General features: G+C 39.6%; 14 protein-coding genes across 41 annotated transcripts in view; 6 read left to right on the top strand and 8 right to left on the bottom strand.

The window, feature by feature from the left end:
- si:ch211-159e12.5 (A-kinase anchor protein 12) overlaps window positions 1–146 on the bottom strand; it is a 9,491-nt gene extending 9,345 nt beyond the window's left edge. The window contains exon 1 of the mRNA XM_044178022.1: window positions 1–146. This exon is cut by the window's left edge and continues 1,163 nt beyond it. The gene's annotated coding sequence lies outside the window, so the exon portion shown is untranslated.
- A 1,053-nt stretch (window positions 147–1,199) lies between these two features.
- LOC122867424 (EEF1A lysine methyltransferase 3-like) lies at window positions 1,200–3,842 on the bottom strand. Its single transcript, XM_044178220.1, has 3 exons — window positions 2,890–3,842; window positions 2,677–2,788; window positions 1,200–2,240 (listed from the first exon to the last, which is right to left on the bottom strand). Exons 1-3 carry the CDS (start codon window positions 3,049–3,051, stop codon window positions 1,843–1,845), a joined length of 672 nt encoding a protein of 223 aa, XP_044034155.1. The 5' UTR covers window positions 3,052–3,842; the 3' UTR covers window positions 1,200–1,842.
- Window positions 3,843–3,989: 147 nt separating this feature from the next.
- stx16 (syntaxin 16) lies at window positions 3,990–12,098 on the bottom strand. Of its 4 annotated transcripts, none has more exons than XM_044178163.1 (9): window positions 11,626–12,098; window positions 8,306–8,317; window positions 8,076–8,183; window positions 7,796–7,936; window positions 7,347–7,509; window positions 7,178–7,266; window positions 6,215–6,358; window positions 5,907–5,987; window positions 3,990–5,524 (listed from the first exon to the last, which is right to left on the bottom strand). In XM_044178163.1, exons 1-9 carry the CDS (start codon window positions 11,749–11,751, stop codon window positions 5,423–5,425), a joined length of 966 nt encoding a protein of 321 aa, XP_044034098.1. In that variant the 5' UTR covers window positions 11,752–12,098; the 3' UTR covers window positions 3,990–5,422. The 4 variants fall into 4 exon arrangements, with proteins under 4 accessions (XP_044034098.1, XP_044034118.1, XP_044034108.1 ...); XM_044178183.1 differs by having other exon boundaries at window positions 11,671–12,097; XM_044178173.1 differs by lacking the exon at window positions 8,306–8,317.
- A 2,802-nt stretch (window positions 12,099–14,900) lies between these two features.
- Window positions 14,901–34,049, top strand: dgkab (diacylglycerol kinase, alpha b). Of its 3 annotated transcripts, none has more exons than XM_044178249.1 (24): window positions 14,901–15,864; window positions 16,562–16,643; window positions 22,817–22,893; window positions 23,351–23,495; window positions 23,916–23,990; window positions 24,154–24,203; window positions 25,084–25,158; window positions 25,421–25,537; window positions 25,689–25,833; window positions 26,061–26,149; window positions 27,671–27,781; window positions 27,873–27,971; window positions 28,092–28,142; window positions 29,066–29,139; window positions 29,242–29,316; window positions 29,416–29,501; window positions 29,582–29,671; window positions 29,778–29,938; window positions 30,127–30,191; window positions 30,291–30,381; window positions 30,498–30,678; window positions 30,871–30,991; window positions 31,268–31,328; window positions 32,293–34,049. In XM_044178249.1, the coding sequence occupies exons 2-24, from the start codon at window positions 16,571–16,573 to the stop codon at window positions 32,371–32,373; spliced, it is 2,193 nt and encodes a 730-aa protein (XP_044034184.1). In that variant the 5' UTR covers window positions 14,901–15,864; window positions 16,562–16,570; the 3' UTR covers window positions 32,374–34,049. The 3 variants fall into 3 exon arrangements, with proteins under 3 accessions (XP_044034184.1, XP_044034179.1, XP_044034189.1); XM_044178244.1 differs by having other exon boundaries at window positions 14,903–15,721; XM_044178254.1 differs by having other exon boundaries at window positions 14,911–15,721; window positions 25,716–25,833.
- A 2,786-nt stretch (window positions 34,050–36,835) lies between these two features.
- Window positions 36,836–43,443, top strand: LOC122867472 (nuclear receptor subfamily 4 group A member 1-like). 2 transcript variants are annotated; one of them, XM_044178315.1, is made up of 7 exons: window positions 36,836–36,985; window positions 38,711–39,503; window positions 40,171–40,300; window positions 40,559–40,722; window positions 40,891–41,093; window positions 41,207–41,385; window positions 41,488–43,443. In XM_044178315.1, exons 1-7 carry the CDS (start codon window positions 36,948–36,950, stop codon window positions 41,748–41,750), a joined length of 1,770 nt encoding a protein of 589 aa, XP_044034250.1. In that variant the 5' UTR covers window positions 36,836–36,947; the 3' UTR covers window positions 41,751–43,443. The 2 variants fall into 2 exon arrangements, with proteins under 2 accessions (XP_044034250.1, XP_044034240.1); XM_044178305.1 differs by having other exon boundaries at window positions 36,848–36,985; window positions 38,665–39,503.
- A 9,148-nt stretch (window positions 43,444–52,591) lies between these two features.
- Window positions 52,592–58,656, top strand: zgc:113184 (uncharacterized protein LOC553745 homolog). Of its 3 annotated transcripts, XM_044178492.1 has the most exons (6): window positions 52,639–52,737; window positions 53,135–53,259; window positions 54,378–54,493; window positions 55,218–55,352; window positions 55,446–55,810; window positions 55,930–58,656. In XM_044178492.1, exons 4-6 carry the CDS (start codon window positions 55,241–55,243, stop codon window positions 56,104–56,106), a joined length of 654 nt encoding a protein of 217 aa, XP_044034427.1. In that variant the 5' UTR covers window positions 52,639–52,737; window positions 53,135–53,259; window positions 54,378–54,493; window positions 55,218–55,240; the 3' UTR covers window positions 56,107–58,656. The 3 variants fall into 3 exon arrangements, with proteins under 3 accessions (XP_044034420.1, XP_044034427.1, XP_044034435.1); XM_044178485.1 differs by lacking the exon at window positions 53,135–53,259 and having other exon boundaries at window positions 52,592–52,737; XM_044178500.1 differs by lacking the exons at window positions 52,639–52,737; window positions 53,135–53,259 and adding an exon at window positions 53,700–54,269.
- A 287-nt stretch (window positions 58,657–58,943) lies between these two features.
- Window positions 58,944–69,137, bottom strand: nab2 (NGFI-A binding protein 2 (EGR1 binding protein 2)). 9 transcript variants are annotated; one of them, XM_044178371.1, is made up of 9 exons: window positions 68,811–69,137; window positions 66,653–66,757; window positions 66,472–66,490; window positions 65,431–66,353; window positions 65,105–65,238; window positions 63,942–63,993; window positions 63,657–63,771; window positions 63,308–63,493; window positions 58,944–60,836 (listed from the first exon to the last, which is right to left on the bottom strand). In XM_044178371.1, exons 4-9 carry the CDS (start codon window positions 66,340–66,342, stop codon window positions 60,739–60,741), a joined length of 1,497 nt encoding a protein of 498 aa, XP_044034306.1. In that variant the 5' UTR covers window positions 66,343–66,353; window positions 66,472–66,490; window positions 66,653–66,757; window positions 68,811–69,137; the 3' UTR covers window positions 58,944–60,738. The 9 variants fall into 9 exon arrangements, with proteins under 9 accessions (XP_044034306.1, XP_044034272.1, XP_044034279.1 ...); XM_044178337.1 differs by lacking the exon at window positions 68,811–69,137 and adding an exon at window positions 66,953–68,518; XM_044178344.1 differs by lacking the exon at window positions 66,472–66,490 and having other exon boundaries at window positions 65,431–66,390; window positions 68,811–69,133.
- Window positions 68,615–77,651, top strand: dnajc14 (DnaJ (Hsp40) homolog, subfamily C, member 14). 4 transcript variants are annotated; one of them, XM_044178267.1, is made up of 7 exons: window positions 68,615–68,753; window positions 70,090–71,525; window positions 71,660–71,766; window positions 72,238–72,357; window positions 72,517–72,677; window positions 72,865–72,967; window positions 73,723–77,651. In XM_044178267.1, exons 2-7 carry the CDS (start codon window positions 70,305–70,307, stop codon window positions 74,015–74,017), a joined length of 2,007 nt encoding a protein of 668 aa, XP_044034202.1. In that variant the 5' UTR covers window positions 68,615–68,753; window positions 70,090–70,304; the 3' UTR covers window positions 74,018–77,651. The 4 variants fall into 4 exon arrangements, with proteins under 4 accessions (XP_044034202.1, XP_044034212.1, XP_044034220.1 ...); XM_044178277.1 differs by having other exon boundaries at window positions 68,617–68,733; XM_044178285.1 differs by having other exon boundaries at window positions 68,621–68,753; window positions 70,068–71,525.
- Window positions 77,457–83,728, bottom strand: inpp1 (inositol polyphosphate-1-phosphatase). Its single transcript, XM_044178469.1, has 6 exons — window positions 83,457–83,728; window positions 82,557–82,762; window positions 82,408–82,468; window positions 81,175–81,375; window positions 80,896–81,070; window positions 77,457–79,535 (listed from the first exon to the last, which is right to left on the bottom strand). Exons 2-6 carry the CDS (start codon window positions 82,758–82,760, stop codon window positions 79,043–79,045), a joined length of 1,134 nt encoding a protein of 377 aa, XP_044034404.1. The 5' UTR covers window positions 82,761–82,762; window positions 83,457–83,728; the 3' UTR covers window positions 77,457–79,042.
- A 3,302-nt stretch (window positions 83,729–87,030) lies between these two features.
- Window positions 87,031–88,260, top strand: LOC122867561 (protein S100-B-like). The gene is made up of 3 exons (XM_044178511.1): window positions 87,031–87,154; window positions 87,380–87,523; window positions 88,068–88,260. The coding sequence occupies exons 1-3, from the start codon at window positions 87,149–87,151 to the stop codon at window positions 88,215–88,217; spliced, it is 300 nt and encodes a 99-aa protein (XP_044034446.1). The 5' UTR covers window positions 87,031–87,148; the 3' UTR covers window positions 88,218–88,260.
- Window positions 88,261–88,266: 6 nt separating this feature from the next.
- On the bottom strand, window positions 88,267–98,522 carry LOC122867513 (peroxisomal succinyl-coenzyme A thioesterase-like). Of its 8 annotated transcripts, XM_044178392.1 has the most exons (14): window positions 98,381–98,522; window positions 98,225–98,271; window positions 95,175–95,216; window positions 93,770–93,897; window positions 92,358–92,567; window positions 91,744–91,843; window positions 91,018–91,208; window positions 90,744–90,919; window positions 90,482–90,598; window positions 90,171–90,256; window positions 89,862–89,955; window positions 89,669–89,749; window positions 89,187–89,322; window positions 88,267–89,035 (listed from the first exon to the last, which is right to left on the bottom strand). In XM_044178392.1, the coding sequence occupies exons 4-14, from the start codon at window positions 93,876–93,878 to the stop codon at window positions 88,935–88,937; spliced, it is 1,401 nt and encodes a 466-aa protein (XP_044034327.1). In that variant the 5' UTR covers window positions 93,879–93,897; window positions 95,175–95,216; window positions 98,225–98,271; window positions 98,381–98,522; the 3' UTR covers window positions 88,267–88,934. The 8 variants fall into 8 exon arrangements, with proteins under 8 accessions (XP_044034327.1, XP_044034373.1, XP_044034363.1 ...); XM_044178438.1 differs by lacking the exon at window positions 93,770–93,897; XM_044178428.1 differs by lacking the exon at window positions 93,770–93,897 and having other exon boundaries at window positions 95,175–95,645.
- Window positions 98,523–104,182: 5,660 nt separating this feature from the next.
- sys1 (SYS1 golgi trafficking protein) lies at window positions 104,183–109,081 on the top strand. 2 transcript variants are annotated; one of them, XM_044178538.1, is made up of 4 exons: window positions 104,183–104,346; window positions 105,841–106,103; window positions 106,195–106,262; window positions 106,593–109,081. In XM_044178538.1, the coding sequence occupies exons 2-4, from the start codon at window positions 105,942–105,944 to the stop codon at window positions 106,831–106,833; spliced, it is 471 nt and encodes a 156-aa protein (XP_044034473.1). In that variant the 5' UTR covers window positions 104,183–104,346; window positions 105,841–105,941; the 3' UTR covers window positions 106,834–109,081. The 2 variants fall into 2 exon arrangements, with proteins under 2 accessions (XP_044034473.1, XP_044034482.1); XM_044178547.1 differs by lacking the exon at window positions 104,183–104,346 and adding an exon at window positions 104,395–104,506.
- A 435-nt stretch (window positions 109,082–109,516) lies between these two features.
- LOC122867583 (neuritin-like) lies at window positions 109,517–115,541 on the bottom strand. Its single transcript, XM_044178561.1, has 3 exons — window positions 114,848–115,541; window positions 113,831–113,984; window positions 109,517–113,081 (listed from the first exon to the last, which is right to left on the bottom strand). Exons 1-3 carry the CDS (start codon window positions 114,897–114,899, stop codon window positions 112,847–112,849), a joined length of 441 nt encoding a protein of 146 aa, XP_044034496.1. The 5' UTR covers window positions 114,900–115,541; the 3' UTR covers window positions 109,517–112,846.
- A 389-nt stretch (window positions 115,542–115,930) lies between these two features.
- LOC122867566 (translocon-associated protein subunit alpha-like) lies at window positions 115,931–121,637 on the bottom strand. The gene is made up of 9 exons (XM_044178526.1): window positions 121,455–121,637; window positions 120,068–120,189; window positions 119,875–119,968; window positions 119,508–119,635; window positions 118,866–119,000; window positions 118,353–118,429; window positions 117,340–117,418; window positions 117,015–117,108; window positions 115,931–116,886 (listed from the first exon to the last, which is right to left on the bottom strand). The coding sequence occupies exons 1-9, from the start codon at window positions 121,522–121,524 to the stop codon at window positions 116,822–116,824; spliced, it is 864 nt and encodes a 287-aa protein (XP_044034461.1). The 5' UTR covers window positions 121,525–121,637; the 3' UTR covers window positions 115,931–116,821.
- Window positions 121,638–121,896: the final 259 nt, after the last annotated feature.

Raw genomic sequence — 121,896 nt, forward strand, 5'->3', positions numbered from 1 at the left:
AGAAACGTGTACTTGGTTTCTTGAAGATATATTGGCTGTTTGCGACTGAGTTTTGACAGTTACAGTGATCACAATGAGAGTGTGACACCAACTTCATTAAAGTATCCATTATTTCTGAGAAAATTAGTTTTTGCATCTTTCTGAGGTTTGATGCTGCTCATAGATAAACATTTCAGCCCACAGATGATGATAATGAGGACGTATAGTGAGTGACGGACTCCATCACTTTGTGTGTATAACAGAAATATTCATGACCAAATGAGCAACAATCAAAGTTAAAGTTTGAAAAATAAAACATCTTTAGGTATTATTTATTAAGTTGAAAACTCAAACGTGATTAATCCGAAGTGGGTGCGGTTTTGTCAGATTTGATTGACAGTGGCCTGGCAACATAAGCAAACAATCCCAAAGATGTCATCTCATTTTAATTAAAATGTGGCTGAACCCTGATTAGTGCATGCAGTATGTGACGTCACCATTTTCCATCAGAGCCCCGGCCAATTCAAACCAGTCAGAAGACCACAGACAAAAACACAAATACAGGCGTGTCAACAAAGTTGTTATAAATTTGGCAGACATTTTTGTATTCAAGTAGGACCCAATCACTCATAGTAAGCAGCTTATTGAGCAAAGTGGTTTTCAGAGCCTTTAAAGCTGTGTTCATGTGACTTGTTTTCAATCTAATCTGAAGGTAATGCAGCTCAGACCTCTTTGTAACATGCTCAACACCCTTGCAGAAACCAAACAGGGATGTCTGAGCATGTACGAACAGGCAGCTGTTAAATAAAATGAACCTGGTGAGAAGTGTTTTAACCAAGAGGTCAGTCAGAAATGAGGAAAAGAAATATGAGATTTAAACTTAGGGCAGAAGTTGCCTGAGAGGAGCAGCAAACCCTTTTTCAAGAAATGCACTGATAACATTGCCAAGCTCTTCTATGAAACTACATTGTGCATGACAATGACAACACAGAGTCAAAATGAAGAAATAGACATGATCAGACCTGCACCGCAGCCTTGAAGCTGTAACGGCAGAGCTGATCCCTGTCTCAGTGAAAACAATTTGAGACAGACATTCAGATTTCATTCATAAAAACATAAGCCTGTTTTATATAAAATCACAATGAGAACTTGTACTTGTTTTGCCATGGTGACTGGTCACAAACTGCATTTAAAGTGTGTCAAATCACCAGAATACTTAATTGAAGACAAATGACACATTTTATTTTTTTCCACTTGTAATAACATCAAAACATGTAAAAACATAATCTCAGTTGTAACAAGGGAAATAAATAGGATATCACAGATATCTCAAGTGACTGAAAATGGTCAATATAATAGCCATATAAACATATAAATAAAAGTACCATTTCATTTGAAACCAATGGTCAACTAAGTAAACAAGAAGTAGTTATTCAACAACGTTCCACTATTTGGTGCATCTCGTAAGACCGTGTAAACTCAACTCTGACCTGACTTCTGACATTAAACCTAGCACCAACGTTTAATGTCTTTAGACTCCCTGTACAATTGCTTGATTGACTGAAACATTTGTCAATACAGGGGAGGAGAGCAAACTCTCTTTTGTGTTTACAAGGTTATACAAATACTTGTAACAATTTGTAGATGCATTATAAAACAACCAAATTGCCACTTAGTCTGAAACTCTTTTGAAACTTTTAAGTGACACATTAGCCTACAGTCTCTTGATAGAAGGTTGACATCAACATTAGATTATCCAAGAACAACACTGTGCTGTTGTTTGAAAAGGCACCCAAGAGACCAGAGTCATAACTGATCTCAGTACAGTAACTAATCCAAGTCCCAGGCCTGTAGCAGGGTCTGTCACTGGTCTTTCCTTAGAGATGCCCTGTATATATTAATGTTTTGTTTGTCATCACGGTGCACAAGTTCCACATTAAATCTACTTGGTAGACATTCCTCATAGAAACCTGGAGTCTCGTGCTCTTTTCGCATTTTGGACGAGAGATATACCACGGCTCCGTTCTTGCACAAATGAACTAGTGTCTCCACTAGCGGTGGGTAAGTCTCTGGGAGGTAAATTATATCTGCACAAAGCACCAGATCCCAGTCAGAAGGGAAGTTCATGTGGTCCTCACCCCAGGACAGAGGCAGGACGGTGGGAAGGGTGGTAGGCCAACCGCTGGATGGCATGTTAGCAGAGACGTTGGCCTGAAGCTGTGGGAGAGCCAAAGGAAGGTCTGTGAGGGTCACAACTGCACCTGAAAAGATCCGAAAATTTGATTCCAGTGTGCTGTAGATGAAACTCTCAACTCAAGATGCTTTACACACTGCAAGTACCTATATCTTAAGGATATTATCTTAGGATAATATCGTAAGGATATTTTGACAATGCCGAATAAGTGTCAGTGGTGAATTTTCAACATTGACACTATAGGAGCAACACCTGTTGTGGCAGCTGCAGCAGGTTTGCAGTGCCTCTGGTGGAAGGAACTGTGAGTTGCATATCTGTACGAAAGACTGGAAGTGTGGATGGAGCCGCAGACAGCTGAGCATGAGAGTTAACTGACTGAACCAAACTAAGGGACATATACAGCCAGCCAAGGCAGGCTGAGGAGCGTATAATGCAACTCGTAATCATTAACGTGAATGTATTCCTCCGCAGTGCAGACTACATTAAAGGGGACAACAACATACCGAGCCGTGCTGCCAAAATACCGACCACACCAGTCCCTGCTCCCAGCTCTATGATGCGCTTTCCTCTCAACTCCACCGACTGCTCCTCGAAGTAACAACACAGGTGTAACGCCTGTGTACACACACACACACACACACACCCACCCTTATCGTCAGACAAAGTCACACTGATTTAGCAGGTATATTTTCAATATAAACCAAGTTGGCTCTTACAGCGTCCCAGACCGGGGCAGCCACGCCGAGGTTGGCACCGAACACCTGTCTTATCTTCAGCTCTTGACCGACTAAATTGTAAACAGTATCTTGAGAAAATGTTTCGGCAAACAGACAGTCGTCAACGGGGAACGGATCGTCTTCATCCCCTGCACAAATCATGGTGGGTAAATAAGATCAGTTCACTAGATTTACCGTCAACTACGTTAACTAGTCGAGTACGTTACGAGCACGAGGACCGGCTCGAGGCTTGCGGTTGGTCGCCTTCCTTCCAGGTCAAATAACATTAGCATTAGCATTAGCTAAGTAAATGGTAGCTTATCTCAATTAGCTAGATAAATAACGTTAACGTTATATGCGAGGTCGTCGCGAAATGAGTAGAAAATAAGAATAATTAATTAGCCATTTAACGCTATGTAACGCTTTCTGTAGGTTAGCTAGGTTAGCTAACAAGTGTTAACAACTGTTAGATGGGGCTCTGTTTCGGCTTTTTAATTCCAGCCTGTAATTTCAGAGAAAGAGAGCTATGAATTATAAATTTTATCAAAATGTATTACATCTCTATTAACTGAAACTGGGTGTTTAGTTACAGCTATCAGTATTGTAAATGTAGGGTTATACGAGGCTTTTAATTTGAAATGCAACAAACACGTGGTTTCCGGGATAGAGGACCTATCAAAGACCCTAAAATAACTACGCACCACATGTGCAGTCTTGAATATGTAGCCTTAACATATTTGGATATGGAGGACAGTTAATATAATGCTCTGATTACATTTTATACTTCACCTTACATATACATCGCTGATGTTATTTGGAAAAACTTCATACAATCCACCATTAAATCTGTCCTCAAATTGCTTATTTTGTCAGTTGAAAACTGAACAATATTTAATTTACAATGATGTAAAACAAAGAAAAGCAGCAAATCCTCACATTTGAGAAGCAGAAGCCATAAAATATTTTGCAATTTTGCTTGAAAAGTGATTTACATGATTAATCAATTAAAAATAGTTGATATAATGTATAGTAAATTAAGCGATTAATTGCTTCAGCTGTATTTACGCATCAGTGCTGCAGTTCAAACACACAAAACACCATCATGTTCCAGATTTATTTAAAAAAAACAAGTCGATATCTTCTCACCCGTTTTGTTTGGAAAACAAAACTTTTGAGTACCACTAGGACATAACCATTTTTTCACACACAACTTCACATCAATGACAAAGATGATTCAACAGGTGTAAAGTGTAGAGTCGAGTACAGATATGTCAAATAAAGCTCTTCATCATTTCAGCTTTTCAGTCTTTATAGAACACAAGAACAAGTAAAGGATTTCCAACACAGCTAACTAAAATGTAATGTGTCCAATCTGAAAAAAAAAAGTAATCATAATGCTGTCTTCATACGTCTGCTTGTGTTGGACTACATCACAGTTTTCAGTGGAGAGGACAGTTGGGTTTAGAGATAGACTTTACTCAATATACAGTAATTCTGCCTGAGACAGAACACCTCTGACCCTCTTGATTATTTTATTTATTAAAAAATAAATAATTCTTTTCATCATACAGATGACAGTAGTATTACATCCATAACACCCCCCCCAGGCCTCAATATGTGCAAACTGCAAGAGTTCCAAAAAGATAGCACTTTATGCAAGGACCATGACAAAACAAAAACAAGTAAGTGTTTTAAAATGAGCACATCATGAAAAGTGCACACAGGTATGATTTTAAAATTACAGCATGAATTGGAGGAAGCTCATGGCTGTCTACACCCTCCTCAGGCCAACAGTGGCGCAACACAATCTCAGTATTAAATAGGGGAGTAGTAAGTAATAAGTAATAATAATAAAAAACAGGTGGTCCTTAAACCAAAGGTATATTTTTGGTACTGAATGACTATTCTAATAATATCTGGTACTCTCCTAATACAAAACATTTTCTTTTAGTCTTTCAAGGAAAAATACTGAGCTGGGACATAAATGTAATGTATTAATGTATGAATTTGCAGTAAAATGAGATATTTCTCTTTCACAAACATTCGTTCTTATCACATCTTCCTCACAGAAACAAAATGTTTGCAATGATACTGGACAGAAATGATGTCACACAACAAACGTTACAATTCGTGCTTTGAGTTCAAGCAGAGGACACTGCTTTTGCATTTAGACATTGGTAGTCCATTTTTATATGCCACAAAGTGTGTTCTTTTGTTATGACACATATGTCAACATTGGGTTCGATAAACCTCTGTCACAGAGTCTTGGCAATTTGGGTGCGAGTCATTTGATAAAATAGCAACGTCTCAAAACAGATTGATGATTGTTTCCTTTCATTAAAATCAACCACAAAACATCTCCACATAGCCCAGAGTGCACCTGCAAAGAGACGTGGAATTCTTCTTTTTCTTCGTTTCCTGGAGGGTATGAAAGGCAGTCAGCTTTGTTTTGAGTAGAACCGAGATCCAAGTCCAAGTCAACACAGATGCACAACAAACAGCCACAGAAAACAAAAGCCAGAGGAATGCATAATTAAAACTTAGTTCCAAAAAGAATAATAATTAGAACAATGACTATGATAAAGAGGATCAAAATGACCAGCATCTTTCTGTTTTTCTTCTGATACTGTTCCGCCTGCGAAGAAAACACACACAAAAAAATCAAATACTGTATTTCACTTGCTTTCAATGTAATAAATAAAAGGCAAAACATTCAGTGTCTCGACATCATGTAACAAATTAAGTTTAAATGATTTGTTAACTAAAGGTTTGCGGATCCTGTTTGTTTGTCAATATGGTAAATTATATCATAATTGTGTCTTTAGCCTGCTGAAAGTTGCCTTTTTGTTTTCCCTGGTGGTTGTTAACATTCATTATTAGCTTCCCAGCAAAAAGTGGCAAGTAAAAAAAAAAAAAAAAATTACTCTGGAAATAAATCTTTAATTTTATTGTAATCTGAACTGTAAATTTGTGATAAAAAATGGTGACAGTCACATAAGCAAGCATTTTGTGTTTACCTTTTGTAACTGTTTCATTCCATCTTCTGTTTTAACACAAGCCTGCTCCACATTGAAGTCAATTCGGTCAAGAACGGTGCCCTTGAGGAAGAAGAAGAGGGAATTTTGTTAGCAGATGTAAATAATTTTAGTTGTAGATTCGTTATTTTAAACAGAGGTAATATTGTATGTTAGCAGTGTTGTTTGCAGTTTGGTGCAGCACTGCCTTCTAACCTTGGGTTTGTTTTGACTTCAGTAATTCTCATTGAAGCTTTATTGATACAAATACTAAATATGAAATGTCAGTACGTCAGGACTGCTGCAAATACCTGTTCCACCACCATTCCAGCCAAGTCCCGGAAAATCTCATTCAGATCTGAGATGGACTGCACTATTTGTCGGATCTCTCTCTCTCGTTCTTCAACCATAACTGTGTTCTCTTCCACCAGCATCAGCTGGTCGTCTGTGAACCCCTGAAACGAAAGAAAGGATAAAAGTAGGAGATTTTATAGGAATACAATTATTACTGCAAATGCAACACACGTAGCCATAGCTTCAGCAGACACTGCTCAGACCAAACATCAGACCAATTGTCATTTTATGTCAAAACTGAAAAGAAAAGAAAAACAAGAAGTAATGCTGGATTTCACTTTTGGCATCCACCCTGATGACAAAGGCAAAAAGGCGTCCAATGTGGCCCTTAAAAAGTTGCAATGAAAACATCTTCACTACACAAACTATATCATTGGCATGGTTTTAAACCATCTTAGCATCATGTTTAGGATTGATTCTACAATAACAAAATAATAATCATAATAATACAGTGGTAATGTCTTAAGTTTTAAAAATCATCTCAGGAGTCTCATGAAAAAGTCTTAGTATTTTTAATAGCATTAAACATTTTTTAAAAATGGCTTAATTATACTTGTACAAATTGGAGATCTAATTTATTATTTTCTCCAATTTTACATGTTTGTGAAAGTACAGACATATACTTAACTTATGCCATTTCCTGTCTTTTAGTGGGATTAATAAAAAGTGACAACCCGATGTGAAAAACTTGATATGTACAAATGCTAAATTTAAATATGCATAACACAGTGGAACCTGCATTAATAAGTGAGTGTACATCCATACTTTTAATGGAAGATTGTTTTTTTTTTTCTTATCTCGAAGTATGAAGTATTTCTGCTTTTACTGTACTGTATGCAGGACGCCTGAGCAAAACAAACGTTGGTGGAACTCTCAATGGGGTTTTTCTTTAAATGACTGAATTTTAAAAAGCCAGTGACCTTGTCATATACAGCTAAATCTTCGTCTTCTTCCATTAGGGGTCCAGAGTCAAAAAAGTGCTTTGATCTCTCCTCACGATTCTTCATACCTGGAATATAAACCAATGACATAATGCTTAGATGGCATGAAAAACAAACAACTAATCCCACCAATTACTGCACTTCTTACGTTTTAGGTAGCTGGACTGTGTGTGCCTGAAATTGGTGGACAGCTCCTGCAGGCTCTGTGCCAGGGACGAGACCACATTTCTCAATAGCCTCTCCTCCTGCTCGGTGCAGTGGCCACAACGAGACTGCAAACCCGTCACAGCTCGCTGGCATCGATGAAACATCTGCAATGAACACAAAATTAGTGAGCGAGCAGAGAATAACCCTGCGTTTCATTTCAAATTTAATTTCAAACTGAAATATTGTCCACATCTACTCCCTAACACAATCAGAGGACAGACCGTCAATACGAGATCATGCTTTTATGACTGCTCAAATGGAACATCTGCCAATTAAAAATTATTGAAAATATGCTAAAACTTTCCAGGCAGTGTTCCCATACAAAAAAAAAAATCTAAATCTAATAAAAAGAAATATTATCTCTGTTACAACAATGGTAAATGAGTGTACCTGTGTAATCTCCTGCGTAGTGATTTCTATGGCATGCTCTTCCTCACTACTGTCATCAAGTGTGGGACGATTCATATGCTTGTCATGGAGTAAGGCCAGTTCCTTCATCTTCTGCCGAACCCGTGTGATTTCATACTGGATCTGAAAGGAAGTGCTTAATGGTTAAAAGCCATGTGACTTTACTCAGAAAATGTCACCACCAAACAGATGCATGTGTGAGCTTTAGGTCTGTATTGTACGGGTCAGATAGGTCTCTATATTTCTGTCGGGTTTGTTTTACCTCATCGATCCCCTCTATCCATTTGGGGGGCAGTTTCTTGGTGACTCCGATGGCAGCTTCAGGATCCAGACTAATTCCAGACACCAGGGCCATTCGATCATCAGCCAACTTAAATACACAAAAAACAAATTATTCCATTAGAACATTTTATATAATAATTCAACATGATTATGGTGGTGTACCATTTTATGCGTCTTAAGTAATTCTACCACGAAGGGGAATAACAGTACCTCATCAAGCTCCTAATGTGATTGGCAGATAGCAGAGTGGTCCCATCCAATAGAGAACAAGGAAAAGGAGAGAAAGACAGAAGTCACAGAAAGTGAGCCCCAGAAAATCCAGCAGTTCATACAAAAAAAAAGAAGTGTTTTTGTGTCCGCTCCCACCAACAATGAATTACTTTGAAATGAGAATTATTATTACTATACAGGAGAGCTACATAAGGTCTGACTGTTGGAATGAACCATTTTCACTTAGTTCACATTTGTCCTACAGTACATGTGTGTATAATTTAATATGTAATGTAATGTGTAATTGATTGTAAGTATGTATTTCTAGTATTTATTAATTAATTTAATTAAAAACTAAAACCTTACAGATGTGACTTGTTTTGGATAATTATGTCTCTCATGTGTCTGTCTTGTTTCAACTGACTAAGGTCCTGCTGCCTTCTGGCAAAGTCAGTTATTTTAAACCTGAGTGTACAGCAGGTTCAGCAAGCTGAATGTGCATCTTCTAATGGCAAACAAAGTACTTTTAGTTCAGTCATCGCCTTTCAGTCAGTGCAAATATATTTCAGCCTGTGGATATGTAATGTGCGTCATAATTACACTACAGTAGAATGAAATGAAAGTGGCAGACTGCTGGACAACAAAGTGAATTTGTCTGACACCTGTGTTAGACACTTTTTCAGTTTTCACTTTGTTCGCATGACAGTGGTTGACTGCTCTAGTAATTCATTTCCAATTCAGTCAGAATTTTGCTACCCAGTAATGTCCCAACATCTTCTCTGTCACATTGGTGGAGAGCGCAGAGACATTTAAATCAGCGCAGTTTTACAGCGTGTATGGATGAAGCCCGATGCAAGGACAACGGGAACAGACATACAATGAACAGACACGCTGCAAGACAAGTGAGATATTAGACTAAAAGACATAATTTTTCAACATATTACATCTCCATTTGAGCTACATGGCACACAATATGGCTGGAACAGTGTAGTAAGTAGGAGTCATAGAAGTGCTAGTTAAAAAGTGTGAAAAGATCTCGGTAAGAAGATCTTGAGTTTGGGGGAGAACATCTGCAAATACAGATTTTCTATTCCAGGATCTGTAGAGATCCTTCACTACTCTTCACCACACTTTTAAGAATTGACTTTTTAGAAGGCCACTGACAGCTAAGAACCTACTAAGCAACATGATGGACCTGTTGGGCAAAAAACACTTTACTACTCTATACCAAGGCAATAAAAAGTATCAATGGCAAAGTTAACAGATACTGTAGCTAAAGCTATTTTCCATTAAATAATTAGTGGAATGATGATGTACACAGAGCTGAAGTTAAAAAACCGGATCAAAACATCAATCCATGCAAGGTCTACCTATCCATAACCAAATTTCTGGGCTGGTCCAAGATAACTGCATCACCTACCAATGGAGTAATGGTTTTTGCTCTCAGCAGGACAAAAGACAGACAGTGTATGAGAGGTTCATCTGCCGAACACAGCAGCTGCACTATTGGGCATTAATCACTTTTCACCAAATGCTCTCAGCTCTGGAGTACCATGCTACTGATGGTCCCGAGGTAAACCCCAGCACACCACTATACACTGTGCCATTTTAAGGTCGCCACTACGTAGGTTTGGCTGTGCTGATTTGTCTCTGTCATTGAAAGATCGCACTTTCCAAGCGGTCAGGAACAGCAGAGAAAACCAAGTTTATCAGAGGAAAAAAGAATTAGGGTTAGCAGAAGTAATTGATCACCCTGTTCAGTAGCTGAAATTCAGTGGCATATTTTGGGAAGTGCAGAACAGAACCACACGCATCCTCAACTGATGGGATATCCTTACATGTTCAATGGCTCTGGGTGTACAGGCTGGCAGAAATGAATCGACCTCAGCGAGCAGTTAACTAGTTAAAATTTTCACAACTGAGTGTCACACACACCCTACACCTGCTTGCTGTACTGTGTATCCTGCACCTGGCTGCCTCTCCTGGCGACGTAAGGTGAACTCCAGCGCAAACACAGGAGAGCTGTAAACTGTTCAAGCTTCCAAAAAGTGTTGGGAATGGGAGGAAACTACCTTGTGCTTAGTAATATTACAAACTGCAACAGAGTTCAACTGACAGTGCGCAAGTAATGACAGGATTTTCATATCGGGGTGAAGCATTCCTTTAAAATGACTGAATGTGAATAATTTGTAGAGATCAATGTGATGTCTTTACACTAATCCCATCCGCTGGATCTGTAACGGCCCTGACACTGACCTTATCATGTAGATTGGCCAGATGTGACTGATCAACATTAAATACAGTTTCTTCATCAATGTCATGATGAAATTCACTGCTTCTGCTATAAGTTGCATTCATTCAGTCACAGCTGGCAGCAGCACAAATATCTCTGGTGCAGAATTTTCTCTTATTTACCTCAATGAGTTGCTAGTAGCTGTTGTACTGATTTAAAATGTTGGTAAAAGACAGCTATGATTTCTGTAGAGACTTTGTATTCAGTATCGGCAGATACCCCGAGGTGAGATACTGAAATCGGTATTGGGAGAGAAAAAAATTTGAGCAGTGCATCCCTAATTTTTCTTACATAAGATTTGGTGATAGGGGGCAAATGAAGGCTGTTTGTATTGTGGAAACTGGAAGTTTCACCAGAAAACTGATGAAGAGCTTTCTTGGTTTTCATAATGGCTCCACCAGAGATGAACCCAACTCAAGGATTAATAGCATTTCTGAATTATAAGCAATAGTTTTCAGGAATCTTATACAGCAATTTCCCTCTGTTTGCTTAACACATTTTTATAAGTGCAGGAGAAAACCAGCTACATTCTAGTAAAACAATCAATTTCAGGTTACAGGCACAATTTGATCCCGACTAGATCAAAAGACTATGTAGTGGCCACAGCAAGCATTTTACTAGAGAGGAGCACTATGTAAACATTAAAAAACATGCTTTAACTTTCAGAAAACCCCACCCATTTTACACCAGTTTATTTTACAAGCTTTTATCTTAGGAATGAGGAAATGCAGACAAATATTTAGCAGGTTTTATTTCCATAGTTAACGTTTACTGTATTCATTTAGCTTTTAATTAAGAGCTGAACAATATGCCTGCACACCCCTCTTCATCCTCCTCCATCACCTCACTGAGTCTCATTTAACAGTCCTGAGGTGAAATTACGGGGCACAGGAAAGCCACCGGCGTAGAAATCTTCCTGAGTAACGATTAGCAGCTACTAACACACAATTGTATCTAGCTAACACAGCTCAGTGACTGGCTATATGCAAACACACAGTAAAATGTCAAAACGATGCAGACCACTCACCGCAGCATTGCTACGTGTACTCAGACGGGGGTCGTATGTACTCACTTGCTCAGCCAATATCTGCCGGTTTTGGATTGCATTGTTCCGCATTAACAAGAAGGCATCGGTCAGACGCCTAGTGGCCATGACTGCCTTGTTTGATATCTAAATTAACACTGGACAAAATGCGGATCGGGCGATGATTTATTAAATTACGTCCACTGCCGTTGACCCGCTGCTAACACACCGCTAGCTTTAGTTTTGCCTGCGATGGATAATGAGGAAAACTCGCGATACAGCGCCTACAGTGGACAGCAAACGACCTTAATCATATTTATCTGTCAAGCATCTCCAAACTTAAATTGAAAATGAGAAACATGACCGACAGTTTCTTCTCAATTTTTGGATTTAACGTGAGATTAGTAACGTTATTCCGCTTTTGGCAGCTACGGAAGTAGGAAAACGTAAACACCTGCGTAGACTGCTTCTTCTTCTACGGCTCTTTTACTGCGGCTGTCAACTGTGACTGAGGCCCATTATCGCCGCCTACTGCCTCGACGAGGAGACAGTTGTCTGTCTCTCACACTGTACACATACATACATTAAAAACTCAAAATATATATAGGGTATAGGGTACTTTGATTATCTGCAGGATTGTTTTACAAAATATGACTTGTTCTTTCAACCGTTTTAAACTGTCCTCATCAGCAGATGGAGTTTGCTCAATTGTCATGAAGATGGATCAGTTGGCCAGCTTAGTAGCTGTTGTGATTTCATCCATGGCACTTGTAGCACTTCTTGTCTTGTAAAAATTAAAGCCCCCCCTCCATTTAAAAATGTGTTTTGCTTATTGTTACATCACTTGGATAATGTTCAAGCTTCACTATGCAGAGTGATGTACCTATGTACAGAGTTTGACACTAGCGGGGGGAAAGTTTCTCTGCGCTCACCTTAAATCTCAGTTAAAGACATGTATGTATGGGCATGATTTTGTGACATCACAACTAGCTTGGATGCCAATCATGGTCCAACATGCAATGTACACAAGGCTGGAAACCTGAAACCTCCAGTGCACATACACTGAGAATGCACTTTACAGTGAAGTAGGAGACATCTTGTGTCTAGCGGTTAAACTTTTGAAATTACAAATATTTGCATATTCATGGATTCTGGATTTTTCAATGAGGAAGAAGAAGTAGATGTAATTTTAAGAATTTTAAACCAGGTAATTGAACTTTTTTTGATCAGATTATTATCAGTTAATATACCTAGCAGAGTATTTTCTATAAGCCATTTCTATATGCCATTAAAACATGTCTGAGAGAGAAAATGTAGTTTTCCAAACAATCCCATTTACAAGGTCGACTTACTTACTGAAGAAGACTGCAAACAGCTAGTGAGTGGACCTTGAGTTGTCAAACTATGACTTGTTTGTTTTGTATATTTAAAAAAAGTCCATGTTAAACACATTTCACGTGATACTTTTACATGATATACATATATATACATGTATGCCATACAAAAAACTTTGTCCTTCACCCTCCGCGGGTGGTCTCATCCTTCGAGCTCGGGTCCTCTACCAGAGGCCTGGGAGCTTGAGGGTTCTGCGCAGTATCTTTGCTGTTCCTAGTACTGCACTCTTCTGGACCGAGATGTCTGGTGTTCTTCCAGGGATCTGCTGTAGCCACTCCTCCAGTTTGGGGGTCACTGGCCCGAGTGCTCCGATGACCACGGGCACCACTGTCGCCTTCACCTTCCAGGCCTTCTCCAGCTCTTCTCTGAGCCCTTGGTACTTCTCTAGTTTCTCATGTTCCTTTTTCCTGATGTTGCCATCACTTGGTATTGCCACGTCAACCACAACGGCTTTCCGTATATATGGCATACATGTGATTTCCAGATTCCATGTGAAAACAGCAATGTCACATGTAATATTATAGGTTAACCACCATTTCATATGTAATACATATACATACTTCACGTGTGGTTTTTGAACATTACTTATATTTCTCATTTTGTAAGGAACAGCAATAGAATAATGTGCACTGTGTTCAATATAGAGGCCTACTGCAAAACCTTTCTGGCCAAAATAAACAGTATAAAGAATAAATATATTAAGTTGTCTAGTAAAAGACATTTGGTGCTAGTTTTATTGATTGAAAAACTGAACTGCTGGGGTACCTCAAGGGTCCATTTTAGGACATCTGTTGTTCAGTATCTATATCAATGATTTGTCAATCATTGTACACAGATGACACGGTCATATATGTCCATTCTGAATCAAACCAGCAAGCGGCTTTACAACTCACAAGAGCTATGGAAGAAATAGCTAAATGGCTATTTCACTCATGTCTGTCTTTAAATGTGTCCAAGACTGTTGCTATGGTTTTCTCAATTAAAAAAGTCAACACTCCTAATCCTGAGATCTTAGTGAAAGGAGAAGTTGTCAACCGTCTTAAGTATTTAGGCTTGATTATCGATTCTAACTTAAATTACATACAAAGAATATCAAAAGGGAAAATCAAACATAGTTTAATACATTTCAAATTTATTTGTAATTACTTAAATACAGGTGCAGCTATGATGTACATTACATAAAGACCTCCTGGTCACAGGCCTGCACAACAACAATACAACCACTATATAAACTGTTTAAACAAGCTCTTAAAGCACTGGGGAAAAAACAAACTCATGTTTTTATTAAGGTCTGATAATGCTTCTCTGAATGTACACGCACTGGTCTGTCCAACAGGTGTATTTATTAGTGTTATGTGCATTTTTATATTGTCATATGTGCATTGTATACACACCCAGGGACAACAGATGTAAATTAGCATTCTGCTATATCTGCTGCAATACATTTATTGTACACTGTCCCTGTTTTAAATAAGCCAATAAATGAATATGCACAGTGGCAAATACATCATTTTATATATACCACAATGCATTGCAAATATATTATCATATGAATATATATAAAATTTTTGTCCATTGCATAAGGGATGAGTGGTCTATTTAGCTACTCACTGGCCCTGCATCTTTGTTTGACCCCTTCCTTCTGCTCTTTGTCCTCATTGCTTTCAAATACGCTCTAATGTTTCTTTATGTTAATCCCCCCCCCCTTTCCCTGCCCTCATATATATATATATATATATATATATATATATATATATATATATATATATATATATATATACATAAATCTTTCACTCTGTTGTCATATACATAATTCTGTATTATTGTTGTCATTGGTAAGTTTCTCTTTGTGTTTTTTTGTGTTTTTTACTTTATATTTTAATGTTCTTTTGTACAGCACTTTGATCAGCTTAAGCTCTGTTTAAATGTGCTCTAGAAATGAAATAAACTTTACTTACTATTATTTTGCTCTTATAGTTGGAGGCAGGTATTTGGAGCATTCAACACATCATCCGTTCACTTGCCTTTCTGCTTATTGAACCTGTAATTACTTAACAGCAGACAGGTACCTACGGTGTCACTGACTCACCAGAAAACCTTTGACCTGCCGAGCGGTCCTCCACTTTCAGTTTGTGGGATTTTATCTTGAGTGCATAACTCACTGCCTCAGCACATCTTATCTATTTTTGACTCTGCGTTATGGACCTCAGCCTCCCTTATGAAACAGTTTGATTCTAGGCTACAGTATGTGCCTCTCTAAGCTTATTCAGGTTCAGTCTTTCAACATCATGCATGTGAGTTTTCAGGGCCAATTTATGTAATATTTCACTCATTTATATCTGCTCATTCACCCTGTTAACGCTGGAGACCAGAGAGCCTGAACCTCATTCTGATTTTTCAGGCTTAAAGCCGCAGTATTTAGGAAATGTGTTGACTTGTTGGGAGGGTACAATAAATCAAACAAGTGCGCGCGCCTGTTTGCGTTTGTGTGTGTGCGTACACGCGCGGGGCGGTGCCACTAACTGTAATTATGTCGCTAAAAGCTCCTCCTCCGCCCATTCTTAATCCCCCTATATCCGCTAATACCGCGACAGACTTTTACCCACAAGCACCAGCTGCCGTCAGCCAACAAAACAAAGTTCCGTGTTGTGGAGCTCCGTGTTCGGGACAGCTTGCCTCTGCTGAAGTGTGAGGAGGGAGAAAGGTAAGGAGCCTTGAGAGCTCAGTCCTCTTCCTGTGTGGACGACTGAACACCTGTGCAGCATTTAGAGAGCAGAGTGCCTGTCACTCAGCCAGACACCCTGGCTTCAGATTATAATCCTGTTTGATGGATGCCCCTTTTAAAAGGTTGGTCTGATTCCTGATTTTTTTTTCGCTGGTTGTACAATACGTTGCTGATTAAGATGATGGGATATTACAATAAGTGTTTTGTGTGTGTGTGTGTGTGTGTGTGTGTGATAGGAGACTTATAGGAGTCTATAAGGAGAATATAACAGCACACAGTTACCAGCACAAGCAGTATATCTACAGGCTGGAGCTAAATTCATTTTCTTTTTATTTTCTGCTGCTGACAGTTAATTGTCCATCATTGGAGGCTAAAACTCTGCAACCTGTTATGTTATTATTTATAGCGGGCAGACCCCTCATCTTGTCAGATCGTGTTCAAACCTTTCACTAATTTCCATGTTTCTAAAGGTGTGAACTAATATTTGCTATGATAACATTTCCCTAACTCATTGAATGTGGTACAATAGGTCTAATTTTCACCAGTGATTCCTCAGAAGGGAAGGCCCTCTAAATATCTGACACCAGACACTGTGGTTAATCAGTGTCTACAATGAGGGGAGTGTTTTATTTACTACTGTTATGTGCAATCCAAGGCATGTAGGCAAAACAGTTCATGTGAGTCACTGCCAAAACAGCGGCTGACCTACGCCCTATAATAACCAAAGACTACCTTCTTGTTTCTGCAACCTCTCTCGAGGTTAGCACTTCATCCCGGGGTTGTTCTCCCCCCGTCATTGTTTTCTCTTTGCTCATTCAGCTGATCGCCATGGCCTCGTCTGACGATACAGAAGGGTCTCTGACTCCTGTGGATTTTATCCAGCTGCAGCATTACATGGAATGTAAGTTTCACCTCCTTACTTAAAGGAGCAGTGTGTAAGATTTAGTGGCATCTAGCGGTGAGGTTGCAGATTGCAACCAACTGAAGGCGCTTCCCTCACCCCTCCCCTTCCCAGTGTGTAGGAGAATCTACGGAGGCCTTCACGTGCCATTAGCCACTTCCAATGATGTAATCTACGACAGCATCGAGTCTTCCGTCAAGTGATGAGGTTCCTTTAGACAGAGCAATTTAAAAATTGTATTTAGTTATTTAGTCTATAAAACTATAGGTCATAACTTACATGCAAGATAGCGAATAGTATTGACACTTGTTCTACATTGTGTTAGCGTTTTATTGCTAACACTAGCTAGCTGCTTTGCATGCTAATACAAGCTAACATTAGTGAAGTAATGCTAAAAGGCTATCGTATTCCAGGCGTTTATTCAGATAGCAAGACAAAGGCAGCAAGATACATATTTTTTTCTCCGTTTGCAGATTGAAAGACTGGATAGACCACCCGGTAATGTTTGGAGGTTAGAGGGAGAGGGAGAGGGGGAGGAGGAGGGTGGAGAGGCAGAGTGTGGTGGAGCAGTTAGGAGTGACTTCAAGATCGAAAAGTGGCTGATGGTATGCCGCGCGTGGTCCACCGGCACATACCGTTTCCTAACGGCAGATGCCGCTTGAAAGTGAGGCCACTGACAGACTGACACACCCAATCAAATCAAAACAAGTTAATGTAAATTTCTTCTGCCTTTATTGACAATGTATATGTATATATATGCTGCTGGACCAGGATGATAGCAACCGGTTACTCATTTAAAGTATTTATGGTGAATAGTAAATATTATTCCATACTTGCGCGACGTGGAGTTTTATATCATGTAATGTGTGATCGCATTCTACTAATACATTAAACATGCCAAAAATAATACAAGTATTATTTGGTTAGTTGGCTCTAAATTATAATATACAGTGGTGTGAAAAAGTGTTTGCCCCCTTCCAGATTTCTTATTTTTTTGCATGTTTGTCACACTTAAATGTTTCAGATCATCAAACAAATTTAAATATTAGTCAAAGATAACACAAGTAAACACAAAATGCAGTTTTTAAATGAAGGTTGTTATTTAGGGAAAACTAAATCCAAATCTACATGGCCCTGTGTGAAATAGTTATTGCCCCACCTGTTAAAACATAAATTAACTGTGGTTTATCACACCTGAGTTAAATTTCTCTAGCCACACCCAGGCCTGATTACTGCCAGACCTGTTCTCAATCAAGAAATCACTTAAATGGGACCTTCCCGACAAAGTGAAGTAGACCAAAAGATCTTCAAAAGCTAGACATCATGTCGAGATCCAAAGAAATTCTGGAACAACTGAGAAAGAAAGTAATTGAGATCTATCAGTCTGGAAAAGGTTATAAAGACATTTCTAAAGCTTTGGGACTCCACAGTGAGAGCCATTATCCACAAATGGTGAAAACATGGAACAGTGGTGAACCTTCCCAGGAGTGGCCGGCCGACCAAAATTACCCCATGAGCGCAGCAACGACTCATCCGAGAGGTCACAAAAGACCCCATAACAACATCCAAAGAACTGCAGGCCTCACTTGCCTCAGTTAAGGTCAGTGTTCATGACTCCACCATAAGAAAGAGACTGGGCAAAAATGGCCTGCATGGCAGAGTTCCAAGACGAAAACCACTACTGAGCAAAAAGAACATTAAGGCTCGTCTCTTTTTTGCCAGAAAACATCTTGATGATCCCCCAAGACTTTTGGGAAAATACTGTGTGGACTGACGAGTTGACTAACAGTTGAACTTTTCGGAAGGTGTGTGTCTCATTACATCTGGAGTAAAAGTAACACCGCATTTCAGAAAAAGAACATCATACCAACAGTAAAATATGGTGGTGGTAGTGTGATGGTCTGGGGCTGTTTTGCTGCTTCAGGACCTGGAAGACTTGCTGTGATAAATGGAACCATGAATTCTGCCGTCCTGAAGGAGAAGGTCCGGCCATCAGTTCGTGAATTCAAGCTGAAGCGAACTTGGGTTCTGCAGCAGGACAATGATCCAAAACACACCAGCAAGTCCACCTCTGAATGGCTGAAGAAGAACAAAATGAAGACTTTGGAGTGGCCTAGTCAAAGTCCTGACCTGAATCCTATTGAGATGCTGTGGCATGACCTTAAAAAGACAGTTCATGCTCGAAAACCCTCCAATGTGGCTGAATTACAACAATTCTGTACAACAAGATGAGTGGGCCAAAAGTCCTCTACAGCGCTGTAAAAGACTCATTGGAAGTTATCGCAAACGCTTGATTGCAGTTGTTGCTGCTAAGGGTGGCCCAACCAGTTAGTTGGTTTAGGGGGCAATCACTATTTCACACAAGGCCATGTAGGTTTGGTTTTTGTTTTCCCTTAATAATAACAACCTTCATTTAAAAACTGCATTTTGTGTTTACTTGTGTCATCTTTGACTAATATTTAAATTTGTTTGATCTGAAACATTTAAGTGTGACAAACATGCAAAAAAAAAAAGAAATCAGGAAGGAGACAAACACTTTTTCACACCACTGTAATTATAATAAATAACATATCTATTGTCAGCCTAGCCACTATAGCCAGTCTGACTTGCCGTTAGGAAACGGTATGTGCCGGTGGAACAAGAGCGGCATACATACCACTGGTGGCATAACATCAGCCACTTTTTGATCTCGGCGCTACTGGCAGTCAGGGCCAGACGAGAGAGAAGTATTTAAAGCCAAAAGGGTCATAATTCTTCTCAATTTCCCCACCACCAGTTGTTTAATAATATTAGAATGGCGCTTATTAAACACCTGGTGGCGGGGAAATTGAGAAGAATTATGACCCTTTTGGCTTTCGATATAGACGAGCTACCAGAGCGGCGGCTTCTAGAGAAGGAGAGGACAGAGTGAAAGCGCTCCAAAGGGCATCAAACCAAATGCTATTTATTCATCCCATTTTATTTTATTTATTATTATACTTGTTTATTATACTTGTTTATTATACTGGTCTTCAAAATTGTTTTCATATTTATATAGTTTATCTACAAATATTACATTTTGTTTATATATTCATAATCTATTGTTTATATTTGTTCCATTGAAGTGTGAATTCAAAGTAAACAAATAAATAAAAGATTATCATCAGATGTACGTGCTGTATTTATTGCATACATGCAACATACATGTAAACATGTACTTATACAATAAGTATGACAGTACTTCCCTGCAGTGCCAGTACATTTTCATTACCACTTCAGGTTATAGTAATGTATATTTTCATTGCAGGGGACAGCTGTTCTCTACAAGTTTGAACCCCAAATTTACTAAAAAACAACACAATAATGACACTTGTAATATAAATACCTTGTAATTTACAGAAACATTGTTGGCCATCCTTTTCAATCTTGAGAACAAAACAAGAAATGCTGGTGCACAATCATAAACTTGCAGCTGTTAGTATACAAACCATAGACTGTATATATAGATGGACGATGCATCTCCACTTCCTCCCATAGACGTATAAAGAGAACTAGCTTAACATTAGTATTAGCATTAGTAATCTAAAATTACTTTAAAGTAATTTCATATATCCTTGCCGTACCCAAAGCTAATATTAGAGCTAGTCAACTAACCAAATAATACTTGTATTATTTTTGGCATATTTAATGTATTGGTAGAATGCAATCACAAATTACATGATATAAAACTCCACGTCGTGGGCATACGTATGGCATATTATTTATTATTCACCATAAATACTTTGAATGAGTATCCGGGCATAAGCCGTGTTCTACTGGCATACTATATATATACACACGTATATATATTGTCAGTAAAGACAGAAAAAATATACTGTACATTTATGGCAGAACTTGTTTTGATTTGATTTGGTGTGACAGTCAAGCGGCACGTGCCGTTAGCAAACGGTATGTGCCGGTGGAACACAAGCAGCATGCCACTCTAGGGACCGGCATGTGCCGCTGAACCACTAGTGGCATACCATCAGCCACTTTTCGATCTCGGTGCTTCTGTAAAAATGTGGGTTCTCAAACTTCTCACAACAAAAAATGGTTAGCTAGCGACCACTTTTTCCTAGGCTACTTTCTTCTTCTTTGTTTTCCAACCGGTGCTATTGCTCTATCACTGTCAAGATGCAACTTCAACTTAAAAACACATAAGGCCCTCTATAGATCTTTTAGAGCAAGTGGCCCTCCGTTCTGGGCTACTGTAGAAAACATGGTGGTGCAACATGGCGGCCTCCATAGAAGGGAACCCGCTCCCATATAGATACAAAGGACTTATTCTAAGGTAATGAAAACACAACGATTCTTATTTTCGGGTGATTATACACTAACGAAAACAAACTTATGCATATTATATTCAAGTTCTGCCAAAAGATCTCTCTAAATATTACACACTGGACCTTTTTAACATAATTTCAACAGTTATTAATATTACTGGCATGTCGATACTGCATTTAAAACATAAAGAGACCAGCTGAAGAGGTGGTCGTTGTTGTGGAGTGAGGGAATGCAAGAAAACAATCTCTCTTTTGGGAAATCAATAGAGTTGAAATATTTATTACTGTATACAAATGCCTTTATATCCACTTATGACTGAATATGTGTATATAAAGAATAAGGATTTGCAGTAGTGGAATGAAGTACATTAACTCAAGAACTGTACTGTGTTTCCATTTTATGCTAATTTATACTTCTGCCCCACTACATTTCGGAGGGTATTGTACTTTTCACTCCACTACATTTATCTCACAGCTGCTAGTTACTTTGTTGATTAAGATTTTAAATACAAAACATATAATCAGCTTATAAAATGTGACACATTGTTACAGATTAAACCACCATTTAATTAAAATGTGTTTCAGCTAGACCAACTGCATCAGGAGAATGTGAGTCCACATTAATGCATCACTAACAATAGTTAAATAATTTACTGTAATATATATAGAGGTCTTTTACTTTTTAAACTTAAAGTATATTTTACTAAGATTTTGAATGCAGGACGTTTCCTTGTAATAGTATTTTTACACAAATTTGGAAGTTGTGATAAAGTCAACACACAATGGTTGGATCACTGACTTATGAAGGTAGAGGAAAAAACAAAGACAAGAATAGAGTTGAGGGGAGTGTAACTACAGTCGAAGACTAAAAGATCATGCACTTAAATCAATTAGAATCAGAATACTCTTTCAGTCTTATTGTTTCAGTTTATATGTCCAGCACAGGAGAGTAAAATACTGAAACATCTGTTCATTTTACTCCTGTGTGCTAAATATATAGAAACTGAACGATTAGATTTTTAATTGATCTGAGTTTGCAAACTTTTCTTATCCCTGATGGATCAGTGACTTACTTTAATGTGTTTCCAGTTACTTTCAAACTTGAGAATCTCTCCCTGGGGAGATCGATCTCTTTTCACAAAAAGTGAAAGCAGCAGTAAGCACTAAGCACCAGACATCAGCATCGTAAAATAAATGACTGAGGAGGTTCCTCATATTCACTCGCCATCAACACAAAAAAACACTCCACAGTGTTTCTCTGGAGGATCATTCAGTATCAACACAAACAACAACTCCAAAATGTAAGTGCATGCTTACCGGGTTTAGAGCTGATTTTGATAGACCTGTTGACAGGAAATAAAAAGTGGTACGGGGCTAAAAATATTCTTCCATACACTCAGAGGCTTTGAAAGAAATGAAATGAGTGTGTAGGCTTTTAGTATCTGGGCGGGGGGTGGGGGGTGGGATAATGGATGAAGGGATAATTACACCCGCTCCTCTCTGGACCCGAGAAAGGCACTGCTGTGTGTTGTTGTTGTGTATGCTTACTGCAGGGCCCAGATTTAATGTGGGATACACACAGTACGCACATGTCCACAATGAGGGATGATCTCACATTTCTTTCCTGTTTTAGCACTCAGAAACCATGTAATTAATGTCTGGGACAAATGGCAAATAGACAAAGAGCAAAACTGGTTACAAAGCTTCTCTGTTCTCACTTTTACTCTTTTTTCATCAGTCGTGTTCGGAACAGACAGATGGCACAGTTCATATAAAAAAATGTTAACTGCATTAGATTTTATTATTTTCTTTGATCTTCTTTTCATTTGTTAATTCACTAACTTTTTGACCTCTCCATTGTTCTCTTTGCAGATAGCAGTTTGAGAGTGAAAGATGTGATTAAGGAGTTTCACCCTGGGGGTCGTCTGGCCCAGCACAGCTTTGGAGAGGTGAGTTTTCTGGCCAATGATACATCTGGTAACACTTTATTTTGCAGGGTAGTGATTTCCCATTTCTTTTAATTCTTCTACATTTTGTAGGAAGGTTCCCGAAAAGAACAATTTAACTTGGTATTAATTATAGAGAAAAGAGGAATTTCCTCAAAAGAAAATCTTCTGTGAAACCCAAGTTTATATTAATTTATTATTAATTTAATATTGGAAATATTCTACATATATGTTGAATTTATGCTAGACTGTAGATAAATTTCCCATTTTTGCACTTTCAGTTATGCTAGCAGTGAACCAATTGAACATTGTCTCTTTTTTCCTCTAATTAGTTCCAAATTACATAGTTTTTTCTAGGAAATTATTCAGAAATTACAGTCTTGGTAAAATAAAGTAATGGTAATAGTAATGTTAACACATTATTGAGTCTCCTTACAATGAGTTTGATTTCTTCCCACAGTGCGTCGATGCAGTGGGCTTCTGTCTCTTTCTCAAGACCTACCTAGAAGTGGATGACTTCCCTGCAGATTTCTGCCAGCGTCTTTTTCGCTATTTTCAACATGTAGAGCAGGATGGGTCCTCGAAGAGCCCTCAGTGCAAAGGAGGTAAACTGTTTTGAAATTCCCATCTTATTTTACGTAACAGCGTGGAGTAGGTGTTTAGAGGAAAGGCACTCAGCTCTACAGCAATGGCTCTGATTGTGGTTGTGAATACACCACAGAACCTCCTAAAAATAATCAAAGAAAGAATGTGACAAAAAGTATTTCCTGTTGGACACTTTGTCCTGTTTGTTTGTCTGTGTCTTTATCTTGTAGTTCTGCGTCATAGGAATGAGGCCGTGGGCGTAGCTTTGGAGATTAGTGCACCCGTGTCAATAACTAACCTATGATAAAATATTTGCTTTTATACTGCAGTTCTACATGTTCATCTGGAACTAAAATAAAAATCATGCTGTTTTAGACAGCAGTAATGTGCTAAAGATTTCCAGTTTGGTCAAATGGGTCTGTACATTTCTTTATTTTCAGGTGGGGTCTTTCTTCGTGACGTGTCCTGTTACTTCTCAGTGCTGGAGGAAGGACAGCCCCGAGAGAAGCTTGAATGTTGGTTTCGTCTAGCTTTTGGAACATTTTGTGACATGTTTGTTATAGTGCAACTGCATTTAATGTACATTCACCACTGATAAATGATTAAGATGATTTGGAAGGTGTGGGAAAGTGAAAAAAACAACGGTTGGATCACTGACTGACTTTGTTTTGTTTCTAGTTACTTTCAAACTTTACGATAAAGACGTCAACGGACTCCTGGACAGCTCTGTAAGTTACTCAAAATCACTGACAAGTTTCTCCCACTGCTCTGATTATGATGTATGTCTATATTAACAAAATATTTGGGATATTTTTGTACTCACAATGGTTGACACATGTACATTTATTGTTAGTTATGCAAAATGTAAAAAAAAAAGTCCAATTTACTGTTTTGTTGCATGTTTTGTCACATGGTTCTCTTCAGAATATTTTGGTCATTAATGTACAGAAAATTAAGATCAGTGTCTAAAATGTCAAATTATTGGGGGTTGTCAAAAAGTTGCAAATTATTCTCTCAATCTGTACTGTAAAGTTTATTTGTGAATTGAAATGTTGAAAGGTGAAGGAGCAGCACAGAAAATACCTCCATCCATATCTTGCTGGTGCCATAGCTGGTAGCATGGATACAGTATAACATGAGCGCCACCCCCACAAATTTGTCTGAACTATAAATAAAGGCAAATTAATACATTTAACCTCTACAGTCCTGCTGCTCCGCTGCATATTTGAAAAGCCTTATTTAAGTCTTTACAGTCCAACAATCATAAACCAGTCCATTTGCAACATAAAAGTCCTTATTTATATACAAACGAAAGAAAATAAAAACAGTTCTTAATCACTTAATCAAGTTAAAGATAAAATCAGTTTTAATTGGCAGATAGTTTCAGAAACGGTCCTCACATTTTTAAACTTATTTTGAAATGTTTTCAGTAACTTACATGATTTTTAGTTTTGTGAAGTTGTATATCTACTTATATTGAGTCGCTGATTTTGGATGTACAGCACACGGCAAAATTGTCATAGGTTACAGTATTTTGCACATTGATTAAGATGTATATGGTTACACCCTAATCTACTGTGAATGTAAACCCTGTCATCTCTTCATCAGGAGGTGGATCGTATAATCAACCAGATGATGCGAGCTGCTGATTACCTGGGCTGGGACGTGACTGAACTCAGACCAGTATGAGTCTCTTTCTGATGTCTTTTTTTCATTTTTAAGATTATATGATTTTTAATTCTGTCATGAAATAATTGTGTCTTTCAGAAAAAAGTCTATGTGAGGGGTGTGATTACTTAATATTTTTGACAAGTAGGAGGGGTAAAGCAGGCGTTTGTTTTACATCGGACAGAGAGCTTAATTACAGCAGCTGAGAGATGTAAAAGGAAGTTTACTGCACAGGCGTTAGATGATATATAACGAGCAGATCTTTGTGATACGACAGGTGCTCAAAGACATGATGACAGCGATTGATGTGGATGACAGTGGGACTGTCACTCTGGAGGAATGGGTGAAGGGAGGCATGAACAACGTGCCTTTACTTGTTCTGCTTGGATTGAAGGTGACAGAACAAACATTTGACTCCACATGCAACACTTGAACATCCCTACAACATCCTCTGTTTTGTTAATGCTGCTAGGAATAAATCAACTCTAAATGGTACAGCAAGGACAGAGCACAACTTCTTGTGCTCTGTTTTTTTCTTTATTCAGTTCTTTTTGTCTTCCCCTCACCCACAGATGACAGAGAGGGACGGGCAGCATATTTGGAGGATGAAGCACTTTAACAAGCCGACCTACTGTAGTGTGTGTCAGAGCATGCTGCTTGGCCTCGGGAAGCAGGGACTCTGCTGCACCTGTAAGAGCTCACAGCAGGGGGCAGCCATGCACCTCACACACAGTACAAATGAGGTGGAGGAGTCACACCTTTTCTAGTTCACTTGTGCTGTCTGTTATTTATCAGTGTCACTGCAGTTTCTTATGAATAAGAATACATATATTTTGCTATAGAATGATATAAGTTTTAGTGGAGAAAGCTTTCTCTTGAACCGAGTCACCTCTGTAATAGTTGTTTTTCTTCTTCAGGTTGCAAGTACACCGTCCACAGTCAGTGTGCCAACAAGAATCCCGAACCCTGTGCTCGTACCTTTGTCAAATCTAAAAAGGAGATTGATGTGAGGAGTACAACAACCCCACTTCATTTCCAGTTCCTTACATTTGTTTGGTTCTATTTCTGTTTTTCAAACTTTGAGTTACATTTACAGGAGCATTTGTTAAAGGATAGGACTGACGATATTCAGTATTTTTGTTATTGTCAACAAATCCCATGAAAACCAACCAACCAACCAACCAAAACCAACAATGCATTAGTCCGTCTCTCAATACTTTCCGACTTCCCTTCTCTGTCTGCAGCAGCCAGCCCCAAGCCCATTTGTTTGTACCGAAGAAGTTAATCTTTCAAAACAAGTCACAAATATATAGTCTCATTTTTAAAAAGGCTCAGTAATTTCCTAAAACACAGACGTTTTTAGCAAACATCACTCAAAAAGGAGTAAATAGTGCATTTGTCAGGGACTATTTTCAGCTGCAGATTAACACACATTTGGTGCTCTAGTGAGTATTTCCGGCAGCAGGACAGTGTGTGTGGAATGGACTCAAAATAAACTACAGTGCTTGTGTTCATTGTAATGAAGGAACATGTCACCCAGTGCATTAGTGTGGCTCAATAATGTGTTTTGATCGTTTGACAATGGAGCTCTGTGGCACAGAGTAATGAGTTTTCAGGCTGTTGATATACAGACAATACGTGTTAGTGATCAATTCATGTTGGTTTTGGTCTTTTCATGAGATTTGTTGACAATAAGACAAATATATGAGTATGAGCAGACTTATCATACACTTTTTGTCCCATGTAAACCAAATCTGTGGAAAAAGCCAGTAAGTGGAGTTTAGCATATTTGTCATGTGAATAAATCAGTTCTCTTTTTACTGACCAAAAACCAAATGGCAGCAACATTAAACACATTAACAACAGGCAACATTACAGTGCATTAGTCAGTAATAAGTGCAACCCATCAGTGTTTTTTAAGTGCGGATTATAGCCAACACAGTCTGCTCTGCACATCTGCTCTGCACAATGTCCTAATTTTGCACAAGCGTGGACTATGATCTGTTCACTGTCTTTTTCTGGTGTAGCGTCACAGCCACAACTCACTGTTTCACGCTATCTGTAATGGATCACAACAGTGAACTGGCCATATTTCCTCAGCCGCTTTGGGAGGTTTGAGGTGCTAGTGTGCTTTAGGATGTTTGACCTGGTGATGCACGTCTGCCTGCCAGTGGTTATCCAAATAGTCATAAATCTGAAGCTGTCTATAATTTCCACAGCTGCTCCAGGGAGGGTGTGGTATGTGCTGATTCTTTTAAAGTCAACTATTACATAATTTTTTCCTGCAGTCAGTCAGGGCTTGCTTGTTGTTTGGCGCCACTGTAGTGAACATGAACATTGTTCCTGGAGCTGAAATTGGATATCATCTTAAGACTTGTTTAGACAGAATATGTGAAAACAACTCTGGGCAATTTGAAATGGACCAGGAATTAACAGTCTTGGTAAATCTTAATAAAAACAAGATAAGTAATATTAGTGAATTACACCTTTTCTTCAACCTGTCTTTTTCTACTCCTCTGTGCCTCAGGTAGCAGCTCACGACTGGATCAGAGCAGACTGTAACTCCACCAAGTGTCAGGTCTGCCACAAGAAGATCAAAACTTTAGTGGGGAGGCGTTGTGTGTGGTGCCAGGAGATGGTGAGGACTGTTTTTTTTTGTGTGGACATTAATGAATTAATTAGAGAGGATCTCTTTTTTCTATGTTCACTGAATCCTATCTCTTTTTAAGCGTCATGATGAGTGTCTTTTCTCTGGCTTATTGTCCTGTGATTGTGGGCCACTGAGAGATCATATACTGCCTCCATGGGCCATATACGCCGTCTCAAAGGTAAAATGCTTAGCCAAAAAAATGCCAACATTGTAAATTTGGCTTTAGCAGATTTTGATTTTTAGGATTGTTGTTAGTTAATTGTCTGTTTGTTGGTTAATTGTCCTATGCTTCCTGCAGGAGGAGGACACCAGCTTGTTAAATGTCACCCTTGATGGCCACATCCTGCAGGTCTGCTGTTACCAAATCTTCCTACACACTTTTATTCCTTTTCCAACTGTACACCCATGTGTTTTCTCTGTGAGGTCTCTTTCAAGTTGTCTGCTCAAACTACCATCTGCATATTATTGCGTTTGGGAGAATCTCCAGTTTTAGTGATTCGTCATGTTTTTTTTTTTTTTTTTTTTTTTTAAGATTTTCATGTTTAAAAGGAGTCTACCAGTGTCTTTGTAGTCAGTTTGGTTCAGTTCAGTGTGTTGGATCAAGTCAAAATACATCTGTCATGGTTATGTCTGCTTATGCAGGGACAAGCCCACTGATCCTGTATTTAAGTTTAAAGTACCAGACACTCACCTCCTGTAAGCTAGAAAGGTGGCGGTTGGCTGTTACCTCCTTCATAAAGAACAGCAGCTGTCAGGAGTTTAAAATCATGTTGGTTTCAATCTGTCAAGTTTTCATGCCTGAAAAAAAGTACCAAAACTTACAGAGTAATTTTCTCCTGCAGCATAATCCACTTCTCCTTAAAATATGGCTAAATACACTGCCTCTGTTTGTAGCTAGGTTTGGTTAGCTTGGCTTTTGTCACGTATGAACTATTAAGTACATTTTTGAACATTCACTGCCAACATTTTTAAATATTCCTAAAACCTAAAAATATTTGCAGTTACAGTATAATATCATAATGTTTGAATGTTAAAGAAAGCAAACTTTTTTAGTGTGAGACAGGACACAAACCTAGGTCTTTGGTGGTCATGTATAAACCAAGTCTTCTTTATTCGACAGCAGCAGAAGTTTGAATGTCTCAAAGTTATTCTATAAAATATATATAACATCTGTTCCTGACTCACACCATGTATCCTTACATAGCATGTGTGTGTTTTTCAAATGAGTTACATAATCCATCGGATTTCAATCCGTCATGTATTTTTCTTCAGATTGTCCCAATTCCAGACACCCACCCTCTGCTGGTGTTTGTGAACCCAAAAAGTGGGGGAAAGCAGGGTGAACGGTAAGCAGCTCAAAATCTTGATTTTTTTCCCTAGTGTAAAAGTTATCTATTAGTTTTTATGTCATTTTGTCAACATGAATATTTGTCTGATTTTTTCCACAGAGTGCTCAGGAAGTTTCAGTACCTGCTGAACCCACGTCAAGTGTACAACCTGTCCAACGGAGGTCCTGCACCAGGGTACAGTCACCACTATGACACTTACAGTTGGACTACACACTTCGTTAAAGTTTCTTCACATTACTGTTGTCTTTCTACTACTGTTGTCTATTTCTTCAGACTACACTTCTTCCGCAATCTGCGTGAGTACAGGATCTTGGTGTGTGGAGGAGACGGCACCGTTGGGTGGCTCCTGGATGCTATAGGTACTGTAGGTCCTTTTGGGTTTCAGAAAGGTAATTAGGATAATCATCTCTAAGGCAAAATAATGTACCTGTGGTTTCAGACAAAGCAGACCTCCAGGTGCATCCTCCAGTAGCTGTCCTACCTCTGGGCACCGGGAATGACCTGGCTCGCTGTCTACGCTGGGGAGGAGGTAAAACCATCAACACATTAACTCTAAACCATCGCAGAGGTAGTGGCGCTGACATTGTAGCTTTATGTTAGACACCTTTTCTGCTTCTTCTGTAATCCCACAAAAGGCTACGAGGGGTCAGACTTGAGAGAGATCCTGAAGGAGATCGAAGCTAGTGAGTTGATTGTGATGGACCGCTGGAGCATCCAGGTGATACCAGACGACCCCCAAGAGGCAGGAGACCCTGTTCCCTACGAGATCATCAACAACTACTTTTCTATTGGAGTGGTGAGCCACTACCTCAGCAGGGAGGAATAATAACATCACACATGATTGTTGAGTGATTTCTTTAACAAAAAAAAAATCAAACAAACGCAAAAAACATTTATGGTAATTGCTTATTGACATACACAGAAATGTGAATACATTGCCTAAAATATGACTTCAAATGATTTAATTTGTGTCCATGTGAGCAGGATGCCTCTATTGCTCATCGTTTCCACTCCATGAGAGAGAAACACCCCCAGAGGTTCAACAGCAGGTGAGGATTCACACTAACTGCATGAACAAAGTGTTTTCCAATGAAAAGTGTAACAGTTTTTTAGTCAGTAAAGTTCTTGTTGTTCTCTGTTGTTTTAAGAATGAAGAACAAACTTTGGTATTTTGAGTTTGCCACTTCTGAGACCATCTCTGCCTCTTGCAAGAAGCTGAAGGAGTGTCTCATGATTGAGGTTAGAATTTCTAATACAGTCACGTAGCTGCTGTGCCCAAAGTAATCATTTGTAATTCACATAATTGCTAATGTTTTAAGTCTTGCATAAACAACCTGTTGTTTTGCCTCCACCAGTGCTGTGGGAGATCTCTGGACCTGAGCAGCATGTCTCTGGAGGGCATAGCTGTCCTCAACATACCCAGCATGCACGGAGGCTCCAACCTCTGGGGCGAGTCCAAGAAGCCTGATAGTGTGCCAGAGGTGGAGCACAGTGAGGTTATCACTGACCCTGAACTTCTTAAAACAATCTCACAAGGTGAGACTTGGCTGGTTGGATGATTCATTTCTGTACTCTCCTAAATCACCTAATCTTTAGGGTGCAAGTATTGTCAGTAGGCCCTCCCTGCCCTCTTGCATGGTGGCAGATGCCATCAACCTGTTTGTAATACTGATTTAATCTTTTAAAAACTCTTTGAACTTGATCTGTGTGTGTGTCGTCACTCCGCAGATATGAGTGATAAGCGTTTGGAGGTGGTGGGGCTGGAAGGAGCCATAGAGATGGGACAGATCTACACTGGACTAAAGAGCGCCGGGCACAGACTGGCACAGACTTCCCAAATTACCATCAGGTTGTATACTGACACCTGACGATAAAAGACAGCCGCATACAACAACACCACATACTACAGACTCAAAAATAACCACAGAGTGGAATCAAAACAGTATTTACTAGAGTTAAACATACTAAGGTAAAGAAGGTTGTATGTGGTTATTGTTTTTGATTGCATTATCCTCCAGTATCCTCCTCTATGTATTCTGGTGTAAACAGACACACATCTGACACAATGCTCACATACAGTATAAATAGTACAGTATAATTAAATCTCTCTCCTCCCTGTGTGCAGGACACTCAAAGCCCTGCCCATGCAAATCGATGGGGAACCCTGGATGCAGCCTCCATGTACTGTAAGTGTTATTAATCAATCTAATTCAGTGCCAAGAGTCAAGACTCAGACATCACTTCTTAGATTCATTAAAGCCAGAGGTTACAGCGTTGTAGTGTGCAACGTAGTTAAATTTATTCATACATTTATTTTGATTTCTGTAGCAGAGACACGTTAGCACAGATAAAAGCAACATTTCCGTTGGCCTTGCTAATGTGGACAGGGGAAGCTTGAGGATCGATCCACCAGCCTTGTGATTAATATCAAACTACCAACTGAGTCTCTGTCCCCCAGTTACCCACAAGTCATAGTGTCCTTATATTAAAAACGAAATCTGAAATCATAAAAACACACACACACACACACACACGCAAAAACAAAACAGCAGCCAACACAGGTATTTCTTATATTTACTCTACCCTCGATGATAAATATGGGGTAGGCAAAGTATTAGAAACACCTTTCAATGTGACATATTACAAACTGCAGCCTCCAAAATGACCATAGTTCAATCAACACCTCGCTTTAACAGTTTCAATAAATACTGAACATTCATGAGAGGAGGGTTTATTGCAGGACTGTTGTATTAGATTGCATTAGTTTTAGCCAGGTGTACCTAATAAACTGGCAACTGAGTGTTTGGAGCAGTTGCACCCTCTCATAATATCATGCATGTGACGTCATTTAAAGTCAGGTAGGATTCAGTGCTCGGGGCTCAGGGTGGGCATTGGAACTGGGCCACATAGAGCTGAAATAACAGGAAGTAATGTTTCTTCAAAGTAAAAGTACTAATTTTGTTTATTTTTGGATAAAGGGAACAATCTTATAGACTGAATATTTGTTTTACCAGACACTTTGGAAGGAATTGTTTTTTGGGGGTAGCTTATAAATTACACTGAGCTGATCAGATCGATTTAAAGGAATATGAACACAAATAATTCAATTGTTGTTCACCAAAATTGTGTTTTTTAAAAAATTTATTATAGATCCACATAACTCACAAGAACCAAGCTAACATGCTGATGGCAGCGCCAACAAAACCATCCGGCTTCTTTCACCTTAAGTAGACGAACGGTTCCACTGCATCCTCCAGTCTGCTGAGGGTCGCAACAGACCACCTATTTCATTGTGAAACTGATGCAGCATGAGTATTTAAAAGAGTATTTCCATCGCTGAGTGTGTTAACTGTGTGTTACTAAGTATTATTGTGTATGTCTTTTGCACTTTATCCCTGATATAATTTTTAATTATTTCAAAGTACAGACAGCATGCACTAAGGCAGAGACCACAATGACAGACCTCAGTGTGTGCAGTCACTACTCAGTCTGACCGCTGCTATTGTGTGCCAACTTAAATGTAATGCATTCATTTTTTTGTTTTTGTAAATAAAAGAGCAGAGCATGTTGTGTGCCCACAGTATATGGATAAGGAATATAATTGCTTATTTTATGTCGTGTTAGCTTTTTTTTTGTGGTTAATCAAATTTACGGTTGTGTCTTGTTGTGTTAAATCTGTACTTCCTAATGCAGCTGGTGATGAACTGGCTTTGTTCAGCCTTCAGAAGCTCACAGCAGCTCACCTTATTCAACACTATTCTACCTGTCTGTCTTTCACTGTCAGTGTTCATCCAACTGAAAGAAACATATATAATGTATTTATTTCAGTGCTTTTTACTGTTTCTTAAATAGGTTACGCTTAATTGAATGTGACTGAATGTGGTTTCATTGTCAAGATTTGCTCTACAGTTATAACTCAGTCCTGAATGTGCTGGGCAGAGGGGCTTTGATGTAGCTCTCCCAAATTCACCAAGTTTACTATAAAAACAGCTTTCCATTGTATTTAATGCATTAAGGTGTACTTGACAAGAGTGATGTTAGTTTCCTCTGTGTTGTCGTCCTGTAACTTTGCTGACGATGTACTGTACGTCTATGCATCGTCTTTGTAACAAGATTCTCCCATTGATTAGGCTTCTTAAAAACAGCCACAAAATACACAGAAACCTTGGGAAATCTAATGAAATATGACTGATTATGAAATCATGCAAAATATAATATAAATATTTTATGACTTGAGAAATGTTGGAGAAAAATGCTGCGGTTAAGATTTTGTCTCATTGATGTGTATTATGTGTCTTCAACTGTCAGAAGTCAGTCTTGTGTTGACTTTTCAGTGTACTTATATACATGTAACATGCTTGTATGTTCATTTATTATCTTGTCTTAATGTCAGTAGCTGTCATTTGCATTCGTGTCTTGACAATATTGTATACTCAGTTTCAGTGAGGCTCATATAGCATCACATTAACATCATTTATTGAATTGTCCTCAGACTGATTACCTGGTGAATGGGCAGATAAAGGAAATATTGACAATCTGGTGCCCTACCACAAGTTTTTGTTTACAAAGGGATTAACTGGATTTAAGACTTTCTTTCGTCTCTTCGTACTTTACTGTCTGGCCTTTTTATATTTGTGGAGATCTGTATGCTGCAGCTTAGCATGAATCTCTTAAAGGTTTGAAAATCTTAAACTCTTTTAAAGGACAAATGGCAGCATAAGTTTACACAATCATGTAAATTGCAGATTGCATCTCAATAACATGCTGTTTACACTGCTTTTAGCAAAGTATGAAAAACACAAATTTGCCTGTACAAAATATCTACTGTATAAGTATGAAGTTGCTCCCATGCTTACTTGTCATAAAGAATGTTTATCAGCGCTTAACAATGCTTATATTTCAAAGTACTGACTTGTGTACAAGGTTGATTTATATATCATTTTACAACACCTAAATTTAGTTGCAGTTCCCTTTTTTGCTACTCACAAAAACAAAAAAAACAGCATTATATATAAAAATTATATACAGTAGATCAGTGAATAAATAATAAGTCACAGAAATGAAAACTATTTTACATGGTGGAGTGCTGAGTGATAAATTTACAGCCTGAGGGAAGAAGCTGCTCTGTAGTCTGGTGGTACGACAGCAGATACTTCTGTATCTCTTGGGTACTGTCCTTTAGTATCCTTTGGGCTCTGTGGAGGCAACTCACCTCACCGATATCACTGATGCTCGGCAGGTTGGTACCAATGATCTTCTCAGTGGTTTTAATCACCTGCTGCCCAGGGTGCGTGTGTGTGTGTGTGTGCGTGTGTGTGTGTGTGCACTCTTGGAAGAGGTCATCAGACATAATGAAAGAATGAAACAAATACATTTTCACATGGATACACTGCAAATGAAAATCAAAAAATAAGTGGTATAATCTTATATTTGGATTAAAATGTATAATAGGATTATCCAGTGCCAACGAAGCAAGACTGAATTTATTCTGGTAAATGTCACTTGCCGTAATAGTATGTGTGTGCTCTTTTGTCTGTGTATTTATACATGTGTGTGTACCACATGCCAGCATGTGTGTGCGTTCTTGCATGACTGAGTGAAAGATACAGAGAGAGTATGTCCAGTCTAGTCTGTTATTTTATATTCATACTTTGCACAACACAGTGTCGTGCTCTAACCCCTGTAATTAACCGACTCCTGTGCATTCCCATTAGCTGCAGAAAATATCTCCACTGCTTCTCACCCTTAATGATGCTTCTCACTTTCTTCATACGAAAGATCCCCAGAGAGGGTTCAAATGTTGGTGTGTGTTGGTTTTTCTGGTTGTTACAGAGAAGGTTACGACATAAGGGGTATTGGGTGATGCTTAAATTGATGCTGACAAATGGACACCTGCAGCTGTGGCTGTGACATCCATAGTGCAAATTGCCTGCTGATGACATCATGATGTGAAATGGTTTGTGATTTCACATCTTGTGAATTCAAAGTGTAAACTTTGTAATTGTCAATTTTTTTTTTGTTTGTGGGTCAGAATAGAGATCTTTGTTCCCAGTGGGCTGAGCATTAATTATGTTGAAAGACAGAAATGAGATGCGGTCTGCCTGGATTGAAGGGACTCCTGTATGGAGGGGATTTTCTCTTGTGATAGTCGTCTATTGTGAAATTTGCGCAACATAATTGAAGTGTTCATTCATAACCATTCAAACAGTGATATCCTACCATGTCTTATTAAGTCCAGTGTTACTAATTGTTAATTGCTTAAAGTGGCCCACATGCAATAATCTCTAAATTTGGAGTATTCCTAATGCATTTTAGAAGTCAAGACACGACTCAAAAGTCATAAAGTATCCACATCAATCAATCACTTTATTTGTCTCCACAGGGCAATTGGTAGTGCAGCAGTAATACAGAAACACAGAATAAAAAAGTACTTAAACACATCATTGCAAAGTAATAACGGATATATACAAGGTAAAACAATGCAAAAAATATTGAGGTTCAAAGGTCTTTCTTGACCTTAGAAACAGCAGCTGACAAAACAATCTCACCTCAAGCTCCATTTAGTAGCTGTTTTTAATTTGATTTAAAAATTGATTGACAAATGATTGATTTGATTAATGATATGATTATGTGATATGAGGGAAAGCTCCACAGGAGTTACTCAATGGAGACTGTCTTGTCAGCAGCTGTTTCCAGGGTAAAGAATAACCTACATCTAAACTTTTAAGCCAACATGGATGAGAAGTCCTTAAAGTACTTGGAAATGTGTCTACAATCCCATGCCAAATGGGCAAACTCCGTCTCCTGAAGAAGATCATGTGATATGATCGAAAGCTCCAACAGCTACTAATGTACCTTGACATAAGATTGTTTTGTCAAATGTAAAAATATAAGATAAATTACTGTGGAGATCAATTGTGTTCAATATCACACAAATAATAAAACATTATGAAATGAATATGAATGAAAAATCAAACCATTAAACTGTGAAGTAATTCAATTTAAGTTTGTTTTTTTAAACTCAGCTCTTAATTATGCAATTTTATTACATCCTCCTTAACTCACAACAGTTTAGTTTAATGCAGGTAATTTCTATATAATTCCAGCTGTTATTATTACAAAATGTTCCTTGAAATTGAAACTGTAATATTGAACGCTTTTGGGTCTCTATATATTATGAGTAAAAGTATAAAATTAAGTATTTACAATTTAGATGCTGAATAGATATGTGCGCTCATTGTACATTTTCCTCGACGAGTTTAGTTGAGAAATGGCAGAGGGTACGAGTTTATAGCTAATCTATGAAAACAAAAATCCTATTCTATGAAAAAAACATACAGGTGTTTCCTGGTCTGACACGTGATAACACGCCTCACCATTGTAAACGTCTGTAATATCTACTTTTCCAGTCATAAAACGTCTGCACCTCCAAACTACGGCTATTTTTAGCATTTTTTTCTCCAGTAATAGCCCCACGTGAGCGCCGCTGTCGTTCTCGGTTTATATTTAGAACGCACGCTCCCCGGCTCTTGCGTCAATGGAATCCCGTGCGTGCGTCACACAGAAGAACGTCTGTGTCGAGGCCCACGCTGATTGGCTCGCGACCCGGAACGTTCCACCGCCCCGTTCACCATTTTTGGGCATAGGTCCGCCTTTTTGTCGACGCAGCCAAAATAAAACAAGAGTGTATGGAACCTCCTGTATTGGTCTGACCCAGTGTGTGTGTGTGAATGTGTTTGAATGAGTGTGTGTGCTGACAGCAGCTGGCCGAGGTGATATTCATCAGTTTCACTCGTTTGGAATAAATGAAAAGCTTCAAAATCTGGATATTTACACGAACCAGGTGAGTGAAAGGGGACTGTTTGTTTGCATATGTTGATATTTATGTATTCAGGGGTCAGATTAATGCTGAGATTTATATGCTTGCCTTTATGTTTCATTATAATTTCCATAATGACTGGACTGTTGATACAACAATCAAACATTTGCAGCCTTAATGTTTAAAGATGTCATGTGTGCCTCAGCCTTCCTGTCTCTGTAGCAGACAGAGCTATAAACACTCCATTGCAAGTTTGTTAGGTACACCTAACTAAAACTAATGCAGTCTAATACAACAGCCCTGCAACAAATCCTACCTTCATGAAGGTTATGATGTTCAGTTTTGTTGGTGTTGATTCAACTAGACTACCCTCAGTGATATACATGGGGTGGATAAAATATTACAAACACCATACCAGCAGAACAAACTACAGCCTTCAAAATGATGATGAAGTTGAATCAACACCTCTCTGAAACAGTTTCAACAAAAACTGAACATTAGTTGTAGCTAGGTGTACCTAATAAACCTGACAACTGTAATGTAATTATTATGGAAACAACAGTTCTTGTTACATGTTAAATAGTTGTTAAAGTTTACAAGTATATTTTGTCATTAGTGAGGAGTGTGATTGATTAAGTGACTCCTGCTAGTAATAATACTACAGTTGCAACTGCGCAGTGAGTACTTTCTTAAAAGTTTTATCAGCTGCCTGGTCATTCTCAACTGAACGACTTTCTCATGATTTTACATGTTTTATGTGTGGGTCTCTTGCTGTTGCTATACGAGAAGACATATAGAGTAGGGTATATTTAGGCCTGTACGACAGAAAAAACACACGGTGGACACTTGAGCAGTGCGGTCTCCCCATAAGTCGAGCTTCATTGTAAGTTTAAATAATTTAACTATTCGGTTTAAGTTTGAACAATTTTCAAAAGAACGCTCAGGTGTTCTTGTGAAATGTGTTAAGCTTTTGTATTGAAAAACCTATAGAGTGAGGACGTTCGCACTTGTGGATACATGCCCATTCTCACACACACACACACACACACACACAAACAGGCTTTGCCACCTTTCCCATTTCAGCTGGCATTCAGCCTGCTCTGAAATACAATCTGCAGCACTCCTTGGTACAGTCCCTGTGAAAGAGGGTTGCCCTCCACTGAAAGAGGTTTTCAGAGCATTAACAGCCAGTAACACAATATCTGACAATATCTGATTGCTCCACTGGACCACCCTCTGCATTTTCTAAAGAGGACTGATTGGCCCTGAAGCTAGAGAAATGGCATGTAGGGGAAATGAGATCGTGCGCGTTCAAGGTGTTTATGAAGACTACTGTTTGGATGGTTACAGAGGGCGGATTAAAAAATGCTGACCTAGATGATTTAAGCAATATCTAATTTACTGGGATGTCTGAACTTCATTGCATCCATTACCACATACATATGTTTAAACAGACAACACCTTATCAACCCCAGCGATCCCCAGTGATTTAACTTACTTGCTTTTATTTTGAAACAGTAAGCATAAAAAGTCAGTTTACCACACATTTACATGCATAGAAACTTTTTTTAAATTATCAAAACATGTGCTTAAATTGAATGACACATATTTTGTATATTTACATGTAAACAATATTTATCTCACATGAACAAACTTTGGGGTTTATTTTCATCAGTAGTAATTGTTGCTGTCCTCTGTCCTAGCGATGCCCTGTGTACAAACCCAATATGCATCCCTGCCCCATGACAGCTACTTCAGCTCTGAGTTCTTGAATGCTGACCTCAGTGCCAAACTGATGATGGACATCAGTGGCCAAAAGGACCAGCTGTCTACGTCTTCGTTGCCCAGCATCAACACCTTGGTGGGAAATGGCTACATGGGGGAGTTTGATGCTTATTCCTGCAAGATTACAACCTCTCCTCCCGCCTCTACAGTTTCATTCAGCCATGCTGCGGTAGCTGAAAGCTCCTGCCCTCAGATGCAGAGCCAAACCTTCAAACTGGATGATCTTCAGGTGTATGGCTGTTACCCAGGATCCTTTGCGCTCAGCTGCCTTGATGAAACAATGTCGTCATGTGGCTCTGACTACTATGGTAGCCCAGTTTATGCCGCTGCTTCTCCTCCAACACTGGGCTTTCAGTCCCAGTCTGCACCTGTCTGGGATTCCCCTTTCAGCCCCTACCCCTCAGCCCCCTCGTCCTCTGTGGCTGAAAAAGCCGCCATGGCCCAGCAGCTCTCCTTTTTCACCTTCAGCCCCGCACCAGAGCAGCTCTCTCCCCTGGGGCAGCATCAGGATGCTCAGCCAGGCCACGACGACCCTTTCTTCCTGCCTCCTCAGCAGCATGTCTCTCCACTTCATTGTCCCTCCATGTCCCTGGAGCATGGACCCCTGGAAAGCCCCAGGATAGTGGAGGGGGCCATGACGTCGCCTAAAACCCACAACCCAGGATCCAGTGAGGGCCGCTGTGCAGTCTGTGGTGACAATGCATCCTGTCAGCACTATGGAGTCCGCACCTGTGAGGGCTGCAAAGGTTTCTTCAAGGTAAATAGCTGAACAGCATTTTGTAGGTTTATTCTACTGAGTAGATAAATTGGCTGGGGCGACATATCGGCTGATAATAGCTCATTGCAGAAATATTGGTATTAGCGTAATATATTGGCCAATAAGTAACAAGAAATTGCAGTATAGAAACGCCAAAGATATGTTTGAGGTAGTTTAGAAACAGTGACACCAAAAAGCGCTGATAAGTTTAACTGTACAATGCACCTGAACAAGTACATATCTTGTTCACAAGACAAATTTAAGGCCTTATTAAAAGTGTTTCCTTATGTTGTGTGTTTGTGTAAAAAAGTATTGGAATCTCTCAAATATTGATATTGGTTTCAGCTCAAAAATCCAGTATTGTTCAGAGCTATATTACTAAGTTATTCAGATTAAATGAGACATTCATATTGAGCTTTTATACACCAGTGGTTATTGGCTAACACCGATATGTATTTTTGTTTTGGAGAGCCCCAATAGAAATGCAGGTGTAAAACAGGTGATGCTTTTTGGACATGCCGATAATACGGAAACTGAGTAGATTTAAAACATCCTGGATGCTAATCTAACATAGGATAGTATGCAGACGCATTTCTGTCATTTATATTGTCATATGTGTGCAGCATTATAAACCTATAGTATTGTCATTTCTTTCCCTGTTTGACAGCGAACTGTACAGAAAAATGCAAAGTATGTGTGCCTCGCCAATAAAGACTGTCCAGTGGACAAGAGGAGGAGGAACCGCTGCCAGTTCTGCCGTTTCCAGAAATGTCTCGCAGTGGGAATGGTCAAAGAAGGTAATGCAATGTCAAACTCTCTTTCGGTGACTAATGTATGACAGTGAGAAACCGGGGTTTGTAATGACAGTCTTGTGAAACCAAAGCTAGGAATGACAGACATATGTAACCAGAGCCTCATAGTGCCAGCTGCAGAAAAAGGGAAACTGAAACTGATACAGCAGTTGTTTTTTACATTGTGAGGTGCAACGAGAGCCATGTGAGAGTCATGAACGTGTGCTTTAAGTATTCCTCTCCTCTTTTCTGCCCCTCTATTAGTTGTTCGCACAGACAGCCTCAAAGGTCGCCGGGGTCGTTTGCCCTCCAAACCCAAGACTGTGGCTGAGGCTTCATCCACCATCCCCGGTGTCAACATCATAGCCTCTCTTGTCAGGGCTCATTTGGACTCAAACCCAACCATTGGAAAGCTTGACTACTCCAAGGTACAGTAAATCTCAAGACTTGCAGTGTTTCCAAAGCTCCTTTGTTCTAATCAGTTACAATGACCTCAATACAGGATGTAGAATGAAAGCATAGACAGCGAACAGCTCGCTGATGGTATTTGCAGTTCTTTTCAGTGGCAGTGACCCTTCCCTTCTCTTCCTCCTCAGTACCAAGAGACAGTGGACAACCTGAAAGAAAAGGAGGATGCCGGTGATATCCAGCAGTTTTATGACCTGCTGACCAGTACTTTGGATGTAATAAGAAACTGGGCTGAAACCATCCCAGGATTTACAGATTTCTGCACAGAGGACCAGGAGCTGCTCCTCGAATCTTCCTTTGTTGAGCTCTTCATTCTGCGACTCGCATACAGGTTGGCTTCTTTTACACTTATAAAAAATGCCATGTTAACTATAATTTCACTAGACTGTGAAGAATGTCCACCTTTCAATATATTGATTGTATTATTGGTTTGAAACTGTGCAGGTCAAATCCCGAGAAGAACAAGCTGATCTTCTGTAACGGCGTGGTCCTCCACCGACTGCAGTGCGTTCGCAGTTTTGGTGACTGGATTGACTCCATCATGGATTTCTCCCAGAGCCTTCACCGCATGAACTTAGACATCTCCTTGTTTGCCTGCCTCGCAGCGCTAGTTATCGTCACAGGTGAGAGCTTCTGTTTGCTTTTCATAACAGTGAATCTGACTGCATTTGAATTTTATGTTTATATTCAGGACTGTTTCTCATGAGAACACCTTTTGTATCTAGATCGCCATGGCCTCAAAGAGCCCAAACGGGTCGAGGACTTTCAGAATCATCTCATCACTTCTTTAAGGGAACACGTGAGCGGAAACGGATCAGAACCAAGCCGGACCCAGCCCAACTACCTTTCACGTCTTTTGGGCAAACTCCCCGAACTGAGGACTCTATGCACACAGGGCCTACAGCGCATCTTCTACCTGAAACTGGAGGACTTGGTTCCCCCTCCACCAATAGTGGAGAAAATCTTTTTGGATACTCTGCCGTTCTGAAAAAAAAATGAACACCAATGTGTTATTTGTAAAAATGATAGACTCAAAGGACCTAATGTGAGGTTTTATTATTGGACTCTACTGGCGAACCTCCTTCTAGCACACTGCCTTGTGTGCTGACAAATGTCTGACATTGTTCAAGAGACCATTATTTTTCTAACATTAAGTTTTAATACGGTGCCTGTGTGAGTACTGCATACAAACTGATTCAGTTCAATGAAACTGTCATCGACAGAGCTGAAGTGGTATTAACAGTTCAGGACACAGTTTATATATATTTTTGTGTGCATTTGCAAAATGACTTTATTGCTGTGCTAGATGTGTGAATGTTGTCCTGCTATGCAGCTAGTAAGACATGGATATTTGGGTAGATGCAATGCAGTGATTCATACTCAGCTTTTCCTAAAAACAAAAGAAACACACTAATCTCTTAAAAAGCATGTTTTTAAAGTTGCTTTTTGATCCCACTAAGGTGCTGAGGTAGTAGATTGTTTAGCAGAAAAAGGTAGGCAGAATCACACGTTTCTTTAAAGAACTGTGGAGTCCTACTTTTCAAAAGAGAAATATTCACTCATTTCTTTGAGTCCACAAAAGATAGTTTTAGTCCTAATCATGCTCCTGTGTAAGGTCTTGGACCAAAGTTTACTCTCATTTTGATACTACCAGTTACAAACCTTATTGCCTTAAGCTAAACAAAAATGTTCTGCCATAACTCTTGTGCTGCCATTTTGCAACACCTTGTAAAGGCTGATGCTGGCAGGGTTCCTGCTGAGCCGCACGTCCCTGTAACAACACACTCCTTGGGCTTTTAAGAACAAAAATGGACTTTGAAAATGCAAAGTGCCTTTTATAAAGCCTCGGTCCTCGAAACATAAGTGACACTAAGTGAATTTTCATTCCAAATATCACACACAGCGAGCCCCATTTATGACAGTCACCATCAGAATTCATTTTGTACTCACGACTGCTGAATATGATTTCAGGTCTGTGCCAGCTTTTACTATGAAGTGCCTGAGGGATGCGAGTGTCAGTACAGTTTGATGAAGAGCATACAATACTTGAACGCACACTTCACACTGCTAAACTGGAAGGACACCAAGTGATGACAAGTGGTTTAGGAGCTACAATAACTAAATCCGGTTCACATGTTCCCGAGGCAGTGAAATTCATATCTACAGTAGAGCCGTCCAGCTTAAGACTGAATTAATGTAAGTCAAAGCATCTCCTTGTATCCACAATTAGATATAGTATACCCTTTCTATGATTTCTTTTTACCCAACAACGCTTAAAATCCACATGCATAAGCAGACATTTCATGTTTAACATCAACTGGTTTCTTGTCTTTGGCTGCAAATACATCACCCTACATGTTTTTTGAACCTCAACTCTGTTTGTAAAACTCTCCTACTGTCTTCCACATTCTTCTGAATTGTGCAGTTTTTTTATATGTTGGATTTATTTTTTATTTTAATCTCAAAATGAATTTAAGAAATATCTTAAGGAATCGCAGTGAAATGTGACGAGAAGATGAGCAGCTAAGAGCACTTGAAACAGTGTTCAAACAGTATGAAGAATACTTCTCTGTGTTTTGTTTGGGGCGTGTGTGGACTTTGAAAATACTGCCAGGGCTTTCGTAAAATGGTGCTGGAGTATTAAAAGAGAATATTTGATATTAAATCTTTTTGAAAATACACCACTGGCTGCCTAGTTTCTATACTGTCTCTCCATCTTTTTTTTAAATCATTTTTTAATTTTTAAATTTTTTTTTGAAAATCTGTAATTAGAACTACTACACACCCAAAAGTTGTGCAAGTGGCATCATGACTTTCTCTCTCCACAAGCTACCCAGAGCCACTGAAGCTACAATGCCTGTGTGTTTTGTACATGGGTGTATAAAGTACCGGATTTAGTCACACAAGCAATGGGTCTTGCTCATTTTTTCGCTTCCCGGCTGATAAAAGGACCAGGAGTCGCTGGACGAAACACATCGGTAAGCAAACGTTACAAGTGACGGCCATGTTGTGTTGGTGACGTATATTGTGCGAGCGAGAGATGTAGTTCACTGAGCGGTTTCACACAAAACTAAATGGTACTACGACAAACTGCGACTTTCTTGACATGCAAAATGATCTTTTAAATTGACAAACATCATATGTGTAATTCATGGCACAATTCAAATGGGATCAAAAAATTGTCTCACACTGTTGACTACAGGACATATTTTCTTCCAAAATAAGGTCCCATGGGGAGACACCAGAAGGGGAGGGACTTTGCCTCTCTATTGTCATGAAATCTGGCACAGACATTCATGCCCCTCTCAGTCCAATACTTTCATTCCCATTCCCATCAGCCTCAACTGCACTTTGTTTTTAGTGCTAATTAGCAAATGTTAGCATGCTAACACGCTGAACTAAGATGGTGAACATGGTAAACATTATACCTGCTAAACATCAGCATGTTAGCATTGTGATCAAGCATGCTGACATCAGCATTTAGCTCAAAGCACTGCTGTGCCTAAGTACAACCTCACAGAGCCTGATACAGAATAAGCTATGTAGGCTAAATCTATCAGCAAAACTTGTTAGTAAGATCAATTCATTGTTGGTCTCTTCGTCGGATTTGTTGACCTATCCTTTAAAAAATGTCAGTTGGTGCAGTTGGGCTTTATTTAACTAACTGCAGTGTGTTACATATTAATGATGTGATGAAAAGTGACCAAAAGTAGTCCTTCATCTGCTTTTCACTGAGTCTGTGTTGTTTTGTCACACATGGCGTTAATGTTGGCAACATCCCAGACCAAAGGGAAGATGACACCGTGCCACTCTCAGCCACAGCAGACTGCAGCACCGACTGCATTCAGCCGCTCGACACCCGATCCTACTGTACACCACGTTCTGGTCATCTGGATTTTGGTGTTGGCATACAGAGTGGAAAAAAGGGACAAGGGGAGAAAAGAGGAGGAGGCAATATGAAAGCTAGCTTGCACTGAGGTGTTCATTATGTTACAAAATGGCAAGCGTGCCGCCCAAGTCAGATGTAATGGGAACAGCAGACGAGTACAGTTTGATAAAAAGGATTTAGATGAATGCTGCAGCTCAGAGTTCCTTTGGTTTTAACTAAAAGCATTTTTTATCTACTGTGTTAATCCCTTTTGACTTTCAACATGACTTTTCATTCTTTGTGGTCACGTATCCATGACAGGTCAGACACGTTGCCCTTTCACATTGCCCGAACTCAAAATACATTCCCTGTCCATATATCTCATGTTTGAACTCACAGTGTTTCTTAACACCATCTTTTTCCAAAATTGGAAGTTACCATCTGGAGCTGCCATTTTTCCCCTTAACTTTTGACCTGTGTCTTGACATGCAACACTCTGCATTCAGGCACAAACTGTAGCCTTACACCCTGCACACATGTGACATTATGTTCTGACTAATAATATGTGGCTCACTTGCTTGTCATGGTGATTTGTTGCACAAAAATGCTGAGCTTCATGTTTTACACTTCTTTCTGCAACTTCTCACACAGGAAAGGTGTAAGAGCATGGAACACAGTGAAATGTTTGCGGTTTCATTACAGTACATCAAACTGTGCAGGATTTTCTTGCATAAACAGTCTTTATAACCAGTGGTGGAGGTGCAGCTAAGTACATTGACTCAAATACTGTACTTAAGTATAATTTTGAGGTACTTTACAAGAGTATAGCATGTTACTTTATAACTACAATATTAAAATGCTGCTTAAATGTACTGCAAATGCATCAGTTAACACTAAGAGTCTACAGCCATGCTAGCTCTGTGTAGTTAAAGTGGTGCTTTGAGCTAAATGCTAATGTCAGCATGCTATTATGCTTACAGTGAATGTCTTTAGTTTTTTTAGGTATTTTGTCAGAAAGCATTGGAAAGGTTCAGCTTTTGACCTGATGATGGGAATAAGAAAAGTCGAAGGATCACCAAAGTTATTACAATTCATCCTGAGGTGGACATGAATGTCTGCACCAAATTTCATGGAAATCCATCCAATAGTTTTTGAAATTTTTCCTTCAAAACCATAAATGTGAACCTCATGGTGGCACTAGAGGAAAAGTCAGGGGATCACCAAAGTCATTAGGATTCATCCTCTGGGAACCACGAATGTCTGTACCAAAATATGGTGCCAGTGCATATGGTAGATGTGAAGATATTTTACAGGGTAAGTGAAAACTTTGACCTGCTGGTGGCGCTAGAGGAAAAGTCAGAGGATCACCAAAGTAGACTTTGTCCTCTGGGCTCAATTGTTCAGAAGGAATCTGATCGGATCAAATCTTGAAAATGGGTTGTTCAAAAGAAAAAAAAGGATTCTGAAATTGGATTAGATCTCGTAATACAGTTTTGGTTTGATATGTGTTACTCAAAATATTGGGATTATCCTGATCCCAGCTGACGGGTGGATTCAGGGTGGATTTCAGGAACAAAATGTAAAGTAAAATATAATAATATTTATTAATATAATATTTATCACTTAATCATTTAATTACAATGACACAGTCAAGAGTAATTTCTAGCAATTGCATCCCTTATTGCACGTCCGGTCAGAGAGATTAAATGAATCATGCATGGTTTATTGTTGCCTTGGCCTTCAGATTATTCCATCTAAATTTCCTTTGCTCTGTGGTCCTCTTCTGGCCAGACCCTTTTTTAATTTTGTTAGTCAGTTCTCCACCCTTAGTACAATTCAAACGTCCTATACTATTGAGGCATAATGGCACCTAACACCCTCCAACAGTGTGTGGGTTTCTCAACAGTGAAATTAGGTCCTTCTGAGTCCATGGTTCCGCCTCTTCTGTGTATTGAATATGGAGTGTATAGGCCTTGGGCATGATTCATTTAATAGAACACAAGTCGAAGCGCATCAGCTAATTGAAGTTTATTGGGTGTGTGTTTGAAACGACCAGTGACACAACCATCTTATTCAGCCTTCCTCAGAGGACTTACAGAGAGGCACTGACATGGCAAGGCCATCACCACCATTGTTCTGATAGGAGAGGATACCGTCAAAGGGTGTACGTTAAGCATACAAAACAACACAAAAATGTGCTCATTGCAAAACAAGATGTGTTATTGAGCGTTTCAATGGAGTTCTGAAGAGGCGTTTTGCAAGCCTTAACTACGTGCGAGTGGAACCACAGGGAGCATGCATCATAATACTTGCCTGTATTGTCCTGCAACATCGCTACCAGGCGCAATGTCCCTCCCTGTGATGATGTTTGTGATGCACCTGAGCCTGTTGAAGACCCAGGCCAACCTCTGGCGTTCTCTCTGACCGGACGTGCAATAAGGGATGCAATTGCTAGAAATTACTCTTGACTGTGTCATTGTAATTAAATGATTAAGTGATAAATGAAAGTTAAAATTAAACACTTTTTATTACTTTACTATACTAAAAGGCTTTATAGGTAGCCTAATGACTACTTTATTTACTTTATCACTGTAATGGTTAAACAAATCACGTGTAAAATATAAATAAATTGTTTGACCAATTTAAGTCTGATTACATTTTCTTCCTGAAATCCACCCTGAATCCACCCGTCGGCTGGGATCAGGATAATCCCGATTTTTTGGATCAAAGGTATCCCAATCGTACTAAAACGTTTTGAACAACACATACTGAAGGTTTGATCCAGATCAAAACCAAAACTGTATTACGAGATCTAATCCAATTTCAGAATCCTTTTTTTCTTTTGAACAACCCATTTTCAAGATTTGATCAGATCAGATTCCACTAAAATTCTAGGCTGCATAATAATATAACACGTACACAGGACATTTTCCAGCAAAATTACAACTTTTACTTTTGATACTTTAGGTATATATTGCTGTTAACTCTTACTTGCTTTTTCTCAAGTAAAAATTTTAATGTTGGACCTTTACTTGTTCTACCACCACTGTTTACAACTGCTAACATTTGAATATGTTGCCAGAATAAAAATGATAATTTTCATTCCTTTTCTTTAGCATAATGTCAAGGAAGTCAGCAATTAAATCATGTTTAACATGAAAACTTACATATTACATATTGGTCTGTCAGAGAGATGTTGGTGTCTATGTGTGTGTGTGTGTGTGTGCCTGTGTGTGTGTGTGTGTGTGTGTGTGTGTGAGCAGCTGATTGCTGGAGAGGATATTGTTCCAGTGGGAGGAAAGCTAATAGGTTTGTTTGTGAGGATGCTGCACCTGTCGCTTATTAATGAATTGAGCTGTAAATAACTTTGTGAAGCTGTTTAGTGCTTGGTTCTGTGTTTCTTTCGCCACTCATCTTTCTCTTCTATACCTTTTTATGCACACACACCTACACACAGGTGTACATAACATTCTGCAGGTATATTCCTCGTTTATTTTCCAGAGCATCTCAGCATAATGTAGAATGCTTCAGAAAAAGACAAAAATGAAGGTGTCTAACAGAAGTTGGCACGATAATTTCATTCCAGTGATGATCACAGAATCTCCCATGTTCATCCAAACACACATTCATTTGTACACGTACTGTATATCTGTGCAACAGTGCATATGTGTGGGTGTGTTGTTGAGTGTGGAAAACCCTCTGTGAATGTATTTATAGCAGGCCATTGTTAAACCCGTAGAAACCACTGTAATTTTATCTGGTCTCTCTCACTAACAGAGTCCAGTGATAAATGGGTTGGCAGATGTCATTGCTCATGCCCTCCCTGTGATAACTGTACGCCCCACATCAGCGTCTTAAACTCTTAGTCCCTGCAGGATTAAATTCATAAGTGGACGGTGAGCCGCCCAAATTATCGAAGAATGTGAAAGGCAGGGTTGTGGAAACCTGTTTGCTCTGTAGTAATTTAATGGCTGTCTTCGTGTTTCCTTAAGTATTATAAACTTTATTGAGTGACCCCTCAGACAGTGATGCACTTGAAAGACGGATGTCATGCTGATACCCCTAAAATTAGAATTGTGCTGTTTTTATTTAAACAGAGAAGTTGGAAAGAAGACTTAATATCACACCAGTAAACTTTACAGTTTGAGTCTCTTTTATGCTGTTTGCAGCCTTAAGTCTCTATTTTATTTCAAGGAAAATGAACCAAAAACAGAAGCAGCACTTCTTTTGATTGTATTTGTGCTTATCAGCCATCAAAAATAAAATACTGTGGTGTAAAAAGAGCCCTCACAATACACTAATATTAGTTTTAATGAGAGCATGTTTGATGAATTCACATTGTACCTGTTTATTGCAATGATGAATGTCACTTCTGCAAACCTGTTTGATATAAAATGAGAAAAAAAAGGTGTTTGGAGCAACACAGGTAAAATTAAAAAGACTGAAAAAGTGGATGCAAACAGATCACTGACTGTTTTATATTACAAACCATAAACTTTGCAACTCACAAGATGCTGCTGGAGAAGCACAGTTAGCAATTAAAGAAATTATAATCTTTCTCTGTGTGTGCGTGTGTATGTGTGCCTCACTATGTTGGAAACTTTGCCCTGCTTAGCCAGAGAATATGAGAATGTGTCAGTTATAAAACAAGATTGACAGGATGGATAGTGTTGCACTGGCAGATGACAGTTCCTGGCTGCATGCCCAGAAGTTATTCACAGCAAAGCCCCCGCACACACACACACCACATGCACACTTCAGAGAGCCCCAACACAGGGGATCAAGTGCAAAGGGATGGCGGTAGACGAGGAGGGGGGCTGGTGGACAAGGTGTGGTGCGTGTGTTTGTGTGTGTGTGTGTGTGGAGGGAGGGGTTCAAGGTCAGAGCAAACACACTAGCGGTGCACGGAGGTGGTACAGTATAAGATACAACATAGATATGAATAACTGCATTAATAAACAGTTCACACTCTGACTAAAGGCTATTATCTATTAGATTTTCAACCATTTGGAGAGGTAACGTTTCTCGAACAGTTTTGGACACTTGCATCACATTAAGGGCTGAGGAAGTGATAAAGCATCACATGTCCTTGGAAACATGAGGAGCTGTTAAAAATAGGAATCAAGATACAAGCTTTCACACAGTGTAAAGACGGAGCATGAGGATAATTTACTTTTGTTGAATGTTTTGTACAATACATTTGTTGATGCCTACCATTGTTGTCAACTTATTTACCTAGAAAACACAGATTAGTGTGTTTGTCTTTGACATTGTCTTGTTCTCGTTCTCACTGCTGTCTTGTTCTATCATTCAACTCTCTTTCTCTCTCGGTTTTCTTGGGGAGTTTTTCCTTATCTGAATTGAGGGTCTAAAAACAGAGGGTGTCGTATGTTGTCCAGATTGTAAAGCCCCTTGAGGCAAATTTGTGATTCGTGATATTGGGCTATATAAATAAAACTGACTTGACTTGACTCTTTCTGATTAAATTACGCCAGTGACTGTTTCAAAATCTTTTCCTGCCTTGACTGGCAGCTTATAAAAAGCACCAGACAAGAACTTATGAAGCTAATAAACATACAGTTATGAATAACAGTGTGCGAGTATCACTATTTAAAGAATTAATTCAGCATTTTGGGAAATACACAAATTAGTTTTCTTGCCGAGAGTTAGATGAGAAGATCGATAACAGTCTCGCGTACGCTAAATATGAATCCAGCCTGGAAACAAGGGAAACAGCTAGCTCGGCTCTGTCCAAAGTTTAAAAAAAATCTGCAGCATATCTATATTTTACAATTTCACATGTTATATTTTGCTTGTTTAATCTGTACACAAACAGAAATGTAAAAACGAAAAGTTGTGGTTTTATGGGGGCCGTCACGGCCACCAGTGGAGACTCTAAATTTCCCATAATGGTGAACTATGCCTTTAATCTGTCAATTAGGTCACATGAATTGACTTTAGATGACACATAGCAAGATATTGGGTAACACGTATGAATGATGTACCAATAAAATACTTACAAGTTCCTGCTGGTACTTAAATGTAGGTATAGTGGAAGAAAACAAGACTATGAGGTCAGCAAGTGAATGATATGTTTAACAACAGAACAAGATGATAATACTCAAGCAAGTGTTAAATGTAACAGCTGTTTTTTTCAGCCAAAAATAAGGCAAGGACAGAAATGGATTCTCTTGAAGGAGAAGCGACTTGACAAAGACGTGACTCTCACAGTATCAGAGTTACAGAGTTACATAACCAGTTGCTGCCTGTGAACTCAGCTGTCAGGGGGTTGACATTGAGGGCAAAAACTGCTGCTCCTCCTAAGTGGATGGATGGCATGGACGGTAGTCTGCCACCCACAGGACTCTGCTGCCTTAATGTTGGTCTATTTTTAAATCAATATCAGCCACAGTCAACACATGACTGGATACCCAAAATGTCACACACACACACACACACACACACACACACACACACACACACACACACACACACACACACACACACACACACACACACACACACACACACACTGAGAAAACAGGACTAAACATGACTAAACATTTTCATGGAGAGCTCTAGTCACAGCGGCTCCAGCTCAACACACCTGTCCCCCCACTGGTTAAACAGTGTAACGCGGCTTTGCCATGAAATCTGGTACACACATACACATACCATTTATCCTCAACATGATAAATTGTAATAACTTTGCTGATCAATGGTCTTACATTCATCAGGTGGCTAGAAACACGAGTTCAATTGAATGATAATGTTGCTGTGTGTCTGTTGGATGTGTAAATAAAAAGTTCACCATATCATATTTGTAAGGTGATAATATGTCAACGTTGTGTCTACAGCTTGTTGCACTGCCCCCTAGTGGTCAAAGTAATAATTAATGACGGTTTATCAGCAAAGCTTGCTTCTTAACAGCAATTGGAGAGTGCTTCCTTCAAAAAAAGCTGGACTCTCCAGCCATGGCTGAACCACCACCTGTCATGAAGGAGACGTTTAAGTGAGCACAGTTTACTGACATCATGTTGTATACTGTGTGAGTACTGAAGTCCTGAGGCATAATGCGTAAAGTGTCCTAATTATTGCAGAAGTGAGTGTCTATATCTGGTCTGTGAGGCTTTGTGCTGCTCTTATAAATTTCTCTGCACAGTGTAACAGGCTAACTCCAGGGTGTGGCCTAACATGATGAACCAAAACAGGAGGGTATTTTTCATCTAGCGCCCATGGCTACATATTAAAAGGTGCCCTAAAAATCAAAAATCCAATCCCATTTGTTACATAGTTAACAGATCTTCAGACAGATGTATAAAAACCCTTGTACAATAATCATCATTAATGATGAATTAGTTTTTAATGGCTGTGATTGGCCTGATTGCTTTATTACACAATTGTGTAAGGAAAAATTAGGATGATTAAATGCTCTCTCTCTCTCATCACCATGAAACTTCTTCCAACATCTTTGATTTATTGTTTCATTTTAGCCCATTTTACAGCCTATTGTAGTGGTCACTGGTCAAATTTCTCTTTAGTCATCAATAAAATCCAGGTCTTACCAACCATTGTGGACACTGAGGTCATGACCTCTGTATTTTTTCAGGGAGTTTTGGGGGTTTACATTCTACACTTTAATTAAACATACACGCAGATTACAGTATTTTAGAATAGAAATATTTAAATTGAGTACCTTTTGGCCAAACAAACAGACAAGCAAAACAAATAAAGACTTCCGTATTTCCTGACAGTGTGGAGAAGGCTTAGAGGAATTTTTTTTTTCATTAGAGGAAAATACAATTTGTAGAAAATATAATTGAACAGTTAACTGTAAAATATAATATGCAATAAAATATGCAAAACTTTTGTTGCAACTCCACACAATATTGTGCATTTTGAAGGCAATATTGTTAAACAGGAAGTGTTATTTTGGCAGGTGTATTTGGGTTTGACGCAGGTGAACCACAGGTGAGCCGTGCTGTGGGTTGGGACAGTGACGTCATCACTGTAGAATGCGGATCTTGTCCAGGCCGGCTCGAGGGAAGTTTTCAGCTCGGTCAGTAGCGTCTGCACTTCCTGTTGGGAATAATCGCTCACTTTAAGTGTAAGTAAACTTTATTTTTTATATGTGAAAACTATCCTCACATGATTTAAGTTTTTACAGCTAGAAAAGAAAATCAAATCAAACAGAAACAATCAGAAGGAAACTCGGTTTGAGTTTCGTGCTTTTCAGTGAAACTGAGCAGAGACTTAAAGTCTGACTCGTCATTTCCACATTACAGAGCAAATGACACGATTATGATTCATGTAAGGTCGGATAGAGGCCAGCAAGTTAAACGTTTTGAAGTTGATTCTACACAGCTGTTCAAAAATACATTAATTTATATAAGTGAAGTAAATATATAAGTGAAAGAAATGTAACACACCCATGAGTGTTGGGGAAAAAAAGGAAGGAAACAAGAAAAGAAGACTCATTAAACAAAAGAGGCATTTCCATACAGGCCACTGGAGAAGAAGCTGCCAGGCAGGGATTTCTTTCACATGATGGATGCATTTTGGATGGAGGCAGTTCGGAGACATGGAGTTCTGAGACATTTGCTGAAAACATGTTTACTTTACACACAAGGTATCAGGATCAACAGTAACAGGGTTATTACAAGCCACATGTGATGAAAAACACTGGAACACATGAAACTACCATCCATGCATGTATGTATGTATGTATGTACAGTACACTGTGTGACTAAATAGATTTCATGCTACTTTATACTTCTACTCCACTTCATTTCAGAGGGGAATGTTGTAATTTTTACTCCACTACATTTATTTCACAGCTATAGTTACTAGTTCTATTTCAGATTAAGATTTTACAAATAAAACATAAGGCTAGTTTATAAAATATGATGCATAGTTTTAGAAAAACTACCCAACAGTATAAAACACTGTTAAAATAAGCTCCTCCTTAACACTGAAATACTTCTTATGTGTTATTGCATCACTAATATCACCATGGAGCCACGAATTAGTACTTTTACTTTTACATATACATTAAGTACATTTTGCTTCCAATACTTCTGTACTTTTACTTGTATTGCTTCTTTAATTTAAGTAAAGTATCTGAATACTTTATTCACGTGTTGACATGTTAGGAGGGCATTGCTGTGGCTGTCTAGTTTTTTTGGGAATATCATTGACTCATTTCATGCCTATTCAGAATGCAGTAACTTGGATAGCAAACAGGAAACACCTTCTTCGTTCTGCCCATCTATCTTCTGTCTTCTTCTAACTTTTCCATCCGTCACAACAGATCTCAAATCACTGAAACCTGATGAAGAAAATCAGATTTTAAAACCTTCAAAAACAGTACAGTACAATGCTGTGCTTCTTTTACATTACATAGAGCCTGACTCTCCTCTTTTGAGTCTATGCAAAAAAGTACTCTGCAGGCGCTCATGTAACAGTCTGAGTGATGGCAAGGTTCCTTTTTATACTAAAAGGGTTTCACTTCCCTGTTTTCAAGAGCTACTTCCTTATGTTTAACATTTTCCAACGCAGTGTATGAGTTACACGAGTAGAGCATAATTTCCATTAGCCCACCTGAGAAGAAACAGACTCGTCATACAGTAACTGTGGTTGGTAAGGCCTCATCTAAAGAAGGGATTTCACCGTCATAAATTTGTTGTTGTGGCGTTCAGAAAATGGGTTTTGAGTCTGAGACAATGTCTGATTCCTTGACGAGAACAGGAAGCCTGTTCAAGATGGAGGAGGCTGGTGGAGGAGAAAACAGTGAATGCAGCTGTAAGAAATCCTGAATCCTGAGTCTTGAATTCTTGGAGCAGCGACAGATGAGCTTATAAGGGGTCAGTAAATCAGTACTGATATATGTATTGTATGTATCAATATGTCTTGGTTGTATAGTTGGAAAGACCAAGAAAATGTAACTTGCCTCAGGTATTGTAAAAAAAATACATATAGTTCAGGATCAAACTGCACAAACTGGCATTTTTGTAAGGGACAATACTTTTATGCACATATTTTCTACTATAACTAAAAACAAATATAATGATTTGGCATTTAAAACTTTTTTTGTTTCCAAAATCCCAGAATGCAGGGACAATCCTGACAGGTTATATGTGTATGTAGTTTGTGAATTTTGTATGTTCTACAATAAAAGAACATGCACATGGTGGATAGTTTACAAGCTGATTCCAGTATTTTTTTACTCAATATGTTTGAATTTGACTACTTACAGGCCAACAAAATAATAAATAACTAAAGGCCTCATCATTTCTCCACCAGAACTGTGTTACCAGCAGTGGGGATAAGGCTTTGAAAAAGCCTTTAGACCTGTTGGCAAATGAAATATAGAGAAAGTATATCTGAACACTGAATAAATCAAATATGAAAATTAATGAATCAGCAAATCAGACAAATCAGAAATTCAACGTCCCTAGAAGATAAACTCTTATAACTTGGTGATCCCTTAACTTTTCATCTAGTGCCAACATCAGGTCAAAATATCAATTTATCCAACACTTTGGTTTATCAAATACTTAATTTACTGTAATTTCCTCTATTTACTAGCTGCAGATCCCGGAGCTGGTGAGATGGAGGAAGCGTACAATGAACTGTACCAGCAGTTTCTTCAACTGAGGTCACTTTGCCTGAGACAGGCAGCTCTGTTACATCAACTCACAACAGCTCTGCCGAAACAGCAAGGTCCATATAAAACCTACTGTAATTCCAATGCTCATAAATATGAAATATGTGTCAGTCATGATTCACTTAAGACATCTAAAACTCTGTCTGCAGGTGCCACTGTTCCTAATGGAGAGTTGAGTGATATGATGTCCATCCCTGTCCAGTGTACCCAAGAAATCCCTGTCTATCTCCATGAAAAGCCTCAACCACTAACAGCCACAGCACACAACCGTGCAGCGCAGTGTGGCTCTCTCTCTAGAAATGTGGGGACTTTCTCTGATCTCCTCACTGAAGATATGTCCAAGCTCTGTGTGGAAGAGCCTCGTCAGAGAAAGGAAGATGGGAAGTTGGAGCAAAAGGTCTCACCCCTGTTAAGCCTGGACCCCTCGCGGTGGCAAGGAGCCTCTTCCAGTGTCTCAAAACATCATCCTCAAACAGATCATCCTCGTGGAGACAAGATGATGCACACAGTGAGGGTAGGTGTTATTACTGGACAGAAAATCCCACCTGTGGCCAGGGGTTCTCCAATCTGTCCTTGAATTTTACCATGTTCTTCCTCAAAAACCCCATGTCTTGTCCTCTCTGTTTGTGTCAGATATTTGCGTCGGACAGTGCCTCCACGGTCGGTGACTTTGGGAGTCAGTCTGGCAGGTTGCTGATGTCAGATGTGGCGCTGCAGTCTCATGTTTGTGAGTTCTGCCAGGCGGTTTTCCCCGGAGACACAACCACTAGAGGAGAGTTCCTACGCCATCTTTACACCCACGTCACGTAGACTAAACTGACCTGAGTTTTCCTCCTGACATATGAGTTATGTGTTCAAATGATATGCTGTGATGGAGCAGGTTATAACTCAGTTAACTTGATCTCTGGAAACAACATTGAAGTTGAACTGTTCTTCATATGGTTAGCTGTTTGCCTATGGGTGAACTTGCAGATGCTGATGCTGGCATTGTTTTCTGTCTCTGAGTTGTGAAATGAAGGGTGGAAATAGACTTCCTATGCTACCTCCATAAAAACACATTTTCTTACATACACCTACAGTACTACTGTAGTATCTAGCCATGGTTTTAATTGTTCAGGTCTTGCAATATTGGTCTCCGGATATGCCTCCGCCCTAATACATGGGGGTGAATAGAATTTCGTTTGTGGTGCTCACAGCATATTACATAAAAAAATTCAACAATATCTCGTTGCAGAATTAGAGGTTATTCCGTTACTCTGACCTTGCTGTACTGGTTTTTATAGGGACTCTTTCTTCCGCAGAAAGCAGTGTTAACCTAACCCAATCCAGACTTCAGCAAATTACACCAAAGCTATCTACATGGCCAGATACCACCAGAGTATTTATTTTATTGTTGCGCTAACTGTTACTACTAGCTGCTTCATTTAATACATGCGGCTCACAGAGCGAAAGCCTATGATAACATGAAGTATTGTCCATAGAGTCTCCACTCCATTTTTACTTTCAACTACATATTTCCTGAGATCTTCGTTAATTGATGTACACTGATCGTGCTCCTCCCCTGATGCTTTAATGTAGCCCATGATAGCACCAGGAAATACAATACTTTTTCTGCTTTGGTGACTATAATGCCTAAACAACACTAAACACTGCTCTACAGTTTGAGATTAATAGAGATTACATGTGTTTGAAGAACCCTAGATCCTGATGGTTTGCATATAACTATGTTTATGATTTTAAGTCGCTGTTTGAAAAGATAAATATTAAGATAATTGTTAAAACTGAAATAGGTAACTTTCCACACGTTGCCATCCTCAATCAATAGCAAAGGTGACGGAGCAGCTAGTGCTGTGCTTGTTACATCTTTACCGTCTCACCTTGCCGTTGTTGGTAACCTGTTATGAAGTGGTTGAAATTAATTAATTAAAAATATTACACCTTTATGTAACTGTAACTTTGTTTGCCCTGGTTTTAGAGGCAAATGTCAACATATTTATTCTGAATGACTGTGTGTTATAAGGAAAATCTATTCTATCTAATCTATTTGTGACAGAATGATGCCCAAGCCAGTGTGGGTCTTGGCTGATCCCTGCATTTCACTGTGAACAAAGTTACTTATCAAGTCTGCTTTAATTATGGCATCATTTAAATGATCTTTTTCAAGCTTGGATAAGCTGAAAATATTAATTAAGTTAATAATTTAAAATATTACCTTACAAGCTTTTTGGAATGTGCACAGGCAAACACACGCTTAGCTTTGTGTCATGTCCTAGTAAACATTGCCCATTGCTTGTATTAGAGAAATCTGAATGCTCATCTGGATGATCCTAAAAGATATTTCGAAGATTTGAATACAGATAATTAGACTTCCTAATTTAATTAATGGCCATCCTGCTACTTTTTAAATGTTTACAGTCAAGCATTAAACTGATCAGCTGTCTGCTGCTTAGCTCTGTGTTCCTGAGGAAAGAGCATGGGCTAAGAATAGACTCAAATATTTAACTCCCTAATTAGTGTTGATGACAGCTGATTGACGACGACGGCTCCCCTTATCTGTTGCTACATTCATTGTTGCTCTCACAGTAAAGAAAACCAACTTGGATATAATTGCTCTTGTATAATCAAAAGGGTAAAGGCACCTTTTTATATAAACATCATGTTTAACAGCTGACCAGGTTTCTTTGGAATTGGTCCAATGGAGGAGGATGAAGTGTAATTCTCTAACAAGAGTCTATAGCCATGCTAGCGACATAAGCACAGCGGTGCTTTGCATTAAATGCTAATGTTAGCATGCTAACATGCTCACAATGATAATGTTAGCATGTTGATGTTTAGCAGGTATAATGTTTGCCATCCTAGTTTAGCATGTTAGCGTTCTAACATTTGCTAATTAGCAATGAACACAAAGTGTAGCTAACGCTGGTAGGGATGTCATAAGCTTTGCAGGCATTTGGTCATGAACCAAAGATCAACAGAAATTTTGATCTATGGTGGAGCTAGATGAAACAATTTTTTTACAAATCATCCTCTGGGGACCATGAATGTGTGTCATGACAATCCATTGTGTGTTTGATGAGATATTTCAATAAAAACAAAAAATATCAACCTCATAGAGAAAAAGTCAAAGGATCACCAAAGTCAGTAGGATTCATCCTCTGGGTACCTTGAATGTATGCAAAAGATTTCATGGCAATTCATTCAGACATTGCCATCCTTAACGCTGCTAGCATGGCTCATAATAGCAATGCTTCATTTTAACTTTTAATATTTACATTGTACGCCAACCTTCGTGATTTCATGTTACACATACTGTAACTACAGTGAAATAAACTAACAATTATTTGTGGCTTTGAAATCCTACAACTGAATTCCTTGAGGTTGTCTGAGGTTTGGATTGTGCGTCTTTATCTTCTCTGGTGTCTGTCTGAAAATCAAGCGAGGGAGGGTGCGTGTGGATGAGCGCTGATGACATCGCTGGTACAGGTGAGTCATGCCGGCATTGAGGCTCGGTGCAGAGTGTCAGTGCAACAAACAAGACGACAGCAGAGGTGTTGCTGGCTGTGTGACGCAGCTCCTGCAGCCTCTTCCACACAACAGAACTGCCAAGAAAAAACTATTCTTTGTGGAAAACAATAACACGCCGTGGCTTTAAGAAATAAAATAACATTTATTGAGATGTAACAAAATAAATAATCTTTTTTTGCAACATAATAAACCGAGGAGGTTACTAATGCTCAAGAAACAGGCAGGTGTAACTGATGCACAGCAAGCCACCTCACTGACATACTCTGTGATTAAGTATACAAAAATCCTTAAGTTTTTAATCATTATCAACATGAGGCTTGTCATTAGATGAAATCTGAATAGATTTTAACAATTTAAAACAGGGCCACATAGTCTGATGTAACTTGTAGGAGCTGCTGAATCAAGAGTCAAGCACCATTGTGAGATTTCTTTCTATAAACCTCTGCATGTGTTTTCTTTTTCTAAAGCTTAGAAAGTAAAGAAATATTAGTCACCCTAATTTACTATAAGTCTCAAAGGACAAAAGAACTGTTTAAAAAGGGAAGCTGACATAAAATTCACCTAGTTAATATCTAAGACTACAGAAATCATCCCAAAAACACACTGCTATATTGTAAGTTTCAGCTACACCTAAATAAAATCGCATCAAAAATCTACACTAATCACCACATTTTCTGAAAATGCTGTGGTAAATGTTGTTTTTTAAATCTTGCAATGTAGTTTTGAATGCAGTTTCCTCAAAGGCTGTACAATGGCACCGATTGGGAACGAGATGAAAGTAAAGATGAGAGGGAAGAGCAGCTGATGACAGCCTCCCTGCTGAAGGGCCCTTGAGCATGAAACGTTACCTGATCCTGAAACCTGATTTCACTGTTGAGAGAGGCAACTGAACAATGAACTTTCGACTGGAAATCAATAAAGCATCACTGTTCTGAGTACATTTTCACATAATGAAAGATAATGAAATGCCTCAAACAAAAGCCTGAAGTATTATCTCTTACAAACACCATATCAGCTGCTTATGCAAACTATTATTACAGAGAGATGTGAGGGAGTGGATGATGAGACCCATGGCTTTATATCTCATAAACCTCAGCATGCCTGTTCAGATCTCATGGACGATTAGATGACGCAGCAAAGAACAAAAGGCCTCTGAACCTGACGCCGGTGTTTGTGTGTATGCTCTGTGAAATCTAGATCAACACATGCCTCAAACGCACCTTTTTTAAAAAAAACAACTAATCCATCAACGTGGACTTTTTTTTATCCTCATCTTTGAATCCTAAAGAATATCTAACACACTGACTTCAAAAACCAGAACGTCCATTTGTTTCCTGAGGGTGAGGAGCTGCTGAGAATGTTGTCAGTCTCCCTATGAAACCACATTTCCTTTACATAATTACAGTATGTTACTGGAGTAAGTTAGGAGAGTTAATTTCCAAAGTCGCAGTGCCCCCTGCTGTGTAGAGCCCATTTCATCTGAAACAGGTGGCACTTTCAACACACGCCACCTCTCACAAAAAAATGTATTACAGTAATTTAACAAAATATCAGGTTTATCCTGATAAAATCAGTTAATTTCTATTATCAGCTAAACTCTGCAGAACATGTAGTCCATGTATTTAAAAAACAAAACAAAAAAGTGTCTCCCCCTACATATTTACTGAGTATAAAATCAAAACAGAACATTTTGAACTTCAGTGTTTAGAAGTCACTGCAGGTTCATGATGTCAGTCGCTGGTAAACTCTGACATCTCCTGTATTGATTTTGAAGTTGAAAAGAGTCTTTTCCTCATTAGATGTCAGTGATGCAGATACGCGTGGAAACACCTGCTCAGCAACAGCCTGTACGGCAGACTCTGAGTGGAGTTCAGTGGCAGGCTTGAGAACGAATTCCCTGACAACCGCCAAGCATTTTCATTTCCCGCGGTGATTAGAGTCGTCTTTGGTGATGCAAGGGCTACTGCTCCTGCACGCTGTTATCGAGCTCCGCCTCTCCACTTTACTGTCAAGGTCTGTGAAGAAAGGTAAAGTTTAAGAGGAGACCTGATATGAAAATGAACTTAGGAGTCTACTAAAAGACTAAAAGCACAAATACTAGTTAGAGAACCAATGAAAAGTATATAAAGAGCACTGAGCACTAACAGCAATTCCAGACTAGAAAAGGTTATTTTTAGGTCATGAATGGATATACTTAGATGTCTGTAACGCCCTAAAATCTACTGTGAGCTGTCAATCAACAGGAAAATCAAAGGAAAATAAAATAATCTTTATGTGTTAAACACTTTTGATTTGATGCTACGGTTTTAACGCTTTGAATGTAAGATGAACAGTACACAGTATTACACATTAAGACCGCACAGCCAGTTATTATAATAGTGAGGCAAAGGATAAATATAAGTTAAGAGTCACAGTAATCAAGATGCAACCAGTGTTTTGGGGAATTAAGCAAGAAACTCTCCCACATGAAGTGAAGTCATCATGGTTTATGTGACCAACCCAAGCTGTTAATTCGATTCCAGTATTACAAGTTTAATTAGTTTTGGGCTGGTGAAAAGGTAGTGATGGAGTCAACAAATCAAGTGAACAAGACGCATAAAGGAAATCAAACAAAAGTTGATGTTCATTGTGTATTTGAAACATTAACATCTGATGTGCATTCATTAGCTCACAAGAGAGGTTGTAAATGTATAGCACTAAAAGAGTCAAGGAATATTCATTTATTGACGATTCATTTATTTATTTGACCATTAAGAAACCCTCAGTGCCCATGTGTTTTAAAAGCATGCAGTAATATAATAACTAATGAAGAATTTGTGATAACACAACATTTTAATAGCACATATTCAGTAACATACATGGGAAAATACAGGTGGTTAAATTTATCAGATGGAGGATTTTAATTCATGATTTAAATGAGTTAAAATGGTGTATGAGAAATGATATCCTGACTATATAAACCGACAACGGAAGATAAGTTATGGCAGTGACGTAGAAAGGAAGTGAGAGAAAGTTCTGATTAATGAGAGAGGCAGACGAAGGAAACTTGGATGAGTGAGAGAGAGAAACAAAACAAGACAAAGTGAGGGAGATCGACGTCAGAGATGAAACATATGTCATTTTTTGTTGTTTCCGCAGTCCTTTTGGTAGAGGGAGAAGATGTATAAAAAAGACTGTGCCATTTCCCTGCCCACAGGTTTTATTTTTGTACACTGTCGCTTGGTGAGTCAATGCAACGCCCCTCCAATTACCTCCCACTCCTTCGCCCCCACGCCCCATCCATCCCGCCCTTCAGCCCACGCACCTAACACACTCTGACGTCAGTCACTGCTGAAAGGGGGGGTCCGATTCTGCCGCCCACAGAGTACTTCCTACCCCCCCTCCCCTCCCCCCGCCCCCTCATGTCTTTGCTGGCTTCTTTCTTTCTTGCGAGAAGCTGTGATGCATCATAAAAATGCTACAGTAACAGGGTATTAAGGCAGTGCTATAACAGTGTAACACCCCCCCTCCTCTCTACCCTCCTTCTCTCACTCTCTTCCTCTCTCTATATCGCTCTCCACCTCCTTCTGTTTCCCCTTCTAACTTCTATCCTCTCTAATTTACAGTCTGGTGAAGTTCAGCTGTGCCTGGTGGGAGGCGTCACCTCAGAGAGATTGTGTGACTCACTAGAGTTCAAGCTCTAGAGCTATGAAATATTCATTGTTAGGAGAGGTTAGGGAGCCTCTGTCTGTCATTTTCAATTCAATCCCAACACCAACTAGCTCTCTTTTAATTCCCCCTCAAATTACAACTTTAAGAAATAGTTTGATATTTTGGGAAATACACTTATTTACTTTCTTACTGAAAGTCTGATAATAACATTGATACCACTCTCTGTACGTTAAATATGAAGCTAATGCCAGCAGCCGGTTAGCTTAGCTTAGCTTAGCTTAATGACTGGGAACAGGAGGAAACAGCTAGCCTGGCTCTGTCCTAGGTAACAAAATCCGCCTACTAGCACCTCTCAAGCTCACTGATTAACACATTATATCTTGTTTGTTTAATTTATACAAAAACCGAAGTGTAACTGCTTCTAGCCAAGAAACTGTTCAGCACATAACCCTGTGTGAAATGGCAAATTGTGATTCTTTACAGTTTGGGTTTTGTACGCAATAAACAAATGAGATATAACGTTTCTTTTAGAGGTGCTGATAGGTGGATTTTGTTACCTTTGGACAGGCCTACACTTTCCCTCTGTTTCCAGTCTTTGTGCTACGCTAAGCTAACTGGCTGCTGGCTGTAGCCTCATATTTACTGTACAAATATGAGCATGGTATCTATCTTTTAATTTAGTTTTCTGACAGAAAGTGAATAAGCGTATTTCCCAAAATGTCAAACTATTCCTTTAACCCAAACAAAGTTGGGCAAACATTGCAAAACAGACTTTTATTTTGAGTCCATTATTAAGCACATATTAATATTGTTAAGCCATTATTAGAAAAGTCACCTGTAGAGTGAGTTCCTTCTGACGCTAGGCTGATCTTGCCAACCCGATCATGTGACACCATCCGAGCCAATCGCAGCCCTTCGTCCATTAGCGTTTGCTGTATGAGATGGCGACTCCAGTTGTTAGGGTTGGAGGTGTCGGTGTGGGGACGGGGGGATAGAGACTGGTTGCACTGTGAGCCGATGTCTGACAGAACAGATAGATTTGTGTGTAAATGCTGTCTTCAAGCACTAAGTTCTTATAGAAACAGGCAGGAAGAATGTCTGGAGTAGAAGACAATCATCTACGGAAGAGCTCAGAGAGAAAAAAACAACACATTTTTTTTCTGACATAGATCTGGAGTCTTTACCATGTGATACACTGTCGAGGCTTTCTGCAGATAAGCTGTCATCGTCTGCCCTCTGGGTCAAGCCCTCTGAGCTCTCCACTCCGAGAAGTGATGACACACTCTCGGGCACAATTACCTAAAACACATCACTGTCAATTAAGTGCTGATGAACCACTTCAAGTTACTAACAAGGGGCCTGCACTTTGGCTATGTTTACACAGTGTTGCGTGTTAGAATCACACATTCATCTATAAGAAGTCACACTGAAGGTTGTTAACTGGTGGCAGTGCTGCTCTGAAAACTCACCTCATGTCTCGCTCTCTTCTGGGACAGTACGCTGTTCTCATCTGCATTTGTCCTGCAGGAGGAAAACAGTTGAGCCAATTGAACATGAGAGTTCATACTTGACCTTGGAAACAAGAAATCTGACAAAAATTTCTAAAGAGATTTTTTCTTTTTTTTTGCAGAGCTTTCAACTGCAAGGTCTTCCTCAGCAGAAGGAGGTTGAAGGTTCAGAAAAAAAAGCCAGTATTGGATGTTGATTCATGATTTTCTTTTGTCAAATCAAGCCAATCTTTTTGCATGTGATGAACTATAATTGTCTTTTTTGCGTTTTTTTTATTGTTTGACTGTCATTGTTTCATATGACTTTAGACTTTATGACTACAAAATATAAAAAACTTTAAATAATGAATGAAAACACTGTTAAACAAGGACATTTGAAACGCTCATTAAATCTATTGTAAAAATGAATCGGTACTTTTATGAATATTTAGTTATGGCTTGTGCTTTGTTGTTACTTTCTGCAATGAACTCTTTATGAGGGGCATTTTGTTAACACAACTGCTGGTATTTGCTTTCTTAAAGATCATCTGACAATATTAAGTTATCGAACACATGGGGCATTTGTGCATTCCTGTGTAGCTCCAGTGTTAGCTCATTGTACTAACACTACAGAGGTTGGAGTTTAATTCCCATTGTGATCTGAACCAGGTTCATTGTGAAAATGAATGAAGTGGTGGGAAGATGACTCATATAAACCACGTGGTACATGTAGAATATGCTACATACAATGAGTGCTTCTTCCAGCTATGAAATGATTTCATTTACATTTGTTTCACATGTGGCTCATTATAACAAGATGCTACTCTGCCATGTTGCTGTGGAGGATCCAGACTAGAAATGTGTTAATGTACTGTATTAATGTTCATATTACTGTTATTGTGTGCTGTCCAAATATTTGGACAAATTAAATTGTGATGCTTTGGCACCAGTGTTCTTGAAACAATCATGCCAATAAAGCCCTTTGAATTTAACTGAACTGAAAGAAAAATTAAAACTATATTCCTGATTCTCTAGCAGATGTTTTCCTCAATATAGCGGAGCAATAAAGACACAGCAGGTGTGAGGTGTGTTAGTCATTGGATGCTGGTGAACAGATTACTCTTCTCTATGGGCAGCGCCCCTACCTTGCATGCTTTAGTGTGGAGGTGTAGGCACACTTCCTCGCCACCTGCCGAGCCAAAGAAAAAAGTTCCACCCGTCTCAACAAAAGGGCATTGTCGCGCATACAGAACTGGGCTGCAGCTTCATTGATGATCAACTGAGGAGGGAAAGCACAGAATGAAGGAGGGATGGGCACTGTGAAAATGACATGCAGACAATAAATAAATTGCATACTTTTGTTTGAACTGTATATGTGTTCCTGATTAAGGCCGTTTACAATGTGAGCTTCCCTTTACCAGCAGATTATTGTAGGTATGAAACATGATGTGATACATTCAAACACTTTTACCTCATGATGTGTGAGTTGCTTCCCTTCTCTCCTCTTGGAGTCAAAGCGTCCATAAATAAGACTGTACTTCCGGATCTCTTCTTCTTTGTTCACATCCTGGGACCCCATTTTGAAGATGTGCCCCACAGTCTTTGCCATCTTCTTGTTCATCCTAAGCAGAGTCTTCACCTCTGCAGGATCTGACCTGGGCAGGGTCCTCAGGAGCCTGTCCACGCTCTCCACCACCGCCCTCGCTGTCTCCCCATCCAGCTGTCCTCCGGGCCAGGCTGACAGGGCGACCGGGGAAAAAGAAGCAGACGGGCTTGGAGATGTGGATGGACCTGGAGGACACGACGACAGCAGAGGCGGGCTGGGCGGCTCCTCCTCTATTCCAGGTGCAGAAGCCAAAGTGCAGTTCCCATCAGGCTCTGGGCTGAGCCAGTGTGGGTCCATGGGTGACAGTTTTTCCCTGTAGTGTGTGTCTGGTGGCTGTGGGGAGGCCTGGGAGCAAGGGCTTCTTGGACTCCCACTGTGCATTGGAGTAAGACACGCCCGATCCTCCCTTTCACATGGAGACCCCGGCTGCCCGTTGCTCACAGACTTCCTGGGCCCGCCTGTTGGTCCACTTGTGCCCGTCCCGTCCACTTTGAACAGTGGGATGCCCCCGAGAGGAACATTAGAGACGGGCTGGCTGAAAAGGGCAGGGTTCGCCGCCCAGTCTCGGAGGGCCTTTTGGAGTCTACGCACATGCAGTGGCTTGGTGGCCATGCCAACTAGTGCCATGATCTCCAGGAACTCTTCTTCTGCTGCCTCGCAGAGCTGCTGCACGTCGTCACCACCCTGCTGGATGAAGGTTTCATAATAGGCCAACAAGTTGGCCCTCTGCAGCACCCGATAGAGCTGCAACTCCCCAAGTGTGCGTGGCAGAGACATGGCCCACAGCACTGGAAAGTTTAGGCAGGAGAAAGGAAAGACATGAACCTGCAGGTGGAGAAATCCTGTCCAAGTTATTTACTTAGATACTTTGATTTTGCCACCTGTACTACACCTAATATAGCCTACCTATTCCAAAGTCTTCTATCTTGATGAAGCATGAATAAAAACAAATAATTATAAGAAGTTTATGCATGCTTCGGAGCAGAATAGTTTCCTCCATACACAAACTATTTTCACATTTTAAAACACGTTTTTCATTTAAGCCATTATATGTCGAAACGGTTGAATATACATAAACCTCTCTTACCTTCTTCAGGTCAGGTAGACTGATGTGCACAGAGGGGACCGGCGTATTTACGGAAAGGTGTGTCTCCGACCCTCTCCGTCACAGATCGGTAGTCCCGGAGAGAAACTGATAAAGAAATAAGAACTAATTTCGGCTGAACAATGAGACAAACGCACGTTACATTTAGACAAAAGTAGAAACACTTGCATTATTGCCTCCAGATACAACCATCGACTGGAGGCAAGTCTTCCTGAGCCAGATGTTCGCAGAAAACACCCCGCTCAAAGAGACATCGCAGTTGTTATCCTATTCGTTTCTTACCCTGTTGCCTATTGCCGAAAGCTTCCCCGGCTCAGATTGGCGTAGTAAATCCCCTTTGCGTATCGTACCTCGTCTGAAATCACTGGCAGAAATCGTCCTCCGGCGCACCGTATTGGCTGCTGCCCTGTCTGTGTGGGCTGGAGAATGACGGGGGCGGACTGCAGCACGCCATCTGACCGAAAAAGAGCCTTCCTCTCCCGGTAGAGAGGCGGCTTTCAAATTGGAGATGTGGGTGGTGGTGGTGGGGGCTTGAAATTAACTCTCTGCGTCTTCAAGATGTGTTTTTTATGCAGAGGCTTTGGGGGTTCCCACAGTGTTGCCATGTGAAAGACCCCTACACAAGTAATCAGCACACCAACACTGTAGGCTTATACGCAGCGCACAGAACAGATGTGACAGATGTGGGGTTTACTGAACAGTGATTCCCCTTTTTATGTGGGAGGTGGGTCATCATACATTATTCTGAGTGTACAGGTGAAACTCAGTTGTCACCCCCCCCCAGTACTTTTTTAATGCTGGTATCATATTTGTTTGCACATTTAAAAGGCCAATTCACACAAATAAGCTTATTAAATCACCAACAATATCAACGAAATTCATGTGTTGTTGGTGCATCAAACCCTTTAACATATCCAGGTTTCTGCCCATGCACATCTGCAACCCTTACTGTTTTCACTGTGTATCACTGACGCTATTGCCAATGCAGTTTTTATCGCACCATTTTGCAGTTTTATAATTACCATCACGCCAAATGCCTGAGATGCCACAACACAAACACAGTGACTGCATATGTGATATTTATTGTGCACCTCTTCTTCACTTACAGTTTTAGGTTTGCCAGGTTTCCTATTTCAAAAACAACAGAACACCTGTCACCATCCTGGACATAATACATCCTAGATGATACATTGTTCATAGAATACCTTGTATTATATTAAGACATAAGGAGACATTTACAGCTTACAGAGTGCATGTTGTGTGTTCTCTCTGTGTTTTCTGTCCACTTGCAACATAATTTTCCCATTGGGCAATAAACTGATTGATTAATTCATGTCAGGATTTAGTTTGCAGGATAGGATTAGGCTGAGTGGGAAGTCACAATCTTTGCCTTGAAAGAAGATGCATGGAGTTGGGGTGGTAGGCTGTGGGAAACTATATGGCCAAAAGTATGCGGACAACCGAACAATAAACCCATATGTGTTCAGTGTGGGTATAAGTATGGCGTTTTAAAAAAAATGTTCTTATGGACCTCACTTTGTGCAATGGGGCATTATCATGTGAAATCAAGCAAAGGCCTTCCTCAGCCAGCTGCCACAAAGTGGGAAACACAGTATCGTCTTAATCGTAATTTAAATGTATTTTCTAGAGTTAAGATGTTTCTTAACGATATGGACAGACTTGTCCAAATACAGGTTGGGCATAGTTGGGCGTATTACTGAAGCATCCTGCGGGGAATTATTTAGATAGGGAGATTCAAAAAAGGATAAAGAGCTGTGTTACCCTGTATAGCTTATTTAATAGGATGGGTAAAAGTTAAATAAGGTAATACAATACGTTAATTGTTAATTATCAGCTATACTTACAAATCAATGGGTGGCAGTAGTGCTTTGCTGGGTTGTTTGCTAACAGTCGCAAAACAACGAAGAAGGAGAAGTGGGAGGAGGAGGAGGAGGAGGAGGAAGAAGAAATTGGGAAGAAAGTAGGAAAAGGAGCAGCAGCAGAAGAAGAAGTGGCTAAAAAAAACAACAACACGGACACTTGGCTGTCTGTTAACAAACAAGGTTACACAATTATCTGAGAGGTATATATGACATCTAGTTTGTTTGAATGCAAAATGCAGAATAATTTGCCTACTTACTGAACTCGTCCGGTGTCCAAAACATGCCTTAGCTTACTTGTCAAACCCCATAGGAAGGAAACGTTAATGTTAGCTAGTCCAGCTCGCTACTGTTATTAGCTAACAGTTAACGTTAGCTGCTCGGTTGGCTGTTTGCTAGCTAAAGGCGTTAACAGTTAGCTTCTGTGCTGTCGTTTAATCTTCGTTTGAGACCTTATTTAGTCGAAATATTGTCAGGTTAGCCAGCCAGAGGCAAGCTAATTTTAGCCCCTGTAGCGCCTGTCTGTCATCCTGTTGGCTGGCTGCTTCCTCATGCTAATATGCTGTCTGCTAACATTAGCCGCCTTTAAAACATCTGGTGTTGTTTTCAGAGTTAAATTAATATCAAATTAGTCTGTCAGCCTGTTCACCAGAGAGGATTGACCGGTTTGTAATGTTTTTTTCCGCTTTTTATCGGTTCTATAAGGTCAAACGTTTGTTGATGCAGCCCGTTTTTAGATACACTGTGTTCCTCTTTAGCTAACTGAATTAGCAAACAACTGAGCAATATAACTGAATGTAATCTGTGTTGTATTATTACACATGTACGTATTAAAGCAAGCTTGAATATCTTAATTAACTTATGCTCACTTCTACAACGGCTGGACCGATAAGGTCATGTATCTACATTACATGTAAGTTAATGATTAATGAATAACACTAAGGTTAAGTGTTACTCCTTTATTCAGGAGCAGCTCTTCCCAAACCGTGTTGTTATACAGTCATGGGGAACTCAGTGGCAGTGGCAAAATATTTAGCTCCAAATTATCTCCTCTTCATAGTACTGGTAGCAGCAGGTGTAAGGTAAACACCGTTTTTGATTTCTATTTATCCCCAAATGTAGTGTCAATTTATTATAAATGTATTTTTCACAGGGCTGCAACTAACTGTTATTTTCACGATTGATTAATCTGTCAATTATTCTTTCTATTAACTGTTTAGTCTATAAAACGTCAGGAAAAATAAAATAATATAAAACAGAGAAAAGCAGCAAATAGAAAGAGAATGTTTGACATTTTTGTCAAATTCAATAAACAATAATAAATACGTTATGATTAATCTGTTATCAAAATAGTTGGCGATTAATTTTCTGTTGATCAATCAATCAGTTAACTGAGTAATGGTTTCAGCTCTGCTGCTCTGTAGGTCATGTAGTGCTCGTTTTAGTTTTTGGAAGGTGTAAAAACTTGCATTGTAGTATAAAAGACTACTGCTTATTCACATTGTGATTGTAAGCAGTATGTTGAACTTTATGTTTCAGATAACGACCCGATGCATGATGTGAGGTGTGGTAAAGCCTTTTGACACCTGGAAGTGGCTGCTGATATGGTGGACCTGAGACTGACCCTCAGGAGCCCCCAGTCTCACTTTTTTATGAGAGTCTGGGGAAAATATTGCCACATATTATGGATCTAGGACATAATTTTCTATGATATTACGATTTCACATCGCTTCAATCCAACAGCTGTAAGAAACATGGAGAGAGAAGCAGCTGAGAAGGAGATGGATGGCGTTACAGACACTGATGAGGAGATCCCTGATAGTGATTCCGCCTCAGTGACCAATTCTGGTCAGTGGGAGGCCAGACAGACTGATGATGACTGCGAGCAGGAGGACAAAACAGCCTATCTCAAATCTCAGGATACCCCAAATCCAGCAACTCCACAAGACAATGGAATTGGTGAAGCAGAGTATTGTGGATCTACAGAGGCCAAAGAGGATACTGAGGAGGCTTCAGATGGCTTTGAGCATGACAGCACTGCAGATCATGAGAACTTGCATGTTATAAATCAAGAAGAGGATGAAGCTGCGAAGGAGCAGCACATGAATGGGGAGTCTGGTTGGAGGAATGTGGGAGCCGGAAGGAGATGCAAACTGAGGAGCAGTGGATCAGTTTCAGAGCAGAGCGGTCAAAGTGCTTTTTCCTCCATTCAAAAAGGCAATGTTATGTCAAGTGGTGGCCGGCACAAGCAGACCCGCAGACGTAACCACCACCACCATCAGCAGAACCGAGGCCGCAGGCGGACGGGCAACCAGCTCGTCTTAGCTTTCAAGGAGATGCTGTCAGAGTCTCTGAGCTTCTGGTGCATCTCCTGCGTCCACATGATGATTGAGATTATTGTCACATTAACTCACAACTGTGGAGTCGGTGTGGAGACGGGAGGGGTGAAACTTTACAACTTTGGGCAGCGGCTCCTTGTAAAGATCACAGATACAGCAGGAATGAAGGCGGACGCTAGTCGGATTCTGAAATGGATGAAATGCACGGGAACAGACCTGGTGGATAAAACCGTTAGGTCAGTAAAATGGGTTAAGACAGCTGCCTTATCTTGTTTGAGACTTTTCTGTGCTTTGGTTATTCTCGGTTCCCAGTGGGCAAAGGGTGTGTTGGTCCGCCTTGGTGGAGAGAGGGGAAAACGCTATTGGACAGCTTTTCAGGAGTCAAGGTTTTGGAAGAGGGTGGCGTCCCTGCTGGAGGGAGTCCGAAGCAGGTTCAGGAGAGATGGCCATGTACCACTGTCCAGCCCTGAGTCACCTGGCAGAGCAGGGAGAGGCCAGCCAGGCCAGGAGTTGAAGAGACTGCTGGCCTTGGCTGAGGTACCAGAGGACGAGCTGGACCCCTTTACAGTGCTCGGCGTGGAGGTGCATGCTACTGAGGCTGAGCTGAAGAAGGCCTACAGACAGCTGGCTGTCCAGGTGTGTGTGGACTGCCTGTGGCTGAGTGAAAAATACAGCTATGAAATCCTGAATTAATGACTAATAAATTGCATCTGAGGCTGAAATTCTCTCCTTTACTCATGCAACCTTTTCCTCTGTCCTTTCTCTTTCAGGTCCATCCAGACAAGAATAAACACCCACGAGCTGGAGAGGCTTTCAAAGTACTGAGGGCCGCCTGGGATATTGTCAGTAACCCAGAGACACGACGAGAGTATGAGTTGTGAGTACACAGAAAAAGTGGTTGTCATGGGACATCTAAATTCTAAAGCAAAATAGAACAAAAACATATCAAGTATCTTAAAAAACATTTATTTAGTAGGCTGTTACCCTGATAATCACTGAATAATCATTCATATTTCTGCATTTGTAAAGTTGTATTATCAGTTTGGTAGAAGTGAATATTATTCTAACTTTTGTTAACCACCGTAGAGTGAACAAGCCCCTCAGTAAACACTGCCCTTGCATTTTTCTCACAAAATTCAAGTTTCCTACAATTTCAATATATGCAAAATGTTGATAGTAAATAGAAATTGACTGCAACTAAGGTCTATTGTTTTAAGATTTGCGGTGTTTTCTTCTGAAATAATTCTGGTTAATGAGCCTAAAAGTTTACAGTGATTTAGACCGTGTTTGATTCCTTAGGCCTGTTATGTTCATGTATCACCAACCAGTCTGTTTCGTTCCCACGCAGGAAGCGTATGGCAGCAACTGAGCTCTCAAAGTCAATGAACGAGTTTCTCACTAAACTGCAGGATGACCTGAAGGAAGCCATGAACACCATGATGTGTACCAAGTGTGAAGGCAAACACAGGTGTGTTTCTACACACCCAACACTGAACAACTGAACCAGTGTCAAAACGTTTCCTCAGACTGAAGTTAAACATTATCTGTTGCACACTGCTGAATCGTGTCTTGTGTAGTAGACTTTAACCACAGCTGTGTTTCCTTTGTGACCTGTGTGTGTGTGCAGGCGGTTCGAGATGGATCGTGAACCTGCCGAGGCCCGGTTCTGTGCTGAATGCAACCGTTGCCATAGTGCTGAGGAGGGGGACCTGTGGGCCGAGTCCAGCATGTTGGGCCTGCGTATCACATACTTTGCCTGTATGGATGGCAAGGTCTATGATATTACAGGTGAACGTCAGCTTTTTCTATCTGCTCCCCTCATCAGTAATAGGTTCTCATATATTATCAGTATCCACACCTTTCTATGCCTGTATTCGCAGGTTAAAGAAAAGCTTCAGAGCACAGTTTCAGAGTATTTCCTAGATTCACGTTTTCTCTCAATCATGTGACCTGTTGTAATGCTGTCATGTTTCAGAGTGGGCAGGTTGCCAAAGAATAGGCATTTCCCCTGACACACACCGTGTGCCCTATCACATCTCTTTTGGTTCAAAGAACAACAGCAACTCCACACGGCACAGGTACGTAAAGTAAAACAAGTGTTTCACCCTTCAAGTGAAACAAGTGTTTGGACACATATGTCCTCCTCCTGTTGTCATTCTTTTTATTCCTGTTTGGGTTGTTGTTGTGGCTCCGTGGTGCTAAAGCATATTTTCATTTCGTCCTCCATTTCCCATTTTAGGTCTACATTTTGATCAGATTTATCCATAAACTGATTTTGGCAGATAGTTTGGGGGAAATGTATATATCTTGAACATCAGCCATAGTTTACCTATTTGAAAATATGAAGCAACACCAGTGGTAGACTAAAGAGTCTTCCTTTTAGACGTGTGGTGCTATTGCATTATATGGTATCTCAGTTACTGAAACAAAATTATGACACACTTTAACTCTTTTGTCAAATTAATTTTCTTAAAAAAAGACAAACGTATGTAAACGTAAATTATAATAACTGTTTTTTTTGTCTCCGCTGACAAAACATCTCCTTCCACTGTGATTGATACATTTCCCAGCATCCCTATGTGTGTGGTCCTTGTGTTGTGCATTGCTCTGATAATGATGTTTATGAAAGAACATGTATATTTGTATTTTTAATCATATTTATACTTTATGTTCAAATAGCTTATAATCCCACCCCAATGTGTTTACAGTTCGCCATAATTTATTGTGCTTATATGCTGTTGCCACATGACCAACTATAAAAGCAGAAAAGACAATGATTTCACTTGAGGCTCTAGCACAAAAGACCTCTGAACTTTCCAATTTTCACTTTCAGGACGCCCTCAGAGCCTGCCCCAGGTCCGACCAACCCTGCAGATTTGCAGGACTTCTTCAACCGCATCTTCAAGGGAGGACCTCCTAACGACATGGCTGCAAATGGGGGCTTCTTCCCCTCAGGTCCGCCCCATCATAACCCACCTGGTGCTGGAGTGCCGCCGTTCTCCCCTCCCCCAAGCCAGACAGGTTTCTTCATGCCGGGGGGTCACCGGCCAGAGTCCGGCGAGACGTGGGCTGAAAGTGGCAAACCCCCCCGAAGGAGGAAGAAGGTCCGCAAACCCTTCCAGAGGTGAAGTCTGTAGACTTCTCAGTGTATCAACATAACAACACAGGGACACAATAAATAATGGCCATGTTTGTCTCTCGCCTGCCTGTTGGCATGCCAAGACCTGAACTGGAGAAGATTCATGTAGGAAAGGCTGCGGGTCAGATCAGCCAGAGGAGAGAGAGACTGGACCATGAAGAGGAGACTGTTGACTGAGTTACAAGTATTGAAGGAGGCCTGAAGACGTGGCAGTGATGGTGCTTTACCTCTCATTTCACCTTACTTTTTGTTGGTCTTTAAGACAACTGTAGCCTTGGCATTGAAATCCTTATCAGGATGCTGTAATGAAACATTTTCCTTTCATAATTTCCTGCCAAATCCTGCAATGCATGATTTATTCACCTGCATTTTAACACTTCAGTTCTCTCACTTTTGTTGTTAAAGTTTTATATAAAGTTAGTTTAAGGCATTGGTTCCAGACAGAGTGACACTTGAAGAGAGGGACTGTGAGTTATGGATCACTATAATCAACATGAGGAAGATAATGATCTGGGCAGATTCACTGTATCAGTGTTACTCATGTTAGTGGCATGTGGGTGTAGGTTTGCACCTCTCACACCATCTTTCAAGGATTAATCGAAACCAGCTAAACCCAACACATCAACTAAATTTACAAAAACAGCTGAAAATTTTGAAAACGTACATGCAGTAACGACATTGTTATTGGTGAGCCTGCTTTTACAGTAAGATCAGAGGGCACGGTGTGAATCTCTGGTAGTGTGCCTACAGACAGCAAGAGAAGGCAAAGAATACTTCAGTATTCATGCCTCAATGAAAGTCACATGCAGTCAACCTCCAGCATTGGGGATCCACTGAGGCAGCTAGCATTACTATAAAAAGGCAAATTGTCTCTTTAACGGACATGATGCGTAGTTAAATATTACCTGAATCTTTCTAGAGTTGCGAAACAACAAATTTGCGCTCTCTAGAAGTTAACTTTCAATGGTTAGATATTATAGAACCTCTAAGAAGTAAAACAAATAATTTCAAAGTCATTACTATATGAAGATTTGGCCATTCATGCAGAATTAGTTATGCTAAAACTGATGCTGATATTTGTGTGGCGATTACCAGAGAATCACATCCACCATTGTAAGACCACTCACTCATTAAAGATTTATTAACCTCTCTTTTCAAGAGCCACTGAGCCAGAGGAGACAGTGAACCTGCGATGTAGTCGAGATGTAAAATTTGAACCTGAATAAGTAAAAAATAATTAAAGAGATTTTTTTGTTTTGAGATATACTGATTCAAATTTGCTAAATCTGCCTGTTAGTTATTGTTTCAGCTCCAGATTGGCATTTTAATTACAGCACAGGTTCAAATCTAACAGCAGGAATGAGTTCAGTGGTGTTTCTATAATACCAAGCCCCAGCTGAGCTGCTTTGAGAAGGTCTCAAAACTTTAGAAGCGACACCTTGACATTTTGAAATGTTGATATTTTTCGTCATCAGGGATTCATTGCCGTTTAAAAGACCACATAGAATTGATCTACACTGCCCCCTGTTGATTCACTGTGTAACCACACAAAATGAAAATGGTGGTCACAGTTTAACTGATATACAAAGCTAGTAATACAGAAAATACAACAGTCAATCGCCATTTGACTCTTAAATGTAAGTAATTTAATGTCAGGAATTGTGCTAATTTATAAATACTTAAGCAAGCTTGACCTGTATGTAAACTTACAATGCTGTCAAATTTGTTTTTTTTTCCATCAGCATTGTTACTTTAGTTTGATCATTACTGACTTCACAGTAAGCCTTGAATAAGACAACAGTTAATGCAGATGTTGCATTTGCCATATGCTGATTTCATATAGTTGATGTGTGTAGTTGTTCAGGCTGCTACTGAAAAATTAACGTTCCAGTTGTCAAAATTTTAACTCTATTTCCATCAGGGTCGTACTTGTAAAGAGCCATTTTATGCCAGTTATGATGTTTTGGGCATGTTAAGTCATGACACCCAGCTCAGGACAAGTCAGTGAAAAATCTACCATAGAAAAATAAACATTCAAAATAATGGTGCTACTCCTGAGTGTCAAATTTGTTTCTAGCCGTCCTGGTTATTACTTTACAAAGAAATTATGTATTTTTATTTCAGTCTGCAGTGTCGTCTCAGTGGCTCCTGACAGCTTACAGTTAATGTAAAAAAAATTCAGACTCTTAAAGTTTTGCGGCCATATGCTATAAACTAGTGTTGTATTGTGGTTAATATCCAAAAATCCAGGAAGGATGTGGTTCAGCTTTCAAAATGTCAAGGTCACAGGTTCATAGAAAATATCAGTTTCACTGTATGTTAAAACATGAAGGGGTCAGAAAAATAATTGGTTGTATTTTGGGTTTGGTTTCTTGATATGGCTGTTGCATAGAGATAATTTAATTTTCATCGTAGGTTAATTTAAGAAAACATAACTGTTATTGTTTACACCTGATATGAAGATTGAGAGTGTCGTGGAATGGCTATTATGTGTGATAAGGCATTTGATAAATGCTATTTTTTATATTGACAATTGATGATGAAAAGTACCATGTTCAATGTTTTTGTTTTGTGTTAATTTGCACACCCACCCTGGTAATAACATGAGAGGGATTTTGAAGAGTCATCAGTGATTTAGCCTAACCAGACTCCTCCAGCTGCAGCTGAGTAGGAGGTGTAGCTTGCTAAGCTAACAGCTCATTTGCAAATTAAGCTATTTTTCTTTTGGTAGAATCTGAATGTTAAATGAGTGACAAATCTTTAACAAACAACATTTGCACTCTGGAGAAACCCAAGCATGCAAAGTATTTGTTTGAGCTCATTGAAGCAGGATATTAAGTTTTCCATGTTTCTTTTCATGTCTCAAATTTTTTTCTCTTGTATTTAACCAGTTTCCCAGATGTGGGTTGAGTTGTTGTCAACAAAAATGGCCCTTCCTTTTAAGTGAAATCAACTCTAAATGTAAAAAAATAGTCCTGGATTTATCTTATTCTGGTAAAAATTGTTAGCATAAAGGGAAGTTACAGCTCAGCCAGAAATATAAGGACTTACACATTTGTTTTTCCATTTGGGTAGAGTTAAATTCAGATTGTTACTGTGTGATAATCAGAGAAATCAACAAAAATGACATTAATTTAGTTAATTTGTTCCAGATTTTTCTCAACAACGTGCAATTTTGTCATCTTACATACTTGTTTAGGCCCTGATCATCCATGTTCCTTTTAACATTTTCAGAAAAACGTTTTTTAGATCATAATGTACTGTCAAATATCTAATTCAGTCCCTGTCTTGGAAACTGGATCCACAGCTGTAACCACGTTAAGCAGAGTGCGTTGTTTTCCACACGTCCACCTTGACTTGAGAATGTACAGTGCTGTATGTTGAAGGTAGCAGTCCGAAGTCCAAGAGGTCAATGAAAGAGCCAACACTACAGATTTTTCTTTTCTTTTCATGTTAACAGAATATGCAGAAGTATTGCAAAAAATATCTGACAATCATCAGGGTTTTTTGTAGGGAATTGTGATGCGAGTTCCCTGGCTGGCAAACAGTTTTAAAATATCACTGTTGGGTTTCTTTCCCCTGCTTTCTCTGGTTTTCAAAATAAAGATGATTTCCTATATGCACATTGTTGCTCTGTTTTATGCTCAGTATACATAACTGATGATTTCCCAGTTACTTAACAATGCACATCAGTTATACCACTTTAAACATATACAGTGACAGTGAAAGTAAGGTTACACATCATCATTGCAAACATCTTGATAAGAATCTGTTTCAGTCCTTTAGAGGAGCTCGTTAGCCTGCATCCTTCAAATAGGCTTCATATTTCATTTGACTGTAAATCCACACTGAAAAAGGCTCTCTGTGTCACTATTTCACCTCATACGGCTTTTCCATTCTCTGACCTTATTAACTAACGGTGCTGTAGCCATGGAAAGAGGGCAAGGCATGTCTATCAGTCTGCTCCTTAAAAAGGAGTTGTTTCAGAGAGGTGCAGATTCCTGCACACGGCTTCATTTGAGTCTCATTCACTCACTTGACTTATTATAACCTTTTACAGGTTAGATGGTGTGAAAAAAAATTTAATATCACTTTTCATAACTGCAGTCAGACTCCTTTAAATCCAAGAAAAATCCCTCAGATCAGTCTGAAGCAGTCTTGTGATGCCACATTTCCTTTCCTTTGGCAGTGAAGCGTTCCTCAGCTGGCCAGCAGTGAGCACTGTACTTTCTTTTAACTAATATAAAACTTTTCTTTATGCAACATGTAGACAAACTGTTACAAAGCTTAGCAATGTTTAATGAATGATTATCGGGTCTGAGCTAAACAAAATTCACAAATAAAGCTTGACAACAGCTCGACAACTTTGAGAATCCTCCTTGTGATTGTCTAAACGTTCTGCTGTCTATTGCATTGTCTCACTCATCTGGTAATCTGTAGATCAGTGGTTCCCCCCGGCACATCAACTGATAACAATACTTGGAACATAAACTGCATGTTTGTGTGTTTTTTGAAACCAAAAAGACACAAGGCTCTCTTGGTACACTGACAATGAACTCGAGAGATTTGATTGATAAGCATCACCTGTTTTTCTTTTTTCCGACCTTTCAAAAAGGGAATTCTTGTACTTTACATGTCATTTTGCCTTTCTAACCTGAAACTTGACAGCCTTGTGAGGATCATAGCACTCGTTTGTTTATTGTTCCCAAATGAATCAGGCTAATTCAAGTGTTGTTTAGCTCCATGTTTTCCCCCCTGTTTATGCACCTAAATCCCTAATTTACGCCCTCCAGAACCGCTCATTTGAAAAAATTACTTGGCTCAGATCAGATGTTCATCTTGTAATATATACAATATGCAAATATATCTGGTTAAAAATAAGACAGTATTATTTATAATTAAAATCCTTCATCCTGTACTCCAATCCTTCTCTCGCTACTAATATAGAAAACATGAATATGATCATAAATGCAACAATAACTTCAGCTTCAGCTTTCATTCACTGCTCTTTCAACTACAGCTTGCCTTTCAGAGCTCCCATGATGCTGCGCAGCTGAGAACAGTCTCGATAAGCCACCAGGCCGCCATGGTTAGCCCAGCGGTCTGCTCCTTTACAGTCAGTGTAAGGCTGGTGATAGGTCAGTTCTGTCTGCTGATGCTGTGCTCCAGAGCTGGACTGTAGACTCTTGTTCAGGTCCACCACTCCCCCTCCGAGGGCTCGGAGCAGGGCGTGAGGAGCGCAGGAGTCCCACTTAAAGGTGCTTCCCTCTGAGAGGACATAAACATCAGCCAGGCCCTGAATGACACACAGGATCTTGTAGCCGGCTCCAGAGGCGTACATCAGCTTGTCAGGGCCGCACAGTGAGGTCAGGGCTTCCTTCACCACCTGCTTCTCACTGGAGCTCAGCACCACAGACAGCCCCCCTCCAGGTCCATCTTTTGGCCGGGACACCGAGCAGACGTTGACGCTGCCACAGGACACCCCCCAGAAATGCTTCCCCCGCCATCTGTGAACGCAAATAATTAGTGGTAAGTTGAGAATATATTACTTAAAGGGAGACACAGAGGAAGAGAAAGACAACCTCACAACACTATCCCAGAATGATACCAAAGATGACTGACAGTTCATTTCTTCACTCGGACATCAACATTAATCCTTATCATTCACCTGGAGCCGTGTTTCTGGCCACCTGGTGAATGTAACTTCAATATCCACTCTCTTTTACCTTTGTTTTTGGTCTCTACTAACTCCTGAGGGAAATATCTGGCTCTCTAGCTGCTAAATGCTCCACTATGTTCACCAGTTGCTAACTGTCTACTGTTTGGTGCTGAGCAGGTAGTGTACAGTGGGTTTTTAGAGGTTTTTCACTGAAAACAGCCCTCTGCTGTGGCTCCAAATGATGCTATGAGAGCGGTGACAGTGAACCAAAACAATAAAGTTGTGGGCCAGACAGCTAAATAATCAGCTGAAACTATAAAGCCCTGTAAAGCCGAGGGAAGCTGCAGATCCAGGTGATAATTCTCTCGAGGTTCATCACTACCAGTGACCTCTTTCCCATTGTTTTCATATTCTCATTTGATACATTTTTATTATAAACATATCGATTACAGCCGCTGTAAGGATAAAGGATGGCAAAGCAAACTATTTTGTAACATCTTGTTTACATAATTGTTAACAAGGTTCAGGAGTTTCATCAGGTAGTAAGTCACCTCATCATCTTAACATTGCCCGCAGTTTTCTGATCGATCTGACATGTAGAGTATCTGGTCAGACTCAAACACCGTCATAGAGGTGTTAATTCAATTATATGTTTGAGCACTGTGGTCATGGTTAGTGATGGTGTTGTACTAGACTGCATTATATTGAGAGGTGTTTCTAATATTCTGTACCCGTCATGTATGTAAATAGAAACACCTCTCAATATAATGTAGTTCAGTAAAATCCCACCTTTATCTATGATGTCAATAATAAACATATTATTAAATTTACACATTTCCACCATCAACAAAAACAGAACATTATAAACTTTATCAGGATAGATGTTATGGCAGTGTTGTATTGGATTGTATTAGATTGTACAGGTGTACCTAATAAAGTGGCCACTGAGTGAATATTTAGATCAATGACAAGCAAAATTGACTTTAATACTAATGTTGGGAAACGTTTTGCTTTTTTAATGCCGGGACACTATGATATGATTAAGGAGGTCTAATAATGGTCTGATAAATGAATGGGTGTCATATAAATAAAATTTTGGCGAGATATGAAACTGTTGCACCCTATGAACTAACCTATAAATGCAGTGACTGCTGTTTGGATGTTTAAACCTGTCAGAAACTCAGAGGTAGAAGAGTTTTTAAACTTACCCTCCACTGGCTGGATCTTTGTAGTTGAACGGCTGGTTGATGACGCCCATGACGGGCTCGCCTGTGCTCCGGAGATAAACCCCGATTAAGACCAAAGCACAGTGCAGACCTGAAGGAAACAGGTGGCCCTCCACTAGCACCTCCTCTCGGCCCTCTATGTACTGACTGGTGGCATCTTAATGAAAAACAAGAGACAGTTGTCACAGAGGCTCTACTCTATACAGTGAGCTGGAGTGAGTTTCTGCAGCAGACAAGACAAGACAACAGCCTGCCTTTCACCTATGGGGTCGATCCAGATGCCGAGCTCAGAGGGGCTGAGGGGCACCGTCAAACCGTCAGTGTTGGCGTCGATGGTCGCTGGGTCTTGGTGGATGGCTCGAGCCAGCAGAGACGCCGCCGTGCGGTCACCGTCCAGCACCGAGGCCAGCAGCGTGGCGGTCTCCTCCTCTGTACCGCACACTGTGACCGTAACACTCTCTCCTGGTGACACACAGTCAGTGCGGCTTCATTTGATTACTTTACAATAAATATTTACACAGTACAATGAGCAGTGTGCTTAAATATTTGGACAGTGACACACTGATGTGTTGGTTTTATGTCCTGATTATTTTAGATGAAAGATGATACAATCACTTTGAGGTTCAAATGCAGATCATTAGTTCAAGTGTAGTTTTAGTCTGTCTAGTATTTAGAGTGATTATTATTATACAGCACTTCTTAATCTTATCTAGTCATATTTTTAACAGATAAAAGCTTCTAAATTTCTGCAGCTCACAACAATCACCAGATTATTTTAATTATTATCAGGTTCTCTATTTCAATTCATCACTCTTGAGCGCTCAGCTGCATCTCCACACTTTGCCATAAACGCCTAAAAGTCAGTATGAAGCACATGGTTTAGATCAGTGCTTTTTCTTTTATGCTGCCCACCCCAGCAAAAAGTATTCATTTTTATCAATCATTAACAATAACCTGGGAAGCTACTCAGAACACAAGCCAGAACATTTTCGTTTGTCCATTACCATTGGTTTAGATAAATGGGAAGTAAGTAAAGGTGCAGTCGGGTTTCTTTGTCTTATGTGATAGTAAGATGAATATCTTTGGGTTTTAGACTGTTGGTCAAACAAAACAAAACATGCGAAGACATCAGGTTGAGCTTTGTAAACCAGTATTGTTGCCACATACCTTCAACATAGATGTATGACTTCCGTCTTACAGTCCTAATAGTGTTTGAAAGGAACAGCACAGGGATTCAGTGCTCGATTGATAGTATTCCCATGCATGACCCTAACAGACCCCAAACACATGCTTCAGAATATGGACCCAGTGTGCACCTAGAATACTTGGCTACAAACTAGAGATTTTCTTGACTATAATCTGTCCAAACACCGTGGGTGTGCACATGAAGTTAACTTCAAAATAAAGTCTGCTTTGACCTCAAAGTCATTCACATCCAAAGTTTGCAAGAGAACATGAACATGTGGTGTGTTAAGTGTAATATTAAGTAATTACCAAGCCCATTTTCAAATTTGTTGGACTCCTCTCCATGAATGAAGCTCGCCATCTCAGGGAACTGAACAAAAGAACAGGACATGATTACAATCCAACACACAGTCCAACTCCAGTTCAGACAGTCCAGACTTCACAGTGACTTCTCCTACCTGAGCACCAACATCATGGCGGATCATCTCCTGGATCACCACGTCGGCAAGCGTCTTGAAGTCCTGGACAAACTTCTTGTTCTTGTCATCTCCGGTCTTCTCTTGTACGAGGAGCTGAAAGAGGGGAGCCTCCTGCCTGCAGACCCGAGCCACGTTAGCCGCTTTCTCAGCCACCCGGAGCAGCAGCCTCAGCAGATCAGCCATGCCTGAACAGAGGACAAGAAGAGAGGGTTTAGTCAACATAGAGATGGAAACTGTGAGTGTGAGAAAGAGAGAAAAAGAGATGAGTGAGATCACACTTGCACACAGTGAGCTAATTATAGCCTCAAAATGAAAACAGGGCATTTCTGAAAAAAAGAAGAAAAAAGTGTGTGAGCGAGGGATGTGGCTTCAGGTGTTTGCATGTGAACCAGTACAGTGACGGTTATCTCTGCTGAAATCAAATGCCTAACAGATATGCAGCTCAAAATCCTCTCCAAAAAACACTTCAGTTATCCCAAATTCTAAATAATTATTTAGAAACTATGCAAAAGTTTATAACAAAACTGTATATAATCTTATAGTAAAATAATGGGAGAAAAATCACCAAAAAGCACAATAAGCTGACTGCCACCTACACACTGTTGAGTGCTATTAGTAGGGTAATGCCAGAGGAATACTACAGTAACGTTAGCTATTATGTTGTCTGGGGGTGGAAAAACATGAAAACTGAATATCAATTTAACGCTAGCTGTTTCGACTTGTGACGTTAACTGCACACTTTACTCCAGTCAGCTAACTATATTAACATCCCAGTGAACAGCTTTGCTAGGGTTTAGCTTAGCATTTATGAAGTTAGATAACGTAGCAACGGAATTTAAACGTCAGAGGACGCAAAGTGTGGAATTAATGAATCCTTACCAAAATCCAGGTGAAACACTGCTTATTTTCCTCTCGTCTGTCGCTCTCGCTAGCTGTGTTTTCCTGTCCGCCCTGTGATTAGTCACCAAACGCGGATAATTAAGTGAGACAGGAATGTGAGAGGACGTATAGTTTCAGTAAAACAGTGGTAGTAAAGAGCTTAATTAACACTGGGCTCTGTCCGCTCTGGTTTCTTTACGTCAGTGCGAGTTTCCTATCGCAGGAAGGGCGGGCGGTTCTCACATCTAGGCCGCCAACCAAAAGGTTCAGACAGGCGCGCAACCACGGAGAGCACGGTGAGTACGTTCTACAAGGTGCGGACAACAGGAAATGCTGCCGCGGTGCGTTCAACTGCACTGTGAAATTCAAGCTTCCCACATTGGAAATTGTAGGGTGATTTCAGATAAAGTGGGACAGTTTTGGCAAATATGTCTTTAGACTATAAGAGCTTGTCCAACTAAACTGATGTAATATTGATATAAATTCTATCTAACTCTCTGCTAACTCTCATCCCGACTGCTTCACACTCGACTGCAAACCGTCCCAGTGCGTGCTGGAGGTCACGGTCCGATGAAGCCAACAGAACCACATCATCTGCAAAGAGCAGAGAAGTGATTCTGAGGTCCCCAAACCGGACACTCTCCTCCCCCTGGCTGTGGAACCAGTACCCCAAACTCCCACAGTACCCCCCACAGGACTCCCTGGGGGACACAGTCATAAGCCTTCTCCAAGCCTCCACACAACACATTTCGACTGAATGGGCAAACTCCCATGACTCCCCCATCAACCCTGCAAGGGTAAAGAGCCGGTCCACTGTTCCACGACCAGGATGGAATCTGCATTGCTCCTCCTGGATCTGAGGTTCGTCAGTCGGTCGGAGCCTCCTTTCCAGCACCCAGCCATAAGCTTTCCCAGGGAGGCTGAGCAGTGTGATACTCCGATCATTGGAGCACACCTTCCGCCCTTTTAAAAATGTGAAACACCACCCCGGTCTCCCATTCCTCAGGAACTGTCCCTGACCTCCATGTGACCGTTAAGAGGCGTGAAAACCCAACAATGTCCAGAGCCTTCAGCATCTCAGGGTGAATCTCATCCACACCTGTCTTGCCGCTGACAAGCTTCTTAACTACCTCAGAGACCTCTGCCAAACTGGCAGAGTTTTGGCAGAATTTGCCACACACTGTTTGCCAGAACTTCCTTGAGGCCAACTGAAAATCTTTCCCCGCTTTGGTGACCACCGAAGCTGCAGCCCTTCTGGCATCCTGGTACCTGTCTGCTGCTTCAGGGCCCCTGGGCCAACCTAGCCCGAAAGGCCTCCTTCTTCAGCTTAACGGCCTCCCTTCTTAGGTTGACGCCACGACAGGCACCGACAACCTTCTGACCACAACTCCTAGCAGCCGGATCCATAATAGAGGCTTTGAACATGACCCACTCAGATTCCAACCAACAAAGTTTGATTTTTGCTTTTCAGATTGTTTCATTTTAAGAGGCCTCAAGAGGTAAAAGTATCTAATATTTCACAAGAAAAAAGCAAAACAGAGAAAAATCTGAATAAGTTACCGTCATTTTGTGTAGCAGAAATATAATTTGTTCTTTCATGCCTATTAAAGGAGCAGTGTGTAGCATTTAGTGACATCTAGCGGTGAAATTGCAGTTTCCAACTATTTGAATACCGCTGGCCTCACCTTCCCCTTCCAAGTGTGTAGGAGAAACTACAGTGGCAGCGAAACTCACAAAAAACTCAAACAGCCCTCTCTAGAGCCAGTGTTTGGTTTGTCCCTTCTGGGCTACTGTAGAAACATGGTGGTGCAATGTGGCGACCTCCATGGAAGAGGACCCGCTCCCTCTGTCGATAAAAATGCCTTATTCTAAGGTAATGAAAACACAACGATACTTATAAATATTATATTCCATTTCTGCCAATAGCTCTTCCTAAATCTTACACACTGGACCTTTAAATAATTTTTCTACCACCACAGAATTATCCTGGGACTCCTTTGGATTTACCACTTTACATTTATATTGTGATTCAGAGGCAGAGTGACGACTACATCCACGTTAACATGCAACTGATGATTTAGTTTATTTTGCTTAGACCAGAATGCAAGACACATATAAGGTAGAACACAACATATTTGTAATTAGTTTTATGTTATATACTTATCTGAAAACTATAGTTACTAGTTACATTGCAGGTAAGATTTCACACACAAAACCATTGATCAGCCTCTAAAATATGATGGATTGTTATAGATTAAACTACCCCAAAGTATACAGATGCATTAAAATTTGTAATAACACAATACTACAATAATAATAATGTACGAATAATATGACACTGACAATAGCCATTCTGCTGATGAGTACAAAAGTGCCCAGGACATTTGCTTTGTGGAAAACAGTGTATCTTTATGGGTTGCTGTTGCTTTTCAGTCCAAACATTAACTCCTTCACAGATTTATCACAATCCCAGTCCTCCTCCTCTAACATTTAATACAACTACTATTGTCTCAAAAGTCGTCAAATATCCGTTTGTTGAACCCCTTTGAGTGACTTCTCCCATTATTTTCTAAAAGAACACCTTGTTTCAACAGGAAGTACTGTAAATAAAACAAAATAAAACCAAGGATACAGTATACTTTCAGACAGCCAGTTTCAAAGTGACATTTTATGACTTAGGACTACATCACTGCTTAAAAACAGCATCTTAGATCGTTTGAAGATGACACAGACCTCTTTTTAGAGAAAACTAATTATTTCATATACTTTTAACCACTACCTTGCTTTTAAAAAAATATAATGGGTCAATTTAAAATAGCAGTATGTTATCATTGTCTATGTGTATATAACATGTGAATATGGTAAATAAACCTCTATGTATGTGAGAAGTTGCTATGGCTCTTCTCTCTGTGTAATATCAGAGTGCCAGACTTCCTGGGAACTACAAGGGTGGTGATTTCATGTCAGGAAACACGTTTCATAAATTTCCAACCCATATTCACTACAAATGTAATAATTATGTTTACTTAATTAAGCCCCAGTAATCATATCTGCAGATTATAAGAGAGAAGAAAGGGGACACAGCCTGTCAATTATTTTTGACTTTCTCAATTTTTTTCTTTAACTACATATCTTGTCTACTCATTCACAAACTTTTAATTTCTCACGCAGATTTGTTTCACAGGTTTACAAAGGGTGATATACAACCATAGGCTTTGAAATTATTTCTGAACATTTCACAAGCTCAATTAATGACCCCTATTTGTGCCCATAGAAGTGTTGTTGATGAAAATGCATCAGAGGCAAATATTGCATTGTGTTGGAATTTTGTTTGTTTGTTTCACTGTATTTGAAGCACTGAATATGCTAGACATTATAGGGAACTAATCAAGAGTCCACTGAAGACTCAAAGCACACAGTGTGGACCCTCAAAACAGGCTTACAAGGCAAAATGTAGAAACTTGATCACAGTGAAATGACACATTTTTTAAGAGCAAATGGGTTTTGGTCATGGCTCTGACCAGTGATATCCATTAGTCGTCCATTATGTAGTGCACGGCAGAAAAGAAGCCTTTGTGTGGTTGATCAATACAGTTTAGTGTCCACAGGAAACTGGGCGAGGCAGTCAACACACTCTGTTATAAGCCATCAGTCGCACTTAGGATCCTTACAAGACGGAGGAGTTTCTTCAGATGGAGGTAAGAAAGACTAAATGTTTGAGGTAAATGATTTATTTTTATACATTTAAAATCTGTTCCCTGATGATAATAACATAATATGATAAGCTAAGTGCTTGCATCATGTTACAAAGTATTTCATGAATAAAAACACACAGAAAAAGAATTATCTCTATCACAACATCCTCACTTGGGAGCAAAACATATGATTGTGTATTGGGAGTTGATTTAAATTGTTTGTTGCAGGTCTCAAAGGAGAGTATGTCAGACCTGGAGAGCGGCATGGTCACTATTATCACAGTTTTCCACAAATATTCGGGTCACAAGTGCAAGCTGAAGAAAGCAGAGCTTAAAGCACTTATCAACAATGAGATGAGTCATTTCATAACGGTAAGAACTAAAACTATGAAAATTGGCATGTTTATGGCAGCACTTTACAGTAATAATAGTAAGCCTGTAATAACTCATAAAACAGCTTAAAAGATAATGGACTCTTAACAAGCATGTGTCATTTTCATGTCTACTTAGAGACAATGGTGTGTCACAGTTAAAATGTGTTATTGTAAATTAGATACTTGGATATGTTGACAAAAACTGTGCTAGTATTCTAGGGATGTCGGTGATGGTAGACTGAAATATCACGACAACTATTGGATTCCCTTGAAATTTGGCATAGACACCCATGGCCTCTCGGTGATGAGTTTTAACTTTACACTTGTCACACACATCCAAATGCACAGAGGCTTAAACATGCCTTTATCACCACCTTCAGGCCAAACAAGTTTCATCCTATCCAGTGATTATGTTTTCTGGTGTGTAATTAGCATTTCAGCCTCATGGTGTCACTTGCGTTTCTATAGACTTTTAGTCTTGTTAAATGTATTGTCCATGCCCTGCAAATGCTTCACTTTCATCAAATTTTCCTTCTGAACAGAAAATCCAAGAGAATGAAATTCTGGATGAGCTCTTTGCTGACCTCGACCAGAACGGAGACCTGGAGATTGACTTCAAAGAGTTCATCGCCCTCATCGCCATGGTCACCTCAGCATGCCATGAACTCTTCATCCCAAGCCACTATGAATAGTTAGCATGTATACTCATTACTCATTAAAACATTGAGGATCACAGAAACAGAGTGTCTGAATTTTTTAATTGGGACTGAGTGATTAGTGTACATGAACAGGGTGTCTGAGAAGATTTTGACCATCTTGCATCTTTGTTACATCGTTAGTTGAGTATTATAAAAGTTTGTTAAAATAAAGTTGCATAAAAAAAAAGATGTCTAAATGATGACAACACATGAAGAACCATACATTTACCACAAGGACACACAAGTGTCACAGAGGTTGAGTACCTGAAACTGGACTGGATCATTCAACTTCACAGCCGCAGCTTCAGACCTACATCTCTGAATCAATAGTTCCAGTCTAAGCTGCAACCACATTTTGGCAAGGAAAGTAACAGTGGCAACATGTTAGACCTGCAGATGAAGACACATAATGTGTCTATAGGCAAGAACTAGCAGTGACAAAAAAACGACTGTTGCGTCGCTTCACTGCTAAGATCACTTTCCTTCCCTTCTGAAGGTGTTGGTTGGCAGGTTAAGAACAGTTCAGACAACCGAACAGCTCCCCCTTGTGGTAAATCTGCAGCCTGCTAAATATGAATGAGTTTTTGTTACACACTAGTTCTGGAAGGTTCTTTACATCTAAAACACATTTATATTTTCTCCCTCACTTCTCTGCATGTAAAACTCTCTAAAATAAATGCAGCATTTCACAGTCAGTGATTCACCACAGATTCACTGTCTCAGAACACTTTCCATAAAATCCAGGATCTTCTTCCAGGCATCTTCCTGGGCAGCAGCGTGGGGTGCAAGGTGACCTCCCCACAGAGTGATCCCTGCAGGAGAAAGAAAACAGGGCAGCATTATGATTATTATTACTTTCCATAATAGTACATATTACAACAGCCTGAAATTAACAATGTAATGACAACAAGTATTAAATAGGATTTGGCTGAACGAAAAATGCAGCTCTGGGATAGGGCTCACGTTTGATTGGTTTGACGCTCCACAGGGACGCTCTTGAATTTGGTGTGTAAGGTGGTTCAATCAGGTGACCGGCACCGGGGTACGACAAACGGGTGAACAGCTGGGATTTACCTGCAGCCCTCAGGGTCTCCTCGATCTGATAATAAAACAACATAAAATAATAAAATATAAATAATATAAATAAAAATAAATATAAAAATAAATATAAATAAATAAATAAATATAAATAATAAAACAGGGCTATAACAACAACCAATGAGTGTACGGTGAGCCCATAAACAAGTGCATGTAAGTGAATCTCACAGCTCACAAGTTTAAAAATCTGTTCATTTACAGTGAAGATCAAGACTGCTCAAATGTTTGACTTAAATATCAAATATATAACAAAACACTATAAACAATATGGCCCAGGACTACTTAATAAATGCTTTCCAACATCAATAATTTGTAATACGGGGGGGAGACAGTAAATAAGAATCTACCAGGTTTGCGTTCTCTATGCTTGAAGCGCTCAGGTCATCTTCACCCACTATGTACATTAATGGACAGGCGAGGTGCTCTAACTGCAAAAAACAAGATGTCAGATGTGCAAAGTTTCTCTCATTGATACAAAATTGATCTGCATATTGATTTGATATTCTTTAAGCATGCGTGTGTGTGTACAGTACGTGTCACCTTCACTTTGCTCTCAGGCAAAAGGTTAGCAGGCAAGGAGACGTCTCTGAAACTGACATGGCCTTGATCATCATACGTCCAATATTTCTGGTCACTAAAAAGGACAAGTTAACAGAGAAAGGTCCAGGTTAAACACCATAAAAGGTATTTTAGTAGATCTCAAATCAATAAAAAGATTAATGAACTGTTAATCTATAAAACCAAAACTAGTACTTTAGACCCGATCAGATCAGATGGATTCGTGCAATAATTCCAAACTGATGTCTTAATAATAATATCCTACAAGTTGCATCTTTAATTACCATTTACCTTTCAAACTGCACAGTCTTGCCATCTGCATCTGAGAGCTTGATGGTACTTCCTACTGGGCCATTGATACAAATCAAACAGGATGGCTGGAGAGGAGAACGCAATTTGTTCAAAGTAAATGTGAACGTCATCCCACTAGCTTGCCAAACTTAAAAAAAGTCATAATTCACTTTCTATTTCTAGGTACTATATTTATATTTATATCTATTCATTCTAAACAAACAGGTGTGATTTTTCATGTGCAAGGAGCTATGTATTGATCATACTGTAGATTTATAAATGGCTGACAGAGAAAGGCCTTTCTGACATACTTTGACACCAGTCTGAGTGGCAATTCGAAGAGTCAGGTAGACTCCAAAGGACAGACCGATGATCCCAACTCTGTCGGCACAGACCTGATGATGATCTTGAAGAAGGTGGAATGCTGACTGTCCACACAAAAAAAATGTATATTTTGAGGGAATGACAAAATACGTAAAGTAAATGTGAGCTTTTTTCAAGTGAGATGTACACATGATGCAGAAAGAAATGAACATCAGCATAGGATAAAGTAAAGCCTGCATCTTATCTTACCTTGAAATATGAATCACCAACATTGATGCGGTTTTGTGGGCCAGGCAATTCTTTGTGCCCTACATAGGCAAGGGACAGACTAGCATAGCCTCTGGATGCAAACAGGGCGGAGCGGTACTCTGGCAGTCCTCCACCCATTCCCCACAGGTCTAACATGGCTGGAAATGGGCCTGGGCCTGCAGGAAATCAGTGCAGTAGGTACCGTTTAGAGGACACAAGGTTTTCAATGCCGGTCTAAAAATTTGTAGGTGAATGCTTCAAATCTTGCGCTCACCGGGCGGTAAAAACAATGTTCCCACAACTCCATTCTGGCGAATCTCTATTCTCTGTACGCCTGGTGCCATGTACCAGCGTTCAATAGTTACGGCAGCCAGCTCAGTGCTCCGTCTCTCTCTGGGTGAAACGTGGCCCTCCAGTAAAGACATGAACACGATGTATGGAGTCTCTACGTTTTTTTTCCTCAGCCTGTAAAAAAAGAGCACATTTTAATCAGGAAACTCTGTTAACCATTTATTGCAACAATAACAAGCATTTGAGTTTGGCAGTGTAGCTCTGCTCCTGTAATGATCAACAACAAATCTGTGCGACACAGACTTCGACACGACATGATTAAATGAACATGAGCCGATACTGATTTGAGACTTTATTAAATCGGACCTAAATTCTAAGATGGGTGGATGCTGGAGGGATGGTGGGAGTTGCATTTGCAGGAAGCAGTCAGTAGTTGTAGCAGCTAGTTCACTGCTGAACAGCTGTAAATGTAGAATGAATGAGAGCCACATCTGTTTATATGGACTGCCTAATTGTTTGAGGTCGCATGTTATTGGAAGGTGTACGGAAAACATGACTTTAAAATGACCACTGTGATCTGCCTGAACAACCTGCAAGGCTCCATCAGTAATACGGTTTATGTAGATATGTTGGGCTTTGCTGTATGAGACAACAGTTAGGTTTGATGCCACAAACTTTAGCTCTGAGTGAGCTTGTTTTCATGACCTGCCTCAAACCTTCTCTTTCACCAGGAGCCGGCTGCAGTCCCCAGAACAGTCCCATTGGCTCACAGCCCAAATATGAACCCCCGACTGACTGATCCCTGATCACTATTGAGGGGACAAAGAGACAGAGAGACGAGAAGGTTACCAACTGCCTGCATAAATGCCTAAATGGTTAAAAAAATCTTATTTCTAAAAGTTGCATCCACAATAAACAGGTTAAATGTTAACTTGTAACTTTTTATCTTTTTTTTTTTTACAACTATAATTTAATCACACTTTACACTTCAGCTTAATTGCGCTTTTAGCGGTTCAAATCTCTTTTGTATTTTGTTAAATGACATGTGACAGTACCTGCTCTGACACTGGCTGTGCTTCTGAAAAGTTAAAAACATAAGACTAAACTACCTGCAAAAAACTACAAACATGGCGGGACCATTTTAATAAAATTCAGTTTTAAAGCGTTTTCCAACATTCATTGGTCTATAATCCGACTATTGTGTTTTCTCTCAGCAACTGTAAATAGTTAATATATGGAATTTGTGGTAATTACATTATTATAAAAGCATCACATATAATCCAACAGGGAATATACTGTACTACAAAACTCAGTGTAACTTACAGTTGACAGTGCCATCTGCATTTGTATTATAATGGCCGAATGCCTCCCACAGGTCACCATCCTCACTGTGCATTTGTGCACACACTGTGACAGGACAGTGTGGGGGCAGGAAACTTCCTTTAATGCTGATCTGTTCATCTATGAGGGCACGAACCGGAGCGGCTGTCAATAGCGGGGCTGGTCTATAGCTGCTCTTCCACTGAACTCCAGCTACAGGTAGAAGAAAAATATACTTGTGAACTCTCAAGATCACAAAACTGTAAGAGGTATTGCAGATGATAGTGTATTTCACATGCTCTAATGTCCATGTATCAGATTTCGTGTAAAGTATCAGAGGGCTGATAAAGACCCCACAGACCTTTGCTGATAAAATAAATTACACAATGTTTTATAGTTCTGCTGAAGGTATTTCTTGTGCTCATTAAGCATTTGGTAATTCTGCTGAGGTGCGTTCATGAATATTTATATGATACCAGTTCTATCTCATGGGCTACCAAACTATATTTCCACCAAGGCAACAACAGAAAATGTGGAGAAATTTTAACATTGCATGCATTTGGCAGACGCTTTTGTCCACACCAACTTCCTCCCATACACACCTACTGCATCAGGAGCAATTTTGGGTTCAATGTCCAGCTCAAGGACACTTTGACACATGGACAGAAGGAGCTGGGAATCAAATCAACAGCCCTATGATTAATAGCCACCCCTGCTACCACCTAACCTACAGTAGTCTCCCCTCCTTATAATACTGCGTTTTTCTGCATCAGAATTTAAATAATTACAGTCATTGAGGAGACACGTGTGCCAAATTGTTTTCATTGACTTAAGTGCAGTAGTTCATGAGAGAAAAGCAAGAATGTTTAAAAATGCTTTATCTTGAAATGTGTGCAATTTTCATTTTAAAAAATCCCTGGTTTAGCAACTTAAACCTAATGACTTGTTCCTTGGCCCATAGTCTAACTTTCCATCACATTCTACAGATATCTCTCAACAGGTCTTTGAGCTGCTGACTTACAACCAAACATAAAAGAGAAATAGTGCAGAAAACATAACCTCCTTGGAGGAGATGGTAGTAACAAAAATAATTACAATTGCTGTAGTAATAGTCATGAGCAAGTCCAGGAATACATTTATAGACAAGCGCTACGGTCTAAATATTAATCCTAAAATTAACTCTGTGTTCCGCATGATTTCTAGAAAACGTTTTCTGATTATTTTACACTTGTAACAACGGTAGCTATAGTGGAAATCAAATACACATTATCTCAGACGTTCACACACCTTCTTATACAAGCAGCAGCTGTAGACACCTGCAGTATTATAGTAGCATATTTACTCAGTGTCAAAGTATACTTTACTGCTCAACTCAGACACAAGCTCTCCAATAAAGAACAATCAATAATTCTTACCCACAGGACGATGCAAACATGCCATGTTCCTGTGAGCACTGATGCACGGTATCATCTTCATTTCTATGAGCTGCCATATTGTTGTCACACTCCTATGTGCTCTGACCATTTTGGTGTTTCTGTCTGGCCTATAAACAGAAATGAATAAAGACCAAACACTAAAATACATAAAACACTTCCATCCTTACATACAGCCTGTGATCATGTCTATTTAATGTTCTGCCCCAGTGTACGGAGGTGTCGAGTTAAATATTAAACCTTACAATTGATCCGACGGGGGAACACACTGTGCTGCCAGGATTTGCCAGTCTAAGACTTGCTCCTCTGTTTGTAATCAACCTTGACCAAGACCTTTGTCCTGCAAAACTTCCCTGCCCAGTTTTACAAACACATGTAAGAAGCTGCTTTATGACTTTATTAAGTCCTGAAAAATGTGGATTTTTACAGTTTGTCTGAAGGTTTGACCCTGTCAAATGTAAATTGTTCATGCGGGTTAAATTTATTTTACAATGAGTACTGGATTCATGACCAAAACTATACACATTATATTCTGCTTTGACCCACATGTGACTGTGTCAAACTGTCAGTGGTATCCATTATGAGAAATACTGACAATAACAGTTGTGCATCTCTATCTCAGCCTGTAAATGGGTACTCAGATTTGTGAATGTAAATTTATTTTTTTGAATGAGTGAAATGTGTAAACATGTAGTTTCAACAGCTGGAGAACTGATTCAATATTAAGTTCAACTGCAAGTGCACTTGACAGTGATGGAAGAAGTACTCGGGTCCTTTACTTAAGCAAAAGTAGCAATACTGCAATAAAAATATATTCTGTTACTATTAAGTCTGCATTCAAAATGTACTTAAGTAAAAGTAGTAGCAAAATGTACTTAAAGTATCACAATTGCTCATAATGCCCCCTTTCAGAGTGTTATATTCTATAATTATATTATTACTGACAGCAAATGAAGTAGCTGGATGAGGTGAAGCTCAGTTAAGCTATTTCATATACTGTTTAAGAACACATATGCAAAAATGTGTCATATTTTACATACTGATCATGAGTTTGTATGCAAAATCTTAATCTTAACTGTCAAAGTAAATGTAGCGGAGTAAAAAGTACAATATTTCCTTCTGAAATGTAGTAGAGTAGCATAAAATAAAAGTAATCAACTGAAGTACAAGTACCCCAAAACTGTACTTGTGTAAATGTACTAAGCTACTTTTCACCACTACTCCTACTGTAGTTTACGCAACAATTTCTCTATCCCTAAAATCCCAATTTTTATCATTTTGAATAAAAGCTGTGATCAAAGTTAATTAGCCTGATTATATTACATAAGACTACAACTTATTATACCTTTAATTAACTAAAAGAAACTAACTAGAAATGAAAACGTACCTCAAAACCAGCTCGCAGGTCCATTACCGTACACCTATCAGACTGGAGTGTGGAACAGTGGATGGGCAGATAAATAAAAGACAAAACAAAAACAAATACAAAAAATAAGAACTTAAATTCTCTCTATTAACCATTAAATCCTTCAATTATTTAATTAGGTGATTGTATATTCCTAGGTGACCAAATACTTATTTTACTGAGGAATTTACCAATTAATTCATTAAAAATCCTACAATGTGATTTCCTGGATTCTTTTCCCCCCATTCTGACTCTCATAGTTAAAGTGTACCTATGATGAAAATTACAGGCCTCTCTCATCTTTTTAAGTGGGAGAACTTGCACAATTGGTGGCTGACTAAATACTTTTTTGGCCCACTGTATGTTCCCTACTGTGAAACTTAGCTTAGCTTTCTTTAATGCGGATGTCAGTTCCTTCCTTTCCTCCTCATAGGCCCCACACTCCAGCAGCACCTGCTGGACAGATTCAGGATGACCACAGGCATCTACCAGTTGGGTCTGTACCTATTTTATGAATTGTCTTATTAAGTCCAGTATGTCCTAACCTAAGAGGGTAATGACTACCTCTTCCTTTCGGTTCCTGCCAAGCCTTCTTCCCAATCCAACCTGTTTCTGGATATTATAAAGATGTCTTCCTGTATCGTTAAAGTCCCAGTTTACTTGCTTACTTTTTGCATTCGTCTCTTAAGGATTGTTTTACACTCAGCTTTACAAAGCAGAATTTTCATGTTTACTGTTTGTGATCTGAGTGACTGCTTGGCCAGCATATCAGCATCCTCATTTCCATCTACTCCAACATGAGCAGGGACCCAGAAGAAGCAAACCGTCAGACTCTTATTGTGCAGTATGTATAGTAAATGATGGATTTCAAACAGAAGGTCGTGTCTGCATGATTGCTGCCCAACTATCAGATGCAATTAGTGCATTATTTTTGTTGTTTCCTTCTAACCACCGTAAAGCTATCAAAATAGCTACAAGCTCAACTGTATGTACTGATAAGTGATCAGTGGTTCTTTTCTTAATAGCTACCTCGCATTGTGGTACGAGCACTGCAGCTCCTGTACGTCCAGTCTCAGGGTCTTTTGAACCATCTGTAAAATAGCACCAACTTATCTGCAAAGTGCTGCTCAATATAATTTTGTGCTATCCTCCCAGCAGATCCCTGTTCAGATTTCTTCTTCAGTTGTTGCTGTATATTAAAATCTACTATTGGCATCACAAATAGCCAGGGAGGAAAAGCTGAAGATAGCACTGTTGGACTGTATTGTATGTTACATAAACCAACACCTTCTGCTTTTATATCTCCTATCCATCCAAAGCTTTTATAATCGGTTTCCCAACAGTCCTGCAGGATGGCCTTAGCAGGGTGAGATCTACTATGACCCTGCAGATTAACCCAGTATACCAGCATAAGTTTCGCTCTTCTTGTCCATAATGACATTTCCCCCATTTCAACTTGTACTAGAGATGATTTAAATGCTCCACTGCATATTCTTAGTCCATGCGCCTGCTCCACATCCAGCTTATTAAGGTGACTCTCTGCTGCTGACATATAAGCTACACATCCATAATCTCATGTATCTCTCATAAGGGCCTGGTATACACTCAACAATGCTGCGCTGGTTGCTCCCCAGTCTCGTCCTGACAGGCACCTTAACAGATTGCTGACCTTTTTTGCACTTGTCCTTTACTTTATCAATGTGCTGCCTCCAAGTCAGCTTTTCATCAAACAATACTCCCAGAAGCCTAATCACATTCACCTGCTCAAGTCATATAGTTTCAAGAATATTGTTTTATGACGTCTAGAAAAACACATCACTTGTGTCTTTGCTACGGATAACTTAAAACCCCACTTATTTGCCCACTGCTCCACCATCTCAACTGCAGCCTGCATTTTCCTCTGTATATATCTCAGATTTCGACCTCTTATCCACAAGGCCCCGTCATCCGCAAACAGCGACCTCCCTATCCCGTTCTCGACATTGTCATTTAATTAATGCCACGATGATCCACCACCCCATGACTGTGATTGTGAGCTGGATGTCCTTCCATTTAACATTTCCATAACTTCTTCCCATCCAAGATCATTGATTCCGATATTTTTCTGCTGATTTAACTGTTATTTTGATCTTTTCTGTCTTCATATCTGTTTGTGCAGAACAGTTTATAACATCAACCATTAACAACATAAACTCGTTTTCCCCCACAATCAGTGTGTCTTCCTTTACTTTGCTACATCCCTCACACCGTATCATTTTGTTGCTCTCTGTACGAACTGGCTTAGTGTTTGATTTGTCTGTCTGCACGGCTACTTTCTTAGCTGCTTCGGCATATGTAATTCCTTGAGAAGTTTTCAGTCGCTGTACTTCTGCTGCTCTCTTACTGACCTCGCGCCCCCGGTAAGCAGAGCGGAGTTCCCCTCCACAGCTGTAGCACTTAAGCTTAGCTCCTCTTTCACACTTTCCGTATTCGTGTTCACCGGCACGCCTCCCGCATCTTTGTTTGCCTGTGCACACATTACCGCTACATGCACATACTTCTGGCATTCAAAGCAGCATCTCAATGGTGGGTGGTTATAAGGCCGGACCTCGTAGCTCATATACCCAACACGTACTTTGGACGGTAGTCTTTCCTCATCAAAAATCATTATTATTGACAGGCTGTCATATTTCTCGCCATTACGAGTGGTTTCAGCCTGTGATCATGTCTATTTAATGTTCTGCCCCAGTGTATGGAGGTGTCGAGTTAAATATTAAACCTTACAACTGACCTGAGGGTGCACACACTGTGCTGCCAGGATTTGCCAGTCTAAGACTTACTCCTCTGTTTGTAATCAACCTTGACCAAGACCTTTGTCCTGCATAACTTCCCTGCGCAGTTTTACAAACTTTATGACTTTATTAAGTTTTCAGGTGTTTTGCTCCTGCCACATTTTCTTTAATCTGATCTGTCAGTAGACAGTTTTTCGGTATTCCTGAAATTACGCCTCGGACCATCTTTTAATCATTAATCAGCGTTCCTTGCACTCTTACCTTCAATCTTATTTAATCCGATAGCCTTGCCTTGTTGAGTGCTGTCCCTGCAGAGAATAAACAGTGATTCTGATCCATTACACAGCACTGTTGCACTTCTCACCTCACCTATCAATTTGTTTATTGATTTAGTTAGTTGAATTGGGTTCCACTCACCAAATGAAGAATCTTCTTGAACCAGTTTAATGATTGCTTTATAGTCTTCATTTTTCCTTCTTCTTCTGATGTTTAATGGCAGTTGGCAAACAGCTTATGGTGCATTACCGCCACCTTCTGAATTAGAGTGTGGATCAGAGAGGTCTTATGCCTTCCCTATATTCTTCTTCTAAGTCCTGTCTTTTCCAAAAAACTAAATATTGCCCTGTACCCCACATGCCCTGAGTTCAGTTGAAGTAACTTCTATATTCCAGACTTGATCCAATCTCTTCCCAGTTTGTTTTTTAGCATCTGTCTTTCCTGCATGTACCTAGGACAATTGATAATTACATGTTCTACAGTTTCCTGTATGTTACAATACTCACACATACCAGTCCCATGTTTATCAATTATCTTAAGTGTACTATTAAGACCAGTATGCCCAAACCTCATTCTCAAGATGTCTTCTTCTTTTTTTGTTTTACTGGTTTCCCTCATTTCTCCTACTTTCTTTTGGATACTATAGTAATGTCTACCTTTAGTTTCACTGTTCCAAATTTCCTGCCATTTCTTTTTCATTTCTACCTTAATTATGCTTTTAACTTCAGCTTTACTATAATTTACTGTCATATTTACTTCTTCTTTCTTAGTTGCATCTTTTGCATACTTGTCTGCCAGTTCATTTCCCTCTATGGCACTATATGTGCTGGAATCCAGATAAATTTAACTATTACTCCTGCTTTAGTAATTCTGAAGATACTTTGTGCTATTTCCACCATAATGTCCTGTCTTGCTTCTGCCTGTATACTGGTTAACACACTACTAGAATCTGAACCTATTAAAACTTTGCCTTGTTTGATGCTTTCTGTCCACTCAAGGGCTAAAAGAATAGCCAACATTTCCCCTGTGAATACTGAAAGGTTGTTAATAACTCTTTTATTTGACACTACATTTAAATCTGGGATTATGAATGCAACTCCTACTCCTGCATCAGTGTATATTTTAATATACTCAGCGTAATTTCCCTTTATATATCTGTTAACTTGGTTCCTATCTATATTTCTCTCTTTCTTCCTTTCCAGAAGCTGCAGGTCCACCATTATCTCTCCTAATAACCAAGGTGGGACAACGGAGAACGGTTCCGTGGGGCTTAACATTATGTCCCCTATCCCGGTTCCATTCGCTGTTTTTCCTATTGTCCAACCGAAGCTGTTGATCTGTCGTTTTTCTTTCTCTTGGCATGGTTTCAACACCTTCTGAGTAGGGTGATTTTCCTTGTGGCCCTTTAAGTTTGCCCAGTATGTTAGTGCTAATTGGGTTCTTTTGATTTCCAGTGGCATTTCATTCATTTCCACCTGCAAGGCTGATACTGGGGTAGTTTTTATGGCACCACAGCAGAGTCTCAAGGCCTGATATTGTATTGTATCTAACTTCTTTAATACTGTTTTTGATGCAGATTGGTAAACTATGCTGCCATAGTCTAGCACTGCCCTGATTAACCCAATATGTACAGTTTTCAAAGAAATCCTGCTTGCTCCCCACTCTCTACCCCTCAAACACCTTAAAGTATTCAGTACCTTTTTACACTTTTCAACAACTTTTCCAATACGAGTGGTCCAAGTAAGATTCTTGTCGAACCAGATACCTAGATACTTGAAACACTCTACCCTCTCTAAACTTTCTCCATAAAGTTCAAGTTTAATCTGGTCCTGAATTTTACTTTTTCCATATAACTCCGTCATCTGCAAATAACGCAACACCAATTGACCTATCTATACTATTAAACACTTCATTTATCATAACTGAGAACAGAACTGGACTGATTATACTCCCTTGAGGACTATATTCTTTCCCTACTCTCACTGATATCCACCTAGCTGTTAAGAAGTTTTTAACCCATCTACACATTCTCCCTCTTATTCCCATTTGATGTAACTTGATCATTAACCCTTCCTTCCACAACATGTCAGACGCCTTCTCGACATCAAAGAATACAGCTACTAAACTCTCTTTATTAATTTGAGGTTTCCTAATTTCATTTTCTAAGCACAGAGCTGGATCAATTGACAACTGTGTTGTCCTTATGTACCTGTGCTGTTCCTGCATTTGTTTCAGGATGACTTTGGTTGTCTCCCTCTCCTCTTCTTTCACTGTTACACATCCTCACAGCCTCTGCATATGTTACTTTCTGTTCTGATCTTACCCTTTGAAGCTCCACTGCCTGCCTCCTGACGGTGCAACCACCATACGCTGCTGTGTAGTTTCCTCCACAATTACAGCACTTAACATTGGCATACATTGGCAGTGTGTCCATACCGCTGACATTTATAATCTAACCAATATTATCTTATTGGAGGAGGAACATATTCTCTCACATTAAAGCTCATGTAGCCTACCATCACTTTTCCAGGAAGCACCTCATCATTGAACTGTAGCAGTACTGACTCACTATCCACTTTTTCCCCGTTCCTGAAGGCCTGCAGCCGTCTAATTCCTGTGATTTTTCATCCTTTCATCACTTTCCTTAGTTCTTCCAAATTTTCTCCGATGGGGATTCCCGTTATCACTCCCCTAGCTCCTCTCCTCTCACCAACTATCCTTCTTTCCATTATTTCTTTTGTGACACACTGTTTGCAGTTTCATCACTTTATTTCCCTGCTCCACATTTTTGTATTTCACCAACAAACTGCCATCACGCAACACCTTTGCCATTTCTATATCCCCAATTGCCTTCCTCAGTCCAGTTGTCAAAGTTATTGGACTAATCGATGTTATCTCGCTTCCCACCTTAAATTTAAGAATGACCTTAAATTCCTCCATCATAATCTTTTTCCTGACATCTCGCACTTCCTCCTCCTCTTCTTCTAATGCCCGTTTTCCTCGAAGATGTCGACTGGCTATCTCTTTTATCCTTCCTCCCTCCCTACTTCTCACAATTTGTGTCCATTCCGTCTCCATATCTTCATCCTCCGACAATCCACTATTACTTGCCATTCTGATCCAGTCACAAATCAGATATTATGCCAAAACCACCAATTCGACCACAGTCGAGTCCGTTTCCGAGCCGGGAGACGCCTAGTCTTCATTTCGATCTCCTGTTACAACCATATTTCGCTCCTTATCAGTCTCTTCTGAGTGTGAACCTTCGTCTCGCTGCCTCTGCACAGCAGTCCAACCTTCATATTCCCCGCCACCTACTTCCATTCCTCCTAGATCCCTTCCTGATCCGTCACTTCCCTCTGCCACCTCCTCTCCATTCACAGCCCGTTGTGCCACCGCCCAAGAGACCAACTTTACCCAAGGAATGAGCGTAATGGATGGGAAAAGCATGAGCCACGAAAAGGGGAGGGGTTGACCCCGTTTGCTTTGGATGACGTTGAGTTTACTCACTGTGCCCATAATGTTTTTCAACATTAATCAGATCAGATTTTCTCTCTTTTATTTTAGAACAGCTACATAACTTAGCCAGCACGGTCCCGGTTAGTTTCATCAGCAACCCCTTCTTGCCTAGAAATTATGCTTCCTTCATTTTTCATTACAGAGAACTGTCTTATGGAAAGAGGTATAATAATAATAGGATCAAATCCCTTCCCCTAAGTGTTTTCACAGAAATATAGTGTATATATGGCTATAACATAGCCTATGAGCTTTTTTAAACTACACAAAACTTACTCAATACCTGTATAGATAGACAGACAGACAGACAGACAGACAGACAGATAGATAGATAGACAGATGACTGACTGACTGACTGACTGACTGACTGACTGACTGACTGACTGACTGACTGACTGACTGACTGACGGACTGACTGACTGACTGACTGACTGACTGACTGACTGACTGACTGACTGACTGACTGGCTGACTGACTGACTCGACGACTGACTGACTGACTGACTGACTGGACTGACTGACTGACTGACTGACTGACTGGACTGACTGACTGACTGACTGACTGGACTGACTGACTGACTGACTGACTGACTGACTGACTGACTGACTGACCGACTGACTGACTGACTGACTGACTGACTGACTGACTGACTGACTGACTGACTGACTGACTGACTGACTGACTGACGACTGACGACTGACTGACCCTGACTGACTGACTGACTGACTGACTGACTGACTGACTGACGACTGACTGACTGACTGACGACTGACTGACTGACTGACTGACTGACTGACGACTGACTGACTGACTGACTGACTGACTGACTGACTGACTGACTGACTGACTGACTGACTGACTGACTGATCTGACTGACTGACTGACTGACTGACTGACTGACTGACTGACTGACTGACTGACTGACTGACTGACTGACTGACTGACTGGAGCGACTGACTGACTGACTGACTGACTGACTGACTGACTGACGACTGACTGACTGGACTGACTGACTGACTGATCGACCGACTGACTGACTGACTGACTGACTGACTGACTGACCGACTGACTGACTGACTGACTGACTGACTGACTGACCGACTGACTGACTGATCGACTGACTGACTCGACTGACTGACTGACTGACTGACTGACTGACTGACTGACTGACTGACTGACTGACTGACTGACTGACTGACTGACTGACTGACTGACTGACTGACTGACTGACTGACTGACTGACTGACGATTGATTGATAGATTGATAGATTGATTGAGTGGGGAAATGTGGTGTTAAAGCAGCCAAGTTACAAAAATCACAAAACACAATTATACACACACAAGCACACAAGCTATACAATAAACTGTAACATAAAGTCTGGGAATAAAGTTGGAACTAAAAAAGAGGACCATAATATAACTCTATAATAGCCTACAATTAAGGATTATTTTCGTTATCAATTAATCTGGCAATTGTTTATTTTGTTCTGATTAAGCAATTAGTCTATAAAATGTCAGAAAATAGTGCGAAATGCCATTCAAGTTCCCAGAATTCAAAGTGACGTCTTCATATTGCTTATGTTGTCCGACTAACAATTCAAATCCAGAGAAAAGCAACAAATCCTTTCATTTGAGACGCTAAAAACAGTCAATGTTTGGCTTTTTTTTTGCTTGATAAATTACTTTAATGATTAATCACTAAAAATTGTTGGCAATTAATTTTGTGTTGATCGACAAATTGATGAATCAATAGTTGTTTCAGCAATAAATAATACACTATAAATGAGTAGTGGATGTGGATAATATTGTGAAAAAGAATGCAGTTTATGAAAATATGACAGCATGAGTAAAGTTTAGTAATATATTATTTATTGTCTTTATTTAGCTATTTTAAATCCACAAACATTTTGTTCCCAACCAAATTTCCTAAAGTTTTTGACTGAGAGAAGCTTACTCTCTTAATTATTTTGCTTTTACAAACAATAAAAAGCAACAATTTCTTATTATTGAAATATATTTGAATAAATAAATTATTTACTTTCTCTTATATCTATCTTCATAACTTAAATTTTGTATTATTATTTGACTTTGATTTGATTGATTTATTTGTTTATTTATTACAAAATTATATTTTATATAGGCGATTTGAAACTGCTGTTACAACTTCCGGAAGGTAAAAGGAAAAGGATGTCAAAATAAACGTTGCTCTTGCATAAAAAGAACATGAACGCCATTTACTTGGTTCAAGATAAAAAAAACATCGAGTGTATCGTGCACAGCACTAATGTAGCTATTATATGATAAAGTGCGAGACATTTGCTACCTCGGTCAGTTGTTTATAGAGAACACATTTCGCAGGGAAACCAACAGATTGTCTCAGTAATACATCGAAGGTATTTTACTTTGAAAATAAACTGTTAGCTGTTACGTTTTCTTTCCGGGTCCATCACCGTTACTTCCGTGTTGTTAAGAAAGTTTAGCCAGTCGAGTACAAGGCCCAGTTTGTTAGTTTATTAACAGTATAGTTTTGAAAACAGTAAGCAACCGTATAGTTAATACGGCACCCTGAAGCCTTTCTAATCCATACGCAGGTCTGTATCAGCTGTCTCTGTGTTTTGTTGAAACTGTTCACCCGCTGCTCCTAAAGAAAACAACCATGCTAACATGCTGTAACTTGTTGGTCATCATCCGTGTTGTTGTTACCGTTAGACGAGAAAGAGACTTCAGTGTTGTTAACACCCACGGTTAAATGTCTGTTAACTTGGCTTTTACTTTATATTTGAACTGAATGTCACAGCTGGCTTTGAGTAATTTAGTCATCCGCGAAACAGTGCTACGGCTGTAACGAGTTAACGTTAATGTTAGCTTTTGCTAATCGTTGAGTGTGTGTTTGTGGGCAGCTAGCTGTGTGCTTGGTTAGCCGGCTCTTGACTTTAAATATAAGCATACGTGACACAGCCAAGGCTAGATACACCAGTGGAAGATTTACTCAGTGTGATCATTGAAAGTACCCTTCCCTATAATGTTGTCAGATGCGGCGTTACTGAACTGGCTCGGTATTTCATAGCTTTTTGTGGTAGCTATTGCTGTTATTTCTCTCCCGAGCTAAACCATAAGCAGATATTTTCATACACAGGTTGATGCTTGCATGCTTGTAACTCATGTTCTTGGGTTTATTAATTACAGCTCTTCTGTCTATCTTTATATTAATCTGACATCATATCCTTCTCTTAAACAAGTATAGTAAATAGAGCTTATATGTCGGTTGATAAGTAATTGCAGAACAGAAAGGTCATTTAGAAGCAGTGTCTCCATTACATAGTTTTATCCACCAGAGAACATTGACAAGTCCAGTAGTTGCACTGTGAAATGTCCTGCTCAGTATGTATCTTAGTCACAGTTTAAAATAAAAACTAATATAACAGATCTGTATCAAGATTGTTGTTTATGTTAAAAAAAAAAAAAAGAGGAATATTGGCCGATGTATTGTTATCAGATTTTTTAAACTCCCAAATGGCGTTATCAGTATTGGCCTCAAAAATCCAATATTGGTCTGGCTATAATAGTGAAGTTGCTTCCCACTATTTTAAAATTTTACTTCTTAGCTGCATTCAAAGTTTAAAACTGATATATAAAAGATAAAAATTAACAAGATTGTTTTGATTACATTTCTGGCCAACTGATAATGATTAGTAGTAGTTGACTTTGTGTGTGTGTGTGCGCTTAAACTAATCACATGTTCTTCACACACCAAATACCTCAAGAACAAAATGCTGCACAAAGTGTCACACAATAATTACAAGCTAAAGGTTTTTCAAACACTTTTACCTCATGCAACACCTACATTTGGTGCTCCTTTTGATTTTAGCCTATATTTCCTATTCCATCTGTTAAGATAAGGAGACAACTGTATATAAGGTACTTCACAGCAATGCAGTTGGCTGTATTGTTTCTGCTAGCTATGATCTAATAGCTATGAGAACTGTCCTACTATTTCTGTGTAATAAAGCTGTAGGGCTAAGATTCAAAACTCAAGATGTGAAATATGTTTATGCATTTAATTTAATGCAACTGTTGTGTTTCAGATTTTGGGATCACACACAGGTCACACTGGATGGGCCAGCTGGTAGCAGTCGGGGCCAGCTGTTAACATCCTTTGGGCCTGTGCGTGTAACATCAGTCGACAATGGCTAGTCACTTCCGTAGCTACATCTGGGACCCCGTCCTCATTGTGTCTCAGATTGTGTTGATGCAGTGCATCTACTACAGCTTCTTGGGCCTGTGGTTGGCTGGAGTGGACAGTCTGGTGCACAGTAGTCGGTCACTGGACCAGATCTTCAGCTATGAAGTAAGTTATAAGATCTCTGCCATCTGTGTGACCTATGTTTGTGGAACATTTGTACAATATCAGTATTTGAATCTTTGCTCTGCTTTGGCAGGCCCTTGGCTTTGCAACAGTGCAGGGCAGGCTCTCAATGATGGCATTCATTTTGAACTCTCTTACCTGGTAAGTCGTTTCTTCAATGTTTTCTCTCCAAAGAGATGAGAGCTGTGACACTAAAATGCTATTGTTCAAGTATTTCATGATGTAAACGTTTTAAAGGGCATAATGGATTTAGTCACACCTGCACAACTGAAGGATATCCACCAGTAAGACTAAACACTGTTGAAAAAGATATTTATTCACACAGGATTAAGAAATAAAAATCAATAGATTTGGTACAAGGCAAGACTTGAACATTTACAACTTTGCAGGGGTATCTTTGTATCCACACGAATCTCATTTGAAACATAAATAAGCATGGCTGATAACTTTTCTGTTTCATTGTTCCTGCAGTGCCCTTGGTCTGTGGTTCTTCATCCGTCGAGGGAAACAGTGCCTGGACTTCACAGTCACGGTGCACTTCTTCCATATGATTGGCTGCTGGATCTATAATGCTCATCTTCCAGCCGCCCTGTCCTGGTGGCTCGTCAATGTAGCCTGCATGGCGTTGATGGCTGTAATTGGAGAGTACTTGTGCATGCGGACTGAACTCAGGGCCATTCCAGTCAATAGTGGACCCAAATCTAACCTGTGAATTTTTGTTGACACCACACTGAAAATCTGTGAACGGTTAACCCCAGAGGAAGACGCTCAGAGGAGGTTTTTCACTGCTTGCAAAAGAAATGGAGCATAAACCTCCGCCAGAGTAGATGTTGGATTGTCATCCATCTCCTCTTCAAGTGATGGTGATGAACTGATCTATTTATTCATAGCTGTCAGATAAATGTTGGATAGTATTAACTCTGTAGTATATTAAGATATATGTTTTTAATGCTTGTGAAAGCAGACGTCAGTTTACACCTTTCCCTGAACCTAATGACTATATATATGATTTGTTTTTCTTGGTAATTAATTTTTTTGCATTCATTTTAAGTACATTAGCGTGAGCATACCATTTCCTCATTTTAAGATTTATGATATTTCTTCTTTTTGTTGGGGTATGTACACGTCTTCACACACAGGAAATGACTAATTGAAACTCAGAGCAAATACAAACTGTGTTGAAAAACAGAAGGAGAGCAACAAATGTCAACAATAGACATTTTTCCTCTCTCTTTGTGTTGGTATAATTACAAGCTGGCTGGGTTGGCAAACAAACTTGACCATCATGTCACTGCAATTTAGAGATGCCAATGTGCAAAGTTACCTATCACAGTTTATCAGTTTATGTTACAGCTGCATCTAAAAGTTAAATGTTGGGTAACAAGTTCAGTGTTAAAACAGGTATACTATAGTTTTCGGATATGATAGTCAATCATTATATAAACCCAAATGTAGGAGAGAGGATAAGTATAAAATCAGGCTTATTTTTACCTTTCTGGTTAAAGTTTGCACATTCAGTCTCATAATGCTCGTTTTAGGCCTTCCTTGTCAAGCTTGTACAGCATTTTGCACAGCTAGTGTTGTTTGTTTCCGTCTCTTTGTCATGATGTATTATGCAGACAGGGTGGCCACTTTGGGGACAGTTTGTCAGCTACCAGCTGTGTTCTGACAGCCGGCTGTCTATGTTTCTGAAAATACTATTACTGTTTGTGGGGACGTGATGTGAAAAGTACTGAAATGTGCAGCACTGATGGTTTCTGGAACAATTTCAGCTTTCTTATTCAGCGGTGGCTTTTAAAACCCTATCTAAATTAACTGCTTTCTTTTACTAGAGTATTACAGGTCCTGAAACACATATTCATATATCCTTTTATTCTGCGTGGTGACTGTCAGATCAAACCATTGCAGCTTTGATAGTGTGGACTATGCAGTGTCTTGTTTTGAAATCAGATTTCTAAAGTGTTGTATAAGTACATCATTATGCTGAGGGAGGTATGATATTTAAAAGTTCAATAGTTGGACATTTTGGGAAATACACTTAGTTGCATTCTAGCTGAGAGTTAGATGAGAAGATCAATACCACACTCATATCTGTCCAATAAATATGAAGCTACAGCCAGCAGCCAGTTTGCTTAGCTTAGACTGGAAACTTGGAAAAAGCTAAAACAAAATGTAATGCTACACCTCTTAAGCTCACCAATGAACATTTTATATCTTGTTAGATTAAAACTGAAGTGTAAAAATGACAAGTTGTGGTTTTACAGGGGTTATGTGCCGAACTGTTTCTTGGCCAGGTGCAGTGACTTCCTGGAGTCCTCTTAACACCTGCTGGACACCACAACTTATTTTTTTTAACTCTTCGGTTTTTGTACAAATTAAACCAGAAATAATGTGTTAATTAGTGTGCTGTAGAGGTGCTGGTAGGCATATTTTGTTACCTTTAGACAGAGCCAGGCTAGCTGTTTCCCACTGTTCCCAGTCTTTATGCTAAGCTAACCTGCTGCTGGCGGTAGCTTCCTATTTATTGCGCAGACATGAGAGCGGTATCGACCTTCTCATCTCACTCTGGGCAAGAAAGCGAATAATCCCAAAATGTCAAACCATTACTTTAAGTTATGTTCAGACTCATGACTGCTCTTTCAAAGCCAGTATCACCTACTATTTGATTATTCTAGCAATGGCTGCTCTGCAAGTTTTCATGCAATGCCACCTTTGTATTCTTTAACGTAAACTTTAGTTTTTATAATGTATTTAAATACAGAGAACTCGAGAGATGGACCTACTCGTGTAATTCAGTTCTCTGACTTGTTTCTAGAGCAGAAACATCACAGACAAGGTGTACATATTTTTTCCTCCTCTCTGAAGATTTAAATATAAGGTGTTGGCACCAGCATCAAGGAATTATGGTACAATGCAAGTACTTTTGTGCATATGCTGTTTAATAAAACACTACCAATTCATATAGTTTGTAAAAAAGTGTGAATCTCAGTCAGGAAACTGTAGGTGAAGAAAATAATTGGCCATTGTGTTTCAGACGTCAGAGATAGGTCTTCTAATGAGGGGCACACCACAAGCATGGCTTTGGATCTCTGAAAGTCTTCCACCCCAGGCCCTGATACCTCATTTTCTTCCACCTCTGCCTCTCCTGGAAGTGTCCAGGTGGAAAGAAGCAGATGGGAGAGCGCTAACGAGTTGAAAGATGCTGGTTGTGATCCTCATTACCGACACTTTGCTTCAGGGAGGGCTAAAAACAGAAACTCTGTAGTAAATGAGTCGTACAGCAGAGGACTCACTGCATCAATTAAATGCTCCACTATTTTACCACATTGTGTTTGTAGATCTTTGCTATCCATTGTTTTGCTAAAGGTGATGCGCGCACACACACACACATACTGTATGTTTTAAACATGGTGCTTTATTATTACAAACACATTACTTTGCCATATATTGCTTTATACAGTCTTGTAAATAGTCTGCTTTTGTATCAGTAAACTAAGAAAAAAAAACACATTGATACTGAACTTGTTTTTACATTCAGAAGTTCCTTCCATGTTTAAACTGTCATTAGGGTTAATTTCTTGTGGTATAATGCTTATTTATGATAACACAATCATTTTCATGCTTTCTTCCATCAGCACATGAAGGGATAAGAGTCCTCTCTTAAGAAGTGACCATATATATTGCTCATGCTTTGAGGACATCACAACTGTTTTTATATTCTCACCACCAGACACACAATGGATGACATAATGCTACCACTCGTGAAACATGAAATAAATAGAAACCACTAGAACAAACATGCTAATGGGGGTAAGGCAGGTGGAGGCGGGTGGGTTAATGAATCTGCATAAAAAGGATGCTGATACACTGAGGAGCTAGCCTAACTTCATGCACAGATCAATACCACTGCACACTTTGTCCAAGGTACAATCAACAATTCATTATTCTGAAGCACTGTCACTAAAATGATCATGCATTTGTGATAAATGAGATGACGAAAAATATTCAGGACCACAGAAATCATCCATATTTTGCTAATGACTGTTGGGACCATTGGTATTAAAGGAAATGCAAATGGTGACAGCTTTGGAAAAACAAACACAACAAATTGATGCTATTGCTCATTAATTTTTACTTTGCTCTGAATCTAGGTGACTATTGCAGTAACAGTAAAAACATCAGATCTTTTGTAAAGGAAATTTAACCTAAGTACTAATTTCATAGTGATTAAAAGACCATTACAATCAGTGATATTGCACATGGTTTATTGGCTAAATGAAGGAATGATACAAACTGTAGCACCCGTTAGCTTATTTCTTTCGATGAGATTCACCTCGTCGTTCTTGGCTGCCTCTGAAGCTGAACGTTTGTGGATTTTGTGCAAAATCAAGCCAAAGTTTCTCAAAATCAGATTGATTAAAAGCGTGAAACAGATAAATGGAGCAGCACAGTTTGGAATCTGTTGTTTGACATCATAATTATGCAATGCGTTAATTGGTCGATCGTTGATTGAAATACTGTTGACACAAAAGCAATTGTATGGATATTTTACAAAAATAAGCCATTGTTTCGTATTACAGCAGCTATTAGTTTTGCTATTGCATCTAATTTGACTTTGAAATTAATTATAGGTGTGAAAAAAATATGATGATATGATAAAATATGATTATTTGGGGAATTTTCATTAGATGTCTGACTGCATTATTATACAGATTCTTCTTTGAAAATCTGATCTCTGTAATAGAGTAGACCCCTGTGTAGTCTATCTGCATTCTGTGTGACGTACTGTGTCTATTCAGTATTTACTACTACTACTTTAAAGTAACGTTTTAGTAATATCGTGTTTATTGCAAGTGAGAATTTTCACACAAGGTGGAAACACTGAACATTCACACTTCAGATTTTCTTACATTAACAGGTCAGAAGTTTGATTCAAACATAAGACTGAACCAAAGCGTGGGGCGAGGCTCTGAGAGAGCGAGAGAGGAGCTAGAGAGGTGAACGTGATGCCGTGTCATATGTCTGTTTTTGGTGTCTTTATAGCAGCCGTGCAACATCAGCCACAGTGGGCCGAAGTTTTTTGGGGGAAAGGGGATGAAAGGTTTTATACAAGTGGCTTGATTGTCACGTACACAAACATTTACAACACTCTGAAACAGATTAAAGGGGCATTTCACCTTTAGTACATCTGAATGTTGTTTAGAAGCTAGCTTTGGTGTAAGTAAGTCTCTCAGATTTAATGTCTGGTTTGGTCTTACGGTTTGGTCCTTTCACTGATCAATAAGTTAACAACATATTCAAACAGTTTTGTAATGACAGAGCTAAGATTTTCTAAGATGTTGCTGTTATTTTTGGTGAAGTGCTCATTTAAATGTTTTCTTGTAACGTATAATTGTATACTTTGATTTTCTGTTGTGAATCTATTCTGTACACACATCTATTGCATGTCTGTCTGTCCTGGAGAGGGATTGCTCCTCTGTTGCTCTTCCTGAGGTTTTGGGGGGGTTTTTCTCATTCGAATCGAGGGTCTAAGGAAAGAGGGTGTTGTATACTGTACAGATTGTAAAGCCCCTTTGTGATTTGTGATAGTGGGCTGTATAAATAAAATTAACTTGACTTGACTTGACATAACATGATAGCTAATAACATCATGATGGCTTGGCTGTATTTATACAAACTCACTGGTGATTACAATTGGTGTTTTAGTGTCTAACATATGCTATAGCTCTTAACTAAAGGAGTAATTCAACTTTTTTAGAAATATGCTTATTCTCTTTCTTGCCGAGAAGTAGATAATCGATACCACTCTCGTGCCTATACACTAAATGTAAAGCTACAGCCAGGAGTCAGTTAACCAAGACAAGGAAACAGTGGGAAAAAGCTAGCCTAGCTCTGTCAGAAATAACAAAATCCACCTACTAGCACCTCTAAGGCTCACTTTAGATTAACATTTTATATCTCATTTGTTAAATCAGTATAAAAGTGTGAAAACAAAAAGTTGTGGTTTTACAGGGAGCTATGTGCTGAACTATTTCTTGGCCGGGGGCAGCCGTAGCAGCCATGTGCAAAGCTAAGCCATGTCTTTATATTTAGCATACAGAAATGAGACTGGTATAGATCTTCTCAGCTAACTCCCAAAATGTTGAACTATTTCTTTAACTACCACGATAAAACCATACAATACATGGTAAAGGGAGTAGACACAAAAACATTAACACCTTGCTGTCTTATATTGAAAACAAGTACAGCTCTAAAATGCTTTAAAAATGACGTTGAAGTTGAATCCACAAAAATGGAACGCGATAATGTTCATAAATATAATATTCATCGCATGGCTCTTGTATTGGATTGCAGTAGATTGTACAGATGTTCATGATATTGTGTCCACTCCTTGTATAATGGTAACCCAGAGCCACAGGTGTCTGACTGTAGACTGATCAACATTGTATCTGAAATCTGGACTGATAAGCTGGCAGAAATGTAATTTTCTCTACTACTCTATCGGTTTCTAGACATAAGGGAGGATCAAGCTGAAGTATTTGAGAAGATTTCAAACATTATTCATCACAGCAAATAATGATTGGCTTGGCGCAGACCTCCATGTCTCTGTGTCAGAATAATCCTTATTAAAACATTTGTCCCTCTTAAATCCTTGGCTTTAAGTTTGAACTCAGGAGGACTGAACCCCCGGGGAATTCAAGGCCCCTCCTTACCCCCACCCCAATCTATACAGAGGACCAGTCGGGCCCAGTCACGATCAGCATGCCTATCAATGGCAGGGTAAGGGCAGCAAGAGGTGAACTTATGGTGGGAGAGGAGCTGGGGCTGCACAGGTCGAACAGGCTTCCCTGGAAGCGCATCTTCCTGGAGTCCTGCCTCAGAGTCTCCCAGATGGAGCTGACTTCCTCCTGACAGTCGGACAGTGCTGTGAGGGCACATGTGTGGAAAGCTTCCCAGTGGCTGTGGCAAACAAAGGATCATCAGATCAACGCTGGCGTCTGCCATTACACTCAGAGTTCATCCCGGCCACAGCATGCAGACGTGCACTGGCTGTTGTGGATTAATTTGCTTGCCAATAATCTATCACTCAGATGGCTACGTTGGCTTCAAGTAAGTCAAACTGAGCTTTAATTACCATGGCAACTGCATCAGAGAGTGAAACAATATCACAGATGATATTGCAAGTGGGAAATTTTCAGCAGAAGGCCTATGTGTAAATCTTTGTCTTCAATATCCTGTGCTGGGGTTGTAGAGTGTATGCAGTAACAATGACAAAAACCGTCCCTGGAATTTCATTACTGCTGCAGCAAAGTCATAAATTATTTAGTACAATGGCTCAGTGTCTCAGCACCATTCATTTCTCTATTCTCCCTCTGAGATTATGGCATCTGCTCTTTTTCTCTCCAGTATTTTGTCATGAGATGCATACTTCATACTGTATCTGCCTGCATTATTTCACCCAATCGTGCACTTTTTCATACAAATTGAACTGAAATACAATTTTGTGCACAGTGCCGCAGACACTAAAGGTTTTTTCCCCAACCCATAACAGCTGGTTTGTCTTTCAGCGCTTGCCTTCTCTGGTTAAAAGTGCCTTAATAAGTAGTGTTTGGTTCAAGTAAAAACAGACTCTATTGGAGACGTCCCGTGTGCACAAAAGGATGCTGCATACTGCTCACACACTCTCTCACCGATAAAGTTATTCTCACCTGCACACGGCCGCCACTCCCCTCTCACTGGTCACGTTCTCCTGATAGTTGTCCATGCTCTCTCCCAGCTCCAGGACACAATCAGAAAAGTCCTTATAAATGTTCTCACACTTCACATCTGCAGAGTCTCCTGACACCGTCAGGGAGAGGATTACTGCAAAAGAGGGGACACAGTTGACAGCTCATTTGACTTTATATACCTGTGACGTTTGGCCATTCCTAAACTATTTTTTTTTAAATGGACAAAGTTTGAAAGATGAACCAGCAGCACCAGTATGTCCCTGAAAAACAGACAAGCAAACTTATTCTAATTTATTTAGGGAAATAGTTTCAATCTGGTTCCTCTTTCTCTACCTCATCTTCAAACACTCATGCAACTTTTTCACCAAAAACATTTTATTCAATTTTTTGTTTGATTTTGCTGTTTCATAAATACATGTAATTGGCAAATATGTTTAACACTCCAGTTAATCTGTCAATTTAAAGACTTTGCAATCCTGTCATCTGAACTTCACTTTAGACAGATGTCAGTGGGCGTTGAAGCAGATGTCACCACAGACCACTGCAGCCCATACATTCCTTCAACATGGGGTGCAATGCTCTGTTCAGACCTACTGTATTCGCAATTTAAATGCTGAAACATGTCAATAATACAACATGCTGCAAGAGGACAATGCAAAATAAGCACTATTAAAGCACTAAATATCAATAAAAGTGGCATTTAAGAAAAAAATAGCCTAAATCAATTTGTGGTGTTTTATTTCTGAATGTCCAAAAGCTTGCACACTATCACCTAAGTATAGACACCCAGCATCTATCGTCGATGGGTGTACTACAAGCTGTTGGCCACGGCACAGGTCTCCTAACCATCATGCAACACTGAGATAAATAAAGATCATAGCAGTGACATCTCGGATGCAGGAAGATAAAATAAGATGTAAGGCAGTTTTCTCTGTCAAACCACCCAAAGTGGCTCGCAGCCTAAATAAACCCACGGAGGAGTTTGAGACATCTTACCCAAGGCAAACGCAAGAATCCCTCCGATCTTCATCGACATGAAAAATCCCATATCATCCCATTTCAAGCCAAGCGGAGGGCGCGGGATGCTGCCGAGGCACTCATGAATCGCAATAAAAAAAGCGGCGCTGAGTCACACGGAGCAGGTTAGCTACCCATTTTTAAAGTGTGTCGGTGTGTATCAGTGATTAAGCGGCGATAAACACTTGGTGGGTGTGTATGTACAGTCTTTCCCTGCTCCGGCCGACTGCTGACGTTACCTGCCCCCCGGCGCGTGCTGAGCTCATCTTCCCCCCTCAGCACCGGACAGCGCTCACCTCCCCTAGGAGGAACCACCGCGCAACCCTCATGCAACACTCACACAACACAGGCAGGACTCTCAGGCTGTCTTTATGACTTTATCGTACTTTATAGATGCTAATCCCTAATGTTACCTCGACGTAGGAGCTCCATTCTGTTCTTACAGTACAGTAGAAATATGCGGTTACACTTGGATGATCGCCCTGCTGCTACTCCATGTGGTTTCATTTAAATCTGATCCTGTCCTGTCCACATCACAGAGCCAATATTGGGTGCACAAGAAAACTTGTCTCAATCCTATTTAAACATGTTTACCGCTGTTTTTTTTTTTGTTTGTTTGTTTTTACATTTCCCTAATCATTTCCTGGGAAGAACAATGTAATTTGGTAGTAATTATAGGGGCAAATAGAGACAAGTTCTGAGACTGTTATTTTAATTAAGTTCTTTGGTTATGTTGAGTGTAAAAGTATAGAAGCCCACATCATTATCTTATCGGCATGAGGAAAATAGAGATTGGATAAATGACTAAATGTGTGCAAAGACTCAAAAAAAAAGGAAAAAGCAAGGAGCTGAAAAATAAATGGAGGAAGAGAAAAATGAATAGGATAAATAGGATATATGTTATTTCCTTGAGTGACACCATCCACTGTTGTCATTTTACTGAAACTGTACTGTTGATTGCAAAAACATGATTGCATGAACCACAAACTGTTATACTGTTGTCGTCTGCACTCTGATAATTAGAAAATTGTTTCCAAGAGAGCAACTAAGAGACAAAACACACTTTGTTCACCCTTTTATTGTTTTTAAAAACATTTTTCCCCCCACAAGTTATGGCATGCAATCTTAAAGATTGCTGGCACCTAGTAAAGCGTTGCTCCACTGAGCCTCTTACAACAGTCAGGTGAAAAACAAACAGGTAAATTTACCCTTTGTGTTTGTTGTAATTGCAGTTGCCATTGCCCCCACTGAAAAATTTAATTTTAACTTTTAAAAACTTCAGGCCACATGTAATCGGATGTTAAAAGCAGAGGGGTATCAGGGCGAAACCTTTTAATAAATTGCATGTATTTTTTCTTGACATTAAGTCTTTGCAGGGCACCACAAATACAGCACAGATAAGACACAGTGGTGTTTACATGATGGAGAAGAGGGGGATTCATCTAATTCAACAGATGAAATAGGAATGGTTTGAAGTTATAAAATCCATTTGATCCTAATAATGTTGATAACAAATCTCCAAATAAAAATGGCATTAAACTCCAATGCAATCATGGTGACTTTACAGCATTGATACGGGCAGAAAGTTGATGTATTCAGCTTTCTTTTGGGGGGCAGTTTGTACCACATTCCCTTCGTTTTTCCATAAAAATGTTCATGACTTTTTGGTTTATCCTTAATCACCTTTCACATACTGATAAAAAAAGAACTGTAGTTCAGTCCTGTTAGTGTCTACTGGTCATGCTCTGATCAGAGCAGTAGAGTTCAGGATACCAGCAGAGCAGCAGGCTGAGAGGCTGAGATCCATACAAACATCTTAAAACACATTGCTCAGGATGGAAATTGGATTCCAGGAATGTTGGTCCATTGTAAAAGGCAATCAAGTTACTGTGGCGAGGAAATGAGCTTTGAAAGCGTGATGTACAGTATGATGATGGATGGAAACGGACAGCTTTATTGATCTGCTCCAACTGCCCTATTGGTTCGTTTCCGTGGAGATGTTTTAGGGGAAGCCTTGTCTGTAAGACAGGATGTAAAGATCAGATATTTGTGATGCTTCATTTTCATGGAGAGTAACAGTAATATGAGCAAAATATCACCTCTCAAACAACTTTTTAGTTTGTTATTACTATAGAAATGAACATACTCATGACATTGAGAGTCTCCTGAGGAATCCAGCTGATGTCCACATCATTCATCCCACTGGTGCCCTTCTCTATTTTCACTGACATTCTCTTTCTCTGCAAAACACAGGTTGAAAGACAATGTGTCTAATTTTTAAACCATGTTATGCTTGAGCCTGCTTCAATTTCAGTTTATCCCCGTTTAAGGGAACAATTTTACAGGGAGGAGGATGGCTGACACCCCTGTTCCATTTGCTGCTGTTGACTTAACACACAAACACATTTTATTATATTTGCATTAATAAATAATAACTAATTAATAACAGCTGATAGAAGACAAACACATACCGTCCTCGTCTCCAGGACCTGGTACATCCCAAAGAGCATCAGGACCACCAGTCCAACCAGGAAGATGTACATGAACATTCTGCAGAAAAAAAACAAAATAGTTTCTTTAATCAGTAAACAGAAATCACTAGGAGTCCCACAGTTACTCGGCATTTTTGCATACCATACTCCATGGGTGGCGCATGGCTACTGGATGACCGAAGACACAATTTAGATCTTGACTGAAATGCATTTTACTTCACTTACACACCCATCACAATGCATGGTCACTATTTCTAGCCATCTATGTTCCAAATGCTTTTTTACAATGCATTTAATTTAAATATCTGTAGCAACCAAGCTAGTTGAAGACGGCGGTGTGAAAACATCTCTATGACCTCAAAGTTTACTTACTAAATGTATGCAAGTTATATTGAGCATCAAAAATAGCACGATTCAAGCAAATAGCTCCCTTCATCAGCAACTGCAAGTGCAAACTTTTAGCATAAAGACTAGTCTAACAAAATTTGCCCCTTTGTGCTCTAAAGTGACCTGTAACTGCAACATTTTTGGATCTGTTTTGAGATTTTAGGATGGAAAACACTTTCTTTTGCTTGACTAATTTGCTGGTGACAGTTTCTGTATCTTGCACCAGCAGCACAATTCTGACAACTAATCTCTTTGTGCCAATTTCACACCTCCTTTTACAGGTTCTTACATGTGCTGCAATTGTCTGGGAAAGCTGGTATTATGAAGCCTTACAGAGCTGGATGTAGTCATAAGGGACATGGCAAATAAGTAAGCAAAATAATTAGATTTACACATTATTTACATAAAACTGAGATGCAGAAATGGGTTTAATACTGTACGTCCACCGACTGCCTTCTCTGATTTACTCATTTTGGTGCTATACTATAGCTTGCGGTCTTCCTTCCATTTTTTTGCAGTGAAATAATATAAGAGCAACAGCTTTATCTATGTTTTCATTCGCAGGTATGTACGTGATAGGGTAGAACAGAAGAAGAAAGCCTCACGTTTCTCCGTCCAGGCCCTCTTCTCGCTCAGTGATGGTGACAGTCTGGTTGTAAATGGCAGTCTGGAACACGCTGCCCTGAAGAAACATTTAAAAAAAATAAATTAAAAAATTGTAAACACAATGTCTTGAACTTTCAAGAACTTTCTTGGAAGTTTTTAGAGCTGCTCTTTAAAAATCATAATGTCAGTACGACTCAGCATTTATCACATCATTCATTAGTAGCATGGAAACAACAGTCAGGAGAAAATAATGACAGTAAGGAGCCACCAGTAGTCCCAATTATACAAAAACGGAAGATATGCAGCCTTTATATGAATATAAAGACAAACTGCTTTGCTGACAATGGCTTCTTTGGGAATTCATTTTCATGAATCATCAAAATTTGAGGTGGGCTGTGAAAAGTATCTTGACACTCACCGTCTAACGTAAACACACTACATCTTTTCTCTAAAAAGTCAACCTGAACAGACCTCAAGCACCAACCACCACAAATAATGAAAAACTTTTTTACCTCAGCGTCAAGATAGTTGAGAAGGATAACAAGACCGAATGGACGACCTGCCATGGGCTGAGCTGGGATGAAGGAGTACTCGAAGGAGGCCTGAGCCTGGGGCTGCACTACAGTGTTCAGAGGCAGAGCTGTGAACTACACAAAACATACACCATTAAAACATGGAGCTACGACATGGCAAACTGTTTTTAGTAGTATTTATTTAAGTGGCAGGACAGACAGCAAAACTTGGTCCTATCTCGTTCTTCTGCAACACAAACATACACGTACAGTAGATACATACATAAATACAATGGGGTTTTTTGTCTTGGGTCTACTAAAAGTAAAAAACAAAATACTAGAAATCCAATGTGTGCAATTGCAACACATTTAAATTTACTTGGACTTAATGGTTTTAAATGTACCACATGTGAATATTTTATAAACCTCTATATCATTCAGAATTATATTTTAACATACTATCACACAATCACATCCCAGAAACATTTTCTTTGCTTTGAGACACGTACAGTAGGTACAGAGTACTTTTTAATCATCTCAAAGTTAAAACAAATGATTGCATTTTTGAATTATTGTGCAATGTATCCAACTCCAGACAAAGCCAAAAAGGTGGAGCGATGTTTGATTTCAGATGCAACTTACATTCTGAATGTAAAACTGGAAGTCTTGGGGGTAGCGGAAGGAGGCCTCCAATGACTGAACGGTGAAATCCTGACTTCCCTTGTTGGTGAAACCCACCAGGAACCTCACAATTTCATTGGCAGGAAACTCTAAATATAATATGAATACAAATAAAGGAGAATTTAAAAACATTAGTACAAATAAAGTATGAGTTATAAGATGTACTAACAAAGCCACAGAATTAACTGATATGTCGCCCCATAAAACAAAAGCAGTTTAGGACGATGACTTCACTCAGTGCTTCCATTTTCTACACATTCTTTTCTGTTTAATTTGCTGTAAAAGCTTGCTGAATGAAAACCTGATAAAAAAAAAGAGCCAAACCAACCTTCTCCTGTCATGAAGATGATGGTTGTGTCTGCATCAGGGTGAGACGATAACAGTTTATCAGCTGCTTCGTCAGAGTCTTCTTCGTCTCCTTCCTGAGGACGAACGGAGCATGACATTGTTACTCGATCCCCTGCGTGTAAAACTATGGTTTGCTATACTGCCGTGTGATTAAAAACAACAAACATACGTACCGATGGTTGTATCTGATCCTCCTCAACAAGCACCTCTTCTTCATCATCATCATCATCATCTTCCTCCTCATCTACTGCAGCATCTGGGTCCTCAGCAGAGTCGGAGTCTGCAGAGACGTGGCCTGCGTGGGTCAGAAGTGATGATATGAGTGATGGTTGCATGTTTCCCCATGAGAGGATGGGTGAAACAATGATGATATTGCATTAAGATTTAAAAGATCAGGATTTTGGTTATTGTCACAACATAGTACTGATGAATTGTGTTTTCACAGTGTATTTCCTCAGCTAGCAATCTTTTGACAGTTTTCAATGAGTGAAATGGACAATGAATGTCTATATTTGGTCATCATATCCACATTACTGATGTTTTTATTTCGCATGACCTTTTATGTGTGTCTATATCTGTCATCCCTAAAATATCACTGCAATTTAACAATATATAGGTCAATATCAAGGTCAAAAATATTGCTGGAGTTTGTCAATATCACCCAGCCATAACTGGTTATTTGTGGAGAAGAAAACCCAGTGTAGCTGTGGAAAAAAAACAAACGTGTGTGAAAACAATATGATTTGCTCTTCTGAAAAAAATGACAATGTAAAGTCTTCTGTTGGCAAGAAAAAGGAGAATTGGAATACTACACAGCAGTAAGACAATGTATGTTTCAGCAAATACAAAAACATGTAAAAACTAAATGAATGTGTTTTAAAGTGATGTTTTATCTGGATTTACCTGGTAATAGCGTTCACAATAATTTAAATCGGGGTTTTTTGTTGGGTTTTTTTGTACACATTGTAACTGCTGATACATTTTCATTGTTGCCAGGTATTTCCCTGTCTGCAGACAAACTGGCCACTTTGTTGCCCGTTTAAAATGAACCACAGCAGAACAACAAAAGACCCCATTTTCATGTATGTCAGCAGGAAAAATAGCGCGAGAGAAACCTACAGACACACACAGAAGTTCCCATCTTATCTATGGTGACGTGTCCCAGCAGCCGTTAACTGTGGCTGCATCCACAGCGACTTATCTTGAGACTAAAATCACCTCTAAAGCTAAAAAAAAGTGATACTTAACTTTACATTTAATGGTCGAGGTTATTCTTTTATACTTCAACGGCAGCAGCTGGTAGACGACGATCATTTTTCATTCATTTCAGAGTAAAAGACATGAGCTACAACTCTCTTATTACTGAAAATAAAACAATGGATAATACATCCATATATGCAGCTTGGCAAAGCGGTGGTGAAGACATAAAGCTACGTGTGTAAAGCTATGTGACTGTGCCACGTCAATGTGTTAGGCTGTCTAATAACTTTTTAACTGTTGCCGGAGTGAGCCGACGACATGAACCGCTTGCTTCACGCGCAGGAGAAACAAAATACTTACCGATGGATATTAACCCACAAGGGAAGGCCAGCAAGAAAAGCAGCAGCAATTTTGAGCCGAAATTGAACATTTTGTCAGAGTTGGAGGCTGAAGTTAGTAACACTTCAGCGTTCAGGAGAGGAGAGGACAGCAGCGGAGCAGGGGGCGGGATAAGAGGGCGTTAGACCCGCCTGTTGGGTCTGTCTGGAGGAGATCTGGGAGGTCGGACTGTCTTTTAAAGCCCCAGTGGATTTAGGTTGACACGCGGAGGAAGTTAGCTGTTTGCAGAAAACGCGTGACAACTCGATCACATTTTTACTTTCAAACAGTATTGTGCGAATTTAAAAATTCAAAACATGGCTGCTTATCCGGTCCGTCTCGGTTAACCTACTCGTTCGTAGACTCAGTCCTTATTAAAGGATAATGAAAGTTGAGATATTTAACATTTGCACATTCTGCCTTC

The sequence above is a fragment of the Siniperca chuatsi genome, linkage group LG2 (assembly GCF_020085105.1).
Source record: "Siniperca chuatsi isolate FFG_IHB_CAS linkage group LG2, ASM2008510v1, whole genome shotgun sequence".
Classification (NCBI taxonomy): Eukaryota; Metazoa; Chordata; class Actinopteri; order Centrarchiformes; family Sinipercidae; genus Siniperca; species Siniperca chuatsi.

What these genes read in the sequence shown, in the direction of transcription:
- LOC122867424 (XM_044178220.1), bottom strand. Translation starts at nt 3,051, where the DNA reads ATGATTTGTGCAGGGGATGAAGACGATCCGTTCCCCGTTGACGACTGT. An exon ending in CTGCCCCGGTCTGGGACGCT is followed by an intron (nt 2,789 to 2,889) that starts GTAAGAGCCAAC and finishes GTGTGTACACAG; the next exon opens with GCGTTACACCTGTGTTGTTA. An exon ending in TATTTTGGCAGCACGGCTCG is followed by an intron (nt 2,241 to 2,676) that starts GTATGTTGTTGT and finishes GGATCTTTTCAG; the next exon opens with GTGCAGTTGTGACCCTCACA.
- stx16 (XM_044178163.1), bottom strand. Translation starts at nt 11,751, where the DNA reads ATGGCCACTAGGCGTCTGACCGATGCCTTCTTGTTAATGCGGAACAAT. An exon ending in GGATAGAGGGGATCGATGAG is followed by an intron (nt 7,937 to 8,075) that starts GTAAAACAAACC and finishes ACTTCCTTTCAG; the next exon opens with ATCCAGTATGAAATCACACG. An exon ending in GAATGAAACAGTTACAAAAG is followed by an intron (nt 5,525 to 5,906) that starts GTAAACACAAAA and finishes TTTTCTTCGCAG; the next exon opens with GCGGAACAGTATCAGAAGAA.
- dgkab (XM_044178249.1), top strand. Translation starts at nt 16,571, where the DNA reads ATGGCCTCGTCTGACGATACAGAAGGGTCTCTGACTCCTGTGGATTTT. An exon ending in ACGTGACTGAACTCAGACCA is followed by an intron (nt 25,159 to 25,420) that starts GTATGAGTCTCT and finishes GTGATACGACAG; the next exon opens with GTGCTCAAAGACATGATGAC. An exon ending in AACGGAGGTCCTGCACCAGG is followed by an intron (nt 29,317 to 29,415) that starts GTACAGTCACCA and finishes CTATTTCTTCAG; the next exon opens with ACTACACTTCTTCCGCAATC.
- LOC122867472 (XM_044178305.1), top strand. Translation starts at nt 38,667, where the DNA reads ATGCCCTGTGTACAAACCCAATATGCATCCCTGCCCCATGACAGCTAC. An exon ending in GAAAGCTTGACTACTCCAAG is followed by an intron (nt 40,723 to 40,890) that starts GTACAGTAAATC and finishes CTTCCTCCTCAG; the next exon opens with TACCAAGAGACAGTGGACAA. An exon ending in AGCGCTAGTTATCGTCACAG is followed by an intron (nt 41,386 to 41,487) that starts GTGAGAGCTTCT and finishes TTTTGTATCTAG; the next exon opens with ATCGCCATGGCCTCAAAGAG.
- zgc:113184 (XM_044178485.1), top strand. Translation starts at nt 55,241, where the DNA reads ATGGAGGAAGCGTACAATGAACTGTACCAGCAGTTTCTTCAACTGAGG. An exon ending in AGCTCTGCCGAAACAGCAAG is followed by an intron (nt 55,353 to 55,445) that starts GTCCATATAAAA and finishes CTCTGTCTGCAG; the next exon opens with GTGCCACTGTTCCTAATGGA. An exon ending in AGATGATGCACACAGTGAGG is followed by an intron (nt 55,811 to 55,929) that starts GTAGGTGTTATT and finishes TGTTTGTGTCAG; the next exon opens with ATATTTGCGTCGGACAGTGC.
- nab2 (XM_044178371.1), bottom strand. Translation starts at nt 66,342, where the DNA reads ATGTCTCTGCCACGCACACTTGGGGAGTTGCAGCTCTATCGGGTGCTG. An exon ending in TCCACACTAAAGCATGCAAG is followed by an intron (nt 63,994 to 65,104) that starts GTAGGGGCGCTG and finishes TTCCTCCTGCAG; the next exon opens with GACAAATGCAGATGAGAACA. An exon ending in AGAAGAGAGCGAGACATGAG is followed by an intron (nt 63,772 to 63,941) that starts GTGAGTTTTCAG and finishes GATGTGTTTTAG; the next exon opens with GTAATTGTGCCCGAGAGTGT.
- dnajc14 (XM_044178267.1), top strand. Translation starts at nt 70,305, where the DNA reads ATGGAGAGAGAAGCAGCTGAGAAGGAGATGGATGGCGTTACAGACACT. An exon ending in ACACGACGAGAGTATGAGTT is followed by an intron (nt 71,767 to 72,237) that starts GTGAGTACACAG and finishes GTTCCCACGCAG; the next exon opens with GAAGCGTATGGCAGCAACTG. An exon ending in AGCAACTCCACACGGCACAG is followed by an intron (nt 72,968 to 73,722) that starts GTACGTAAAGTA and finishes TTTCACTTTCAG; the next exon opens with GACGCCCTCAGAGCCTGCCC.
- inpp1 (XM_044178469.1), bottom strand. Translation starts at nt 82,760, where the DNA reads ATGGCTGATCTGCTGAGGCTGCTGCTCCGGGTGGCTGAGAAAGCGGCT. An exon ending in GCCATGATGTTGGTGCTCAG is followed by an intron (nt 82,469 to 82,556) that starts GTAGGAGAAGTC and finishes TCTTTTGTTCAG; the next exon opens with TTCCCTGAGATGGCGAGCTT. An exon ending in CAAATTTGAAAATGGGCTTG is followed by an intron (nt 81,376 to 82,407) that starts GTAATTACTTAA and finishes GTGTGTCACCAG; the next exon opens with GAGAGAGTGTTACGGTCACA.
- LOC122867561 (XM_044178511.1), top strand. An exon ending in AGATGAGTCATTTCATAACG is followed by an intron (nt 87,524 to 88,067) that starts GTAAGAACTAAA and finishes CCTTCTGAACAG; the next exon opens with AAAATCCAAGAGAATGAAAT.
- LOC122867513 (XM_044178401.1), bottom strand. Translation starts at nt 93,938, where the DNA reads ATGTATTTTAGTGTTTGGTCTTTATTCATTTCTGTTTATAGGCCAGAC. An exon ending in GGTGAAAGAGAAGGTTTGAG is followed by an intron (nt 91,209 to 91,743) that starts GCAGGTCATGAA and finishes CTTTTTTTACAG; the next exon opens with GCTGAGGAAAAAAAACGTAG. An exon ending in AAGACTGTGCAGTTTGAAAG is followed by an intron (nt 89,956 to 90,170) that starts GTAAATGGTAAT and finishes TGTCCTTTTTAG; the next exon opens with TGACCAGAAATATTGGACGT.
- sys1 (XM_044178538.1), top strand. Translation starts at nt 105,942, where the DNA reads ATGGCTAGTCACTTCCGTAGCTACATCTGGGACCCCGTCCTCATTGTG. An exon ending in ACCAGATCTTCAGCTATGAA is followed by an intron (nt 106,104 to 106,194) that starts GTAAGTTATAAG and finishes CTGCTTTGGCAG; the next exon opens with GCCCTTGGCTTTGCAACAGT. An exon ending in ATTTTGAACTCTCTTACCTG is followed by an intron (nt 106,263 to 106,592) that starts GTAAGTCGTTTC and finishes TTGTTCCTGCAG; the next exon opens with TGCCCTTGGTCTGTGGTTCT.
- LOC122867583 (XM_044178561.1), bottom strand. Translation starts at nt 114,899, where the DNA reads ATGGGATTTTTCATGTCGATGAAGATCGGAGGGATTCTTGCGTTTGCC. An exon ending in GATTCTTGCGTTTGCCTTGG is followed by an intron (nt 113,985 to 114,847) that starts GTAAGATGTCTC and finishes CCTCTTTTGCAG; the next exon opens with TAATCCTCTCCCTGACGGTG. An exon ending in GGAGTGGCGGCCGTGTGCAG is followed by an intron (nt 113,082 to 113,830) that starts GTGAGAATAACT and finishes TGTTTGCCACAG; the next exon opens with CCACTGGGAAGCTTTCCACA.
- LOC122867566 (XM_044178526.1), bottom strand. Translation starts at nt 121,524, where the DNA reads ATGTTCAATTTCGGCTCAAAATTGCTGCTGCTTTTCTTGCTGGCCTTC. An exon ending in TCAACTATCTTGACGCTGAG is followed by an intron (nt 118,430 to 118,865) that starts GTAAAAAAGTTT and finishes ATGTTTCTTCAG; the next exon opens with GGCAGCGTGTTCCAGACTGC. An exon ending in AGGTCCTGGAGACGAGGACG is followed by an intron (nt 117,109 to 117,339) that starts GTATGTGTTTGT and finishes TGTGTTTTGCAG; the next exon opens with AGAAAGAGAATGTCAGTGAA.